Raw genomic sequence first — 124596 nt, forward strand, 5'->3', positions numbered from 1 at the left:
TATTTTTTAAAAAAATCTAAAAATAATGGCATCATGACAAAAACCTGGCATTCTAAAAAAAAAAAAAAAAAAAACCTAATCGATATTTGATATTTATGCTTAGGACTGAAGGTGAAAATTGTTTGCTCTCAGTTACTTCATCCAGCGCTGCTTTTCGCCTGATGTCAGACAGAACATTTAACCCCTTACACTCTGTTTCCTTGAGCAAATTCATTATGTCGGAGCCAGGCAGCGACAAAGGAGCACTAATAAATCTGTGTTTTCGTGCTCACCGTCCACCTCGGGCTCATGTTTTCAGCTCTGGTCACCACCGTCTGATGGGACCCCGGAGGTGCGTTGTCCGGTCCTTTATGGATGAGCCACCGAGAATTATCCTCCAGCGTCACTCTGAGAAATAAACAGCAATTTCAGTCTTTTCAGTATAATTTCACAATAATTGTTTGACTCACAATATTTATAAAAATATATCATATCAGCTCAGTGTGTGTGTGTGTGTGTGTGTGTGTGTGTGTGTGTGTGTGTGTGTGTGTGTGTGTGTGTGTGTGTGTGTGTGTGTGTGTGTGTGTGTGGACTCACCTGACTCCAGAGTGGCTGTTTGGTTCCCTTGCTGGAAATAGTGAACTTCCTGGGATGTTCAACGGTCGCTCCACCACCTCAGCTGTACGGACTCCAGTGTTGTAGAGTCGGGTCAGGTCACGACCCGACAGGTTGTCGGGGTAATTGTAGTTCTTGGAGCCACCTGTCAGAGCGGCACATCTGTCACATTAATCCGAATTATTCTCACCGAGAGGCTCGGAGCAGCATATTGTCAGTGCTGCAGGAAGTATTCAGCTCCTTGTAAAAGTACTAATATCACACTATGAAAATGCTCTGTTACAAGTTAAAGTCCTGCATTGAAAATATTACTTAAGCAAAAGTATTATGAGGAAGATGTACTGTAAATGTTAAAAGTACCCAAAGCAGACAAACCTTTACAAAAAAAAAAGAGAAACCAAATACATCCAAAATATGGAAACATTTAAAAAAAAGAAAAAAGAAAAAGAAATATACACCCTAAACCTGTAATTAAAGGAGACATCCATTTTTAAAAAAATTAAAACTTAGAAAAAACAACCCCCCAAAATCCCCTCAGAATTACTTTAAAAAAAGAAAAGGGAAAAAACCCATGAAGACAAAACTATTTCAAAAAGAAAAAATATGAAAAACTCAAAATAATTGAAAAAAAAAAAACACCCAGATACACAACTTTCTAAAAAAAAAAATTTAAAAAAACCCTCTAAATAAAAAATAGGTAAAAGAACAAAAATATTTACAACAAAACAAAACATCATATTTGATGCAAAAATCTCAAACTGGCAGATAAATGTAGTGAAGAAAAAAGTATATTTTCCTCTGAAATGAGGTGGAGTAAAAGTATAAAGTAGCATGAAAAAATACTGAAGATCAAGTACCTCAAATTCCTACAGTACTTGAATAAATGTACTTAGTTACATTCCACCACTGCATTCTGTTGTTGTTTTAAACCACATTTTATTGCAGAGTCTCCCCAAAAACCCAATATACTTACCGCTGCTGCTGCCGCTGCTGCTGCTGCTGCTGCTGCCAAACAACCAGGACTCAACAGTCACAGCCAGCAGACTGACACTCAGCGCACAGAGGAGCATCTTGAAGGAAAACATGTTGGCTTATAATCTGTGTTTTGTCTCCCTGTCGTAGCTCAGTGAGACATCGGGTGAGATTTTATAGAGTCTGGACTCTCTTCCCTGTTTAGACACGGTTCACGTGTCCCAGTTTACGTCAGAGTTTGTCTCTTGGCTGGATGCATCAGTGTTTTCCAAACTGTCCAAATGTAAATATCAGATTTCATGACATCAGCAGGAGGAAACTCAAATGTTGCTCAAGAGACTAGCTGACTTTTTTTGGTCATGATGCCTGTATCAAAGGTTTATATCAATAATATTCAACATAATAATTGTTATAATAATTCCCCTGATAGGGTGTGAGGGCCCCTCCCCCGACAGACGTCACAGCTAAGCCCCTAATGTCCTAAAATCCTAAAAATGTCCTACAATCCAAGAAACATTCTAAATTCTTAGAAACATCCTTAAATACTACAAATGTCCTAAGATCCTCTTAATGTCCCAAAATCCTAAAACATCCGAAAATCTGAGAAACGTCCAAAAATCATAGAAACATCCTTAAATCCTAGAAATGTCTTAAAATCCGAGAAACGTCCTACAATCCTAGAAACAATCTTCTACCTGAGAAACTTCCTAAAATCCAAGAAATGTCCCAAAATTCTACAATTATATTCTAATTTTAATTTGTTTACGTGATGTCATACTTTTGGTCACTAAACTAACAAACAACAATAATAAAAAACAAAACAATTCTTAACAATAAGCGATACTTACGGGTGGTTGTTGCTCAGATCGGTTCGTCCAATAATCAGACGGCTGGCGGTTCGATCCCGAATCCCGCAGACAGCATGTCGAAGTATCCTTTGGCACGAAACTGAACCCAAATTGCTCGGGATGGCTGTTGTGCGTGAATGTTTACATACTGAGGTGATGGCACCTTGTTCGGTAGCCGCGGCAACCAACGTGTGAATGTGACGCGTGGTGTGAAAGTGCTTTGAGCGGGTGAACGACTGGAAAAAGCGCTACACAGGTTCAAGTCCTCGTCTTATGTTGTAATAGATTTTATCTGATAGAAGCAGCTTTTTTTAGATAAATCTAGATTTTCCGAAATAAGGGCAGCTTTAGGTATTACTGGTTGAAAATTTGTGTTATGATGCATTTATCATTTGTGGCCATGTGTGTTATTGTTTAATCTCAAATGCAAATTGTGATGTGATACAGCGTGCCTCCAAAATGTCAATCAAATCGTCAAAACATGTAAATCTTTGAAAACTGTTTATTTAATGTGTTCATTTTTTCTCTTTTAAATGAATTATTATTTTATTGTTACAATGATTATGATTATTGTTATTATTGTTTATTATTGCTTGTATATTTGATTAATTTTTTATTTTTATTTTTTTCAGTTTTTAGGTAATTTTCTCGAACTTTTTACTATTTTCTTGCCAACTTTGGGGTTATTTCTTCTTTACTTGCTCATTGCTTCCTTCCTTGTTTTGAAAGTCAAACCAAAGTTGGCAAAATGAACTGACATCTGTCTTTTTCTTTACACCAAAATAAATAAATGAATAAAAAGACTTTTCTTCACTTCCATGACATGATGAGGTACCTGAAGAGGTTTGCTGTAAAATAAGATCCAAAGTCAGAAACATTCCAGTTTTTCACGTGTTTGTTCACAGAGTTAAACTACAACCTGAAGCAGCTCAAAGCTCATGTTTACGTGGATTCATCATCTAAAAATAACCCGTCGCTGAAACCTGTTTCATCTGACGATCATATCTCTGATCTCTGACCTCTGACCTCTGGATTTGTTGCTCAAACAGGAATCATTTTAGGATATAAAACGTTTTAATGGTAGAAAATGTTTTTCTATTTTTTTTACAAATCAAGTCATTGACAGATAACAGTTTAACAGTGTCGATTAAAGAAAGCTTCTCTCTGTTTCTGTGGGTGTGAATGTCTTATTTTGTTTGTATATGGTCCCATATATATTCCCATTAATAAAAAAAATCAAAATGAAATACAAGACCAGAATCCTGAGCCGTCAGTCGCAGGTGAGGGCCACAGCTGCCGTCTGATTGGTGCAGCAGTTGTGTGGCGTCATCTGAAGGGAAGTTGTCATCGGGATAAAACGAAGAGGTCCTGGCTGCCGAACAGACTGGAGCTGCTGGCGCTGACGCCACCGATGGCGGGCAGGTAGGAATGATGGAGGATCGGCAGCTGCACGGACAGACGGCGCCGCACGCTGAGAGAAACCGCAGAAAGAAAATCAGACTACAGATGAAAAAACGACGATAATTATAATAACAACGACACTGGTATATATTTGGAACTCATGTCAAATCGTGAAATTTTGTTGTGCATAATGACTTTAACCCTTACAGACTGTTTGGTGCATTTTACACAATTTTCATTCTTCATTTTTTGGTGACTTCATGCATGTGTCCTAAATGTAGTCCAGATTGTGTATTTGAGTGTAATCAGTGAATTTGCAGCTCAGCTCCTACAATAAGTCTAAAATACACTGTGGAAACTAATAGTTACATTCAGACTGTTCAGGTCCAAAAATGCTCCATTGAAACCCATTCAAACTGACATTTTTGATCCCACAGCCATCAGAGCAGAAAAACAGGACTTGTATTATTTCTGGGTGTCATTCTGGGCTTTTGACTCTGAATTTGTCATTTTGACTATTTTCCACCTGATGAGGTCATTTTGACCATATTTGGCATCTGGAGGAAATAAATGCTATTTCCACTAGGTGACCTGTCACAGTCAGTGTAGCTGCTGATCACTGACATATAAGTAATCATCTACTTAAGCATGTAGTATATTGAAATTAATTCTCTTTTTTCCATCTAAAAGACAAAGAACCTGTCATTTAAAGGGTTAAAATTCAAAAACATTAAGTTTGATTTTGAAAATCACATTTTGTGTGCAGAGCGATAAGAGTGTGTGTGATATTAAAGCAGACTCAAAGAGTGAATTTTTATAATATCATTCATGAAAAACTTTCCAGGCAATTTCCACATAATAGTCTGAAATTAGTACTTTCACTGCAGTAAAGTATCTGATTACTTCCTCCACCTCTGGCTGATGGAGTAAAAATGTTCCTCACTGTTCAGGAGAGTTGATGCCGTCTGGACTTGAAGGTTTCGTCTCCGAGTTCCTGACCTCAGGACAGACCTGAGCTGCATGAGTCCACGTCACAGATCTGACGTCACCTCCTGAGAGGAAACACAGCAGCGCGAGGAAAACGTTTGTTGTGATTATTGAGTGAAGTTCTTGACGGGAAAAATAAAACCCCAAAAAACAACAACAACCCCAGAAAGAAGTATGATGAAAAGATGAACGATTGCAAAAACAAAACAATAAAAATCATACTCATCTTACCCAGATAATAATAGTAGTAGGACTATCACCTATAAATGCACCACGTGTACAAATATACTGTATATGAGTACACACGCCTACACATCCGTGTAACACAGAAACAGACCTGATACACGTGTGCACGTGTCACCCCAAAAACAAACAAAGAAACAATTTATTACAGTGAAACACAGAATAAAGACCAACCCGATTCACTTACGACTTTCTGAGTATTAAATAGGTGTCTGTAGTTTTATTAACCCTCTGTGGCCTGTACATGAACCCTGCTGTTTGCATTTTATGTCTTTGCTGTTTTATTGCTCCCTTGTCTTTATCTGTAGTTTCTCTTTGTAACCTAGTTAAAAACAGAGCTATATAATATTATCATTTTATTATTATGTTCTTACAGGGACACTGGAGAACAGTTTGTTAACCCTTTGAGACCAGAGCAAATTGGCTTGATTTCTTTCCACAACATGGGAGGAAGGCCATGAGTGAAACGAAATGACATGATAATTATATAATTATCAAGAAATGAGTCAAAAATACACAAAAATGACCTGAAAAAAAGACCTGGCATAAGTGCTTGAAATTATAAGAATTTGTAACATAATTTTTAATACGTAATTATGATAAGGTTTGATGACATTTTTTCGTAAATCTACAAATATCTTGCAATTTGTAAAACATTTCTTGCCAAGCTGCTCATTGACTTTTTCCTTGTGTTTTTGAAAGAAATCACACCAGTTCGCTCCTGGTTTAAACATTTTGAAACATTTGTGAAAGCAGCACAAGAAAAGTGATGTCGCTCCAGGTTTCAAAGGGTTAAACGTGCAGGGCTGAACCTTTGCCTCCCTCCTCTGGCAGTGACAATGATTACACACGGTCCAGATGAGCACTTACAGCAGGACGCCACGGTGGTATAAATGAGCGCTAATTTATCCAATCACCGTGAATTTGAGCAACTTTGCAATTGTGTCAGATCGCTGCAGCTTTTGTGAGATGTGAGCATGCACCTGTGGTGCTCAGTGTCGGTGGAGAAGAGGTCGAGGTGGTTAACTGACAAATACGTGTGCGTTTTGAGTGGCGACTTCCTGAATTTAAACGTGTGTTGTAGCTGGTGAAACAGCTGAGGCCAAAACTGTGTTTTTATTTTTGAAACAAGTTTCGTTTTTCTTTTAATGTAAAAAAGCGTCTTGTTGCTGCATCTCTTTTACCTGTGTCGGACTGTGGTGATCTTTTGTACATGCACGCCTCTGTGCGTCTTTTTTGTTTACCGTTGATTTGTCCTCCGGTCGTGTGGTGAAGCTTCAGCTCGGGATCAGCTTCCTCCGATTCAAAGAGCTGCATGGTGATGGTTTCTATTTCTACATCGAGCTGCAAAGAAACACAACCAACAGAAGATTTACTTCTCTCAGAGCCTGACGGAGTAGAGTCAGGTGATGTTTCTGTGCGCTCACCTGCGCAGTTTGACTCCTCAGCTGCTGGTTTAATCTGCTCAGCTTCATCTTCTCCTCCTCCTCCTCCTCCTCCTCCTCCTCTCCCTCTGCAGCTTCAGCCTGCAGCTCTGACGGCTGCTGCAGCTCGCTGCTGCTCCAACACACCAAGAACAACTGCAAGAAATAAAACCACATGTCTGAGGATTCGCCAAGAGAGAGGAGACCGTTAACCAATAAAACCCAACTACGACCCGCGGGCCAAATCTGGCCCCTGACGGGGTGCTGGCTGGACCCCCAAACATTTTAATGAAGTGATTCATACTGGAAACCGTTTATGCACTTTTCCATATACATAGGGTGCCAGAGTGCATATAACAGCACCAAAATACAGTATCCTAAAACTCCAAGAAGCATCCTTTAATCCTAGAAAATGTCCTAAATTCTGAGAAACGTCCTTAAATAGTACAAATGTATGTACATATGTCCTGAGATCCTAGAAATGTCCTCAAATCCTAAAATGTCCTTCAATCTTAAAAATGTCCGAAAATCCTAGAAACATCCTAAAATTCTGGAAATGTCAAGTGTACAGCCAGCTGTCCGAAAATATTTCAGTGAGACGGACAGACAGAGCAGAGCAGCGCGGATCTCCAAAAGAGCAGCTGACAGTGCAGATCTCAATCCCTGAATTACATATTATCATTAAAATGATGTCACAGCAGAGGACAATTATAAGGACTACCACGCAAAACAGAGGATATAGTGCAGAATAAATAAGGAAATGGATGGGGTCTCAATAAGTTTTCAGTTATTTACAAATCCTAAAAAACATTCTCAAATCTGAGAAATGTCCTAAATTCCTAAAAGTATCCTTGAATCCTACACACATGTCCTAAATGTCCTAAAATCTGAAGAAACCACGCAAAATCCAAGAAATGTCCTCATATCTGAGAAACATCCTCAAATCCTACAAATGTCTGAAATTCCTAGTAACATAATAACAAAGTCTTAAAAATTGGAAAAAAGGTCCTAAAATGCTGGAAACGCGTGGGGACGCTGCCACTGGCCCTGACCTGCTGCCATTTTGGAAAAGTGTCCCCAAAGCAAATCACGTCAAGTCTCCCTGCTTTAAGTCGACGGCTTTATGTCAACATACATCTTGAACTTTCGGGCGTCTCACTGACCTTCGGCCCGAACAGCCAGCTCAGGGTGAGGACGTTACAGCAGAGGATGAGGACGCTGGTCACACAGAAGTGAACAGGAGGATTGTGGGAGGTCAGCAGCGACGCTGACGCTCCTGACACGCTGAAGGCCGTCACAGTAAACACACTCAGAGTCAGCTGTTTACTGCGGAGAGCGGGACGATCCTCCTGCGCAGACCTGATGCTCCAGGCCACGAAACATCCAAGACCCTGAAGGACAAACATCTGATCTGCATCCACACGTCCATCCAGAGACACTTCCTAAACTTCTCCACATTTTTGAGCAAAATGCAATCAAATTTGGATTTTTTTTTTAATTATATTGATATTTGAAAATCTGAACATAACAAATGACAGAGGGATTTCAGATCAAAGTGTCTGTCGTGTGCGCAGACCAGCAGAGGGGCTTTGTATCCGTAGACCGCGGTGAGCCACAGCTCCGCGCTGGTGCTGCTGCAGCGCTCAGAGTACAGACGGACGAGAACGTCCTCATCAGCAGAGACACGCTGAAACAAACAGAAGCATTTATTCATTCACCTGATAAATGCATTTATTTAAATGATAATAGTAATAACTTTATTTATATAGCACCTTTAAAAACAGAGTTCACAAAGTGCTTTGACGAAGATAAACGAAAATACAAACTAAAATAGACGAGTTAGGACGTATGAAAACAGACATTACAACAGACCACATCAATAAGCAAGTCTAAAAATGGGTTTTAAGAAGTGAATTAATAGTAGTCACGGATTATTTGTTTCTGAAAATTATCATAAACATCAACAAAGACGCCTTTGGGAGTTTTTGTACAACAGCACATTTTTCCTATTATATTTGTTTGTTATGTTTTATTGAGTTTTTTATTGTTTGAGTGAATGTGAGCAGCTGAAAAACTTGAATTTCCTCCAGGATAAAGAAATAAAGAGAAAAAATAAGAAAGTAATAAAGTAAGTAAAGCACAGTATCTGTCCCTCTGTCGCTCCGTCTGATCCTGCGGTGGTTACCTGTACGCTGTGCTGCTGCTCCACCCGTCTGAGGGGGTCCAGGATCTGCCAGGTGATCAAAACAAACGCATCCAGCAGAAACATCCAGAACACCAGGCAGCCCGACCGCTGCAGACGAGCGTGCTGCTGCTGCAGAGCAGAGGAGGCGACAGTCAGTTTACTGCGAGAGAAGAGATTCACAGAAACACGCAGTCACGTCCGACTCTGGTGGCGCGTTTTACCGTCTGTTTGATGCCGCTGCACAGGGAATAAACACTCCATGATTTAGTGAACAGCACAGTGATGACTACAGTGTGACCCACAGAGAGAGTCCACAGAGAGAGTCACAAACAAACAAACAAACTGCAAACAAACAAACAGACAAACAAACAAACAAACAAACAGACAAACAAACAAACAAACAAACAAACAGACAGACAAACAAACAAAAACAAACAGAACAAACAAACAAACAGACACAGAACAGTGATGGTGAAATCACCAAACCTGTGCAAACAGCCTCAATTTAAGTGAAAGCAACTTCAGAGAAGATGATCCAAAAATAAGCAAGAAATTAGTAAAAAAGTACACGTAGATTACCTGAAAAACAGCAATAAATAATTAAAAATAAGAAAGGAAAGTAAAACAAACAAACAATCAAACAAACAAGGAAAAACAACAGAAAAATTCTTAAAAATTAAAGTAATTTTGAAAAATAATTTCAAATATACTATGGTTATTATAAAACTCTCTATCCATCCATCCATCCATCCATCCATCCATCCATCCATCCATCACATCCACACACACACACACACACACACACACACACACATATATATAGATATAGATATAGATTGATTTAAAATGCAGCTGTCTGAACTCACAGAGCAGAGGATCTCAAGTGTTTCTTCAGACAGTAATTCTCCGTCCAGACCGGAGACGAGGACAGAGGAGGAGGACAGCAGGACGCCCAGCAGCAGCAGCTGGTCCTGGGATCCCGCCGCTCGACCTCAGCAGCCTGCAGACACGAAACATCTGATTTTTCACATAAAATTACAAAATAGGAAAAAAATAAAACTGTCAGCTCCACCATTAGGTACGTTTTTTTACATACAAGGAAATTACCTTTGTTTTTATTTATTTTTTTTTTATATATTATGCATTTTATTTGATCTAATATTTGATATGTTATTGTCATTATTTTAATGTCCATATGTTAATGTATCATAATTATGTTTTTAATTACCCTTTTTAGCAGGTACTTTTGTCTGTCTATCTTCTCATGCACAAAAAAAGAAATGTTTATTTGTAATTACACTGTAAATTAAGCATCTGTCTATAAAACAAATCTTTACCAAAAAAAATAAAATGCATTTTTAATTTGGTACATAATGGCCATAATACGTTTATAGTAGGAGAAAGGAAAAAACAAGAATCATAAATGTAAAATATGAATATACAACAAAAATAGGAAAATATATTCCAAATGAATGTGAAATATACTTGTTTTTAAGATGAAAATAATGTCAGTGTTAAAAAGAAGAGGATGAAATGAGTAAATATCGGGCAGATCTGCAGGAGCTGTACCGGTGTTTACGGGCTGGTGACGGTGAGGAAGAGGACGCTCAGAGCGATGAAGATGGTCGCCGCTGCAGCCGACGACACGAGGACGTACAGCAGGAGGCCGACCCGCTGCCGCTGCACCAGGACCAGGGTCCGGTCTCTGGCTGGTCCGGGACCTGCAGAACATTAAACATCCATCCAAACGTCACCTCAGCTGGTCAAATGTTCCGCTGTTATTATGGTCTGTCGTTCAGGTAGCGTCTCACCTGTAAACTTCAGCAGGTGGTTCATCAGCCGGAGCTGCTGGGTGGATGAGCTGAAGTCTCCCACCAACACGCCGCCGCTGCCTGAAGACGCACGCACAGACACACACACACGCACGCACAGACACACACACACACGCACAGACAGACGCATGCACGCACACAGACACAGACAAAAAAAACAGAGAATGGGGCGCAGGATTAAATAAGTTTTTACTTCTTCCTACTGCTTTTCAAACATGTTTAAATGATGATGGATTCATCTTCTTACTTAGCCAATTTATATTTATTTATTTATATAAAAATATATATTTTTCCTTCTTGCAACTATCGATTAAAGGCAATAAAATAAAAAAAAATCTTTAAAAATAAATGAAACTGTTTATATCCTGTCTGTGATGAACACCTGTATTCATCCTGTCTGATGAAAAAAAGACTGTATTCCATATCGTGCAGCCCTATATACAAATAAAGTTTATTATTATCAGTATTATATTATTATGTTTATCTCATTATTTGAAACTTTGCCCACGTTTAATATGAATATCTGACGCTGTAACATTATATATATTAGCATAAAAAGTACAATTTAAACATTAATATTTTCAGCAGAGCATCATGGGACTCACCCTGAAACTGGATCAACTCGATGGCCGTCATCCTCTCCCCGTTTCGAAAGAAAACTGGGCCCTGAAAAACACAAAAAATATAAAGATATCGTACATATATCTGCAAAAACACACGTATAAATACCTCGTGGTGTTTCTGGCGTGCTCACTGTGACGCCGTCAAACCGCGTCTGCTTCACGGCCTCCAGCAGCATCCTCTGAACCTCCTCCTCGCTGACGCTCACGTTTCTCTGGCTGCTGTACTTCTCTCTGTGTTTCACCGCCTCCATCACCTGACTGAGAGCTCTGCCGGCGACCCAGACAGCGTCGTAGGCGAAGGCGTGGAGGGGACTGACCTTTGACCCCTCCTGGACCAGCTGTCTGAGGTAGGAGTCCAGGTAGTCCTGAGGAGTCTGCAGAGAGACCGCAGGAGATTTAGTGGCGTCCAGCAGCTTGCCGAAACTTTTCCGGGTTAGAATTCCTTCAGTGTTCAATGTTCAGACGTTTTCATCAGAATTATTATTATAAGGTACAAAGGTCTCTCCTCAAAAACAAACCAACCAGCTGATTTAACCGTTTGAAACCTTTTTTTTTTTTTCCAAAAACACGAGAAGAAGGCAACCAGAGACTTCAGAAGAAATGACCCCAAAATTTACAAGAAATTAAGTAAAAAGTTAAAAGTCAATTTAATTTAAAAGTACAAGAAAAAATACATGAAAATTAGTTAAAAAAAAAAAAAAAAGTAAAACACAGACAAACAAAAAAATAAGAAAATTACCTGGAAAAAGTGTTTAAAAATAGTAATGATTCTGGAACATAAATAACATAATATTAATATAAAATAATTGATATAATTATACTTTTTTGGACATTTTCCCTGGCTTTTTTAAAAAATAATTGTATAAATCGATATTTTTTCTGTGGTTTGCTGTTCGTTGTCTCTTTTTCACAGTTCAAAGGCTTAAATACCTGTGAAGGTTTTTGAACGCAGCACAACAAAAGTAATACTGGTGCAGGTTTTAAAGTGTTTAACCAGTTAAAACAGCGCTGTTAGTGTGAACGCTGCACGTGTGTGTGAGTCACGTGCTGCTCATGTAGGCAGTGTGGCCTGGGCGTAATGAAAACACAGAAAACATACCTATAATATTATTATATAAATCCTACACACTTTAAAGTACTTGAATACATCCTCCACCTTCGGTTGAAGTATTACATTTTCTCTGCTCTGCTGATTCGGGGACTCGTACCGCCGGTACGGGGTGGTGATCCTGAGACTTTGCTGGAGGTTTAGCATGGCATGATTATTCTACATGAATATTTATTTATTTTAACGTGTATCACTGAGTATTTTATGTATTTTGTGTCTTTTATGTATTTTATGCTGAAACTAAAGGCAAATTTCCACATTTGTGGACAATAAAGTCCTCATAAATTCGTAATTGAGCAGCTTTCCTCTTTTTGTTCGTTTATTCTTTTGTTCTGATGAGAGCTGCATTCGTTTTTGAAATATCTCACTGTCACCCGGCTCCACGCAGTTAATTTCAAACATATTCTGATGGTAACAAACACACAGACTGACTGTCAGTGGGGATGTGTGAGTGTTTTCTGACCCGTCCGGAGACTCCCGGCGTGGTCGTGCTGCTGATCTGTCTCATCTGCAGCCTGATGGATCCGTCTGCAGCCGTCAGCAGACTGTTGGCCGCACAGCCTGAAGCCTTCCAGCCGAGCCTCCATCCGGCTGTTCCTCCGTCAACAACAATCCACTGATACCGAGCTCCGAACATGTTCAGCCTGTAGGCCTGAAACGGAGCGAGACGTCAGATACCGGTTTGGAGAGATACCATTTTTATTGTCAAGAATCATGAGTCTCGTTTGCTCCATAATCTCCACGAAAAATTTAAAGTAAAGATGACAAAGGCGACTTCGGTTTAAACTCCTGTTATCAGCTGTATGTGGTTGGTGGTGGAAAAAGTATTTAGATGCTATATAACTCCAGGAGAGCTTGGGAGGCATGGACGTTTTGTTAAAATATGGCACTTCTCAGAAAGTTTCTCTGTTGTCATTGCATAAAACAACAAAGAAATCTGACTTGCCAACAACGTCCCCCAAAATTGCCATGCTTTTGAAAAAATGTCCAAACTTTCTTAGGATTGCCATATTTTTAAACAAAAAACAAAAATGTTTTTGGAATACGGGGACATTCTTCAAGAGTGAGGACAATTACAGAAAGTAGGGACACTTTATTGAGAAATATATTTTTGAAAAATGATGACGTTTTGTGACTTTTTCTGAAAGTTCGGAAGGCTGGGACATTTCATAAAACTTGACACTTCTGAAAAACTTGGACTGTTTTTTAGAAAAGGATTAATTTTTGAAAACAATTTTTTAAAGCAGGACAATACTGGGGGAAATTTCAGGGAAATTGGGAATGTTTTGGAATGCCGGACATTTTTAGAGACTGAGGATACCTGCAGAAAGTGATGACATTTTTGCACCTTTTAGAAAAGTTTGGAAGGTGAGGATATTTTGAGGAATTACAAAAGTTTGGACATTTGTTCATAAGATGATTTATTTTTTAATATATTTTTTAAAAAGGGCAATGTTGGGGGACATTTCAGGGAAATTGGGAATGTTTTGGAATGTGGGGAAATTTTTAGAAACTGAGGACGGCTGCAGAAAGTAGAGCTTTTTTATATATACAATATATTTTTTAAAAGTGATGAAAGTTTTGGACCTTTTAGGAAAGTTTGGAATGATATTTTGTAGAATTTGGACACTTATGAAACGTTTATTCAAAAAAAGATAATTTTTTAATAAATTATTATCAGAAGCTAACAACATTTTTTGACATTTCTGGGATATAAGGAACATGAGAACATTAGTGTAGTGGAAAACTATTTCTTTGTGGAGCTTCTCTTTGTGCACGAGGCTCAAACTAAAACAGAGAGATGACACAGAGCAGGAAAAAACATGGTCTAAAATATCAGTATATGTGCAGCATTTAGATTTCCCTTCATTAGATCTAATGAAACCCAAAGCGGAATAAACAGACCACGTGGGTGTCCACATACTTTAGGCCACGTGCTGTACTTACACAGCAGAAAACCTCGGAGGCTGAATCCTCTTCAAACTGCGCGATGATGATCCGAGCGTCGCTTTCCTGCAAAGCACAGAGGCAGCAGTGAACCGGGTCATTATCACATGAACTCTGAACTCAGCTTTGGATCAAAGAGGTCAAACACAAACAGACGAACATTTTACTGCCCGTCACATGTGTCTTAACCCTTTAACACCTGGATCGACTTTCAGTTTTCTTTTGCTGCACTGAGACGCATTTCAATAGCATCTGAACCTCTGAAGCCCGAGGAAATAGGTTTATGATTGCTGGCACGAAAAACTGCAAAAAATGCAAAAAAAAAAAAAAATTTAGCAGGGGCACATTCTCTGTTTGTTGTTGGTCTGTTTTGTGTTACATGTTTTAATCTTCTGTGCAAAGCGTCTCTGGGTATCATGAAAGGCGCCATATGAATTATTATATTAGCGTATTATTAAAATATTACATATTCAATATTTAAAATGTCCAGAAAACTTTATTCAAATTTCTCTTACTTCTAGAAATATGACATTAAAAAGTCAGCAGTTTCTTGAGGTCGTATTTTTTTTCTTCGTTTTGGTTACTTTTGTGTGTGCATATTTTCAAGTTATTTTCTTTTTCTTTCATTTTTTTTTTTTTTTTTTTACACATTTCTTGCTGTTTTTGGGTCATTTCCCGTTATGTTGCTGTCATTCTCTTTCTGTGTTTTTCAAAGAAATGAAGCCACTTTTCTACAGTTTCAGAGGGTTAAATATTTGGCTGTTGTGTCCTGGCAGAGTTTGTATAAATCTGTACCTTCAGCCTCTTTAAGCTGCTGCAGACGTCTTCAGAGAGACTCTCTGCAGAAACGAGCTGAACATCAGCCCTCAGCAGCTGCCTCATCAGATCCTTCTTCATCTGCACAAACAGAAAATCACATGATGGCGCCACCAAAAACAAAGAAGGCGCCGGATCAGGACTGGCCGACGTCATCATCATCATCATCATCATCATCATCATCAGTGTCATGACCCACCTCTGAGAGTCGGGGTCCTTCCTGTGTGACGACTCCGACCCTGGTCCACTTGTAGCGCTGCAGCAGCTTCACCGCGGCCTGGTTCAGAGCTCGGTCTGACGGCGCCGTGCTGAACAGGTTCCCGTACCACTTCCTGTTGGACAGGCTGGGGGACGAGGCCGCAAAAGACACCTGAGACATGAGAGGACACACAGCAGCTGAAAGTTACCTGTCTTAATGTTGATGCGGTCCACAGGGTTCATACGCATTTTTAACAATTCATTTAAGGAAAATATTAAAGACCATTTAATCTCTGAAACGACCATCGGTTCTTTTTCATTACTACATAATAGCTTTTTTTAAAAAATATATATGACTTCAAAAATAATGAATTCAGAAAAGGATAAAAACTGCATATTTCAAGATAACTGTTCTTTAATTGTGAGGGGGGGGGGGGGGGGGGTGTAAAAATCGGGAGGCATGTCAAATATTTTTTAAGCACAGGGAGTTTTTTTTATCTTGGCTTTGGGGAAGGAAATTTCGGCTAATTTTAAATGTCTATGTTGCTGCCAATTTTTTAAAGCGATGACTTTGGAGGCACGGGATTTAATTCAATTTTTTTTTTTTTTAAATTTTTAAAGGAAAAAATGTTTTCCTTTAGTTTTTGGCATTTAAAAAGAAATCATAATTTTTAAATACACAAAAAATGCATTTTGTTTTATCGCGTTTTTTTTTTTTTTTTTTTTTTTAGAAATACTTTCTATAAAATTCACCAAAATTACACTATTTTACAGAGCCAGGAACTCTAAAAAAATTACATTTTCGGTTCTCGAACACATCATGTGTTACTGCAAAACAAAATTCAAAGTTATTGACTGTACAAACAGTGGGTCCAGTCAGATGTGTGAGGCTCCAATTATCATTAAAGTGTTGATTATTTGCGAAGATTATTTTGCTGTAACTATCATAAACATTTGTTTGGCAGAGAGTTTAAATCCAAAATCCAAAATCCAAAATCCAATGGAAAAATCCCATCGGCTTTTTGTTGAAGGAACCCCTGTGGTGTTAACTTTCTGGTCCAACTACAAAAAAACAGCATCGCTCCAGGGGTCAGTGTGTGCACCTGCAGCAGGTTGAGCGCTGTGTGTCAGTGTGTGTGTACCTGCAGCAGGTTGAGCGCTGTGTGTGTCAGTGTGTGCACCTGCAGCAGGTTGAGCGCTGTGTGTCAGTGTGTGCACCTGCAGCAGGTTGAGCGCTGTGTGTCAGTGTGTGTACCTGCAGCAGGTTGAGCGCTGTGTGTCAGTGTGTGTGTACCTGCAGCAGGTTGAGCGCTGTGTGTCAGTGTGTGTACCTGCAGCAGGTTGAGCGCTGGCAGAGAGCGAGCGATGAGCGTCGTCACAGATGGACACACCCCTCCAAACACCAGCAGGTACTTTGGCCCCGCCCACATGGCGTCAAACAGAGCTTTGAGTGATTCAGCGGGATCGCACTGCGAGACGAAATAAACACATGAAACACTGAAAACATTTAAAAGCAAACTCAAGACCTGACATTTTTCTAGTTTGGCTTTTAATTAAACTTTATTTATCTATGGACTATTTATTTATATACTTTAGTCTGTTTTACTACTTTATAATTTTTAAAATATTTCTTTAGTATTTTACTTTGTACTGTCATCCTTTTATTTACCTCTTATTATGATTTGAGTATTTTATTTATTTTTTATTATTTTCATTTGATTATTACGATTAACATTTTATTTATTAATCTATTTATCAACTTATTTATTTAAATCTTTCTGTTTATAGGTTTTAACCTGCCTCCGGCGTTTCCTCGTTGAGATGATAAAATCCCTAAATTAAAAATACATAAACTGTATTTATTTGTTGTTTGACTTAAACTCAATCAAATTATATTCATATGGCACCTTTTAAACAAATCAAATGCAATTCAAAGTGCTTCACAGTTTGAGTAAAGAAACAAAAAAAAGAACATAGGAAGCAAAACTGGATCTGGATCAGTGTAAACCACAAAATTTTGATAGTAATACGACACATAAAAGCCAGACTAAAAAGACAGATTTTTAGTTTACGTCTAAAAATATCAGTATTTGCAGCTCCTATCAGATCCTCCAGCAGGCTGTTGCAGCGTCTTGGAGCCTCGTGGCTAAAAGCAGAATCGCCAGATGTTTAGTTTTACTCTTTGGAGCAGCTAAAAAACAAAAGTCGGAGGATCTGAGCGGCTTTTGTTCATAAACTAAAAGCATCTCTGAGATGTTGACTGAATCAAGGCCATACAGAGCCTTATAAACTTTTATTTATTTTAAAAATCCATGCGAAAGCAAAGACTTTTGCTCTTTTAAAACTTTTTTCAGGAAACTTTCTTATTTTGTTCTTGCTGATTTTCTTTATTGTTGCACATTGCAGTCTTTTCAGTTTTTCTTTTTTAAAGAAATCAAGCCTAATTGCTCAGGTTTCAAAGGGTTAAACAGCATCCCGACTTTTTAGGATTGGGTTGTATTGTTGCTTTTTTCTGCACAGTTTTACCTCTTTACAACTCCAACTAAGATTCAAATGTATCTAAGAGGAAAAAAAACTTTTCAGTTCAACTGCTCGGAAAATTTTGAAATGTGTAACTTGAAAAGAGTCTGAAGCTGACAGCAGTCTGTGCAGGAGTGTGAGACCGACCTGTGAGTCCAGCAGCTGGAGCTGGAGCTCGTAGTTGCCCAGCGGTGGAGGTTGCCTCGTCAGGTCCCGCAGAGCCAGTCGGACGGCCGGGGCCACGGCGGCGGTCAGGTTCTCCCTCCCCGACCCGGAGCCGACGGGCATCATCCACAGCACGGGCAGAGGGTGGCGGATCTGAGCCGGCGCCGGGCCGACCAGCAGCCAGCAGAGCAGCAGCAGCCCCGCCGGTCCACGCCGCTCCATTCTCCGCTCCGACCGCTGCGACTCTTCCTCTCTGATGCTCCTGCAGGGAGACGCTAATCCTCGGTAAGCAGCTGAGGAGGCTGACTGAGGAGATAAAGGGATCAACATGAACGCAAGATGTCACCAGGTTCCTCGGCACACAGCTCAGCGTCTCTGGAGACTCTCAGGAGCTGCTTTTACCACAAAAATGTTTTTTTTTATTTTAAAGGAGACAAAAAGAAGAATCCACTTCCTGCAAAAGAAGATTTAGCATCTGCATATTTAACTCGCTGAAACTGAAAGGAGGGAATCAACAAAATTACGTGATGACAGACGGCAGCTGGAGGACTTAATCTCCATCACACAAATCTAAACCATTTACAGCTCGATTAACGTCTACAGAGGATATCTTAAACGATCTGATCTTAACTGCTGCATCCTGATCATTTACTCAAATGTCAACTTGACTGGTCTCTTGGTCTTTGTTCACCTCCTGCAAGTTTACAATTTCTTCACTTATTTTCTGTTTAAAAGAAAAAAGAAAAATAAACAGCTTTTTTTGACTTGTGGACAGATGAAGTCAGAGACCATGAACGTCCACATAACATGTCACCATCAATGCATCCGACATGAAACGATATTTCAACGGACTGATGATCTATCCGACACTGTCATCACCTAATGAACTTACAGAGGGAACCTGCACACAACTTATATCAGTGATACTCAACTTACGGCCCATGGGCCAAATCTGGCCTCGGACAGGGTGCCGGGGGGTCCGCCAACAATTTTCTAATTCATAATAAAAATAAAGAAATTCACACTGGGAATGGTTTTGTACATTTAGTCTCCATACGGTGTCAGAGGGCATAAAACAGCATCAAAATAGATGCTTGTTGTTTAAAAAAAGTGCCAGTGGAGGACCCCCCCCCCCCCCACACACACACACACACACCCCACTGAGGTTCTCGATAAGACACTAATGTCCTAAAATCCTAGAAATGTTCTGAAGTCTGAAAGAGGTCGTGAAATCCTAGAAACATCCTAAAATCTTCGAAATGTCCTAAAACCCTAGAAAAGTCCATAAATCCTAGAAATGTTGTACAATCCAAGAAACATCCCAGAATCCAAGAAATGTCCTGAATTACTAGAAATGAAATCCTTGAAACACGTTTGGACTGGCCCCTGGCCTCCTGTCATTTTGCAAAAGTTGCCCTCAGGCAAAGCCAGTTGAGTATCGCTGACTTAATGAAACTGCAGCGTGACACAAATTAAATTACTTCAATTTACTCTTTAAAAAAAAAAAAAAAAAAAAACTTTATTAAAAAACACTTTCAGAAGTCAAATTTCAGGAACAAACAAAATCAGGTTTTACTTTTGATGCACATTTCAGCAGATGGAAAACCAGGACGAAAAACTCAAAACACCCCAAACGCCGTTACAGCGGACCCAGTACGCTCATTTTCAGGTTCGGACTTGTGTGTAACTGTTTTCATGCTTTAATGGTGAAAAAATACTTTATTTTCCTCAAACTGTCTCATATGGAACACCGGAAACAAAATATATGAGACAGAATATGGAAAAGCATAACAGGTGCTTTTCGACACGAAAAACTGGTGAACTTTGATGAAAAATGCATGAAAGTATTAAACTTAAAAAGCGGCCTGGAGACATTTTTCAGGACGATACCTCTGATCGATCTCGTTCAAGCAAGTTACAAAAAAATTTAACTTTCCATTCTTGTTGAGAATTTTTTCAAACCATATCAGTTTGGGCAGATAATTAATCCAGCAGTCTGCTTTTAATCCTCTTTAGTTGTTTGAGGTCTTCAGGGGTCGACCAGACCAGCTGCCCCTGAGTCTGAATATCAGGTCTCATTATAATCACGGTGCCTCCGGTCTGTTGAGGATCAGATCTCTCTTTTCCTTTTTCGAAAATAAGATTATTTCTCTGCATTATGTTTAGTAAGTTTAGGAGTTTCAGCATTCTGGATTGTTAAAAACTAAAAATCAAACTAAAACTAAATCAAACTCATTTCAGCAAAAGATGCTCGATTTTTTAACGTCTCAAACAACGACAGTCTGCTCATAAACGTAAAAAAACGTTAAAAAATAAAAATAAATGTTAACTAAACTTGACTGATCAGTCGTTTCAGATTGATATTTAAATTAATTATCTGAAACTAAAGAGGGGAGAATCACCCTGATTTGGAAAATGATCGGCTCGAGTTTCCTGATATTCAAGCAAAACTCTCAATTAATTGCAGCAGATTTTAGGTTTTGGACCGAGAAAAAAACCTGCTGAAGTTAATGTTGCGTGCTTTCTTTGGAAAACAGGAAAAAAAAAGCATTAAGCCACTTGGCAAGAAACGATCCGCAAGATGCCAGAAGTTAGTAGACTTGGAAAAAAGGTAAAAAAAAAAAATAGCAAAAAATATAATTATTGTAATTATACACTTACTATTATTTTAAGGCACCTTTTTTGCTCATTTACTTGCTTATTTCTTGTTTTTCATAAAGTTTTTTCTCTCAAATTTTCAGGTAATGTTCTTTCACCTTTTTATGCTTTTTGGGGGTAATTTCTTCTCAAGTCTTTCTCACCTTTTCATGTTTTTGAAAGACATTGATTCGGTTTCAAAGGGTTAAATAGCTAAGCTGGCGTCAAAAGCAACCAGGCTTCTTTGATTCACTTGGCCCAGATGTTAAAAAGTGTCCATGTCTTCATGCTCCCTCACAGACTTTTTGTCTCCTTTCTGTCCATGCAGTTTGTCAAAAGTTAAATTAGCTTTGTCCTTTAGGTCTGTCCTCTTTGGACCGTCCAGTCTGACGGCCCGGTGCCCTCCCTCTGCCGCCTCCTCCTCCTCCTCCTCCTCCTCCTGCTCCTCCTGCTCCTTTCTTCCTCTTGTGTCCCGGTCTCTGTCCGCCCTCCTCCCTGTTGGCAGACTGCGTCCACAGGGCGTCGTAGCGGCCCGGCGCCTGGTATCCGGGCTGGCTGCAGTCCAGCGGCTCTCTGGAGAGGAGGATCCAGATGGCGGGCAGGTTTCTGCTGACCGTCAGGCTGTCGAGGCCGGCGGCGGGCTCCAGCGGCTCCCACACCTCCTGCACGGTGCTGAACAGCAGCCTGGTGAGCTGGTGGAGCCCCTTCAGGCGCCGCTTCGTGATCTCAGCGCACGTGATGGCTTTAGCCACGCCCTTACCTGTGGCGGTGAAGACGATCTGTTTGCAGAGCGGTCGGCCCGGCGCTTCCCGCCGCTCCTCCGCAGCCACGCCGCCGTCGTCGGGCGCCTCGTCCTCCGCCGCTCGGGGTTTGGCCTCCATGCGGCTCTGGGCGTAACGCAGCAGGTTGCGGATCTTGCTGCCGTCTTTGACGCGGACCTCCGGCGTATCAGGGGGGAGGCCGGCGAACGGACAGACGGACGGCTGCTCCACCGTCCGGGCTTTAGTGTAGTTCTCCATCTGCAAATGGACAGAGGACAGCGGACAGACAGAGGACAGACAGACAGACAGAGGACAGACGGATGGAGCGGATGTAGAGTACTCTCACAATATTAAAATTATCAAAACACCAAACAGCAACTCAGATTTCCAAAGATGTCAAACCAGTTCACTCAGTGTTCAAAAGTTTAAACACCTGGATTCAGCACAAAGAGAGATGATGATCTAGATTTCAAAGTTGTTGTTTTTTTGTCCAACCAACAATTTAAAAAAAACCCCCAAAAAACCCTGTTGATTAAATAATCGAAAAATTGATGAATTATTGTAGCTGTACTTCACAGCGGAGGTGTAAATCCTGACTGACCTCTTCAGACTACATACAAACCAGACTCCATGCAAAAATTAAACCACTTTAACTTCATGTGACTTTTAATAGAATATTCCAGAAAATTTGGGGTATAAATTATTCAATTCCACATGGAAGTAAGTTGTATTTTTTATATTTAAGGTCCCATCTCTTACATCCAAGGAAAGTTTGATGAAGGGTGCCATTAGTCAGCAAACAGTACGATTTAACAAAAAACAGCGATGCTTGGTGTACTGGATGTATGCCGTATTAAATAATGCTTTGTCATGATTCAACAGCTTATTTAGAAATCTTCTGTTATGAGTTTAGTTTCACCGTTGACGAAGAAATGTTGTAATTTACAGTATTATTGACGAGGATCGGCGCGATAACTTTTCTGAGTGTTACAGGCTATTAGAGGCTCGACAACCGTCAGACAGATAACAGAAGGAGAAAATAATAAAATAATAAACGTTGTTAGCGTGAATTAAAACAACGGACTCCATGTGGTGGATGTCAAATTAGATATTAACCTCTGCAGACTATATACACACCTGGCTCCATACAACTATTACACCATTTTAACTATAGCCACTTTTCTTCTTGATTGGAAATCAGTTAATCCTGCAGAAAATGTTCTTTTTTTAAAAATTCCAGTAAAGTTCAGGGTCCAGATGATTCAGTTCTGCATGGAAATAAGATATTTTTACAGTTAAGTCCCCGTCTCTTACATAAAAGGTAAGCTTAATGAAGGCTGCTATTAGTCAGCAAAATGTACAATCAAACTAAAACCAAACATGCTTAGGATTCTGGGTGTATGCCGAATGAAGTAATGCTTCGTCATGATTCAACAGCTTGTCAGGAAATCTTCTGTCACGAGTTTAGTTTCAACATTGACAAGGAAAACTTAAAATCGACAATATTTCACGCGGGGATCGGCGCGGTGCCTTATCCGAAAGTTACAGGCTGTTTGAGGCTCGACAGCCGTCAGACTGATAACTGAAGGAGAAACTAAACGTTGTTAGAATAAATAAATTCATCAGAGTCCATGTTATTCAGTCAGTGTTGAATAAAGTGACAGAAAACTGAACTGACATCGTTATATTAGCTCTGTTAGCATGTGCGGCTAAGCTAGACGCTAATATAGCTTTAGTTTATGTTAAAGGAAATGCGCTGAGTGCAAAAATCCGGAGTCATAATAAAAGTGTAACTTCTCGGTTATAATGCCGACTCAGATATATCAATAACACGTCAATAATCTTACCTCGTGCTAGTTTGTTTGGCTATTAAACTCTCCACATGTTGGTCTTCCTCCGCGGCGACACTTTACGTCACCGTATGACGCAGCTTCTTCTTCTTCTTGTATTTTATTGGCGGGCTACACACTAACGGTGGCGGTGCATGCCGCCATCTGCTGTACCGGAAAGGTAATCTCAAGACTTTTGGGGAGTTTTATTCTGGATATTAAACCTGTTTCAAATTTGATTGTTTTTGGTTGCTGCTCGTGTCTTATGCAAAATTGTGGCCGTGACTGAGATGTTATTTTTAAAATAGTTCTTATTTCATGATAAATATAAAAAAACAATAAGAAACAAACTCCCCAAAAGTCTTGTATTATATATATATATATACATATATATTATATAATTATTCTTTTCCCAGTTATTCCATACATGGCTCAGGCATATTTACAAATTCGGTCTTGTAACAAACAGGAGATAAAACAAAGCAAAAAAAAAACAAAAAAAAAAACATGCAGAACAAACTTCATGCAACTATTTACATATATACATACATAGGTATATACATAGGTCCATGTTATGTTTGGATACAATGTTCTATTTGTCTTGCATTAATTCTTGTATTTGGGGTTTCTTTTGAGTCCATTTACATTTATGAATAATATTTCTATATTTTTTCTAACCAGAGTTGTTTGATGCCTTTTTTTTACACGCTTTTTTAAAGGTGTCAAACCAATTTTCTCAGGTATCAAATGCTCGTGAAAGGTGTCTGAAAGCAGCACAACAAAACTAACCTCAACCCAAATGTTAAAGGGTTAACATCCAAAGGTTAGAAAAAACACACACACATTCCAGATTGAATTAATTATTGATTATTGTGAATTAGAAAATGGTTGGTGGGGAACCTGGCAGCTTGTCATGAGCCAGATTTCACCTGCAGGCTGCTGCTTTAGCTCGTAATAACAGCTTAAAATAACCTTTGAGTTTGATGTGTTGAACTCCGGTGTGTTTACACCCATGCATCCTGCCAAGTGTCACGCACTGGTGTTGACTGGAAATGATGAACTGTGTCCAGACTGGGAGGAGAGTCAGGACTCTATAAAATCACTTGCACGTCTTACTGTGACAAGGAGACAGAAACCAGATTATAATCCGACATGTTTTCCCGCAGGATGCTCCTCTGCGCTCTGACTCTCACTCTGCTGGCTGTGACTGTGGAGTCCTTTGATTATGTGGACGAGAACAATGACACATATAGTGGCAATACTGACAGTAAGTTATTTCGGTTTTGGGGGGTTTTGTAATGAGGAGGAGAACTGTGAGGCCTGATCACACACGTGATGCACAAAACAGATTCATTTATTTATTGAGCTAGTACAGGGGTTCAGTTTGCACTTTACTCTGTTAATTCAGGTTGCTCGCATTGTGCATTTTAAACTAATATATTTATTATCATTAATCAGTTTTATCACAAACACCACATGGTTTTATTCTGCAATTTAATACCCATTCAATGGCTCTTTTACTCCTGGGGTTTTTCTGTTTATCCTTTTATATCCTTTTTATATTTTATACCTCTTTTATCATTTGTTGTGGGTTTTTTATCTCCTGTTTTTCTGTACAACAAGGTTCTGAGCTGCTGGAAACCTGAATTACCCAATGGGATTAATAAAGTATCTATCTATCTATCTATCTATCTATCTGTGGGTACGATACAATACAATACGATACGATATGATAGACTTTATTGGGAAAGTTGTCTTGGATTTAGTGCTGCACAGATAATACCTCCACACTTACAATAAAAACAATAATCGCACCATTACATTAAACAGCCTGAAAAAAAAAAAAAAACAGCAGATGTGCAATTGCACATAGTCTCAGTAAAACTTAATACAATATTGTGCACCAATGCACACAACACCTACTGCACTCAACCGGTAAAAAAACACCATGATGAGACTATACAACACATAGTTCCTCAGGCAGCATTGTTTAAAAGTTTAAACAACATAAGAACAAAAGGTTAAGTTTGCAGTGGAGGACTCTATATCGTCTGCCAGAAGGCAACAGCTCTCTCTGATGTGCTGCTCGCTCTGTCAACATAATCACAGGTTACGACTATTTCTATGACTATCCAGTTTCACGTGCTGAGAGGTTGGTACGACCTCTGAGATCCCTCGAATCTGCATATGGACCAATTGGCCACTCTGGAGTCAAGTGAGTCCAAACCCACTGAACCGACATATCGTATCTCTCTCTCTATATATATGAGGTCGTGATGTTGGACTGAATATCATCACAGCCGTGATGATATTCAGTCCAACATCACAACCTCAAGTGTGATATTGCTTTTATACAACAGTTCTACAAGTGTCTTTTTTTTGTTAACATGAATAAGCGACAACAGATTACGATTTGTTTGTGTAATTTATGATTTTTTTGGTTCCGCCGACACAAGTAGTTCTGGAGCCGCTGAAAGTGACAGCTGTTGCTAAGCAACACACAAACATTTTCCTGCATGCTGCTTGTTAATCTGTGTAAACTTGCTGTTGAGTATCACAAAAGATTTTTCTCAGGTGTTTTTTGATCGATGATACCGGTCAGACGGGATTTCCTCGCTCTTCAAATACAGATATAATCTACGGTAACGTTAGATAATTACAGACCATTAGTGTGAGCCTAATTAATGGATCGCCGGCTCTCTGATGGTGGTGACCAGCGCTGTAAACATGAGCCCAAAGTGGAAGGTGAGCCAGAAATCACACATTTATTTGTTTTTAGGTCAAAAAGTTTTAAAAAATGATCCTTTGACCTTTGAGTGTGGACATAAACAATCTCGAAATGCACGAGCTCGTCTCAGCTGCAGTTAGAGAAGTCATGGACTTGTTGTTTTTGTAGAATAAGTGGAGCCCTACATATAAACAAAATATTTTTTTCTCCCTGCAGTCGGTGGAAACCAAAGAATTTAACGGGAGAAAGACGGTGGCGGACTTTGTGAAAGCTGGAGGAGACGCCTACGACATCCGCCGGGCCAACTGTCACCACGCAACAGACGCCATGATGAACCTGTGAACGCGAGCGCGTCTGTTTGCTTTGATTCCTCTCGGCTCAACAGATAATAATAATAATAACAGCTGTTTCCGCTCACAGATTTCACCTTTATTAGTTTATGTCGTGTTCTTTACCGAGTTCCAAATTAAATTTCTCTTCGAGATTTACTTTAACCTCACACAGTGTAAAAAAATGTCATGTCTACAAATCATTTTTTACACAACAATTCTATCTTCCCCTAATTTAACTGATTTCAGACAAACTTCCAGTGTTGGAATAAAAGCACAGGTTTTAAATCAATTGGCGTACGCTCCTTTGATCTCAATTATTTGATGCGAGGTCAAGAAACGGATGTTTTTTTAAATGTCGTGTTTTGGGAGATTTTTTTAAGCGTTTTGTGAAATGTTGTGGGGTTTTGTTAAATGTAATTTGTTGCATTATTACAGTGCAGCCGCGAAGTGACGTCAAAGGGGAGAGAGAGTGGGGACGAAACATTAAAAAGGCAGCAGGCTGCAATCAAACCTGCGACGCTGTAAAGGACTCAGCGGACGCTGAGAGAGATGCTGCCCTGAAATGTCGAATTTTGTAAGATATCACATTTAGTAAAATTTTATCATGTTTTGTGAAATGCTTTGGTGTTTTTTGAGATGTTGTGTTTTCAGATGTTTTTTTGTTTTGTTTTTTTTTTTTTTTATAAATTTTGTGTTTTGTGAAATGTTTTTGTCAGATGTTTTTTTGGGTTTTGTGAAATGTTTTTGTCAGATGATTTTTTGGGTTTTGTGAAATGTTTTTGTGAGATGTTTTTTTGGGTTTTGTAAAGTGTAATGTTGTGAAATGTTGCGTCGGCACCAGCAGCTCCAGTCTGACTCTTGAACACTGACAGATGATTACTGATTGATAACAAACATTTGTCAACCAAGGCTATTTTTAGGGTTTTAAAACCCATGTAAACATGAGATCTGAGCTGCTTCGTGCTGTAGTTTAAATCTGTGAACAAACAGATTTTGACTTCAAATAAAACAAACCTCTTCAGTTCAGTTCAGCTGTGCAGATGAAGAAAAGCTTCAAACAGCACTGACTTTGTTCTGAGGTTATTCTGATAAAATCGCTGTATATTGTGCAGGAAAGCTGGTTGGTTTTCACTGGCAGCAAGAAGAGAGCAGCACTGCATCTTTTCATTTATGAAGCACTTCTCCATAAACTTGCTGGATATTTTTTGGGTCTTTTACAGTGCAGGATCTCAAAACTATTATGCTCCTCACAAATGGACCAATCTTCAGAAGCTCCTAAAATTAAGACACATTAATCCCTTTTTAATCAGTTTTAACCCTGTTGACTGACATACAGCACAGTGAATGTGTGATCGATGTTGTCATATGTGCTGATGTTTTTGGAGTATGTGTTGATGTAAAAAGACACGTGCCTAATGCATATCTTTGCTTTTAATGTGTACTTTGATGTCTACCTCACTTTTCATGTTTTATTAGTGTATTTTGTAATGTGTTTTTGTTGTATTTTTATGTAATCAGGGTGTCCTTGTAAAAGAGAGCTTGCTCTCAACGGCCTTCCCTCTTTAAATAAAGGCTAAATCAATATATATATATATATACATATTAACCGACAATGACACCTCAGTCTGTGATATCAGGAGTGTGTAAACTGATGCTTTGTTATAATTTTACTGTTGTTAAACTTTGGACCACTTTTACCTTAAATCAGAAACAAGGATTACTGATTTTGGTTTCCTTTGTTCACCTTGGAGGCACGCCAGAAAAACAACCTTTTACTTTCCTTTCACTGATGTGGCCGCTGATGTGCTGAACTCTGGTGTGTTTACTGTGGTTGGCAGGGTAGAAAACACTGATGCTTCTTGCCAAGTGACAAACACCAATGTTAACTGGAAATGACGAACTGAGTGCAAATGCGGAGGCGGGTCGGGACTCTATAAAGTCTCACCTGAATGTCTCACTGTGACAGGGAAACACCAGATTATAATCCGACATGTTGTCCTGCAGGATGCTCCTCTGTGCTGTGACTCTCACTCTGCTGGCTGTGACTGTGGAGTCCTTTGATTATGGTGAAAATGAGAATTATGATGAAGGTACTGACAGTAAGTCATTTAGGTTTTGGGGGTTTTCTGCAGTAAAATGTGGATTAAAACACTGTTGTGCTGCTGTAAAACCTTTTTTTGTGAGTTCAGAGTAATCTGATGTGCTGCTCTGCCCGGCGACATATTTTCAGATTCCGACGAGGATGTTTCCTTCGACTCTCCAGTTGTGCGTGCTGAGAAGGTGGTACGACCTCTGAAAGCCCTCGAATCTGCATACGGACCAATCAGCCACTCTGGAGTCAAGTGAGTCCAAACCCACTGACCTGACACATCATATAAAACAGGAATAAAACACTCTGACTGTTGTTTGTCCTCAGAGTGACGCTCGAGGACGGATCTCAGTGGCTCATCCATAAAAGAGTCGACTTTGCCGCCGGCTCTCAGATGGTGGTGACCAGCGCTAAAAACATGAGCCCAAAGTGGAAGGTGAGCCAGAAATCACACATTTATGTCTTTTACAGGTCACAAAGTTCCAAAAAATGACTCATGAGTGTGGACGCAAACAGTCATGAAATGCCAAAATGTTCTCACTCCGATCTCGTCACGTGATGCCGCTCCGTCAGGACCTTCAGCGCCTACTTCTGATGTTTTAGGTATCCTTCTGCGTCAGCTGTTTATGCCTCAGGATGCCGTTACGGTGATGTAAACAAATGCACATGGTGGGATGACGCGGCCGGTTACCGTGACAGCCTGCAAAAAGCAGCTCCGTCCTTATGTTTACGCGACAGCGCGGACCGCCACGATGACTGAGATGAGGCAGCAAAGTCAAGAATGGTTGGGTTTAGGCAAAAGAGGCACATGATAAGATGCAGAAAAAAACCTTGCACATCCACACGGGCAGCGAATTCCAGACACAATCACAAAAGTCAGTCGTTTATGGGACCCATCCGCCCTGTGAGCGCACTCACGCTGCTTTTATTACGAGTACCGGCAGCGTTAATACCTGACGCTGTTATTCAGCCTTTCATGTCAGTAGTATCTGTCTACGCCCTGCAAGACACTACAAGCTCCACCTACCTATACGTCATTGTTACGCCCACTACACCACCTTCTTAAAGGTGTATGACCTCACTACTCACCATCGATATGTATCGCTTGAACTTTCATTTAATGAGGCTAATCATCATTATTATCATTACTGTTGTTGTCATCATTTATTTTTATCAGTTATAAAAGTGTGCATGAATATAAATAAAAAATACATATATAAAACTTACCACTAAATATTTCATTAACATTACCAATGATGTCTCAAAAATATATTCTGTGTTGATATTTTCAATAATAAATGCCTTTTTATGCCTTAACAATTTTTATTTCAGTAAAATTACAAAGTTAAATGGTGGATTGTGCACACAGCGGTAAGTGTCAGTATATTTTGATAAATATAAGTATGTAAGTACTCAGATGATTGTTACACATGGGTGTATTACTGCCAGAGTTGATGAGCTTTGTTTTGAAGTAAGCAGTAGAGCCGCCCCGTGTTTACAAAAATAGTGACCGAATAACTTTCTAATTAATCGACTAATTGTTTCAGCTGCACTTGTATATTTTCATATTTTTTGTTTTAGCGCAAATATCTTAATTTTTAAAGTAGTTATCCACTAAAAGTAGTTAGTGAAGTAGATGTGGGAAGTAACAAGCGATTGAAATACTTCAGTAACATAAAAGTTACTTCAGATTCGTACTAAAGTGCAGTATTTGAGTAAATGTACAGAGGCAGAGGGAAACACAGTAACTGAAATTACAGTTATTGGAATCAACTGACCATCTGTAGTATATTTAGCCCTGAAAACTGATAATCCAGTCATTATAATTACTCTGAAACATTATCTGTGTATTTTTCTCTCTGCAGTCGGTGGAAACCAAAGAAGTTAAAGGGAGGAAGACGGTGGCGGACTTCGTGAAGGCCGGAGGAGACGCCTACGACATCCTCCTGGCCAACTGTCACCACTCAGTAGACGCCATGATGAACCTGTGAGCACGAGCACGTCTGTTTTCTCAAAGCTCGTTTCCTCTCACGGAAATGACCTTTATTCGTTTATGTCGTGTTGTCTGAGCTCCAAAACACATTTTACCACAAGATTTACTTAAACCTCGCAACAGAAATGAAACGTCATGTCTGAATATTATTTTTAACACAACAATTTTATCTTCACCAACATAAAACTATTTTCTTTTTATTGACGGTCTGACTGCTCGTGTTTCAAACTGATCTGAGCTTCGTCATTTTCTTTCTCCTCGATGCCGGCCTCATTTCACCGTGGCAGACAAACTTAAGATGTCAGAATAAAATCACTGATTTTTAAATAAGTTGGTGTGCGCTTCTGTAATCTCCATCGTTGGGTGTAAGATGTGAAACAGATATTATTTGAAATGTTGTTGGGGTCTATGAAATGTGTTTTCCAAAATGCTGTTGTGTTTCGTGAAGTGTTCCATTTCTGCTTTGTGAATATTGTGTTTTGTGTCTTTTTTTAAAGTTTTTTTGTGTTTTGTGAAATGTTTTTGTGTTTTGTGAAATGTTGCGTCTGCACCAGCAGCTGCAGTCTGTTTGCTAACCAGGACGCCTGAATTCACTACGATGAAAACTTTCTGTTAACCTGACGCCACACAACTGTTAAACCAATCAGACGGCATTCTGGTCCTGTGATTATGTTTATACATCCTGTTAGACACAGAAATATAAATGGGACCAAAACCAAATTCGACGCGGCAGACTTTCCTGCCCAGAATAACACGAGGAGGCTGATTCTTTAACACTGTCAGACCATTACTGATTGATAACAGGATTTTGTCCCGTGAGGCTTTAGGATTACTAAATCCATGTAAACATGAGCTTTGAGCTGCTTCACGCTGCAGTTTAAATCTGTCAACACAGAGATGAAGACTTTGACTTCAAATAAAACAAACCTCTTCAGCTTCAAACAGGGTTTACTTTGTTCTGAGGTTATTCTGATTTATAATAACAGATGCTGGCGCCTCAGTGATGCGGAGTTTGTAAACTGATGTTTTGATATAATTTGGATTTTGCTAAACATAGACCCCTTTAACTTACAATCATAAACATGGATTGCTGTTTTTGGATGCAAGAAAAACAAAATTACACATAACATGTAGTGAGTCAGTGATATTCAAATAGTCATTTGGGGTTAAAGTTATCCTAAAGAGACCACCAAACTCACTCACAGAATTTAATTAGCACAACTTAACAGAAGTCTTTAGAGCAGGGATACTAAACTTGCATAGCCAGGGGCCACTTTTATAAAACGAACGGAGGCCGGGGGCCAGTTGCAGCAGCCCTGCAGGTCATGTGTTTGCTGTGGCGTTTCGTGGACAACTGAGCCTTAAAGGAATAGTTTACCAAAATATGAAAATTCAGTCATTATGTTCTCCCCCTCATACCGATGGAAAGTCAGGTTAAGTTTTATAGTCCACAAAACACTGCCGGAGATTCATGGAGAAAAGATGCTGCACTCACCTCCCAAACAATTGAAGCAAGGATTCAAATGTTAAAAAAAAAACATAACAAAACCACAAAATGTCTCCATACTGCTCGTCTGAAGAAATCCAAGCGTCCTGAAGCCCCGACATGCTGAGTTGTTTTGAAAAACATCATTGGCGCCATGTTTTCAGCCTCACTGTAGCCTGTAGCTCCTAGTGTGGGACCAACGAGAGCTCGCGGTGTCAGCACGCCAGTGTTTACATGTGACCTGGACACCCCCCCCCCCCCCACACACACACACAGACTTGTGGAGTTAGCAGCAAGCAACAAGTCTCTTTGTCTTGTTTAAAACTACTGTATATTGGGGGTGGGGGGGGGCTTTCAGGTAGCATGTAAACACTGACATGAGCGCACATGCACGAATTTACATTCAAAGTAAAAAAAAAAACACTGTGAACCAGTTCAATTTTATTGAGATTTCAGGCCAGAAAGTATCACTGCTTTTTTAATTTAATAACTTTTGAGGGTAATTCTGCTGAAGTTATGACCTCTCGTATTTACTGTCGTCAGCAGTGTAGAAAGAACGAATGAATCCAGCCAAAAGACAAACACAGATGTGAACTGGGACACATGAACTGTGTCCACACAGGGAGGAGGATCAGGACTCTATAAAGTCTCACTGAGCTGCGACGGGAGGACAAAACCCAGATTATAATCCAACATGTTTTCCTTCAAGATGCTCCTCTGTGCTCTGACGCTCACTCTGCTGGCTGTCGCTGTTGAGTCCGGCGATTACCTTGGAAAAAAACGTCTGTCTTACAGTGAGTGTAATTGTAATGAGAGTGAGTGTAATTTGTTTTTTTGGGAGGTATTCTGAAGAAAAATGTGATTTAAAATCATTAATGTGCCGCTCTAAAACCTTCCTCTGAGTCTGAAGTTAATCTGGCTGATGTGCTGCTCTGTCAGGCAAAATAATCGATCACACCCTCGACTGGATGGAACCAGAATCCGAAGAGAGCGATTTCAGCGACTCTCCAGTTTCAAGGGCTGAGAAGTTGGTACGACCAATGAGATCCCTAAAATCTGCATACGGACCAATCAGCCACTCTGGAGTCAAGTGAGTCCGAACCCACTGACCTGACACATCATGATCAAAAATGAAGGGTAAACACTAACCGTCGTTTGTCCCTCAGAGTGACACTCGAGGACGGATCTCAGTGGCTCATCCACAAACGAGAAAACGGCGGCGACTCTCAGATGGTGGTGACCAGCGCTGAAAACATGAGCCCAAAGTGGAAGGTGAGCCAGAAACCACAGTTCAAAGGTCAAGAAGTTCAAACAAAAGCTCCTCTGACTTTGAGTGTGGAGCTGCAGCTTCATATCAACAGTTCAAACATGACAGTGATCAACACGACTCTTCCTCCGCCGACTTCTAATACAGACGGACGAAAAACAATGCACACCCAAAAAATGTCGAGATGCAAATGTGTATTTGAGCATCAATGACTAAATGTTCTGCGTACATATAAACCATACGCTCATTGCATTTTTAATCCTGCTCTCTTTGTGTTTCATCTCTGCAGTCGGTGGAAACCAAAGACTTTAACGGGAGAAAGACGGTGGCGGACTTCGTGAAGGCCGGAGGAGACGCCTACGACGTCCGCCGGGCCAACTGTCACCACGCAACAGACGCCATGATGAACCTGTGAACACGAGCGCGTCTGTTTTTTGATTCCTAATAATAACAGCTGTTTCCGCTCACAGATTTCACCTTTATTAGTTTACGATGTTTGAGCTAAAATCCAACATTAATACGAGATTTACTGCAACCTCAGGACTGACATAAAACTTCGGTTCTTCACAGCGATAAAACTGTTTTCTTTACCTCCGTTTTCTGACTGCTCGTGTTAATCTTTTAACGCGACAGAGACCGTTACCATTTCCTATCTACCTGACGCACATCTAACACAACAAACAACGTTACAAGTGTTTTTACCGTGGCAGACAAATTTTCATGTCGGAATAAAAAGAGTTTTACCTCAGCTGGTGTACGCGCCATTGATCTCTGAAATGTCGTGTTTTGGAAAATGTGCTTTGTGAAGTCGTGCATTTCACGCCATGTTTTGTTTTGTGAAATGTGTTTTTTGAGATGTTTTGTTAAATGTTTCTTTAAACGTCAGTGTTTGTGACATGTTGTGGTGTTTTTTATGTTTTGTGAAATGTGTTTTTTAAAATGTTGTAGTGTTCTTGTGAAATGTTGTGTCTGTCACTGTTGTGTCGTGGCGTTTTGTTGTTTTATGAAATGTGTGCTGAAATGTTGTTCTGTGAAATGTTTCTTTAAATGTTTGTGTGTTGCGATGTTTTGTGAATGTTGTTTTTCGTTGAAATGTTGTGTTTGTGAATGTTGATTTTTTCACGATTGTGTCGTGAAATTGTGTTGTTTTATGAATTGTGTTTGTTGAAAAGTTGTGTTTTGTGAAATCATGTATTTTGACCCTAAGGGCCACCGTACTGTATTGAAAACATGGACGAAATTAGATAAAGACGTCCTCAGAAAACATAGACGCCAGACTTCACACAAAAATTAAATAATTTAAACTTCAGCCACTCCCCCGACACCTCCCTCTGAAGTAAAACAAAGACAAACCAAAGACATTTAAACACTTTATTTTTCTTCATTTTCAGTCTCAGTCACTTTATTGATCTGAAGGAATACAACAACAGCAGAGTCTCCGCTGATTTCTACTCTAAATAAATAAGTGATGCGTTGATTCCCGTTTGTGTAATGACACACTGACGCTCCGTCGCAGCAGAACGGCCTCGGCGCTCCGACAAACTGTCTTTGGATTAATAATGGACCGTACTGCATGAAGTAGGGATGGGGATCGTTACATTTTATCGATATCGATACCATTATCGAGACTCTTTAACGATCCCAGTTTTATCAATATCACTATTGATACTTTTCTATTATCTGGTGTAAAGTCGAATGAATCAATGTTTCTTTTATATTGCTGGAAAAACAAAATTTTCAGCCCAAAAACCCTGTATTATCAATAAAAACAATATTTTTACTGATTTTTCATTTTACCGAGCCGACCTTTAACACATCACAGTGAAACTAATGCGACCTCGTTCCTACCTCCCATCCTGCCGACTTTTACTCGGATTTCAACACTGTGTTTTTGACCTGCGGGGGCTTGCTACAAAGTTTGGGTTTGCTTTGGCTGCTGCTACGATGACGACCGTGCCGGCGGTTCTGCAGCAGCAGCTGACAGAGTTGAGTTTTTTGTTTTCAACCCGAAGACAGTCGAAGATTCTGCATTTATCGTTTTAAAGGTTTTGAAACATCTTGTGGACTACAGTTAAAAATGAGCCTGATGGCAAACACCAGTACATTTACAGAAATGTTGATTAATGTGTGCTGTGCTTTTAAATAAAATAAAATACAATAAAATCTAGTTTTAATTTGATGTACAGTCGATATATGCGGACCAGAGACTGGATTTAAATGACTTCTCGACTCGAAATGTGCGCTCCCTCACAGGACCGAGGGACTCGACGGCAGTATCGATTAGCTCAAACGTTATTGAATTTTGAATTTTGGGTTTTGAAAAAAACAGAACTGGGTCCTCAACAGAACCCTGTTTTGATCCCCATCCCTAATATAGAGTCCTCGAGAAAGGCACTGACCTTTGACCTTCACATAGACAAGAAGTGATGTCATTTCTCTTTGACCAAACTGTGTTTTAAGCACCAAAAATATATATATATTAAAAAAACCTTCACAGATATGAGACCAAAATCCATCTGAAGTGTCGTCTCACTGTCAGGATCACAGTGAGATTTAAATTACTAACTAATGTTTTGTTTTAGTGCTGCAACTAAAAATGTTCTGAATGAAACTCAGCGTTCAGTCTCAAGCGTCCTCACTGGTTACCTAGCAACCAGCAGTCCACACATGTTGGGCTGCTGGGAATGTCTTTACAGAGACAGGCGGTTTTCTCGGCGTCTCTTCAGGCTCACGCCGTCAGACCGCTGAGATCTCACCGTCCGTCTCTCCTGCTCTCTGCGGCGGCGCGTTTGGCGACTCGTGTTTCTTCATGTGGTTGCGGAAGATCCGGGCTCCGCTCAGGTTCTTCTTGCAGATGTTGCAGAAGTACGGCCGGGTGTCGGAGTGCACGTTCACGTGGTAGGTGAGCTCCAGGGCGCGGCTGAAGCTCTTGCTGCAGAGAGGACACTGGTAGCGGACCCCCGAGTGCGTCAGCTGGTGGCTCTTGAGCGAGCTCTGCTGTTTGAAGGTCTTCTGGCAGACGGAGCACTGGTACGGCCGGGCGTCGGTGTGCAGCCGCTGGTGTCGGCGCAGGGCGCTGGAGAAGGTGAAGCTCTTGTTGCAGTCGGAGCAGGTGTAGGGTTTCTCCCCGGTGTGGATCCTCAGGTGCTCCGTCATGTGCACGTGTTGGGTGAAGCTCTTGTTGCAGGTGGGGCACTGAAAGGGGCGCTCCCCCGAGTGGATCCTCAGGTGTTTCTGCAGCGCAGACGCCTTAAAACAGTCTCGACCACAAACAGGACAGCAGTGCTTCTTTTTCCCATCGCTGTCCGCGTCGATCCCTCGATCTTGTTCTGTCAGCGACATGAAGCACATCATCAGTGAGACGCTCGGTATCTGGTTTTCCTGACCTCAGAGTCAGACCCACAAAGAATGGACTACGCAGGCTAATAGCACCGTGATCCGGAGTCGAACGCCTTCAACATGAAGTCAACTGTGGAGGACGAAAAGCTCGCTGACGAGATCAGTGAAGACAACACGCAGACGAGCCGCCATATCCTCTGAATTTTTGCTTTTGCGTTCTCTTCTTGTATTTGTATCTGTTTTGTTCATGTACTTTGTATTCTTTAGTTTGCGTCTGTATTTGTTTATATTTTTACATTTCATGTAAAGTGCCTTTGAGTACCTAGAAAAGCGCTATTTAAGTCCTATCTTTTATTACTATTGTTCACATTATGACTTTTTTTTGGTACCTGCGTGAAATTGCTGGGAATCGTCCTCTGTTCAAGAAATTAAATCTGCTGTCATTTTTCACATCAATATTTATCAAAGAAATGTTTTTATGTGTAAACGTATGTTTCAAAAGCACATATCCAACAAATAAAAGCAGAGGGCGTTTATCGTCCTCATTACAACTCTCAGACAACATGCTCTGAAATACAGATGAGCATCGCTGAGAAACACCAGTCCTCACTCCGCTAAAAGCTGTCGCTCAAAGCTGTTCGAGGGGGAGACTGACAGTTTCTCATCAAAGGGGGGTGGGCTCAGGCCGTCACAGAGTTTGGTCTTTTGTTTGAGCTGCAGGACTGTCAGAAACCGTAGAGAAGTTGTTTTATTGATGACTGCGTAAGATTTTACACGTTTAAACTGTAGAAATCTTTAGTGTGAGCAGACGCCACACTGTCTGCATCTTCATGTTTTTACTCTCTGCTCTTTGCAGACTAACACGCTGTTAGGCTGTTTCTATCAACGCTGAATGAACTTTGTCCCTCGACGACACCGACAGAGGACGTTCTGTGTTTACTTTAAGCGTGAGCTCTGCGCCGGATCCGCTGTCTGATCAATAAACCCTCAGTGTGTCTCAGGGTTCCTGCAGCTTAAGGCTGCAGGGTAGATTTAAGACTTTTTAAGACATTTTTAATGCATTTGGATAAACTTTAGGACCAATTTTCAATAACAACAATTTATTTAAAACATGAACCAACATAAATTATTATTAAATTATTAAATTATTATTATTATTAATTTTGACCCAAATGTGTTTCGTAAAATATAACATGACTTGCAGATTGTATTTTTTCCCACTTTGCATTTGTCTTTCCACTTCCTTACAAACAAAATAATAAGTGTTGTTGGTTCAACTGTCCGGATCTGTGTGACATTGATATGAGAAGCATTTGGTAAATTATGGAGAGATGTCACCAATTATTTTTGAGATTTAACAATGCAACATCATGAAACTGTTGCAAAATTTTGCATTGCATTTTTAGGACTTGATGTATTTAAGGCATGTTAATACCAATCAAAGCCTTATTTTTGGATTACTAAATTCAATGCCTTTCAAGACTTTTTAAGGATCTCTGGGAACCCCGAGTGTGTCCGTCCAGCTTTGACGTCCCACACAGATCACGATTTTCAGGCTCGCAGCTGCCGATTAGTCTTATTATGAAAACCGCTGACGTACCGATCAGTGCTGGTCTCCAGTCCTCCTCCTCCCCGTCAGAGTTGATCAAACCGCTGATGTCTCCTTCCTCGTCCTCTTCTCTGTCTTCCTCCTTCAACGGTAAGATGTCCTGGACACCTTGGTTACCAGGTAGAGGTGCGGTCTCAGCGATGAGGGACTCTGTGGTGGAAGAAAGGTCCTCTGACTCCTGGAGACAAAACAGTCTCAACTTGAGGTCCGTTTGGAGCTTTTCAACAGCTCACTTGATGACGACTGAAAGGCTCAGTTTCTTACCTCCTTCATCATCCCTCCCTCCTCTCTCTCCTCCTCTTCTTCCTCTTCAGTCTTCACGTTGAACCAGAATTCCTGAAACAGACCACATCACCTCATCACTGTCAAACACAACTTCAGCTTGAAGTTGTGCAGTTGAAGTTGAGAAGTAGGCCGACTCAAACGTTTTTAATTCCTGAGTAAAATGATTAACAGCACAGAAGTTTGACAGAAGCTGAAGTCAGAGTCCTGCAGTCAGGAGAGGTCGGCCTATTATCAGCACAATGTGCTTCAGTTTACCTGAAGTTTGTTTCAGATGGAGCTTTTCATTTTCATATAATGCTGGAAAGTTTAATAAATAATAATAAATCACATGTTTATTACACTCCAACACACCATGGTCACTATGAGGACCAAAACTAACCACAAAAAAAGCAAAATAATCGTTCTTTAATCGTCATCAAAGTAAAATGTTAAGTTAATGGTGATATTGATTTTAGGTATGAGGCTCGGACCTTTGCTGGGAGGAGATTTTAGTACCTGGACCTCTGTGAGTTTTAGTAGAATAGGTCCTCCAGCTGGTGATGCTGTTCTACAGTATATTTGTCATGTTCAATGTCTGACAGAAAATAAATATTTAAACCTAAATGAACCTGATGATATCTTCATATCTCACTGAGGAGTCAAAGGAACCTTTAGGCTCGACAGAAACAGTGATTTAATGTACATCGTGATGTCTATCTCTTTCACTCTGAGCTCTTCTCCAGGTGTCCTGAAGTCTCACCTTGTCTGCGGGGATGGCGATGAGTCCGTCCCTGATGTGGATCCTCATGTGTTTCCGGAGCAGGCAGGGCCTCAGGAAGCTCTTGAAGCAGATGCTGCAGCTGTGAGGTTTGTCCGACATGTGACTCTTCTCGTGAGCCCTCAGGCTGCTCACGGTGGTGAAGGACTTGTTGCACATCGAGCAGCAGTGCAGCTTCTCTGTGGCGTGGATCTTGAAGTGCTCTCGGAGTCTGCACGGCCTCGTGTAGCTCTTCCCACAGACGGAGCAGCTGTGGAGCTTCTTTTCTCTGCCGGGACCACCGTCTAAAAATATCAACACAGGATCAAAGTTAAGGATCAGCAGGACTCAGAGAGAAGAAACAGATTCATTTTATCTTCAGTTTAACAGGTTTTAAAATGGGGCTTAAAGGGATAGTTCATCCAAAAATGAAGAGTCATTATCCACTCAGCCTCATGCCAATGAAAAAAACACTGCTGGAGGTTCACAGGGAAAGCACGTTGTCCTCATCTCCCAAACAATTGAAGCAAATGGTGAGAAGGTTGTTAACAAAATACAGAATAAAATCAAAAAATGTCTCCATACTGCTTGTCCAAATAATCCAAGTGTCCTGAAGCCCAAACATGCCAAGTTGTTTTGAAAAACGTCATTGGTGTCATGTTTTTAGCCTAGTGGGAGCTGCATTCACGTTTGTGCGCTCGTTTTTTGGGTGAACTGTCCCTTTAAGTAAAGACTGAGAAAAGGTGCTCCTCTGTGGTTTGAATAAACATTATTGTGCACTGACATGTATATAATGTCATTATTTCAGTATACACAGCCTTTCATGGTTAAATGAACATAAACTGATGTTCTCACCCGTCAGTGAATGTGTCGCCTCCACTTCACCGTCAGTATTTTCAACCTTCAGCCCGTTCAGAGCGCCGTCACTGAGCTTCTGTAACGAACAGCAGCTGTTTGATTAACAGTCCAGAAACTGAAGATACACTAAAGAGAAGAGCAGCAGATATCATATTTACTGTAAACTGCTAATCCTTGGCATGTGTGTTTACGGTTATCAAAATACTAGATTATTTTCTGTTGATCGATTCATTGTGTCTGCTGTTGTGATGTGTCACTTAACCCTTTGAAACCTGATGTAACATCCCTCTTCTTCGCTGCAACTCGGCAAGAAATGTTACACAATAAATTAAAACAAGTAAATAAAAATATTGTTAAAAAAGCTACACTTGGATTAAATAAGTAATTAAAATTGTGTTTCAGAATTATTATAACATTTCAAGCAGTTTTTTTACACTTTGTTTTCTTTATTGTTTCACTAATTTTCTTGTTCGTTTTGGGGTCATTGGTTGTTAATTTGCTCATTTCCACCTTTCCGTGTTTTTGAAAGAAAGTAAGCCAATTTGCTCGGGTTTCAAAGGGTTAATGATTACTTGTCAGTGGTGAGTGTGACGCTCACCGTGTCATCTGCGTCCGACGGTGTGGAGCTGTTGTCGGGTCTGGCGGCGGCGTGGCGTCCCCTGCTGTGGATCTCCTGGTGCTTCTTAAACACTCGATGCATGGTGAAGCGTTTCTTGCAGACGTCGCACTGGAACGGCCTCTCTCCGGTGTGAGAGCGGACGTGCTCCCTCAGGTGCGACGCTCTGCTGAAACCTCGGCCGCAAATGTCGCACACAAACTTCCGCGCCCTGTGGTGGAGCTGCTGGTGCAGCTGCAGCTTCTCGGCAGTGGAGAAGTCTTTGTGGCACAGGAGGCAGCCGTGAGGCGTTTCCTCCTGATTTTTAAGACAAAAAAAGATCATTTGATTTAGTCACAAAAAATATTTCTTTTTGGAGAAGGCAAATTAACGCACTGACACACGCAGTCGGTGCGTTCACAGGTGATTTGATTTCTGAACGTTTCGGATGGTTTTTGCTCCTGTGATAAATCGATTTTCTCTGACGTCGTCATTTTGACCAACAGACTTGGGCTCGTGTGAAAGCTTTCGGATCAGTCTGATGTTAAGTCAAAAACTGGACCGGACCAGTTTACAAAATTTAACCAGGAGGCGCGCTTGACTCGGGCTCCTGAGCGGAACATAATGACCCGTGTCTCCAGTTCAAACTGGTCGGATTCGGCACCCTGACGCCACAGATTGCTGATGTAGGCTAGTTTATCATTTGCCAGAAGCTGTCGATGCCAAATGCCGGTTTAATCAGTTATAAAACGGTTGAAGCTCACACACGAATATTCCCTGTTTTGCTTCACCGGCCGTTAGTTATAAACCTGAAGCTCACCTCGCCAGCGGCAGCTGCAGCTGCGACCGCATCCTCCTCCTCTGCGTGTCTCAGCAGGTGCTTCCTCAGCAGGCCCGGCCGGTTGAAGCTCTTGGAGCACAGCGAGCAGGGATGAGGCTTCTGCCCGGTGTGGAGCCTCACGTGGTCCCTGAAGGACGACGGCGTGGAGAAAACCTTCTTGCAGACTGAGCAGGAGAGGAGGTTCTCCTCCGCGTGGCTCTTCTTGTGATCGCTGAGGCCCGTCCTGGAGGCGAAGCGTTTGGGGCACACCGGGCAGCAGAACGGCCTCTCTCCGGTGTGCGTCCGTTCGTGTTGTACGAGATGCCGCCGCTGAACGAAGCCGCGGCCGCACACCGAGCAGTAGAAGGGTTTCTCTGCGGCGTGTCCGAGCCGGTGCCTCCGCAGGCAGCCCAGCTGGGCGTAGCTGACCCCGCAGTCCGGACAGGAGTACGGCTTCTCACCGGTGTGAACCCGCTGGTGCACCGACGCGTTTATCTTCTTGCTGAAGCGCTTTCCGCATATGGGGCAGCTGTATGGTTTGTCGCCAGAGTGCGAGTTCATGTGGTCCGCCAGCCGAGACGGCCGGGAGAACTCCCTGCTGCATACTGAGCAGCGGTGACGGGGCCGAGACCGACGGCCGCTTTGTTTTAATGCTGGTTCTTCTGCTGTCTCGATGTCTCCTGCAGGAAATTATACCGACATTAATAACTCAAACAAATTATCGACTTCATATAAAATATAAACTGTGTCTAGAAATGTACAGAAGTTCAACATTTTTGGAAATACATTTATTGAATGTAGAGTTGTTTATTGGTTTATACTGACGCAGCTGATGCGATATTGTTGGTGTAACCTTTCATGCAGATTTTTGAAATTAATTTGAGGACTTATTCATTTTCAGCGCGATGATGTTCTGTAGTCGTAGGGGCCGAGAGAAAAATGCGCCACGCAGCAGCATGAGAGCAGTACCCGACTGGCACGCCGTCCCGTAGGGGAACAGCTGTTTCACTGGCGTCGCTTTTCGAGCAATGCGTCTAAGCGTCATCAACGCCTCATTTAGCTACTTGTTGGCAATCACCTTTTTTTAAGGCACATAACAGCTCAGCGCCCACAGTGGGGCATTTACTGACTTATTTTATGTCGTGGAAGAAAACAAAGTCTGTTCAGCTGGTGTTACCACAGACCTTAATAAGGTTTCTAACCAAAAACACATAAAAAAAAAGAAAACACTGACTGAGAGGAGGGACCCGGAGCTGCTGAAATGCTAAAAAAATTAAAGGGATTGACTCTGTTTTGGAGCCAGCCTCAAGTGGCCATTAGAGGAACTGCAGGTTTTGGGACTCCACTGTCGGAGGTTGCTGCTTGAACGTAACCTGTGTAACTACTGTAGCAGATACCAGACGTGCACTCTGTGGTGAAGTGGAGGACGCTGTATTTAACAGAGATGGCTATTCAGCACGCTGAGGAAATAAAATAAAAAAAAAAATACATATAATATATTTTACTTATAAAGCACTTTTCAAAACAAAGTTATAAAGTGCTTTACATGGGTTAAAACTATGCAGGATTTAGGCAAATGAAATCAGGCAATTTAATACAAAAACGAAAGATGGCACCAGCATGTTAGAAAGTATGGGACGACTGGTGGCATTTTCTGGAACTGAATGCTTTCATTTATGTGATGGGTATTTGGTGAAGTTTCTGTGGGTATTGGTATTGCTTTAAGGGTATTGGTAGTAGTGCTGTATTTTTGAAACTAAAACCAGCCCTGTTGTTGTCACATATAAAGAGTTTTTTGCATGGATATATTTTAATAATGAACCCGACCTTGGGCAGGAAGCTGCTGACAGTCGTCTTCATTTTGCTCCTCTTTCACTTTGACTCCATTCATCTCCTCATGCTCTGCTCCTTCTGAGGGTGGACACGTCTCCGCAAGGCCTCTGAGACAAAGACAGAAGGACACAGTTAGAAATCTTACAGTTTCTGGCTATGATAAATGCTGTAATTTTGCCGATTTTTTTGGTCTTGAAAGGCATGTTTTCTTTAAAAAAATCTTTATTAAAATAAATACAAAATATTAACCCAGAGGGACACTTTAATATTACACTCTCTCATATTGCTCTATGCACAAAATGAGCTTTTCAAAATCAAGCTTTAAAAAATACTATACATCAATATTATTTTCTAGGTTTTCTGAATATTTTTTTAACCAACATCAGTCCTAATCATTAATATGAAATATTCATTAATTTTCAGAATTTTAACCCATTAAATATCAGGTTTTTGTTACGATGCCACCATTATTTAGATTAAAAACACAAAACGTGAATTGTTTTCAATATACTACATGCATTATCTGGGCCTATGATACGTCAATGATTAGCAGAAACATTTATTTCAAACATTATTTTTTGTGCAGTGTCAAATACACATACTGCTCTGCACAGAAAATGCACTTTTCAAAATCAGCTATAAAAAATATTATAAATCAATATGATTTTTTACTTTCACTGAGTTGATATTTTTTAACCAACATCAGTCCTAATCATAAATACCAAACATTCATCAATTTTCATTATTTTAACCTTTCCAATGACAGAGTTTTATCATGATGCCCCTATGTTTTTAGATGAAATTACTTTCAATATACTACATGAAAAGTACTTTTTAATGATCAAAGCCTGAGATATGTCAATAATTTGCAGCAACACTGACTGTGACAGTGCACCTATAGTGGAAATAGTATGTATTTTGTCCATTGGCCAAATCTGATTTTTTCAAAATGATGTAATCTTGTGCAAAATCCAAGTCAAAAGCCCAGAATGACACCCGGAAATAAAACATGTTTTTCTGCTCTGATGGCTGTGGGATCAAAAATGTTTGAATGGGTTTCAATGGAGCATTTTTTTTTTTTTTTTACCTCAACAGTCTGAGTGTAACTATTTAGTTTCCACAGTGTATTTTAGACTTATTGTAGGAGCTGAGCTGATTAAACAAAAATAAACAACCTCGCCAAAATGTATGCCACATGCATGAACACAGCCAAAATTATCAAAAAATTAAGAATGAAAAGCGCATAAAATGTGCCAAACAGTTATAGCTGGGTACTTTCCCCCAAAACCAAAATAATAACCCAGTGCTTAAAAATGACTTGACATGCGCGCCCCTTTGATTCACCCCCTCCGCTCCCATAAATAACGAACAGTCCCTAAAACATCTCGCCATTTATCGTTAACAATGGTGGAGTAAGTATTTAAATCATGCTTTCTTGTAGTAATACTGCAAAAATACTCTGTAACAAGTCCCGCATTGAAAATGTAACTTCATTACACATTTAAAGTTATGTATGAATTGTCACGTCATCGATTATCATTGATTAAAGTTAGGTGGTAACGTTGCGCGTGTTGGACGCGTTAATTAAAGCGATTCAGCCAATCAGAGATGAGAAAAGCGCTAACAAGCTAATATATCGCTCTGAAGCTAACGGTTAAAGCTAGCTTGCTAATCGTAAAATAACACGTTAATGTTCACCGAAACACACAAACACAAACCATTACCGTAGTTCTCAGCAGACTCCCGAAGAGCACGGCGTTAAAAAAACACACAAAAATACTACAGAAGTAAGAAAATCCTCCGGGAGAGGACGACTGCTTTGACTTTGTGTTAACGGAGTGCTAGGATGCTAGCTCTGTTTGCTAGCTCCGGTGCAGGCGTCAGATAACGTAAAGCAGTCCTGGACGGCTGCGACAGAGAAACACGCATTTCTGTCTTTTAACGCCGATAAAGTTATTTTTCAGAAGTAATATTACACATATTAATTCATATGAGTAAAGTAGAACTTCTCAACAGCCTGTCAGGTGAATTCACGATGATGTCAGGACTCGTTAAACGGCCCCAAACACGACTTTTACTCCGGTGAAACGCAGGTAAATTCAACAAAAACTCAAACATGGCGCACACGTCTTCCTCGCTCAGCAGCTGCTCAGCTTTACGTTCAGTGCTGCCGCTGCTGGCCGGAAGGTGAACTGCAGCTGCACAAACTGGCAAATGAAATTAACTCTTTGAAACATGGAGCGACATCACTTGTGATGCTTTCAGACACATTTCACAGGCATTTCAGCCCATGAACTCTGAGCAAAATAGTGATTGTCCCCCCCAAAACTAGAAAGAAATGTTCCACAAATTGCAAGAAATTGGCTGATTTAGAAAATTATTTTGAAAAAGGTAGGGAAAACAATTATTAAAATTATTAGTATCAAATTAAATATTTAAAATCATATTACAAAATTATAATTATTACAATTCTTTAGCTTTTTTCAGCCATTTCCTTGTTTTTAATTTTTAAAAACATTTATTTTTAAAATTTCTTTTTCCTTTTCTAATTTCTTGCTCATTTTTTGGGGCCTTCTTTCCATGTTTATACTTTATACTTATACTCCACTACATTTCAGAAGGAAATATTGTACTTTTTACTTCAACATGTTTATCTACAAATTTTATTTACTAGTTACTTTACAGATAAATATTACTGCATAAAAAGCATGAGAAGAGCTCATTGAATATGTTTTGTTCATCTGCCAAAAAGTTAACAAGTACATTAAAACAATAAGTCAAATAATTAATTGGCAACTATTTTGATAAACACTTCAGTCATTTTCTTTCTTTCTTTTCTTTTTTTTTTTTTTTTTTTTTTTAATAATTTTGACTTTTTGAGTGTTCTTTTTTTGTTTTTCTACATTGGGTACTTTTCATTTTATACTTTATGTACATTTCCCTGATGATACTTTCATATTTTTACCTGAGTAATATTTTAAATGCAGGATTTTCACTTTATTTGGAGTATTTCAACAGTTGGTAATAATACTTAAAACTTTAGTAAAGGAACTTAATATTTCCTCCAAGACTGATTTAGGCACACACCAATACATTTGTTTTTTCTTAGTTTTGTATATTTTCTGTTTTTGTTGTTGTTTATTTGTTTGCGATCCCGTCACGGCACCCAGTGACTAAATAAAAATAAAATAACTAAATAAAAATAAAATGAAATAACATAAAATTACATAATAAATCATTAAAATAAATGAATAAAATAAAAAAATAAAATAAAATATTTGTAGCTTCAGAGAAAAAAAAAAATCAAAGTCACACCCCGGCCATCCGTGTCTGACAAAACCTGATAAACGGAGACAGCTCCTTGTAAAGGAGGACTGCTCAGGCGTCTATAAACTTTTTGCCCGGCTGTGTATGTGACGTCTATCTGCGTCTAAAATCTGACTCTCGAGAAATTCACCCACGTGATAAGAAGAACACACACATTTATTAATGAGACATCGGACACACACACACACACACACACACACACAGCGGCGTTGCTCCTCTACTGTTTCTTCTTCACCACGTGAGCACAGTCATATTTCCCTCGCACCACTCGCAGTTTCACTCCGGGCAGGTCCTGCTTCTTCCCGCCCTCCACCAGCACCACGTTGTGCTCCTGCAGGTTGTGTCCCTCCCCGGGGATGAACACCACCGCCTCCTTCCCGTTGGACAGCCGCACTCGAGCGCACTTCCTGTTGGCGGAGTTGGGCTTCTTGGGTTTTCGGATCATGGTCTTCAGGATCACCGCCCTCATCTGCGGACGGCCGAACGTGGCGCTGATAGGCTTAGGAGGCGTTTTGGGTTTCCCCTTGCGGTGCATCTGGTTGAGGTGGCCATCGTCCTGGAGAGGATGGGACCGGTCCAGGCTGAGGCATGCTGGGACGCTGCACAGAGCGAGACGTTATTCAAATGTTAAACATGTACAGACTTAGTCCAAACTTTATTTAAAAAATGCCAAAAAAGATCTATGCAAGAAAAACGACACCAAAATGCCCATCAGACATTTTCCATAAAGAAGTGTATTTTATGTGAGAAAAGGAGCACGAGGAAGTGAATACTTCCGAAATCCTACCCTCTTCTTTTAACTTTATTTAAAAAAAACAAAAAAAAAACCTTAATATTAAACATAAATATTCCAAATTTCTGCCCCAATATTCACCAAATAAACTGTAATCTAATCAAACAAGAATTAAGACAAAAACAAGAACAAACTGAATAAACAAATGATTTCAGCTAAAGTGGGATTATAATGCTAAGATAGGGAACAAGTTTCATGTGACATGAGCCCTCAAGGATCTGTCCAAGAAAGGTTAAAATTGTTATGCAATTGCAAAAATTATGAAGTGAGAATGCTGAAACTACGTTAGAGGAATTGAAATGCTACTGTACAGGTCATTTAGGAGTGTCATGTTAAGGTCATCCGTAAACAGAGACAAAAATGAGGAAATATTTTTGTATATGAGACAAAAAAAGAGAGTGTGGGTGTCTGGTCTCTGTGACTGAGTTCAACAGTGAAAATGAGATTTTGCATTTATCTTCACTTTACATTTATCTTCTCTTAAAGAAACAAATTTCTCAAATCTCGTGAACTTTCTTCCATTTCAAACAACTGTTGTTCATAATCCGGCAGCAGATGACTTTTAGCTCTGTACGTGATTTAAAATTAACCGGATCTTTGAACTGAAGTGCTTTTAATTTGATAAAGTGCGTTTCTCTGCGAGTGGTTTAGTTTGAGCTCTTGTGGCTCTTAACAGAGACGTTTTAATATAAAACTGGAGTGTGTGTGAATCTCAGCATCAGCAGGTGAGTCTGCGCAGCTGCTGCAGAGTCTGCGCAGCTGCTGCAGAGTCTCTGCACGTGTGCAGGTGTGTAAACTCACCTTGGAGCAGAGACGTCAGCATCGGCCGGAGGCTCCATAATGAAGACATTTCTGAAACAAACCAGAGGAGGAAATAAAGTAAAACTTTTATTATTACCTTTTCTTTCAGCTGGTAAACATCCCAACAACTGTGACTAAAGACTGCAAACTGCAAAATCACCACAGAGCCGCTGATTGGCTTTAACAAATCAAGTGTTAACCACCAATACTTTGCATCGGACACCTAAAATTACGGACATTTTACTCACATTTGAGTATGAAGATAATATATTTAGCAATCTGACACGTCCCCAAATACACAGAAACCCTCCCCGCTGCCATCTAGGCTGATATTTATTTTATTTATTTATTTATTTTTTTTTTTTTTACCAAACTAATAAATAAAATGAATATAATAATAAAATAAAAACTGCATTTGTTATTTCTTGACTGTATCCACCTGTACATACATAAAATTTTTTTTTATCATATTTAGTGTCTTCTGGGCCAATTCAGCAAGATAACAGCATCCAGTATGCAAAATATTGACAATATATCGATACTGACCTATAAATCCACTTTTTTCACCTTATTTTAGCAATAATAAAGCCTCTCCTGGAGTAGAATTAACATCATATTATGCACACTTTTATCACGATGTCACCAGCAGAGTAAGACATGAAATACAATACTTGTCTGCGTGTGTAACATTCATCAGTTGTGCAAAATATGAAAGACACTAACTTACGGTTGACGTTTTGCAAATGTTCATTTAGTCAATTTAAATAAAAAACAATCTGTTTCTGATTTCAAAAATCTGGCTGTTGGCTGATTCCAATATTTCAATTGAAAGCCAATAAATGCCGATACTGATGAGGTGCTGATATTATCATTACTACTAATTTAATACTTATTTAACTTTAAGTGACTCCATGTTTAAAAAAAACTGTAAAATCCAGATGTGTTGTTTGACATCAACAAATCAATGATTTCCTTTATTTTACTGTGTGTGCATACCTATGATTATAAATCAATAGAATAGAAAAACCTGAAATGTGTTACATTCTGTTATGTCATCTTGTTAAATTATTATTGAATTACACGTTATTTATTTATTTATTTTTTTTTTTGTGAATTAAGATGTTCTCATGTTAGCCGAAATAAAAAGTGACCCCTGAGGATTTCTATAATGTGTTAAGTGTAATTAATTATCCATCTGCGGCTTCCTAATCAGCAAAACAGTCTTAAATATGAGATTTTGTAAATGCAGTCTGGTGTCACCTTCATCCAGTAGATCAGCCTGCAGCGCACATTTAGCTTCAGTTCAACCAGAAGTTAAAATAACACACATGATGCTTAATCATGTTTGAAACCGCTAACGTGAGCTAAAAGATAAAAACACAGACTGGATAAATATACATTTATACCTGGACAGAAGACACAGAGGTTATCTGAGTGTTTATCGATTTTCTCACCGGATCAGAGAATCCAGACGAACCGTCGACACCAGCAGGTTACCGGAAAATAACCGCAGCGATACACGGAGTTTATAATCAGGAAACTGGACAATATTTATCGCATTTTCAGAGAAAAATGCACCAAGGACTTCACATCATAACGTGCAACATGAGCTCCCGACCACCGGAAATAGTTCCGCTGATACGAAAGTTCTTCCGGATTATCCTCTCCCACCAAAATAAGACACGTGCGTTTTATTTCCTGACGTTTATTGCTAAATAATTTAAAATGTTTTTTGGGTTTATCTCAAAAAAGGAATGCCGAAAAAATGCAGCTATGAAAATGTTGGGTTATTTATTCATGACAGAGAGGTTCACTGTCTCTGGAAAAAAAAAAACGATGTTGCGTGCAAAAATATTAATGTTAACTTGTTAAAATCATAAAAATCACCTGTTGTTTTAAGCATTTAAAAATTTATATGAAGTGGCGGAAAAAATAATAAAAAAAACAAACTGGCAGAAAACGTATTTATACTAAGTCTATTGATTTAAAAAAAAAAAATCAGGTTATTTTCATTTATTTATTATTAAATTTGTAACCTACATCTAAAAGATATTGCAGGATTTAAGGACATTTTTTAATTTTGTTTTTTGAACATAGTTTAAATACAAATATCTACCCTGAACCATTTTGAGTGTATTTGTTTATTGTTTAACCACGATTGCCTTTTTCAGTTTTGGTAATTAAAAATGTGTTCTTATCTCTAAAACATTTTTAAATGACTTCATGTACAATAATCCTGTTTCAAAGTAAAAGACAGTTTACACTGTATTATAGGTCTGCTCTATTCTATGTAATATTTTGGAGGCAGAGAGTTAAAGCAATGGATGAACATCCAGTCTTCACAAACACAAAGAGGGAATTTTTTTACCTAAAATGTTATAAATCAAGCTATTAAAAAACAAAAGTTATTATAGATTTCAGGCTTTATAGCCGGTTACTTGTTTTACTTGCTGTGATAAATAAGCAGATTCTACTTTGGTTTGTATTTTCAATTTTCATTATTAACTGGCCGTTTAGCCAGTCACTCATGAATCACAGTTTTATTAGTTTTAGTGTTTTAATTTTTTATTTTGCACTAACTGACTTAATTCGATAAATGCAGCTGATTTTCTTTATCTGTCCTTCAAACTGCTGATGAGCGTAAATCAGTCTAATGAGTCATTAATCTGGCATCAAGTTTTATCACAGTCATCATAATATAATCAGATAAAACAGCAGTGGTGGAACATCATTAAAACATGACAGGAAGACAGAAAGCTTTTGGATTTTAAAACAATTATTATTATTTAAATACAAAGTGTGAGTTAGTTCAGTGTGACAGTTGTGTTTATTTGTATTTTCTCAATGTGTGCTAAAAAAACTCTTGAAAAAGGTTGAAAAAGATAAAAACTCAAGGTCATCTCACTAAGTTTTATCAGAGCTTTATTTATTTTTTACTTTTTTTATGAGAACTGATGTCACAGCTGGCGTGTGCTGATGACGACCTTGAGATGCAGTTAAAAGTCCTTGAAACAGTGAGACGACCTTGAGTGCAGATTTTTTTCTCCCATTTTTTTTCTTGTGATGTTCTTATGAACATTTAATTAAGTTTTTTTTTTAGTTTTCATCCAAATTTAGTGCACAGCAATTATGTGAAAATACACAATATTACAAATGATTATTAAGACAATAAAAAAAGTTCAAAACTGAGTAGCATCATGAAAGGTTTCTTGTTATACCAAGATATTTTTCATGTTTTTACAAGTTTATACTTTTACAAGAAATTTCCAAAACATTAAAAAAATATTGTAAAAACATTAAAAAAAAATCTTATAGAAACATGTAAAACTGTCCTGTAAATCTTCTATAAACATGGAAAAAATCTTTTAAACATGTGAAAAATGTCTTGTAAGAATGTGAACAACTATCTTGTAAATACATAAAAAATATTGTACATAACATGAAAGCTATTCAATAAAAATAAGAAAAAACTATCTTGTAAAAACATGAAAAATATCTCATAGAAACATGTAAAACTGTCCTGTAAACATGCGAAAAATATCTTGTAAAAAAAAAAAAAACTGGTAAGAAGAGGAAAAAATATCTTGTAAAAAAAATCTTGTAAAAATGTGAACAATATCTTGTTATAAGGAGAAACTTTGTGTTATTACCTGATACTCATCAGTACTTTTACTCTCATATGTGGAAAACCTCCTGTGAAGCGGTCCATGTCCTCTGAGACGCCTCAGCTGTTTATCGCTGTGTTGCGTGATAAAACAACATATTACAAACTTTATAAACGTCAGACTCGTGAGCAGCTATCAGCAGGTCCACAGATTACGGATGCGGATCGATAAGAGCCCGTTTGTTTCCAGTCGAAGGTCTCGTCCTTCGGCAGCTCAGCAGATCTCTATCACAGTTACACATTAATTAAACCTGGAGGAAGGAGCTGCAGGTGAGCGCGCGGACAGGTGAGGCGTCACTCTCAGTTCGACCTGAAGATGAAGATGAAGATGAGGCTGGAGCTCGTCCTGGTCGTCTCGGCGGTGATCTGTGCTGCCGGGAAGCCTCTGAGCAAGGCGGCGGAGAGGAACAAGCTGCTGCTCATCTCCTTCGACGGCTTCAGGTGGGACTACGACCAGGACGTGGACACGCCGCACCTGGACCAGCTGGCGGCGGACGGGGTCAAGGCCAAATACATCACCCCGCCGATGCTGACCATGACCTCCCCGTCTCACTTCACCACCATCACCGGTAATGCCGCTTTACTGTTACTGCGATTATACTACAATTTATACTGTGTCCATACAGAGTAAAGTCTGACAGAGCGATTTTAAATTTAAAAAATGAGGAAACCAGATTGCCTTGAAAAAGCCCAGTGTGAGGACGCGATTTAACAATGAAGGCCCGTCTCAACGGCCAGGCAGTTCATTTTTATTTTTTGAAGGTTCTTTGGATGTATAAAACCAAGTTTTTGGCTACCTGCTGGAGGTAACCTCAGTTAGTTTCTTAAATCATGCATACACACACACACACACACACACACACACACACACACATTTTTCTCTATATTTTTTTCTATAATTCAGTGATTCAGTGAATTTTACTTAAACCGTGAGCATCAAAGAAGGCGGTATCATCGGCATAGTAAACAATACAGTCGCAAAAAATGAGTTTAGTATATGGAGTAGATTATTTAAAATTAAATACACACACACATATATATATATATATACACAAACACACATATTTATTTATTTACTTTTCTTTTACTTCAGTAATTCTATTCCATGCTGCAATAATACCTTTAAGCCACATATCAGAAGAAAATGTAGTTTTAAATGCACTAATTTTATCAAATTCCACTACTTTTACAAAAAAAAGTACTTTTATATGGTTGCACTGCCATTAATTATAAAGATTTTACTTCTTCTTTCACCACTGTTTTTACGTTCAATAAAAATACCGACTTTCAATTCTATGAGTCATATTTGTAATATTTGAGAGTTGTATTGATGTCGTTAATCTCGGTGTTTATAGCCGTCATGACAGATTTAAAGCGGACACTTTACATCAATAAACAGTGTATGTTTTATCGTCCTGATGAGTGTTGAAGCCAAATGTTGCTGTTCCTTGGAAGCACTATCAGAATAAAAGCCCCCGTTATAACGGAGACGCTGCCTGTTATGCAAATATCAGGACAGTTTGAGGCGTTGGTGTGAGCGAGCTGTTGTTCTGTCGTTATCTCAGCTCTGGTTTAAGGTTCAGATCTGTTTGACCTCCACTGAGAGCTGAACACGTCAAGCTGTTTAACACAACTCCACTTCCTGCTGATGAATTATCGAATTATTGTTAATCCGACTAAAACTGGACTTTTAACATACGTGTAAACATGCTAGTGCAACTGAAATCAGACTAAATTTCTCAAAGTTGGTCTAAAACATCCCGATGATTCGATTGGAAGTCGAGTTATTCCGTCGCGTAAACAAGTCAAGTCAAGCAGTTTTATTTGTAGAGCTTATAATCACAAAACAAAGTTTGCCTCAGAGGGCTTCACAGTGTACGACATCCATCTGACCTTTGACCCTCACATCACCCGAGGAAAAACTCCTGAAAAAGAAGCCCTGTAACGGAGAAAAAAAGAGGAAGAAACCTCAGGAAGAGCGGCAGAGGATGATGAGGGATCCCTCTACAGGACGGACAGACGAGCAATAGATGTCGTAAATAACAAATGAAATACAATCATGACAAAGAAGGAAAGAGAAAGAGAGAGAGGAGGAGAGAGGAGAGAGAGAGAGGAGGAGAGAGGGTGAGGGGGGAGAGAGGGGGTGAGGGAGAGAGAGGGGGAGAGAGGGTGAGGGAGAGAGGAGGAGAGAGGGTGAGGGGGGGAGAGGGGGGAGAGAGGGTGAGAGGGGGTGAGGGGGAGAGAGGGGGAGAGAGGGTGAGGGGGAGAGTGGGGGGTGGAAGAGAGGCACAGCAATAATAGAAACAGATGCATGTCATATTTAATGGCAGGTGTGAAATTAGTAATTGCTCTCTATGATGATGTTGATAGAGATGATAACAGTCTCATGCATATGTTGAAAGGGAGTTGTCCAAAGGCAAGATCACAGCATCAGCGCAACCAGGACCAGACCACGATCAGGGCGAGCGGGGGGGGGGGGCACAGTATCAGTACAGCCACAGCACGAGCACAACCAAAGGCAGGATCACAGCATCAGCACAGTTATCACCACGGTCAGGCACAGTCAAGGTTACGGCCAGGATCGAGAGAAACTAGGAAACAAGGGAGCAGGAACGCTCCCGAGAGGCAGCAGGATTAGCGTAGTGCAGTTCAACAGACCCAGGCTCTGTAATCGAGAGCCCCAGGCAGTGAGAGTACCACAGGGCTATCACAGAGCTAAGCTAAGCTTGCACATGGCAATGCAGTTAACAGACATGCATGATTTCTGATGGCGGCATTGAGAGAAGGAAAGGAGCTCAGCGTATCAGGGGAAGTCCCCCGGCAGGTTAAACCTATGTCAGCCTAACTATGGGCTGGTCCAGGCAGCCTGAGCCAGTCCTAATTATGAGCTTTATCAAAGAGGAAGGTCTTAAGTCTACCCTGAAATGGAGGAAGGACGGAGCAAGAAAAATGGCTAGTTTTATATATAGCACGTTTCAGCAACAAGGCAATTCAAGGTGCTTCACACAGAACATTGAAATACAACAACAGGGGGAAAGGAAACACATTTAAAACATTATAAAAGAAGCATGTAAAAGGTGATTAAAAAAACAGCAAGTGGGAAAACAACAGATAAAACCCAAAAATATATAAAAACACATATATTGAAATAAGAGTTGCAGTGCAGAGTTTCGAAGTAAAATATAAAATTTAAAAAGTAAAAAGCCTTTTAGTCAAAGGCAGCAGTGAACAGGTGAGTCTTTAACAGAGGGAGAGGAGCAGGGAGAGAGAGGAGCAGAGCAGGAGAGGAGCAGCAGAGGGAGAGCAGAGAGAGGAGAGAGGAGAGAGCACAGGGAGAGAGAGGGAGAGGAGCAGGGAGGAGAGGAGCAGAGAGGAGAGGAGCAGAGAGAGAGGAGCAGGGAGGAGAGGAGCAGGGAGGAGCCCTCGCTAACCAGAGCTAATGCTAACGAAGCTAACGGGCTAACAGTGAGCGGCTGTGAATACGCAGGAAAAGCCGCTGAGAGGAGACAGCTGTGAGAGATTCAGTAAAACTTGAGTGAGTTTTCAGTCACAGACAGATAAAAGCAGCCGCAGTCAGGAACAAGTTAGAAGATCAGCTGAGGATCGCTCGTAGGAGCAGCTCAGAGACGCTACCAGAGGCACAGACGAGGACACCGGAAGTGATGTAACACGCTTACCCGCGGTACGTCAGCACGTCGACCTGTAGTCGACACCTCGATCGTCATCGGAGACAGGGCCTGTTTGTACGGGTAAAGCATTAAAAAAGTGCCAGCACTGAGGAGGGAGTTGTGTTTTTTAATTTTAAATAAAAAAGTCACACCCCAGCCTCACTCTTCCTCTGATAAATAAAGTACAGTCCCAAAACACCGAAGCGAAGTGACGTCCTGCTGTGGACGGGGCGAGTGAAACATATTTTAGCCACCTAAAAACATTCAATGTCAGTTTACACTAAATTTAAATATTTGCTCCTCTTTTGGTTACACAGCAGCTGATGGAGGCAGCGGCAGCTCAGCGGAGAAAATGACCGTTTATCTCAATAAAAAGCGATACAACGGCATCGGTAACGGCTGCATTTCAGCGAGATGAAGTGGTGAAAATGTTCTAAATATACAGTAAACTGATACTGATATTTTTAGGTGGTTTTAAACTAATCAATGAAGGCAGAGTTCAGCGCCGTTTGATGTGTGTGTGTGATGTGTCGATTTTCTACCGTTATAGTAAACAATCAGTGTGACGATGGTTGTGTAAATTATATAGGTTTATAGCAACTAGCTGAAAGAGGGCAGATCTCCAGCTGCCGCGGAGGAGTCGGACGGCGATCCATAAATGGATTTTCTCCCAGTGCTTGTATACTGGGACGAGGACAGGAGTCCAGTTAAATGGAGCTCCACTAAACTGTGCACGTAAAAATACTGATGGTGTTAAAATGTTTGTGTGTCTTGTTTGCTGTGCGTCAGGCAGGTGGGTGGAGGATCATGAAGTCGTTCACAACATGATGTTTAACACCAAAACGAACCAAAAACTTCCTCACAAAGTGACCATGACCAGATCGGAGTGGTGGGACAACGGAGTCCTGCCGTTATGGATCACCGCCCAGAACCAGGCGAGTCTTCATCGATCAGGATTATTAATAAGAGACAGAAACAGACTTTAACAGGTGCAACAACACGGGCCCTGAGATTTCTTAAATTACGGCAGTAAGTCATTTCTCTTATGCCGTGTTCAGATCTGTCACAAGAAATCTTTAGAAAACTGAGCAAATTGGTTTAAATTATTTTGAAAAAATGGAAAAAGGAAATGAGCAACTTATAAAATAAATAAATAAAGTCCTTCAAATTCCTAAAAAAATTGAAACATCGATTCGAAGAAAATTATTATTATTATTAATATAAAGTTTAACTTTACATTTACAGATGTAAAGATTTACACAGATTTTCTTTTCTTTTAACTCGAGCAGCTATTCAGGTCATTTTGTTGTTTGTTTTTATTTCCTTTTTTAATGCTAAATTGTATTTATTTATTTGGTAACTTTTTTGGGAGTTGGTGGTGACCAAAGATGGAGCTAAAAGAGAGCAAACGTTGGACTGATATTTGTCAGGTTTGACATCAAATGGATGATTGTGATGTTCTCTTTCAGCTTGAAAGATAAAATGATGTCAGAGTTGTTTACAGCTTGTTTCTTTTTTCTTTCTTGTTGTTCAGGGTCTGAAAACGGCTTCCTTCCACTACCCAGGAGGCGGGGCCAACTACAGCGGCCAGGCGGTAAACAGAGCTCTGGTGGAGAAGCATGGATTCCCGGACGACAACGAGACCGAGTGGCGTCAAAACATCGACAAGGTGATGAGCTGGTTTAAAGATGAAGACTTCGACTTGGTGACGCTGTACTACGGCGAGCCGGACAACGTGGGCCACGCCAAGGGGCCGGACCACCCAGACAGGAAGAAGATCATCCAGCAGATTGACCGCACCATTGGCTACCTGAGGTCAGCCATCGAACGCCATGGCCTAAACAACAGACTTAACATCATGATCACGTCCGACCACGGCATGACCACCGTCAAGAAGCGACCACAGGTGGACGAGATCATCCTCAACAAGTACCTGAATCTACTCAAGCTCGCCAGCTTCGAGATCCTCGACTACGGCGGGTTCGGCATCCTGACGCCGCGGCCGGGGAGGGAGCAGGAGGTGTTCGACGCTCTCTCCAAGGCACCTAATCTGACGGTCTACAAGAAAAACGAGATCCCCGAGAGCTTCCACCTCGCCAAAAGTGAGCGGCTGCCTCCCATCGTCATCGTCGCAGATCTGGGATTCAACCTGAACTCTGTGAGTCACAGTTTGATTTTCTTTTAAACAATGTTTCCGGGAAATTTTTTTTTATGATCGAGTCACCAGCAGAGAGAAGACCAGAAAAGAAGAGAGAGAGAGACGCGAAACAGTATGAAATAAAAGTGCACCCGACTCTGGAGACACTGAGGTACAACAGCCACCGAGGCAGTTTGAAACCAGAGCAAATCGGCTGGCATGATTTCTTTTCAAAATATGGAGAGAAGACAATTAGCAGCTAAACAAGAAATGGCCCAAAAAACAGAAAGAAATTAGTAATAAAAAAGAAAAGAAAGTTAAAAAATGCTGACGTGACGTATGTTTTACCAACAGAGATTCATCGTCTACGTTAACAAAGGCGACCACGGCTTCCACAACGGAGAGATGGACATGAAGACCATCTTTAGGGCCTTTGGACCCGATTTCAAGAAGAACTTCCTGTCTGAGCCGTTCGACAGCATCCACATCTACCCTCTGATGTGCAAAGTGCTGCAGATCGAACCGGCGCCGCACAACGGATCTCTGGCGGTGACCGAGAAGATGTTGCTGCACAGCGGTGAGTCTGCGAGGTCGAGGTTGTTGAGTGACCCTCTCTGTCTCTCCTCAGAGCAGGGCGGAAAAACACCGTGTGCTACAGTTAAAAGCAAAACGCCAGACTCTCACACTGAGCTGAAATGAAAACAGCGCTCATAAATTTGGCAAATGACAAAAGTAAACAGTCTGATAGCGATCTTTGAGATCAGAATGGGAGATCTCTATTTGTGATGTAATGTAACAATGGAATATAACATAATATAACAACTGGCCTCATATTTAGGTACTACAGGTAGTGTTGGAGCAGCACCACCTGGTCCATCAACACCGCGTTACGCCCACGACAGGTCCTCCGAAGCTGAGTGCGGACGTACTCAATAATGCTCATGATTCCACCGGGCACGCCTCTGAGCGTTTCCCACTCTGCACCTCACAAAATACACACAGAGTCTATTTTTGGCAGAGGCGGACAGCGGTTGTGTGAAGCCGCACAGCGCAGATCGTACCAGGCAGGAAGTCGAGCAGCGCTGCATCTGCTGTTGCGGTTGTAAAAATAGTGACAGTTTAAATGATAACATCTGGTCTGTCGTCAGTAATTATCTAACTTAGACTGATGTTGATGTTGACAACTGCAGAAACACGCCTCACTTGGTACCAACCGTTGCACTTTTTGCACAAATTTACTTGATGTGGTTTCTCTGTTCGTGTTCAGGTGGATCTCAGAGAGCTCGACTGTCCGCGGCTCTGCTGCTGTCGGTGCTGCTCTCCGTGCTCGCTGCGCTCTAACTGATCCTGAATCAGCTCACATCACTTCATCTGAGGGTTTGAACCCCGTCAGCATCACTGTTCTCCAACTTTACAACAAAACATCGAGGTGAACTGAAATGTGTGATATTTATAAATAATACTAAGTTATGACTGTGCGCTTTTCTTTTTCATGTTGCGACACGTAATTGGCAGTTTTATGATGCTGATGCAGCAGGAACATGATGTTTGCCAGCTGTTAGTGTCGACTTCAGATTTCTGACATCATTTTGAAGACTGAAGGTGTGTAACCCCTAAGGTCTCTTCGATTCATTTTTCACGCTTTGTACTCTCCATTTTTTTGATAATTCTGGCCGTGTTCATGCAAATAAAATACATTTTGGCAAGACTGTGTATTTTTGTTTGATCTTGGAATTTCATTCATTTCAATATCACTGACTGTATGAATAATATAGCTTTATAGCAACTAGCTTAAAGAGGTCGTACCTTGACATTGTCAATAAATCAATCCTCCCCCGCTGCTTGTGTAGTCCAGTTAAACGGTTATGACCGTAGCTCTGCTGAACTGTGCATGTAAACTGTTTGTCTTTGAGGCTCTTTTCTGTTCGCTGGGATATCGCTGCTGCTCTCCCTGCCTCAGACTTGTTAGAGCACGGAAGTGCGGAGACGTGTCAGAACAGAGCCGCACTGCCAAATAATACACTGCAAATGGAAATAAAGTGTTTCTCCTGAGCGAGTTGATCCTCTGACAGGAATCTGTCTCCGTTTCAGTGACCTGAAATCAAATTTTCATTAAAGAGTCTAATGGACTCTGATCGTCGTCACCAAACTGATTTTATTTTAACTTTAAGAGGAAACTCTGACGACAGCGGCTGTGACATCATTCAGTCGGCCACTGCAGGCAACGAGGTGAGGCACAACAGTGATCGCACACACACTCTCACACACACGCACAGCCACACACACACACAAAGAAACACACACACATAAACAACTTAAATCAGCATGATGGATTAAATAAAAACCTGTCGGAGGTGAAGAGCTCCGTCTGCTTCGTCAAAGCAGAAACATAAAATTTAAAAACATGAAATTAAACTTCAGCTGTTTTTTTTCAGATCATCAGTCTGTATGTGTGTCGGTTCAGCAGCCAATCACAGCGCAGCAGCGGACCGCCTGAGTCAAAACCAACCAAAGAAACCTGAGGAGGATGTTTCCAAAAGTGGCTGTGTGAGCTCCCGGCGGCGGAGTCTCCGTGTTTTCACCATAAAACGATGAGAAAATTAAATGTTCACCTTCGTCTTAGAAAACGCAGCGCGGGATGTACGGCGCGGCGAGGTGAAGCCTGATTGTTTGTCCCGTGACCTTTCACCTTAGTTCAGAGGACTGCGGTATCCCATCAGTGACCGCGTCCTCCAACAGCGCCGCCTGGTGGTGAGGAGCGGCGGTGGATCATAACGACGTCTCGGCGTCCACGACTTTCTGACCGTCCGTGTTCTCCACTTTTATCAGGACGCTCGACAGCTTCTCCTGGCTGGAAAACACGACGCAACAGTTATGATCAGACATATTGATTTATTGATTAGTCAGTCAAAATGTGTTTAGTTCTGCACGTAGATGACTCCACTTTCTAACCACCCACCGAAAACACCCGCCAATCACTTTACCCCACCCGTTAACCCTTTGAATGATCGACATCACTTTTCTTGTGATGCATTCAGACGTCTTTACAAATATTTAAACCTTTGCGATCTAAACATATTGGTTTGTTCTATTTTGAAAACATGGAAAAAAAAGGCATTGAACAAGTTGGTAAGAACTGCTCTGCAAATTAAAAGAAAAGAGTACTTTTGGAAAATTATTTAAAAATAGAAAAAAGTGAAAATGTCCAATACATTTATAGTTATCATAAATCTATTTTAAAAAATTGATAAAATTATTATTATTTTTAATCCCCCTTTTTCAGGTGATTTCCTTTTATTATTATTTTTAGGGTTTTTTTGTACTTTTTACAATATTTTACTACTCACATGTATAGCTCTTCCATTATCATTAAAAAAGCATCATTCACAGCATCAGTTGACAACACGTAAGTTTGTAAGGTTTTTTAAATCGATTTAAAACATGACAGTGATGTGACAGTGCACCTAGTGGAAAGATCATGTATTTTCTCTCTATGTCAAATACGGTAAAAACAAAAAATTCCAGGCAAATTCCAGGTCAAAAGCCCAGAATGACGCCCAGAAATAATACAATGCCTGTTTTTAAGGCTGGGCGATAAATAATTTCAATCACGAAATAACTTTGGACAACTTTGACTTTGGATGAATTATTTAGAAACAGCAGGACGCATCGCTCCGTGTCTCATCCGGCCGCTCGCACTGAGCTCTCATTATTATTACCAGGGGCAGATGTAATGTTTTGGGGGCCCGGGGCCACAAGCACATGAGCTTATTTTCAGCCTTTCTCTAACTGTGAATGTCGGCAGGCTGTCGGCAGCTATAGGAGAAGTAGGCCGACTCAAAAGTTTTAAATTCCTGAGTAAAATGATTAACAGCACAGAAGTTTGACAGAAGCTGAAGTCAGAGTCCTGCAGTCAGGAGAGGTTGGCCTATTATCAGCACAATGTGCTTCAATTTACCTGAAGTTTGTTTAAGATGGAGCTTTTCATTTTCATATAATGCTGGAAAGTTTAATAAATAATAATAAATCATGTGTTATTATTACACTCCGACACACCATGGTCACATGACACTGTGTCAGTGAACTCTGAGGGCAAAAAACAAACCACAAAGAAAAGAAACAAAAAAAATAGTAATAGCAATAGTAATTAAAGTAAATTGTTCAATCAATGGTGATATTGATTTTAGGTATGAGGTTCGGACCTTTGCACGGAGGAAGTTTTAGTTACTGGACTCTTTGAATTTGAGTAGAATAGGTCCTCTTCTTACCTGTTGCTGCGTTTCAGAGATTTGCTGCTGTCAGAGTTCTTAGAAACTGATTTCCAAATTCCACTTTTGGCCATTTCATCTGAGATGTTCACCTCTGATGGGTCCAAGCTGTACAAACACACATTTAAAAACATTACATCCTGCTGCCGTGACTGTTAACTGGCCTCACCGTGCTCTGATGTCATCGACTCACCGTCCTTTCAAGCTTTTGATCGGGAAGTCGATGACGTTTCCTCGGTCGTACGGCGGATCGTCCTCCACCTCCTCCAGCATCCGCCGAGCATCCTGAGACCACAAAGGCTACGTTCAGACGAGAACAGACCCACACAATGTAGATAATGATAACAGTCGTTTCTCGGCGTTTTTTTTTTTCGCCCACAAAAAATGGTTTACTGATTTACAGACGTTTCTTTCCTGATTTAAGTCAATAGAGAAAAGTCTTTCTGGGCCGATAAGCATCACATTATGATGTAGTTCCACTTTTGGCGGCTCACCTCCTTCTCCTTCTTCTTCTTGTCGTCCTCCTTCTTCTTCTTGCTCTCTGGTATCAGGTCGTCCAGCCAGCTCAGCTCTCTTTTGGTGAAACAGAAATCCAGAAGCTTCCGGATGAAAACCAGAGCCAGGACCTGCAGAGGACAGCGAGAAGAGACGAGTTAGTCGCAGAAATAACAAAATAAAATGCGTTTTCTCAGCCGTCTCTGCTCGTCTCACCATCATGGGGAAGACGACGGCGGCGGCCGAGGCCTTGATGGCCCAGAGGACGATGAGACAGGTCAGCTGCACCACGGTGAAGACGTGGACCTTCCACAGGGGGACGTAGCGCAGGTAGATCAGGTCCGGCTGGTGTTTGGCCGGCATGCCGAACAGTTTGATGCGATCAAAAAGCTGCAGGACGCACAGACGGACATCAGACACACTGAAACACAAGGAGGTGAAGCTGCAGGACAGACAGAGGGACACTGAGACAGACCTGAATGCCTTTGAGTGAGGACACTCCCATGTAGAGGAAGACTCCGTACAGGACCGGCATCGGGATGAACTGAAGGACAAAAAGAAAAATTTAAATTTCAAAGCTTAAAGACACATTTGACTTATTCCTGAAAAGTTTCGTGAAGTGTAAATCCTGAAGTTAAATGGAGCCCATGAACGTGAGGCGGTGGTGTCCTCCGTGTCTGCGAGGAGCACAGGTGTGAAGTTCACCTTGAGGGCGGAGGTCATGAAGACGGAGCAGCCCATCAGGATAAAGATCATGAAGCCGGTGACTCTCTGCTCTCTGATGCCCAGAAACTTTGGCTGCTCGCCCGGCGCCGCGCACTCCGACTCCAGCTTCAGGCTGTTGACGTGGGAGATGGAGAGCACGGTCGCCGCCACGAACCACGGCAGGCCCATGATGGAGCAGACGCCCAGCATCACCGACACCACCAGCAGGTCCAGGTGGTAGCCGCAGCCTTTCTGCAACCGAAACACACGCGGAGTTTATACCTGACCCGCCACGCCTGTGTGCGTCCACCGGCTGCGTCCAGCTGTCCTCACCTTCAGTTTGTTTTCCTTCCTGTTGACGATGACGGCGGTGATCTGCTGGTCCATGAAGATGAGGATGGTGCAGAGAAGAGCGGGGACGGCGGCGGCCAGCAGCGTCCACCAGGGGTTCGGTCCCAGCGGGGAGATCAGCCACCCTCGACTGCTAGACGTGGGCTGAACGGACAACGACAAACAGCAGCGTCAGAACTTAACCCTTTGACACCTGAGCAAAACATGGGAGGAATGTAATGAGCAAAGAAAGACGAAATGACCCAAAATTAGCAGAAAATTAGTAAGAAAATACAAGAAAAGTACCTGAAAATCAGCTAAAAAAAGATTTTTTTTTCCCACAGATTTCTTGGGTCATTTCTTTAGTTCCTCTTTATCTTCTTCTCATGTTTCTGAATAAAATTAAGTAATTTTTACCCACGTCTCAAAAGATTATATTAATAATTTGATTGTTTTTCCATCTTTGCTGAACAAGTTTTGTGCGAAAGGAATGAAAAGCCCGTCTGTCCCAAATATAAGCCTGTTGAGTTCAGTGATTTAAGCCAATAACAGCCTGGGCTGTTCGTCAAAGTTATCTGATAATCACGTAATCATTTAAGATTCATTTGAGCGTTTCCTAAATACACAGATTACAAACAGAAACACAGCGGAGTCACACGTTACCTCGAAGCGGTCGGGGACGTGGAGTTTGGGCGAAGGAACTCCGACCAGATAATCCACCAGCACCATGATCATGATGGTCAGAAAGACGGCGAAGTCACTGATGGTCGATCGAACCTGCAGACACAAAAACATTTTCTCACATTAAAATTTAACACATGTATGTATGTATCATGCAGAAAGAAATTTTAATCACTGAATACAATTATGATCTTAAAGCTGTTTTTTACTACGAGCTTTAATCTCAATCCTTTTAACTTCAGTATTTTAGACCAAATATGTTACAGGAATTTCTATTCACCATTTAATAAAATGGTTCAGCCATAAATAAAAAAGGCTTGAATTTGAATATTTACCTTGATAAAAAGAAACTAAAAAAAAAAATAAAATAAACAATCCAATCCAAATTTATTTATAAAACATATTTTAAAAAATCGACAATAACAAGTTGACCAAAGTGCTGTACACATAAAAACATAAACCAAACAAAAACAAAAAATAAAATAAAATTTTAACATCACCAAGTTGCTTGAACAAGTTGATAAAGAAGCTGTCTGTGAAACTGACATTTACGTCTTTGTTTCTTTCCTGTTTGAAACGTTCATCGGATGCAAGTTTTAGTAGAAGTGAATATGTGGAACATCATGCGTAGTTTTTTTATATATTCTTTTCAAGAATAAAATTTAGTAGAGTTTAGTGAAATGTATAAGACAAATAATCGATAAAAAGAATTGTAAAAAAAAAGAATGAAATTTTAGGTTCAGGATTATATACTTTGTATTTAAAATAATTATTTTTATACTTTATACCAAAATGTAAAAAGTGTAAAAGTGTAAAAATTGTTAAAAATCAAATAAATAAAAAATTGAGAAATGCAGACCATCCCGAAATCCTGAGAGATTATAGAATTCTGTATGTGCACGACACAAAACTTTATTTTTCGTTTATCGTAGGATTGTTTTACAGTAACAGCAGATCTGGATCTCTGACGAATACCTTGGTGGGGAAGTATCTCTTGGTCTTAAACTGTTTGAGGAAGGAGGAGAGGAAGAAGGTGGTGAAGAAGAGGATGACGGACCAGAAGAGGACGTCGGGGACGTAGGGACCTTCGTGGTCGCAGGCCGAGCCGACGAACTCTCCGTGTAATTCGCGACAGCCCTGAAGACAAAGAGATGGTTAAAATTTTCTTCATTAATGATGTTTTTTTCAGCCGCCTGCAGAGTCTGTAACGTCTGAGCCGACTCCTTTCACCCTGTTTGTGTGTTTTAAAGAAGAGAGTCGTGTCGGACCTTCACAGTCAGCTCGTCCCACTGGATGCTGTCCAAAGTCAAGTTCTTCTTTTTCCAGATCTTCAGGACTTCAGCGGAGGCGTTGGCAGGCGGAGAACACTGACACCTGCAACACCGCAGCAACAGTCGAGTCAGACAAACATTCAAACACAGAAGCCTTTTCTGAGGAAATTTTAAAGACTATACATTCTCTGAAACGACCATCAGTACTCTTTAGAAGCTCTTTTCCATGATTACGTAACATCTTTGACTGTTTCTCCAAATGCCTCGAACATGCTTTCATCCACAGCAGCAGGGGAGTTACTACAAAATGTTGCTTCTGAGTTACTAACTTGCACAGTTTTAAAAGGCTGGATGGAAGTTTTTGTCCAAAAGTTGCTCTCGAAAACTGTTTTTTGACTCTCAAAATATCAAAACAAAGTCACTTCATCAGACCATTAAAACGTATTATTTATGCATCTAAGTTTACACGTCTACTCCATAACGCCCCCCCCCCCCGACTATATAACATTATTTTTAAAAATATATTATTAACAGAAATTGTGAATTTGAAAAGGGTTACAACTGAATATTTACATATAACTCAGGGACTGTTCATTATTATGTTTTTAAAAAATCCTGTTCATATCATAACATTATTACCTCATGAACACAGATCTGTAAAAAAAAATGAAAACAAAATAAAAAACGCTGTAGACTGCATGCCAGGCCAACGGCCATACGGTTATTCACTCACAGGATCTGCACGTTGTCGTTAAGTTACACTGCGACAGAAGCGGAGAGGTTTCAAAACGAAAGGCCAAACTACAACAAAAGTTTAACATTTCACGCAAGAACCGTTGCTGTGTAAACAGCCCCTTAGTTTTCCAAAAAGTTTCCACCTCCCCAGGTCACTGGTGCTGCTGGTCCTTACGTGTAGAAGGTGAGGTTTTCCAGCTGGTTGTGCATGTTGATGGGGTAGACCTCCCCGAGGTGGACCAGCTTCTCCAGAGCCTCGTAGATGAAGATGATGCAGATGAGGGCGGCGAAGGCCTCTTCGGTGAAGCGGGTGATGTAGCAGACCAGAGAGCTGGCGTCGGTGGCGACCAGCAGCAGGCAGAGGAAGGCGGTCCAGAGTCCGATACTGGTCCGCAGTGACAGGTAGGACAGGCCGTAGTCACTGAGGACAGACGGGAGGCTTACATCAGTATTTTACAGGAAAAAACTACTGATTTTAAAATATTTTAGCCACATTATCTCCAAATTAATACTTTAAACTGACAACTATAAACATGCTTTCAAAACTACAGCTGAAGAGCGTCTGGAAAGAAATGTCCGTGTAGCAATAAGACAGTTATAATTGGAGCGCTGTCCTGATCATTGTTGGTGAGTGAAACAAGTCATCCTTAAAGAGGAAAATGACATTTTATACAAATTTGAACACAGCAGAGATCAGAGCAGAGCTGCAGAGCTGCAGAGCTGCAGAGCTGCAGAGCTGCAGAGCTGCAGAGCTGCAGAGCTGCAGAGCTGCAGAGCTGCAGAGGCACACGCATGCACGCACACACACACACACACACACACACACACACACACACACACACGAGAGCAGCGTAATTTCACTTTTTATTTAACTTTCTATACACTGATTATTATAGCTAAAAGTTTATTTCTGTTCCCCCTGTCAGAAATATAACCAAAACCCTTTTGAGATTTGCTGCTGTGACGAACCCACCATGTTTAGTAAATAGCAGTTCAACCCTTTTGCCCCTTGCACTTGACTTTGCATCCAGATTCTGCGCCGTTTAACCAAAAAAAGTGGAGTTGGACACGCCTCAAATGTACTTTACACCATTAATGGTCCGCTGTGTTAACAAATGTGGACAGTATCTTCAGAGTCCAGTGCCTGTCGCTCTGTTAGATAAGAAGTGACCTCTCATCCCATCAGAGAGTAATCTGTATCTGAGCACTGACCTGATCAATATTCCAACACTCAGTAACCAAAGCGAGAGGACATTTTCAGTTGATGATCTGTAAAACGCTCAGGGACTGTTTTTATGTGCTTTTCATTCATCATTTTTTTGATATTTTTGGCTGCGTTCATGCATATGGAATACATTTTTTCCAGATTGTGTATTTGAGTGTAATCAGTGAATTTGCAGCTCAGCTCCTACAATAAGTCTAAAATACACTGTGGAAACTAAATAGTTACATTCAGACTGTTCAGGTCCAAAAATGCTCCATTGAAACCCATTCAAACTGACATTTTTGATCCCACAGCCATCAGAGCAGAAAAACAGGACTTGTATTATTTCTGGGTGTCATTCTGGGCTTTTGACTCTGAATTTGTCATATGGATTAAATATATGCTATTTCCACTAGGTGACCTGTCACAATCAGTGCTGCTGCAGATGTTGTTCATGTAGCAGAAAACTCCCAGTTACACACTCAGTCTCGTTTACCAGCCAAGTGTGGCGACACATTTTGACAAATAAAGGCTCGGTCTGGTGACCGTGCAGTTCATTTTCAGTTCTTTGGGTATGTAAAACTGGGTTGTTGGCTATACATGGAGATAACCTTAGTGAGCTGCTTATATCACGCATACACGGATATATATGTTTAAATTCGGTCAAGTTGGACACACTACACATATCGTTAGTTTGGCAAGATTGTCACAAGTCAATCATTTAGTTAATTTTGCTGAAACCATGGCCACCAGAGAAGAAGGTATTATCAACATAGTAAAGAAGAATGATGCAAAAATTTTTTTTTAAATTTTGTTTTACTTTCTCTTTTTTTTATTTTATTGGTAAATTTTCAGGTAATTTTAATGTGCTTTTCATAGATGCTAACCTCTGAATAATTTCTTCTTTTTTTGTTTATTACCTTTTTCCCATTTTTTTTAATAAAATAAAGCCAATTTGCTCAGGTCTCAAAAGGTTAAATAAATAATTTAATTGCATTTCTCCCTTTGCTGAGCAAGTTTTGTGTGAAATAAATAAAAGACTGTCCCATATAGACACTGTCCCTAGTATAAGCCTGCTGAGTTCAGTTATTTCATTATTGTTATTATTATTTTATTATAATAGCCCGGGCTAGTACAGCATGTAAAGGTAAACTGACAATGAAACACTGTAAATAAAACCGAAGGAGAGCAGAGATAATCGATGTCAGCAGTCACCTCAGTCAACACTGACTCAGGATAAGATGTTTAAACTGGGGCGTTGACCACAGAGGGTGTCTCTATAAAGGGCCGCAGCCCATCTGTCCCCCTCACACTGTCCCGTCCTGTCTCATCATGTCTCGGTGTCTCCCTGTTCTGCTGCTGCTGGCTCTGGCCTGCCTGGCCCGGTTTGGCTCGGCTCAGCCCGTTGACAGCCAGGCCGAGCTGAAGAAGGTGCAGGCCGCCCTGGAGGAGCTGAAGGCCGAGCGACAAGGTGAGGCTGCGACTCTGCTCGCACCTGGACGACGTCTGAAGATTTAGCTTCAGACTTATAATGAACAGACCGGATCTGTTTCAAATTTACAACAGAATATTTTCTTCACGATTAACTTGTGCAGTTTTAGCCTGAAGACACTGACAAAAGAGCATAACGAGACTCAAACTCATATTTGTAAAACTTTAATTTGCAGAATATTCTGAGATAACACTGAGGCCGAACGATGTGAAAAAATGGGCCTATATTCTTATTATTTTGACAGATATTGTGACTGCAATATGAGTCTCAATTTTAGTGAGAACGGTCATTTTTGCATTTAATTTCCACTGTAAAAAGAAAAAGGAAAAAAGATGATTAAGTATTTTTTTGTTGAGGTCAATAACACAAGCATGTTCCCTTCGGTCTGAAATGTGTGGAGTCATGGGTCTGATTTGCTGGGAGGTTTTCAAAGGTTCACTGACCGCTGGACAAAGTTCACTTTGTTAAAATTTAATCTCTTTAATTATTTACAGTGATGAGTTTGCGTCTGGATGCTGCTGAGAAAGAACTGCAGAGATACAAAGGTGTGGGACTATTTCTGTAGATTTGCTGATTTTGTAAAAAAAAATAAAAATAAAAAAAATAAAAAATTTGGAAAAACTTCACATAAAGAGATGACTAAAGGAACTACTTTTATTCAGAAACACCTAAAGTTGCATTCGCTGCCTCACTGGGATCAAACGGCCTCATGAAGACGACAACCGGCAACAAAGACCTCGTCTACAGGGACGTCCTGACCAACGTCGGCGGGGCTTACAGCGCTGAGACAGGTGAGACACAATTGTCAAGTTTAGCACTAATTTTTACTGAATTTCTGGGAAATAAGTAAAGAAAAATGCACTCCTGTTGTATGAAATTGACATTAGTTATTATTCAGTGTGACTAAACCACTTCAGAAGAGGTGTTTAAAAGCTATTTTCTGTTTAATAGCAAAATGTGCAAAACAGCCAGCACACCATGGCAAGGTCTATCGACGAAATCTCCAACTTTCCAACTCTGCACTGACCAGATCAGAAGTATATCTGATACATTTTCTCGTCAGACTTTGTCAGAATATAAAATATGTAATTTTTTGTTGTCAGTAGTTGGCACTTTAACTGTAACTCAATATTGGCGTGTCGTCGTTTCAGACCATTTCCTTTATGGCGAAACGTAAATCTGACGCCTCGCCACAGCCACACTGTTTGACAGTCTACAACATTGTAACAACTTTTCTTTGATAAGGTCTTCAGATTGATCCACACAGGTTTGAAACAAATGTGATAAACTTGTGAGGAGGAAAATGTTTGCTTAAACACATGAAAAACACAAAATTCAAAATGGTTGACTTCCAGGTGGGCACAGCTTATCAAACACAGAAAACCAAAACCAAAACGACAGAAATACGCCTCGCACGTGTGATGTTTTCAGCTCCTGGTCTGAATCATCCTCTTCGCTCTTCCTTTTCTCTACAGGTGTGTTCACAGCTCCGATTCGTGGAGTCTACTACATCCGTTTCACAGCTAACGGTCCTACCGACTTCCCAAAGAGCGCCGTGCTCTACAAGAACGACGTGGAGATCCAGCTGATCGCCCACGAGCAGCCGTCCGGCGAGGGCAGCGACACGGCCTCCAACGGCGCCGCCCTGCTGCTGGAGAAGGACGACAAGCTGAAGATGGTGCTGTGGCAAAACACTCAGATCTGGGACAACAGCAACCACCACAGCACCTTCAGCGGCTTCCTGATCTTCCCCCTGTGAGTCACCACGGCAACGACCTGCTTCTGATTGGCTGTTGGAGCCACATTAACAAATTAGAGCTGAGGTTACTACCAACTACACCACGACTACCACTACTATCACGACTACTACCACCAACACCATTATTACTACAAACATCACAACTACTGATTGTTTAGTACAAACACCAACACTAAGACTACTCCTACTACTACCACTAATAACACAAAAACTACAACCATGACCACTATTGATACTCCTACTACCACCAATAACACCACTTCAACAACCATAACCACTATTGCTAGTACTTTTACTACCACTAATCACACCACTTTAACAAGTACAATCACAACCACTATTACTATAACTTCCACTACTCCTTCCACCACCGCTACCAACATAACTACATCCTCTTCTACTATGACTACCAACGACACTACCACAACCAACTACAGACAACCGACAAAACTACGACTACTGCTACTACCACCAACAACACCAGTATAAGCTCTACCAACATCACTACCATTACTACCACCGACAATCAGTCCCTCCAGGATTTTGCAATGTTGACATAGCAACATTTTACATAAATTATTATTATCTAAATTAATTATATGTTTGCTTTATTTTATGTCAATATTGGCTTTAAAAATGCACCATTTCATGATGTGAAGGGATCCTACGTAATTATAATTTTAAGAAATTAACTCTTAGAATAAAAAAACATCTAAAAATCTGACAACCTGCATCACAACTTAAAGAAAAGAGTGTAAAATCAGGCAATTTCAGACTGCAACCCTGGAAAAATCCTGGAAATATTTGTTTGTTTGTTCATTTGCGTTATGTTTTTATTTAACTGTGTAAAATGTTCTTGGGTTTCGTGACAGGGACTCTATTTTAGGATGTTTTTATTATTAACAACTACAAGTACAAGTAAAATCCCAGCAGACACTTCACCAGCATCAGCAGCAGCAGCAGCATCAGCATCAGCAGCAGCAGCAGCAGCAGCAGCAGCAGCAGCAGCAGCATCAGCAGCAGCAGCAGCACAGCAGCAGCAGCAGCAGCAGCAGCAGCAGCAGCAGCAGCAGCAGCAGCAGCAGCAGCAGCAGCAGCAGCAGCAGCAGCAGCAGCAGCAGCAGCAGCAGCAGCAGCAGCAGCAGCAGCTGTCCACACATGACACCTGCTTTTGTGTCTTTGTGTTAAAGGGTGGATGAATCTCTGGCGGAGTACGACGATGTCGTCGAGCTGAAGACTTCAGGCTTCACTGACGCAGTTTCAGACCGAAAACCAGAGTAAGACGCTCGATAAACACTGCTTTGCTTTCTCACTCACATTATTAGATTATGCTTTTTTGAACTTAATATTTTGTGTGTTTTTTAGAGGTCAAAGAGCGACTGGAGGCCACAGAGACCGAGCTGAAGGCCATGAGAGGTCAGTTACTAAATACTTAAACAGGATCTCATACGCTACGTTTTATATAAAGTTGTAGACAGAAATATAAAAGTAATCCTCTGACAAATATTCATTAATTGTCAGAGTTTTAATCCTTTAAATGTCAGGTTTTTGGTCATGATGCCACTCTGTTTTAAGATAAAAAGACAGAGATAGAGATCCATAGACTTCACTATTAACAGTTTTTATTTCCTCTAAATAAATAATTCCAACAAAAACTGTTAAAAACTATATTATGTGGATTCTCTTGACCATAATAGGGTCAGGTTTTTGTTTACATTTTAGATTTGGTTTAAACCGTATTAATCTCTAATTTTAGACCAAAAAATAAGAAACAAATAGAATTAAAAACTATTTTTCCTGCACAGACACCACTGTTAGTCATTTTGGAACCAAACTTACAGCGGTCCTCTGTTTCATTTAAGCTCACACGAAAAAAGCTGTTAAAAGGCATTTAATTATTTAACTATTGTTTAACAAGTAAAAAAACTCCAGTATTATCTATAAATTGGTTGGGTTAGGGGTACACAGTATATAAAAAACATTTTTTTTCTCTGGAGGTTTTCTCACTAAAGCTGCTGTTTAGTTTATGCTTACTTTTTAAAACGATGTGTGTGTGAATGATAGCTGAAATTATTTGAAATTTCACAAATTTAGAAAAATTCAATTATCTTGACAGTCTTCATATGTGTTTAATGGTGTCTGTTGTTTTTGTTCAGAAGTACCAAAGGTGGCGTTTGCAGTTTCTCTGGGAGGTGAGGGTCTCCAGAAGACGACAACAGGAAATCAACCTCTCATCTACAAAACGGTCCTGACCAACATCGGACAGGCGTACAACTCTGAGACAGGTCAGGGGTCGTCATATTTGGTGCTTCTGCTCAGCTTTTATTAATGTCCAAATTGTATATGTGCACTTAATATTATTAAAAAATACATATATTTTACAATCCTTCCTCCTCCAGGCGAGTTCACAGCACCTACTCGTGGCGTCTACTACATCCGCTTCACAGCCAACGCTCCTACCGACTTCGACATGAGTGCCGTTCTCTACAAAAATGGCGCTCAGGTCATGTTGATCACCCACGAGCAGTTGTCCGGGGAGGGTAGCGACACGGCGTCTAACGGCGCCGCCCTGCAGCTGGAGGCCGGTGACAAGCTCTCCTCCCTGCAGCTGTGGCAAAACACTCAGATCTGGGACAACAGCAACCACCACAGCACCTTCAGCGGCTTCCTGCTCTTCCCCAACTGAGGACCAGCGCTGAAACACGGAGACTCCTGCTTCAGACATTTTCCTCGACACACTAAGAAGACCTTTAACCATCAACTCAGAGAGGATTTATCTTTGCCGTACAATCAATGTACACGTTACATCTCCACTGAAACCTGAACATCCTCTTTTTCAAAAGTGTGATTGGTTAAAGTCCAAATAAAAAAAGAAAACCAGCTTGTTCCTCTCTTTGAATATTTCAAACCCAAATACTTCATGTGTTTGTTTGTTGCTGCACCATCAAATCAGATCACAATCTACACGTTTGTGCATCATTTACTACTGACTACTGCATGATCAACAGTACACCAAAAACCTCTTTTGTAAAAACTTAGGGAAAAAAACCCCAAATAACCACCACATTATAAAACGCACACCTGCAGACACCAACAGCATCTGACATCTTTTCCTCGCATTTTGAATCCCAAATATTTCCTGGAAAATAACTCTGAATTATGATATAATCAGGCGGGAAATGGGAGCAGGTTAAAAAAATAAGGATTTTATGTAATTGTTACAAAACTTTTTTTTTTTTTTTTATCAAAAAAAGCCTTATAATCCTCAGAGAAAAATATGAAACAATAGAAAACTCTCTGTGAAAGCTCTGCAGAACAAATGCACAATCCCTCTAAAGCCAATTATACACAGCTGAGCCAAAAACACACAAAGTCCTGATAATCCCCATGAAAAGAATAACAAAACCTCAGTGGTCGGATTCAGCTCTTACTTAACTCAACACACACACACACACACACACACACACACACACACACACACACACACACACACACACACACACACACACACACACACACACACACACACACACACACACACACACACACACACACACACACACACACACACACACACACACACACACACACACCTCACTATCACTGATCATTTCCAGCAGTGTGTCCTGCAGAGGGAGCCAGATCTTCACACGAGAGAACGTCTGAGGACAAACTGAACCCCAAAAAACACTGACTCATTTACTGCTTGTTCATAAATGAGTTGTGATATGTAACAACAAAGTCATGAATAATTGCTATTAAATGCTATTTTCAATATTTTTAAAATCCACTGACTCCTCTAATGTGCAGATTTACGAAACAAACACAAAGGACCAACTCATTGGAACGATCTACTTCCATCAGTACAATCTGTGTTATCATTTTTGCAATTGTTTTTGTCAAAATAGTGCCAAAAAATGCAAAAAGAAAAAACCCAAAACAGTTTAAATATCTTGTGTTGCCCTTAACTAAAAGTTCACAACTCAAAGATATTGTTAGATTTTAACATGTATGACAAAGAAAATTAAATTCCTCACGGTAGAAATGTTGTTGCTTAAAACTAAAACAATGAATAGCTGCCAAATAATTGCCATTTAAATCGTTAATCAAGCAATTCTAGTTCAGTTTAGAAAATGGGTCTGACCAGTATTTTGTATCTGAACAGTCTACTTCCATCAATATCTAAATGATTATTATTCAAAAACATCTGAAAAGGACTCTTATTTGCAAAGACTCGTGGCATTTCATCGATGCATTTTATATATATTTCACTTTGTAAATACAGTTTTAGTTCTTTCACTACTTAGTCTTGACATTTTGCAGCCTTTGTTAATATCTTTTATATTTTTATGTATGATTATTGTTATTTAATAAGGGAAGTATCTCCATAAGCCATTTTTGGCTTCTAACCTCTCCTGGACAGCGTTTAAACTTTTTAATGTTCTTTTTTTTGTCTTTTTTTATAGATGATGTGCAGATAAATAAACTAAAACTAAAACCAAACACAGGAAACAGGTGTTCCTGCAGGAGGCGGAGCCTGACTCACCTGCAGAACTTGAAGAGGATCTTCTCAAAGACCAGGACTGGACCGTGCTGCCCAGGATGGTGAGAGGCTGACCGGCGAACACAGAATAGGCCACGCCGGTCAGAGACGCCCCGAACAGAGACTCTATGGCACTCTACCAGAGAGACAGAAAGATTGAAACCGCGGAAATTTCAATAAAAATATTGTTTTAAAAAAAACGAGCGAGAAAGAGGCGGTTTCACCGGGACCAACGAAGCGTCTCATCAGCGTCTCTCTCTGTTATGTTCTGCTGCTTACTATGTTTCCTTTGGTGGCTTCTCCCAGCAGACCTCCGAACGTGATGACGGGCGACATGCAGGCGCAGTAGAGGAAGAGGACGGACGCCAAACACTGCAGGCTGATGGCGTCTCTGATGTCACTCCACAGGAAGGGAGCTTTCCTCCGAACGTCATTCACCAAACCTCCAAAAATCCTGACACACAAGAGACACATCGTGCAGCGTGGTCACTTTTTATATACTTTAACTGCACTCTGTGTCTACTGTGACTATTTGTTTTATTGTATTACTGTAAAAACACAAAAAACAAAAGTAAAATATTAAAAAAATTGCACTGCAACTTTCAGATTTCAATGTCATACATGTCTTATGATTTTTTTAGCTTGCTTTCATTTTCTGTTTTCTAGATCTTTAATGAATTGCATTTAAATTTTCTAATTTTGAAGTTTCTTTTGCTCTTTGTCGCTGCGTTTGATCTTTTGTGTTGTGCACTGTAAATTGCCTTGTTGCTGAAATTTGCAATATAAATAAACCTTGGACAACAACTGATAAATGGATTAAACAATGAACCATTCATCAACATGTTGTGATTAATACAGTTTTGTGTGTGTGGGTACATGTGATCTTCTGACAGTCGTACGGTGAAACACACTGACCTCCCCGTCCTCTGCAGCTCCGGCCCTGCGTCATGCTCTGACTCCTTGATGATGTCATAGCCATGGGCGGAGCCATTAGGGGCTGGCGGCATCTTCCTCTTCTCCTGCAGACAGAGAAGATGGAGAAGAACATACAGAGAGCTGAAGTCAGGACGGACACGACGCCAGTGTGGTTACATTTAAGATCGTGGCGGTCTGACAGGATGCCGATTCAGTGGAGGTCTCACCTGAGACGGGACGCTCTTTGGGGGTTCGATGCGGATGCTGGGGTCCCACTCGCCTGGAGGAAGCACGGTGACCTGATCCAGGAACTCGTCGATCCCTGACAGCAGATCGGTCCTGTCTTTAGCTTTGTAGGCAACATCATGAAAAATCTACCGAAAAGAGACGTGAACATTTACAGATCCTGCACAAACTGCACAGCTCTTCATTTAAAAACAGACACAGCATCACCTGAGGACGTTAATCAGACTGTACACAGCTCCCTCTGGAGACACCGCGGGCTTTATACTACATTTAAAACTCCACAACACCTGAAAATCACAGAGGTGGAAAATCCCCTGAGTTCATTTTAACCCTTTGACACATGGACTGGCATCAGTTTTTTCTTGTGCTGCTTTCAGACACCTTCAACATGTGTTTAAAGCTTTGAAACCTGAGAAAAAAGAATTTTTTTGGCAGCAAGCCACTTAACTAGACATGCGGGGTTAATTGCAATAGATTACTAAAAGGTGACAAGAAACTCCCCAAAAACCATCTTTAAAAAAGGGGGATCACTAGAAAATTATCAAATAAAAAGGGAAAAATGTCCACAGTATATAATCATTTGCTTTACTTTATTTCAGAAAAAAAATAAATACATATTTTTTAATTTTTTAAAAAAATTCTGTTTTTTTAATTTATTTTCTTCCCTTTTTTGTTGCTTATTTTCTGGTAATTTTCTTTAACTTTTACTAATGTCCGGCCAATTTTTCGTCCGTTTCTTGTAAAGATGCTTGTTGCCTTCTTCCCACTTTTTTTTAGTTAAAAAAGAAATCAGGCCAATTTGCTCAGGTATTAAGAGTCAAATGATGTTTTTATTTATTTATATTTTTTTTTAAAATATATGTATATTTTAATATTTTTACGTGAACCCTTTATAACCTGGCTGAATTGGTTTTATTTTTTCAAAAACATTGGGAGAGGGCAATGAGCAACTAAACAAAACATGGTCAAAAAAAACAGCCATACATTTGTAAAAATGTGTTTTTTTACAGCCTTTAGTCTGTTGCAGTTTAAATGATCTCTCTGCGGTCTCACCTCGTCTGTCATCAGAGTGGCGATGGAGCGTCCGATCTCGTGGTACTGCGGACCTTTTCCGAACGGACCGAGCAGCAGGAAAAGAAACCTGGACGGACAGGAAGACAGTTAGCAACAAATCCAACAGAGACACACGTTTTGTCTCTGTAACTTCTAGTTCAAAGTCACCAAAATTAACAGCAAATAAATAAAAAAATATATATTTATATTTTACTGTTTAAACTATTGCATTTTGGCCACATGGGGGCAGCAGATTAAGCTTTTTACCAACCACATTAAAACCAGGATCCTGTTCACACATCCAGCAGATACAAACCAATATATGCATAAACTGCTTATTAAATCAGGTTTTATACAAAATAAATCAAGACAGGGGTCACGATGTGATGCACATATGACCAGCTGTTATCAAGTGACAAAATGTCCACATCAGAGTCCACTTTTGGCGAAAAAGGCGGCGAGATTCAGCCTAAAGCTCCACATGTGTGAATTTTTGAGTTTAGATTCACATTGTTAGATTCAGTTTATTTTTTAATAGAACCTTTCATACATAAAATGCATCTTAAAGTGCTTTATGTGCAAGAGTGCTACAAAAAAAAAAATAGTAAAAAATTATCTTTATTACTTTTAATTTGCTTCATTTTTGTTTTTTTTGTTGGTCTGGCTGTAAAGTTATTATCCCAGTGCTTTGTAAACAGGAAGTACTACGTTCAAGCTGTATTTGTTATTTTGTTTTGTGATATATCTGGAAAAAAAAAAAAAAATATAAAATTTTTTTTAAAGTGTGTGTGTCTTTCACCTGGTGGGCACCGGGACCTCTGTGAGGCCCGTCAGCAGCATGGCGGGGGAGAGCCGGATGAAGGCGATGATTGGCCGCTCCAGGAAGTCGACTTCACCAACCAGGACGTTAGAGGCTTCTGCACCGGGAGGAATCTTCTTCATGAAGTTCATATCCACCTGAAACACACACACACACACACACACACACACACACACAAGATCAACCACACTGTGGCTCTGTAATCTGACCTGTAATGAACACTACAGCCTGTAGGGGGCACCAGCAGCAGTTAGATGTCTGAGCAGACAGTCATTGGTTCCTTCCTCCTCCTCCTCCGTTAACCCTTTGAAACCTGGATCGACATCAGTTTTCGTGTGCTGTGTTCAGTTGCTTTTCACAATCATTTCAGTCTTTGACACCTGAGAAAATCTGATTTCTTTTAATGAACAAGAGATGCCTCACAGATGTCAAGAAATCAGGAAAAGGTGAAAAGAAAATACCCTGGAAATTTGTTTGTTTTTCGAAGAAGAGAAACAAAATAATTTTTTAAAACAGGTGAAAATGTCCAGAAAACTCTATTATAATTATAATTTTCTATATTTAAAAAAAATATGTTACAGAAATATTTTTTCTTTCTTGTTACTACTATTATTATTATTATCATTATTAATATTATTATTATTTTATTCATTTATTTTTCACAAATTTTCTTGCTAATTTTGAGTATTTTCTTGACATTGCCCTCTCTCCCTGTTTTTGGAAGAAATCAAGCAAATGTGCTCAGATTTCAAAGGGTTAACACTAAAAAGTGTGGCTGTCTCAGGGCTCAGGTGAGTCTTTGGTTTCAGGTAACAGCAGCAGGTTGTGTTTCACCTGATCTGACACGGAGCTGAGAAATCAATCCAAAATCACGCTGATTTATTCACTGCAGGAGCACATTTCTGCCAATGTGATGAAAGAAAGAAAATCCTGAACGATCATGCTGCTGTTACAACATTACAGTAATATTTTTGTTATTACTATCATGTTCTTATGATTCAAATGATGTTACCACCACGTCTCATCTGTTTGGCCGTCAAACACTCAGCTGTTCAAAGTCCTTCACTGCATTTGGTTCTCCGCGGCATCTCACATTTAAAACGAGGAAAAGTTATTCCCTGATTGACATCGTCATGGTTTTATCGCCCAGCCCTACTCTTCCCAAGTTTTTGAAAGAAATCAAACCACGTTCAGATTTTAAATGCTTATGAAATGCGTCTGAATGCAGCACAAGAAAGACGATGTCAGTCGGGGTTTCAAAGGGTTAAAGTTTGATTACTGACACCTCTTTTGGTTCACACTGGGAGACACAGTTATCCACAACAACGACATCTCGATGCAACATGAACAGATCCAGGCCAGCAGGTCCAGCAGGAGCCTGAATCTTCACCACAGAACAAAGACTGAAACTTCACGGCTGATGGAGTCAAACAACAAACACGTGAACACAGCGAAACACAGCCAAACACCACGAGGAGCCACGACACAGGCCACCGATTGGTCGACAGCCGGGTGATTGACAGGCGAGCAGACTTACGGCGGGCTTCCTGCCGGCCGCCGGCAGCAAACAAACACAGTCGCAGTCCTGCCGAAGAGACAAACGAGTCATCGACCAAAACTAAAGCACAGCTTCTGATTGGCTCCTTCAGGTTCAAACCGATCCATCGACAAAACTCGAACAACACTCAAAGTCACACGACCAACAGCAGCGTGTTTAGGTGACGTTTTCCGGTTGAAATTCACGTGTTTCTGACTTACAAATGTGAAAAATGAAAAACACGGCGTGACTGATTTGATTCTGCTGGATTTGACCGTGATCGCCTCACAAAACAACTCTGATCTTTTTTTCATTTGTAGTTTAGATTTCAGGTTACTGACCTTTATTCTCTTTATACTTTCAGTCAGAATAAGAAATACTTTATTGATCCTCGGGGATATTCTGATTCGTACAGTCACTCTGTACCAAACACAGGGAATTATAAAAGTAGATATAAAGAGTATAAAGATAAGAAATTAAGTGAAAATATAAAATAAAATCTGTATCTACAGTAGTTTCTGTTATTAGTAAGAAAAAAGCAGGTATTTCAAGCTGCTCATGGATTGTGTAGAAGTATTATGTATGAATTAACTATTTTTCTTTTTCTTTTTTTCTTTCTTTTTTTTAAAACATCATTTTGAATTCGTCGTTCAGCTGTAATTATGATTTTTGGCCAGCAACAGCGGGAGCCGTCTTCACGTAATGAAATATGTAGTATTGTTCCTCTTGTTGTGAAGGAGTCACATAATCCCACTCGATGGTTTGACACTAAAATAAAATTCATTCATTCATATTATGAGAAAAAGTGCATGATGGGTTTTGTTATTGTTGTGGAAATTACACACTGAAATGAGAAAATAAACCAAATATGAATATATGAAAAATTCACTGACTCCAGAGATGCACGGCCAACAGCATTCCCGCAGAAAAACTTGATTGTACCTGGTAAAAAAAAAAAAACTAAAGCATGGCAGAAAATATTGGAGAGGATGTGGTATTAAACGTTTCACAGAGAGCATCAAATCAGCATTAACCTGATGATCTGACGTCTGACCGGCCTCCCTGATCTCTGATCAAACCTGAGCGAGAGTAACAGAGGAAGAAGAGCGGGAGGTCTGAGCAGTCTCTACCTTGCTGAAGTCCACCGTGCTGTTCTCCCGGCTGCCTCCGTTTCCTCCGTTGATGCGACTCTCGCTGTTCTTGCTGTCGAGGTTTCCGGGAGCCGACTGAGGGGACGCCAGCAGGCCTGCAGAGGCGGGAAAATGAAGTCCATTTATACATCAGTCCTTCAGGTGTCTTCATGAGTCATCATCACCTGCTGCTGGTCTCAGGGGAACTGACTCTGGCTAATTTCTTTACTTAAACTGAATTATTTTGAAATTCAACAGGAGATGTCAGATGAGATGCAGCTCTGCAAACCACACTGACAACAGATCTTTAACCCTTTGAAACCTGGAGCAATATCGCTTTTTGGTGCTGCTTTCAGACGCCTTTCACGAGTATTTAAATCTGTGAATTTTGAGCCAATTGGTGCAATTTATTTCAAAAACATGGAAAAATAGGCATTGAGCATCTTGGTAAGAAATGTTCCAAAAACTGCAAAAATTTGTAAATTCAGAGAATTATTTTCTAAATAACTATGGAGAAACGTCTCGGGAAAAAGAAAAAAGTGAGGGAAAAACTAAATTCATAATAATCATAACTACATTTTTAAAATTATGAAACAAAACTTTTATAATTTTTAAGCACTTTTCCCATGTTATTTTTTCACTTTTTGTTTTGTTTTGTTTATTTTTGGGTCATGTCGTCTTTTGTTGTTTATTGAAATATTTTGCTGGTTTGGCGATGCAGACAGAATAAATTTTTATGAATAAATCTTTATTTCGAACATCTAAAAAAACCCTCCACAAGACAAGACAAGACAAGACAAGACAAGACAAGACACAAGACCTTACACAAGCCTTACAGTCAAAGGCAATGAACAAAAACAAAAAGATAAAAAAAAAAAGAAGGCCTCAACAAAACTTATACATAAATCTTAAATACAAATACTCAAGCCATTTAAATTAAATTAGATGTAGGTAAATCTGAAACAAATTCACATCTTTTATTAATGGGATGCAACTTGTTCCATATCTTCATTCAGGATTAAGGATCAACTCATATGTATTTTTAAAAAAGTGCATGTAAAGAAAAAAAAAGTTAAAAATCATTATTAAAAAATGTTTTAATCAATAAAATAATTGTATTATATTCCAATACCATTATTAACTAAACAATTACACAATGACGGGCTAATTAGGTCTAAATAAATATCTGTGTATTTACATGTAAATCTAACCCCCACTGTGCATGTTTTAAAAAATCCTGGCCTTTGGCCAAATGTATTTGATGACCCCGAACCTACAAACTGATACTGATGCCATCTGTCTGTGATTTATGTGTTTTATATACTGTATGACCTTTTTATGTCCGTACTTCTGCTTCACATGTTTCACTCGCTTCTAATAAAGCAGTGCAATCTTATTTATTTAGTCCATATTTTCATTCATATTCTCTATTTCTTTGCTTTTTATGTCTTGTATTATGAACCTCAGTGTTGCATGTACTGAACAGTACCTGACAATAAAGCATAAAGGTGTCCTGCATAACATATTCGTTTTTTTTTTATCATATTCTGCATGCAAAATTATTCAGTGACCTCAATAATTTTGTTAATTCTGGTCTTTTGTTTTCTGTTTTTACAGTGACTCTGTGACATCCATCCAGGACCACATTTTTTTCATTCATGTGTACTGTCCCCTTTAAATAAACCAATAAATCCAATTTAAAATACATTTTGGAGCCTTTTTTGTTTCATAATAATTTACTCGGTAATAAATCCTGTTTGTCAGACTGTTGAGCTGATTTGATTTTTACTGCTGAGAGTCTGAAGCTGCTGATTTAAACCACATGACTGCGGAGAACTTTTAACCTGAGACTACACACGAGACTACACACGAGACTGAAGACACACACACACACACACACACACACACACACACACGCACACACACACACGCTCAGTGCTAGAGCGTGACATCATGGCCTCGTGTCCCGTTACACTCCAACAGTTTGTAAAATGTCACTCTGTGCACTGACAGTAACGCCATCTGACGTCTTCAACCTGTAATGTAGAACTGATCCTACTCCATCCGACAGAATCACATATTTTATATATTTTACCAACGACAGGAGTTTGGGAGGGTGGAAAATTAGAGGGAACTTTTTAAAAAAAAATTTAAAAAAAAAACCTGAAAATAAGCAGAAATAAAAGTTAAGAAAAAAAATTACATTAAAAGTTCCAGAAATCTTTACATATTATATTTTTTTTCTCTGTAACATAATTACAAATATAAAATTATAATTATACATAGAATTTTATGGACGTTTTTCCCTCTTTTGAATAATTTTCTAATACTGACTGAAACCATCAGCATGTTGCTCTGCCTCATCAGTCGTCACGCTCACTGACTTGTTGTTGATTTTAAATTCAAAACCTGTCAGCTTCCTCTGCACATTAACAGCAGTAACTCAGTAACGAGGAGTCGCCAGTCTGATGATGATGATGATGATGAGTCAGCATCCTAATGTCACCTCCACAGATCACTGAAGGTGAAGAGAGGAGGAACTAATGTGAGGCTGCCGGATGAAACTCTCACTTTTCACTATTGTGTTTATTTTACTAACACACGTAAATACTCATCTGATACTCATCTTTTCCTTTTTGTTTTATTCTGTTGTCTAATAATTTGTTTATTTATGAGTTACGAGCACATGAACGGCCCTCCAAAGTCATAATTAAGTGTGGGAAATTGGGATATTTCGATGATACCGAAGTTGCCGAGTTGTGGCGTTTGCGTGATGTTTCAGTGCAGCAGAGATGGCAGAAAGCTGGAAACAGTGTCAACAACTGATGTTAAAAAATTACATATTTCGTTTTCCGCTCTCATTTACTTTTAGTAGTTGCACATTTTAGTATCTGCATCTATCAACTGTAGCAAGCAAACTTTGAGCTGTAAAGCAGCCAGGTGAGTATGCTACATCGATGACATTATTTTATAACACGAGCTGCCGCCTTGACGTCATAAATGCATAAACATGGCGGCAAAAGTCAATGTTTGGGAAAAGGTACCAAACATTAATATTAATACACGTATTAAATATCAATTTTTGATCACATGTAAAGTGTAATATGGTATTAATGTTAACTGCTGTCCATGTAAAATGACCTAAATTAAATAACAAAATATATTTTAACTACGTTTTGAAGCTTCCTCACGACTTCCCAACTCGAAAACTACGGGCCTCATTATTTTATCTCGCTGTTTAAAGCTGCATGCTTCATTTTTATGAATGAACACACGTCACACTTCAGAGCTGAGTGTAAAGTATGAAGCCACACCATGCCGAGCCGAGCCGAGCCGAGCCGAGCCGGCGGATATTTGCCTGGGTCACTGAGAGGAAACAGCTGATCCTGTTTGTCCTCTTCCTCGTCTTCTTCAGGGGGGTAAACCTTCACCTGGGGGACCCCCGCTCCTCCGGACAGTTCCCCCGGAGCAGAGCGCCGACGCAGAGCTCCAGGGGAGTCTGGCGGGGGAGCGTCCAGCTGGAAGGGGAGGGGGCTGGGCGGGCAGGGCTCAGAGTGGAGGCGTTCAAACGGGAAGGACGCACGAGGGGACGGAAGAGGGGTGGCAGGGACAGAGAGGCGATGATGGAGGGAGAGACCAGAGGAGGACATACCGTCCCCTGAGGAGGAGGAAGAGGAGAAGACGAGAGGAAGAAGAGTGAGGTGAAAGGACAGAACCGTCAGCAGGACGACTGGACGACGGTCATGCCAAATTAGTTCAGCTGAGATCATCGAGTCTGCTGGATTTATCTCCTCACAGATTCATGCGTCAGCTCATGTGAGCTGCTCAGTTAGTAAATGTCAGTGACGAAAATTTTTTAAAAAATGTGTGAAACAGAGCTCACTGGGAGTCGATTCTCAGTCTGTAAATTACTGATCTGGATCATCGTTCTTCACAAAACTAATTTAAGGGATTCTGATCAAAGTGTTTGTTATGTGTTTAAGTAAAATAAGAAACAAATATCAGCACTGATCATGTGATATTAGACTAACAATATTCCTATGTCTCCTGTGTGTTTGTGATTTTTTTAAATATATTTTTTACAGAGTTTTTAGGACCGTTATGATCCTTCTGTACTGGCATTTTGGTTTCGGTGTATGGAGGGAAGAATGGGAGGGAGTTCAGAGGGACACAGGAAGTGAATGGTTGGATAAAATTGGATTTTTTTTTTTTAAAGTGTAATTTTTATGTTGTTTATAGGTGTGTACTTAATAACGCATGTCTTCTGAGCTTTTGTTCTTCTTTCTGATCACATGAGGGAAAAAGTTGATATTGCTGGGATATACTGCATATCACTACTTTTTAAAAACTAAGTAAACCTAACGTTTCTTCAGACAAAACTTAGTTAAAACTATAAGATGCAGACAGATGTTAGAGATAAAACACTGCTGTAACAGATTTAGAAATGCACACGCACACACACACACACACACACACACACACACACACACACACACACACACACACACACACACACACAGAGGAGGATCTGGAGGATCCATGTGAGCTCTCTGCACACTGACCTGCAGGTTTCAACAAGACGGAGCTTCACGTTACATCAGCTGAAATCCAAACATTCCTCACTCACTCACAAACAGGATTTATGAGTCCGGATATTAAAATGCAGACTCGTCAAACGGTATTAGCTGGTTATTAGCTCGCTGTCTCAGCAGCTCTGTCAGTTTAGTGCTGACCGGCAGGAAAAAGACCAGACTGCAGCTGCTGACAGGCTTAATATTAATATTATTAATTAACTCTTCAGTTCAGGTTAGTTCATCACAGCTACAGACTGGTAAAAATAAAGCAACAATCATACTGAAAAACTCAATAAAACTGATCAGCTGTCAGAGAAGACAAGTCCGAGTCAAAACTCGTTTAACAATACACAAACGTGCTGTAACTCGACAGCGTTTCCATGCCAACACGATGCCATGCACCAAACAGAGACCCCGTCGTCTTGTCACTCTGTTACCTCTACCAATCAGGAAGGATGAAACCAAAAACACTGAAGGAGTTCTTGGGAACAAAAACAGCAGAACTCACACCGATGTGAGAGAAAACAAGTGAATTAAACAGAGAAATACTAAAATATTGTAGAAAATGTGTCAAAATCAAGTATTCACTGAAAGTATTATATGGTTCTAAATGACATTTTTAAAAATATTGTTAGTCACAAGACACTATTATTAACATTTTGTTTGTTTTGTTTTGCCTTTTATTATTATTATTATTACTATTACTTTTCTTGTTTTTTTTTTAACTTTTTTTTATTTTAATATTTTTTTCTCTTTCTTCTTTCCTTTAGTTAACAATCACTATTTTCAATTTGCAAATTATTTAATTTTCTTCTCTTCTCCATCACTTATTTCACTTTAATTGCATCTGTCTTTCAGTCCTGATGTTTATCTTATGTGGAAACTACCTCTTATTGCCACTCTGTGGTTCATAGTGTTGCCACTGCAATGTGTACACTACCTGTCCTGGAAAACCCAATAAAAAAAAAATTTAATAAAAAACAAACAAACAAAAAAAACCAACATTTTGTGTGAGTTTATTTTTTGTTTTATGCAACTGTCTCCACAACAGGTCCCGTAAAGCTTCAGTAGAGCCTGATAATTCGAAGGTCCCAGTGCGTCAAAATGTTTGTCAGATTCACACATTATCTTTTCCTGTGATTCATTGGAAAGATAAGTTTGTGGAAAAACATAATCCACTCGGGAACGTAAGGCCTTCCTACAGATCTGCAGATAAAATATTTAAAAAGTGAAGTTCAGAATGACAAGAGGCACCATGGTCTCACCGTTTCGTTCCAGTAAATGGGGGTCGGAGTGTTTCTTGCCAATATCAGCGAAGGATCGAACCAGCGGGATTCGGTTGCTCAGCTTCTTCTCGTTCTGATGGTGGTGACGTCTCAACATGGCTTCCTTCACCTTCTCTCGAACGCCCTCCTCCAGCTGACCCGACGCCAACATGCTGTCAATCACCATGTCTGCATGTGAGGGGGGACAACAGGAAGTAAGCCTGCATGTTACATGTATGATGATTTAAATTACACTCAGTCTGTGCACACATTTCACATAAATTATGTCAATTTAATCATTTTTGAGCTGAAAAAGTAAGATTTGGTCAAAGTCCTAATTAAGTGGTTGAGTAAAACCTCCAGAACAGAAACTTGTTTGTTTCACTCTGCATCCAAACAAACCAACATGATTTGTGGAGTTCCCCAAGGCTCAATCCTAAGTCCTCGTAAATTTCAAATGCATCAATGAGGACAAAGTATGTAAAACAATAAACTGCCACTATTATGTAGGAAACTAAATACAACTTACTATACAAAAAACTCTTTTATGATCATGGTGTCGTCCGGCAAAAGGGACATTAAAAGTTTATTTACAACAGCTGTTGGATTGACTATCATGATATCCAGAAAAAAATAGAGGGCTAGAGGAGACAGGAAAGCTTACTGAAAAACAGCTCATGTTATAGTTATCTAGACATTAAAATACGAGGCCATTATTTTCAGATTCAGCAACTCTGGAGCTCCCCAAGGTTCAATCCTTGGTCCTATTTTATTAAAATACAAATTTCTTCTCTTTGGCAAAATTATGCAAAACAATAAAATAAACCCTTATTAATGACCTTATCATAAGGTCATAGGAAAAAGCAACATAGAAGAGTTTAATATCAGCTGTAGGACTGACGATCATGACATCCATCAAGAAAAAGAAGAGAGTTAAAGGAGACAAAAAGTATTCTTTGTAATTTCATTTTCTACCTCATGTTATAGTTTTATAAACACCAAAACAGAATTCCCTCTGGTGTTGTCCAAGGTTCAACTGTCAGAGGATTTACAGCTCTTAAATGTGTTTTAGGGTGCTGACCTGCGATCTCTTCGATAGTGTTGGCCCTCATGTCGAGCAGCACGGTGCCGTTCAGGATGCAGGAGCGCAGCTCAAATAGACTGTGAAGAGACAACGTGGCCACGTACGGTTTACTCCAACGTTCACCTCCGTCTTCTACGTCCTCCTCAAACTTCAGCCACCTGAAAAAACCCCACAGCAAACAGATTTCCCTTCACATATCAGAGCTCGCATTAAAGGTGCATTAAACAGATTTGGTAGCTTCCTAAGATCCTACAAATGTAAACTGTCATGTCAGGCCTGTTCTGTTGCAAAGAAGTGTATTAATTCTCCAACAAATGTGGCATTTCTTGCCATGTTTGCTGTTTCACATCATATTTACTCTGCAGTATCTGCTTAGTTCAGTTTGGTTCCTGGAGTGAAACTATCCAGGCATGAAAAACAAAGACTAATCACATCTGCGCTGATTCAATTTAGTCACACAGGCATTATAATCACTTACAAATATCAAAACAAAATCCGCTGGATTTATGAGGAAATAGTTCAGGAGCTGACAAAGACTCCTGCAGGAAGATGAAACATCTTCGACGCTTGGACATAAATCCTGAATAAATAGAAGTTTATCCTGTTCAAAGAATGAAGGATTACCAGTGAAGTCAAAATCAAGTGTGTTAGTCTAAATAAAGAGTGTTATTATAAACAGAAGAAATGGCATGAGGATCATCTTACATAAATTGCTCCGCTGAAAGATAACAGAGTATTTTGGAAAATAAAGCATTAAAAATCCCAAAGGAAAAACAAACGCTGGAGGAAAACAAAAAGAGACAAAGGCTGGAGTTTCATCCTGAATAACAGAGAAACGTGTCCTTGCCTGGCTGTCTCCTTCCACTCCTGAAAGTCTCCGTCTCTGAAGGCGATCTCGTCCAGTTCGGTGAACAGGTCGTGAGGGATGTGCTCTTCATCGCCGTCCTCCGTCCCGAGGATGAACTGGACTCTCTGAGACGGCGTGTCTGCAGAGACACAACAACCAAACTCTATAATTTATCAGCTGATTTAAATGATCAGTGCATCTGTGATCAGATGCCGTCACCGAGTTTCGACGAACCATTTGAGGGCGACTCTCGTCCGTCCTCTCGGTCTGACCGATCCCGTCGTTTCCGGTGATGTCTGTGTCCTCTGTGACGGTGACGCCTCCGACTCTCTCGGCCCAGAGGAACGTGAACGCCGACGTACACCGCTCTGTGACCTGCCACAGGGAAACACAGTCAACAGCCCAGCGAAAACACTCAGGAAACGTTCTGACCCGGTAATCATCATTTTTACCATAAACATTTCTGTCAGTGCATCACTCTGAAACAGATAAAAGTGGCTTCTTAAAAAACATGGAAATATTTGTACGTTTATGGTAAAAGTTTATATTGCAGATTTTTTTTGTAATTTTTCTACAAATTTGGAATTACACAAGGCCTCTTTTGTTAAGCTGATATTATAATGTAATAAATATACTGCTGCTGGCTCTTCATACTTCTCAGATGAACATCAGGAGACTGAACTGTGTGTGTTAATACATCCTCTTTGCTACTTTGTGTTTGACTGTAAACACAGACTTTGTCACTGTGTGTGTGTGTGTGTGTGTGTGTAAACAGAGTACTTACTCTCCAGTTCTTCCTTCTCAAAGTTGGTGTGGAGGGTGGAGCTGGTCTTCCCGCGGTCCAAAACTGCCTCCTCATCGTTGCCCTGCAGCACAAACAGAGAAAAAAAGAAAAAAAAGAAAATTAAATAACTTAGTCAATTATATAAAGGTGTTTTGACTGAACAGGAAGGTTTCAGACGCACTAAACTAACAGTGATGTGCTGCTGGTGTCCCATTACTGCACTGAGCGACAGACACCAAAAAAGGCAGCGACGTATAGATGTAAATGATGCAGGTTTAAAACTTTTAAGAAAAAACGGCAGGCGTAACAGACCATGAACCACAAGATGTCTGTCGTTCCCGAGTAATAAACACATAAAATTCCCTAAAAATATACATGAAATAATCACAGGGTGGTTAGTTTGATCCACAGCTGCTCCTGCCACAAGTCAAAGTGTCCGTCATCAAAATTAAATTCAACGTGTCACTTTGGACAGAAGCATTCCTCAAATCAGTGTAATATAACAACTTTAACTTCATTAAACTGTTGTTTGATCGATGTGACACACTCAGACTGTCTGGCTCCGCCCGCAGACGGTGGGAACGCCACGACTCTTAACACCGTCATCAATAATGTTGACAGGAAGTGGTCCGACAGCTGGACATCAGAATCTGTCAGCAGCTGGACGCACAGAGAGACTCAGCTAATCAAATAAACATGACGAGAGGGTTTACTGCTCAGAAGTGACGCGCACGCGCACGCGCACACACACACACACACACACACACACACACACACACACACACACACACACAAACACACACGCACACTCAGAGAGCTGTGGTGCTGGTGTGCGTGGAGTGTGTCAGACAGGAAGTGCAGCGCCATGCTGGTTGGTTATAACTCTGCTGCGACTTTGAGCTCACAGCCTGCTGTCTGTTTGTACAGCAGCATGCTGACAGATAGCACACACACACACACACACACACACACACACACACACACACACACACACACACACACACACACACACAGACTCTGACAGAATGGCTTAAAGAAACAGCTCCACCTCTGATCCGTCACTGCACAGACAGACACATCTGTAATCCCTCACAGCACCACGCAGCCAGTCTGTGTGTCCGCGCTGGTATTGCTGGTGTTACTGGTGTTATTGTTAACACTCAGGCTGCCTGACACCAGGAAAACATTAGGCGGGTTTCCATTAACCCTCAAATAGAATAGAATAGAAGTACAATAGAATACACCTCATAGAAATAAATCGATTTTGAAAAAAGTTCTATTTATTGTGAAAAAGTTTTTAAGCTCGCATGAGGTGGTATTTCAGGGAATATGAAAAAGCCATATTTCATCAAACTGCAATTGCAACAGTTGCTTTTAAAGGTCACATGACTTACAAAATCGTGGACTATCACCTCCCAGAATTCCCTCATACGTGGCCGCTCCCACGTATTAGGGGCTCGCCTTTCCATTATCGCTCACATAACACGCCCACGTCACCTTCAGTTAGAAATAATGACGGCTATTGCGGCTGCTGCGATAGAAAGATGCTCACCAACAGCCCGACGCTGACCGCAGCCGACCTTCAGCTTGGTGTGTCACGGCCTATTTTTCATAGGACTGGTCCTGAATATTCAGCTATTCAAGTTTTTCTTAACTGGGGAGGTATTCGGTGTTCGATTTAGGCATTCAGACATAGATTTTTTTTATTTCAGAGGACTAACGCCATATCGGTGTTTGTGATCCTGCTGCTGCGCCTGTCACACACACAGTGTCAGGAAGGATAATTATACTCAACAGTTATTAACGGGTTTATTGACTGAGTCGAGATATTTCGGTGTCGGTGTGAGCAGCACGGGAGCACAAACACGTGAGCCCCCCCGCAGCTCAGCCCGAGTGAAGCTCTGTCCTGCAGCACAGAGCAGGAAAATTTAACCATATTTCACAGTGAGGACACTCATCATGTCAGACGCACGAAATTTAACAGACTAATTTGGAACAGTGGACACAGACTGTTGCACTGATAACTGTCGCAGTTTTTTAACTTAAACTACACAGTACCACAAAGCTGTAAGCAGTCAGAGGCACACCAGGCTCTCCCTCACCTAACACTGAAGCTTTGTGGCTTCAAGCTCTCCCTTATGACGGTGACGCTGTGAGGCATCAGGTGTGGTCTGTGTCCGTCTCAATTAGTAAATGAGTTTTTGCATAAACAGAAAGAAACAAGATACCATTTCTCACCAGCTCCAATCAGTGCATTTAAAAACAGGCAGCAATAAATATCAATACAACAAAACAAACAATATCAAATGCCGAAGATAAAAAACTCAACAGACATGTCCGGCACACACAAAAATATACAAAAAGAGGCTGCTGCAAATGTCGGTCGCACCACCATGCAGGCCTAGTTACCACTGTCGATATATATGTGATGCACTAATATCTAGATTGACTGAGCTCATTTTGTTACACGCACTGATCCCAAGAATAAACTTCCAAAAAACAAACTGCTTTTAAAAATCCTGTTATCAAATTCTTTTCTCTTTGCGCTTTTGCAGTTGAAGTGACTTTGTGTCAAACCCAGAGAGCAAACGAAACTCTAAGATGTCATTGTGTAATTGCAGCAATGAGCAGAGTGCAATGTACGATGCATCCCTGCCCTTCAGAAATTAATCAAACTGTCAAACAACACGTGAAGAGGAAACAGCGTCCAGCTCATCTGTGCCAGACGACCTCTCTGTCACCCCGGCGGGGAGCACAGGCCGGCACTTTGTGCCGATGTAGTGAAAGTGTAGATGACCTGAGGTGATGTCCAGGTCCAAATAAACTGTGAGTGACGCGATCCGCCCGAGTAATCCAGGTTAAAGATAGATTTCACAGCCCCAGCGGTGTTCTCACAGAGCTCAGAGGTTTCCTCCACGTCTGTCATCGTATCGTCTGTTAGTATATCAACCAAACAACACGCTGACAGACCGACAACCCGCAAATAATTACAGACACGTGACCCCGCTGTTTTTCTTTTCCTTTAGCTCAAATCCCATCTGCAGCGACATCCTCATATCTTAAAGTGGATCTCTGGGTTCTTTCCTTCTGCTGCATTTTACCAGCTCGGTGTGAAATCTGACTTTTGTGTAAATTATAGAAAATCAGAACGTTGTTGATATCTGATGGGAACCAATATGACAACAGAGAAGTAGTCAGGTTTCCATTTTACCCTCAAATTGCGCAAACTGAAACTCTGAATATGAAATGTGCCTAATGGAAACATGTAAGTTTCAAAAAACTCCCATTTACCGCGATATGATATGATGCAGCAGGAGCTACAAGAGCTGTTATTGCATCACATATCTGAGAAAGTTGAGCTGATCATAAGGAAGTTTTAAATCCACAATTCCTCTGTGAAATCGTGGACTACATCTCCCAGAAATCCCTCACACGCCGACGCTCCCACGTATAAGGGCCTCACCTTTCCATCATCCATAACACGCCGACGTGGAAATGGAAATAATGATAATAATCATTGGAAACAATGAAGGCTAGTGCGGTGGCTGCAATAGAAATAAAGCTGCTACTGTTTTGAACGTCCATCACCATTTTTCTTGTAATGTTATCACCAGAAGAGAAGTCACAGAACAACACAGCCATTTCACAACTGTGTTTCATCTACATTTTAAAAATATCACTTATGTTTTGCACAAATCTGTAATGGAAATCAGCTTAATGAGGAGAGCAAGACCATTAAGACCTTAAACTGCACAAATTGAAATTTCAAAATATAAAATACACCTAATGGAAGCACATTAATTTAAAAAAAAAGTTTTTCTGATCTCATGAGATTGTATTTCAGGTGATTTGAAAAAGCCATATTTTTCAAAATTGCGATGGAAACATGTCTTTCGCTTCACCTGTGGACGGTGGTTTTGTACGAGTCCCTGATGTGAAAGTCTCCTAATTCACCTCCTGCAGCCTCTTTGTCTTGAGGTTCACTCTGTTTGCAGAAACTGAAACTCAACCTGACGTCCAGTAAAACAGCCGCTGGTGATCTAACATAAACACGTGGTTGTGAGGTGAGATTTTTTTTCTGTGAAAAAAAAAAACCCCCAAACACCGACATGCAAACACTTTCTGTAATGGGCCCACTTGAGGTATATCTGCACTTTGAACACAGGCTTAGTTAAATATCCTGTTCACACCGAGTGACAGGATGTGAAAATAACCTCAAGCCAAATCCAATAACAAATTAGATCTGACTGTCGGTCATTTAAGCAGCTTTCTGTACGAGCTGCAGCCCGACGCAGATTTCTAAAAACACATTAGATGAGGAAGATAAAACAAAGAGGACATTGACTGCGGAGGGGAAAGACCTGAAGAGATAATGTGGTGGTGACATCCAGTTTAAAGGATTCTAAAAATAAAATTTGGGCCGGAGGAATCTGATGATCAGTTTTCGGATATAGAAACGTCTCTAGAGTGTCGAGGCGTATTCTGTACACAGTGTTTCTCTGTCTGAACTTTGACTCTCAGCTCTCGGGATCCTCGTGACACCAGCAGCTAGAGCTGTTTTAGCGCCGTTTATTTTTAGGCTGCATCTTCAGGAAAATGAAGGGAGTTTAAAATTAATTATGGAACGTGGTTTTGATTTCAAAGCAGCTGATTTATTTATTTATTTTAATTTATTTCTAGAAATTTACAATCACATAAATATCAAGACTGAAAAGACTGTTGGATTTGTTCTTGGAAGAGTTTTAAATATGAAAAAATTGCACATGACTTATTCTCTGTACGTGGTTTTATTCAGGGTTCCAACACATTTATGCCAATGAAATTTTTTAATTTTTCCATGGCTTTTCCATTATATTTTACCCATTTTCCATGGCTTTATTTACCCCTTAGGCCCCCGCTTTAATATTACACACACTAATACCACTCTTTTCTTTCAAAAATCAGGCCATAAAAAATATTACACATTATATGATTTTTGTATGATTTTGTATTTACATGATATGATTTTATTCCATGACTTTTCCAGGCTTAGGAAATGACTTTTACAGGTTTTCCATGACCTGAACGCTGCTATATGCCGATGCTGGCGGTCTCTTGAGCGAAATTTTGGCAGTCTTGATGTTTTCTCTTTGGTATGGCTGGCCAGACCTGACCGCTTTCCTCATGTTGCCAACATCGAAACATTTTGGTGCAGAGTCGACATCCAGCACGGCTGGAGTCTGCCTCTCTCTTGAGCCACATATTTCTCATTCAAAAGCCATATTTATGCAACTTTTTGAGGACGCTCTTCCCTTGCACTTGCAGATAAGCAAATTGCTAGCACACAGTAACTTTCCTTTCTTTCCAACTAGCTGCATACACTAATGTGTACAATGTGATACTTATGTTTTTTTTTTATCTTGTGTGTGTGTGTCTTTGAAAAAACAAAAAAAAAAATCTTGTTTCCCCTCTCTAAATGTCAACATTTTTGGTGGTCTGTGAATGCAGTGCAGGCAGAGCTCTTCATGAGTTTTTTTTTTCCAGTTTTGAAGTTTGAGTCAAGAAGTTGATAATTGATCGGTCAATCTGGTCAGAGCTGATCAGATCAGATTAATGGATGAGCTGCTGCAGAGGAGAGTGAAAGCAAACTTTTAGACTTAGCATAATTGACAATTAAGTTTCACTTTCACTGCGCCTGGTGTTCTGCTGCTCCATCTGTGCCCAGAGTATGCTCAGCACTCTGAGAATGTGGTGCAATGCATCACAGAGAGGTATGTACTAGCACTTCAAATGAAGGGTCCAGGACCAAAATATAAAGGCAAACAAATTCAAGTTCGATTGTGGTGGGCCACCACAAATAAATGAATATTTGTGAAACTGCAGTCTGCTAGTTAGATTAACAAAATAGCTATCAAACCACGTGAAGCCTGCATGGGAATGAATTACAGCTTTTAAGAATGGGTTGCAGCAGCACAGACAGTAACTGATACTGGCAGAGCTGCTGCAACTCATTCTCAAAAGTTGTAATTTATTCCCAGACAGGCTTCACAACCATCTTTCAGCATATGCATGTACATTTTTTGCTAGTTTACATTTATTTATTTTAATTAATTTTATTTGAATAAATGCATGTGAATTTGATTGCATCAGATTAAGCAGTCACCAGCTGATTGATTGGTGCATCTCTAGTTGGTTTTCTAGTTTGAGGCGAGTGATTCTAACTAGCTGCACACACTTGTGCATAACGTGATACTGAACTGTTGACATTTCAGCAGTCATGTGGCACAGCATTAGATTTTAAATTAGTTACACAGGGAACATATCTTACGCCATGAAAAAGAAAGATACGAGGAAAAGAAATTTTTTTTTTAATTAAAAAAAAGGAGAAAATAGTCTGGAAAAAGTGCTTAAAAAATTATACAAAATTTTCAGATCTGTAATTTTGATTTTTATACATATCGTTTTTTTTCCTTGGACATTTCCTCTAGCATTTGTTTTTTTCTAAATCTACTAATTTCTTCTAACATTTCTCACAAAGTTTCTAATCACCTTTTTTCCCTTTGATCTTTGAAAGAGAGCACTAATTTGCTCAGGGTTAAATAGTTTAAATATTCATAAAAGGCATCTGAAAGCAGCACAAGAAAGGAGTCACTAATGACTGATAATAATGATAACAATTCTGTAATACCGTGACACCATGATACTTTCTGAGACAGTTATCGTACAGTGAAAATCTCATACCAGTACAACCCTAGTGTACTCAGAGGCTGGATGTTTGTACATGAGTGTCACTCTTGTGTACTTTGTCTTGGCGTATATCAGATCAGATGTGATCTCTCTTTTCCTGTTTAACTGCCTCATTTCCTCAAATGTTTCAGATGAGCCTGAATGAAATTCAACACGCCATTCATGCTCTGTGCGCACTTAAAAAATCTGTGACTCGTCTCTAATTATATCTGTGAGTAAAGTGAAGCCTCATGAGGCCCCGACCAAACTTTACTGACAGCAGAAAATGTGTCTTTTTGGCAGCAGATACATACCAGTGACATCGCTCTGGCCACCCTCTGACTGGCAATATCTCCCCAAAAGTCTCCCATTGCTGTTCTATCCCAAAACAGAGTCACCTGGGTCAAATTAACCCAAATTCCAAAAAGCTCTCAACGTCCAAAGCAAGAGGAAAATGTCCTGGCAGTGAACTCCTCACAGTTTGAAAGATAAATCCAGCAGCTCAGACACAAACTGACTGTCAGCCGCAGCGAGCGGCTCTGCAAGTCGTCCAGCTTCAGTATGTAAATACAGACGCTGTGCTGCATGAAGAGCCTCGGCCACATTTATGTATTTATAGCCGAGTGTGTTGCTTCACTGAGTGCCTGTCAGAGCGAACAGCAGCCTGGAAGTCTGCAAACACAGCAGCAAAGAAGAAGAAAAAAAACAGGAGGCGGAGCGTCTGATCGACGAGTCATCCACATTTCTGAGCAAGAAAAAGACAAACAGAGCAGAGACTGACGAACTGAACTCAACTGAAACGACCCCGACCTACTTTAACTGGAAATACTTCACTTTAAACTCTGGTACTTCTGATAACTCTGCAAATTTACACCCAGAAACTATTTGTACTTGACCATACATATTTGTTTTCTCTTTAAGAAGTGAAACACAACTCCCACAGTCCCACAGCAAAACACAAGTCTGGGGGCGACACTAGCTCACCTGGTAGAGGGGGCGCCCCATACACAAAGACTATATAGGCACGTTTCCATTCCAGATTTGAGCAAAACTTAAGAATATTTTCAAGACACTGATAAAACAAAATTGCGAGATGACGGTGTTTCCACTGAGTGATGTTCTGCAGCTTCTCCTCTGGCGATAACATCTCAGTAACCATGGCGACGGATGTTCAAAACATTAGCAGCTTTATTTCTATTGCAGCCACCAAACTAGCCGTCATTATTTACAATCCAAGGCCACGTAGGCGTGTTATGGAGCCATAATGGAAAGACGAGTCCCTTATACATGGGAGCGGCCACGTATGAGGGATTTCTGGGAGCTGATAGTCCACGATTTCACAGAGGAATTGTGGATTCAAAACTGCTGGATGATCTGCTCAGCTTTCTTATGTGATGCAATAACAGCTCTTGTAGCTCCTGCTGCATCATGAAGGAGCCAGTTCCTACTGACAAGCACACAGACACAGCATCACGTGACCTAGAGGTGTTTCCATTGAAGTTTTGCCAAATATGATACAAGTCTGAAGTCAAGTCCCAAGTCAACGAGTTGGAAAACAAACCTGAGTCCTAACGCACCAATTTTGTTGGTTGATTCGATTTAGAAATTGTTAAAAGTCCGTCCTGTAAATTCCAGTTCCAAAGAAATACGGACCGAATCAACAGGTAAGCAAACCCTCGTGTCACATACATAAAATCAAACTGAGCAAACAGTGCCTTAATTGATATGTTTTTAGCCACCTAAAATAGGCCGACCTACATAAAAATAAAAAATTAAAGCCATTATCTTACAGCCAAACTCATTGAGAGAAACAGTAACTTAACTGAAAATTGTGCCTGTTACAGTCACCTGCTGATCGATTAGAGCACCTCTAGTTGTGTTTCTAGTTTTAAACGAGTCATTACACTCTCTTAATTAAACTTAATGACATTTAAGACTCTAGTCGAAATGAAGTTGTGAGAGCTCTTACGTTTCTCTGCATGTGTAGCTGCTGTTTCTTTCAAAGGTTTAAAGTACACAGCTTTGTGTTTTGCATCTGTAAGCAATAAATATTTTCCACTTCCCCAGCAACAATCCTATGGAAACCCTCCACCCTCTTTGTACGTGCCTAACAGTTAATACCACACTGCTTCCACTTGCATCAGGAGTTATGAGAAACGGCAACAAGCCACAACATGAACAAAGAGCACATATGATAGAGGAGGTTTGATATTTCCTCTTCTGTTTCAGCACACAAACACACTCCTCCAGGCTCTGAAAATAAACCGATGACCGAATACGGACACAGAACTCGACTTTTAACAGGAACCAATTTTAAATGTCATCTGACAGATATTCAGCTGGCTTCAAAACATCTCCTCTCAACAAAAGCTTAAGAAATGTCTGCTAAAGACAAATAAACAGTTTGATCAACTTCTCTCCTGCAGCATCTCTCAGAGGTCCAACCCGACTGAAGGGCTTCGAGCGATGTTTTTGTCATTACATCATGTTGTGTGTCTCTGGTAGAGTACCATCAGCTGAATCTGCAGCTTCACACAGGTTTATGGTGAGTTTAAGCTCATTTAGAGATGTTACCAGTATCCTATCTTTAATGGTTCTACTGGTTTCTAAATTTCTGTACATTATCAAACAAAAGAAGGTCACCACCACTAAACACTGGTATTTGTTGTGAGCTGTGAGCACACACTTACTTCCTCTATATGTTGACACTCTGCTTAGTGACAGTTCTGTGGGTTAAATGAACATGCAGTCATGTGTGACATTTGTTAAAGCCCCTTTGCTCTTTTGTATTTGAACAGATTTTTTTTCTAAGCCCCCTGCACAAATGCATGTTGCATTACAAATACTGAACTACATCTGTGCATCATGCTTCCTCTTTGTTGCACTGAAATTATAACTCAGCCTCATGCTGTTGCACTGAACTCTGCAGCACATTGCATAATCTGATTTCCTCCTGCTGTGCGTACAGTATGTGACAGTACACACAGCAACAAGACTGTTACTGCTGAAGGAGTCTTTTGTGAACAGCCTGCATTCATTTTCATGCTAAAAATCAGAGGTTTCTGATGGTATTTATCCATGTTATGGAAGCTCATGTCTCTGCCCTCTGCTCCACAGACTAAAAACAAAGGGAAGACTTCAGTCCGCAGCCTGACGCACAGACACCTGATCAAAGTGGTGCATGCACAGGTGAGCTCTGACGTCACAGCTGCACGTTCACAGGTGAAGTCAAAATATGACTGATAGTGAGGACAGGACAGAAAAAAATCGGACTGTTCACACAAACGGAAAAGTTTCTCAACAAATGTCACAAACTGACTGTCAGAGTAAGGGCCGTTTACACAGCAACAGTTTTTCACTAAAGGTTAAAGTTTTGTTGCGGTTTGGCCTTTCGCTCACACGACAACAGTGTTTTGTGGGGCTTGAAAGTGAAAACTTTTAAAATCGGGCTCCTGAAAAGTTTCTGAAAGCGTCGCCCCTTCTGTCAGTGAATAAAGTGGCAATGTGCGGATCCTGTGTGAGGTGATGGCCGCACTTCGTGCAGGCGCATTACATTTCACACAAATAGCCGTGCGCGAATAGGAGGACAACAATAACAACAACGACGGACTACTTAGCCGTGTTTGTGCTGCTCTGCTGAGTTTATTTATGCCCCTCCAGCAAAATGCAGATTCATTGCACCACTATTGTGATCAGCGAAAACACGTGGATTACATGCGCCAAATAATTGCCATCGTCTTCTTGTTTGTTTATACTCACTGTTCTGTAGAATAATGCCTTTATGCAAAGTTACACCCCCAACCACTGTCCTTGCATAAATACTGCAGCATTTTCGGTTGTTTTTGCGGATCCGTGTACACAAGGATTGTTTTCACAATGTTATCATATGAACGCAGATTTCTATTTTTAAACGCAAAGGAAAGACTTACATTTTTAGTAGGGTCATTCTCGTCTAAACGCGGCCCGAGACAGCCTTCTGTGAGGAGCTTTGTTTTGGAAAGTCTGCTGCAGGAGGCGGTTCAACATCACACTCTGACTAATAGATAAAAATCTGTACAAACACACACTTATGTAAGATCAAAACAATCGAGTCACAAATCATTTTTATTGGGCCTAAACTGACCTGAGGGGGACAATAAAACCATTCATCTGAAGTGGAAGGAAACAGGAAACAGTGTGCTCTGAGGCGGGGAACATAACGCCCGGCGCTGCACAGGGTTCAGCGTTTGGCTCAGAGGCACTTCTGCAAGAAGGTGACGTTTAAACTCTGGCTGCAAACAGATGAATCTCTAACATACAGGTCCTACAAAATAAGTCTTCAGGGCTGCACCCTCTGTTACAGTCCAGGCATTGCATGCACAAGGCATGATGGGATATATGTTAATGCAAACCATAATATAACAAGGAAAATCACACTCATGAAAATGTTTGCAAGAAAAACATTTTTAAAATGACATTTTTCTGTAAAATCTTAAAAAAAACTCTGGGTCCTACATTGCCCATAATGCAAGCGGATACTGTTTTTCCTTTAAAGCATTACTGTCACATATTATTAACTAAAACACCTCCAGTTTTTGACAGACTGCACTTTTGCTGTAGAATTTAAATAATCCCAGCTGCCAGCCACCATGTCAGAGCTACCAGCGGCCGTACCAGAGACCCACGCTGTGCCGGAGATCTCCGCTGCCAATGGCGATCCGCCCTGTGTCATCACAGCTACCAGCGGAGATCCGCGCTGCCAGCTACCATGTAGTTCATTGCCTTTTGTCATATATGCTGCAATGAAGTCAAAACTTTTTTTTTCAGATTTCCATGGTTTAAATACTTATGAAAGTCATCTGAATGCAGCACAAGAGAACTGATATGGATCCAGGTTTCAAAGGATTAACAGATATACACCAATGTAGTGTATAGTATAATCTAGACCAATAATGTATCAAGCTTAAACTTTTTGCCACATCAATTGGCCCTTCTAGCTCAAACATAAAGGTCATTTCTAATTTCAGACACTTTTCCTTTTTATATACAAAGCTGCGTTTGAGACGCCCACCTCCATGTGCTGGGCAGGTTTGGGGAGTATTTCGGGGTTGAGCGCAGGCGCAATGCATCCTTGTACATGCAGGCGCTGTGATAACGGCTGTGCAAGAAGGAAAACTTGGAAAAACTTCTCTGTTTATAGGCTACAGCACACGCTGAGGAATTTATTGTTTCAACTGACTGCACTTACTGCCAACACAGATTACTTAAAATATGGTGAATTTATCCTCTTCAAAAGCTTTGGTATTATAAGAACTGGATATTATTGAAATATCATGGACACACACACACACCTACACAATTATGTAGCAATACTAAAATCCGATCTGACTCCCCAGAGAGCAGAGGCTTATCTTCCAGTCTGTACTGTCACTCCCATATTAGGAGAACCAGCTGAGAGGCAAAACCACATCTGGACTGCAGCAGCGTTTACAAAACACACCGAGAACTGTGGGAAAATTCACCACACACACACACACACACACACACACACACACACACACACACACACACACACACACACACACACACACACACACACACACACACACACACACCCACACACACACAGAAGTTAGAAGTCCAAAAGTTAGACAAAAATTTTTGTTCAGCAAAACTGATAATGTCTTTTCAGATAGATGTAAACCAACACTGTTTCTGGTTATTATTTCCTAAGAAAGAAGAGGGTTTCTTCAGAGCAGTGTGGACAGAGTTTGAAGGTAAACTAGAGTCTCCTACAGGCTGCAGCGTAAATTACAGCACGCAGAGTCCTGGTTTCAAACGCACAGCAACAAGTGCTAAAGTTACTTTCAGTGAACACAGACTGTGTGGGCGTATTTATTTTGCTCTTATTAATAAAATCACCAAAGTGATGGCAGATTGATGCCAGAAACAGAATTAGACGACTATTCTCAGCGCTATATCTCGACCAGGGACAGTCAGCTTGCTTTGCTTGGGGCCCTTTTGCAAAATGACAGAAGGCATCAGGCAGTTTTTAAGATTTTAAGAAGTTACTAGGACTTTAAGATGTTTCTTACATAAATTACGTAAATTTCGTGGATTTTAGGGCATTTCTGGGATATGTGGCCATTTCTATACTTTCACGGCATTTCTAGGATTTTTTCACATTGCTGGGATTTTAGGACATTTCTGGGATTTCAGGACTTTTCTAGGATTTTTAGGATGTTGTTAGGATTTCAGGACATTTCCAGGATTTTAGTGCTTTTCTAGAATGTTAGGACATTTCTTGGATGTAAGGATGTTTATGAGATTTTAGGATATTTCTTTTGGACATTTCTATGATCTTAAGACATTTCTGGGATTTTAGGGGTGTTTGTAGGATTTTAGGGTGTTAAAGACATTTCTAAGATTTTAGGAAATTAGTTGCAGGGGATGCTCCACTGGCACGTTTTGATAAACACGCTCCATTTTGATGCTGTTTTATGAACTCTGGCATGTAAACTTTTTTATGCAAACTAAAATTTGAAAAACAATTCCCAGTGCAAATCACTTTATTTTTATGCTAATTAAAAAAAATGTCTGTTGGACCACCCGGCACCCTATTGAGGGCCAAATTTGGCCTGCAGACCTTAAGTTGATTATCACTGGTCTAAACCAAAACACCACCAACTTCCTTTATGCTGCCACACGGGCAAAGCTCAGCGCAAGGTCAGGAGAGTAACACAGTGACCCCATGACCCATTTACCTCAAAAACTGCACATGAGAGAAGGTGACATTCGTCGGGCCATAAAGAGCGTTTATGTCAAGAGCGTGGCGACTTTGGCAAACAAACCTCTCAGTAAAAACTCAGAGAAATGAAGGGAAATAATCGGAAAATGTTCTTGTATTAGCACTATTGTCTTATGAAAGAAAGGAGCTATTAAAGCATTGTAAGGAGCAAAATGAATTTCCAGTTGGCTTTAATAACTATGAAAAAAACGAAATTATTTTATGATCTGTTTATTCTTCAGAACAAAGTCAGCATGAATCCAAGCAGTAAAAGTATTCTTCAGAGTGTACACAGCTAATGACCTGATTGTATTAGACTACAACATGTGTCTTTGTTTATGAGCGCATAAATAACGTAGATCAGGCCTCTCTCCTTCCTTCTGTTGCTGTTTGACCTCTAAAGGAGGAAGTGAGACTCATTTCAGAGTCCGTAAAGCTGCAAATATAACTGCAGCCAAGAAAGAAAGGAGGAAAACAAAAACACGCTCCCCCGTCTTCTGCTGGAGCTGTTGGAAAATCCCTCTCAGAGGATGTTTAACATCATCATTATATCTTCTATTTTTCTTGATATCTTCCTCTTTTCTTTTCCTTTCCTAAAAGCCTAGCCAGGGACAGGAGTTGGAAACTAGCAAAAGCTATAATCTCCACACGTAAGACATCATTCACTGCAACTAGTTTGTGACGGGCTGAAATTGTACTGTGTTAATTTGTATTTTTCATATCAAATATCTAATAAACGACATAAACAAACAAACAAATAAGAAAGAAAGAAAGACATAATATGGAAAGAATGAAATACAGATATATGGAAAAGGAAGAAATACAGAAAGAAAGAAAGAAAGATTATAAATATAAAAAATAAAATCAAAACTAAAAAGATAAAATAAAATAAACAACTTCAACCTCCAACAACATTTAGACGCCAACTTTCTGCCTCCAGACTCTCTGAGACGTTTTTTAGCGCCTGTTGTCATCAACATCTTTGTGTTTCTGGTGTCATGGCGACGGCAGGACGATAAAACACTGTTTAAAACCGGCTGCATCAGACAGCGGTGATGTTGGATCATGAGATACAGAAGGCCAGCTGCAGGCAAACAGCCTCCACATGACTGACACACACACACGCGCACGCACGCACACACACACACTCGTGCACACATGCGAGCGCACACACACACACTCGCGCACGCACGCACGCATACACACACGCTTGCACACACACGCTCGCACGCACACACACACACGCACACACACACACGCGCGCGCACGCACACACACACACACACACGTCTAGACTACTGAATCGCCACCTATATCTCCCGTTGTGTCAGTCATTTTAGGACATTTCTAGGATTTCAGGACATTTCCAGGATTTTAGTGCTTTTCTAGAATATTAGGACATTTCTTTGCAGTTTCTGAGACTTTAGGACATTTCCTTTGGACATTTCTACGATTTTAAGAGATTTCTAGGAGTGCTATCATCATACTGAGGTGCTGAGTATTGTGATCTTTGAGTATTTGAATTCTACAAGTTCAATATAAAGATTTATTACGACTTTTTCTTTTATCACAAGACCACGGTAAATAGTTGAATCATGCAAGAGATGAAAAACAGAGTCCATAGACTACGCTCCTATGAATACATTTAAGTGAACAACCAGCAGGGTGACGTTTTTACCTCCACGCTCTTCATCAGTCTGATGGTGAGCGTTAAACTCGAATGTCAGCGATCTATAGTCTAGTGTTTAAAACAGCATTTTGTGAAGCTTATGATTGTAAATTTTAATTTTTGTTTTTTGTCACTGATAAAACTTTGTGAATTGTCCAGCAAACTAATGTTTGATGAACTGTGAAACTACATGCAGAGAGATTTTTGGTTTAGTTTAGTTTTTTTAATGGATATGTTTTTACAGTCAGTCCTGTACAATATTTAAAGACTCCTACATTTAATTTCCCTAACAAAATGCTGAATAAGTGCACAATATATGTTCTGTCATTTAATCTAACGCTAAAATTGGGTGTTATGGTGTGACTGGCCCCCAGCAAAAAAATCTGGGTTTCTCATGTGCCTCCCCTGGAAAAATAATTGCCCATCCCTGATCTAAAGTAAACATGCCACTTTTACAAAACTGATCCTGCGTGGAGATTGTTCAAATGTGCAGCTGCTGAAAATATCTTAAAAATGGAAACAAACAACTTTTCCACACTCGGCAATCCAGCAGATGATGTAAGCATGCCGCTACTACAGATTCCTCCTGAGAACAGTTTCTTCCTCCTCTGTTTCCCTGCGGACTGGGTTTCTACTCAGACAGGATCTCGTCTAACAGCCCGCCGCAGAGCACCGGCCCCCTGAGGACGAGTCCGCTGACGTCAACACAAGTCACCTGGGACGCCTTGACAACACTAACCTGAACACACTGAAACAGTCACTGTGTGTTTGTGATTTAAGGCTACAAGTCAAAGTTCGTTAGTGCCGGCCCACCACCATAAAAACATCTGCCGCCACCTATTGATTTTATATTTTCGGAGCTGGACCGTTCATCGGGAGCGCTATTGGAATACATAATTGCAACCTCTCGGAGCTCACAGTGCACTCTGGGCACAGATGGAGCAGCAGAACCTCAGGGTCATTGAAAATTAAACACTTCATTCTTTTGAGTCTAAAAGTTTGCATACACTCGCAGCAGCTGCTCCTGTCATCCATCGATCTGATCAGATCAACTCTGAATGGATACACAGATCAATCATCCACCCCACCACTCAGCAGTATTTTAAGGCCATACTGGATACGCGATATATATATCAACATTTTAAAATGCCTGTTAAAGTAATGCTAACTACTAAAATAAAAAATATATATATTGAATGAACTGCAGTTACAAAAAAGTTTAAAGTAGTTACTGTCATATGATGAAGTAGAATACACGTCTGTTATAATAACATTTAATAAAATACGGCTATGAGAAAAAAAGTGAGTACTTTTATAATGAAATTTATAAGTGTATTTTATTAATTAAATCAATGCGAGGAATAAGCAAAATTAAAGAAAATCAACATTTGCATTGTTAAAAATAGCTCTGAACCACAAATTACTATTAATCGATAAAATCATTTATCGCCCAGCCCTAACAGATTGTAAAGTAAATCGCTTAAAATGTGCATGAGACTCACTTACACATTTTATGGGCATCTGAGAGCTAGCCGCCTGCTTGTAGATAACAGTAGATTGTGGTGCATATCCATGTAGGAATATGGATTTATTTTGTTTTGGGGTTTTTAATTTAATTTTTTGTTTTGCTCTAATTTGTTTGTATGTTTTTTTTTTAGAATTACTTATGTATATAATTATGCAAATTTTAATTAGTATTATTCTGTTTAGTGATTTCTTGATTATGATATATATGTATAGGAGTCATTTGAATTGACTATAGGTGACATTGTTAAGTGAAAAATAGTTCAATAAAAAAAAAGTTTGCTGTATGTTACTATATAGTTTGTTCTGCCTTTTGATGATAATTTGATGAAGATCTCTGCTGGATCCAAATGTTGCTCATTCAAATTTAAATGATCTGAAGCTGAATATCTGAACATTTGACCTGTAAAAGCTTTTTGGATGACCGCACACTCTGATTATCTTTCACATATTAATCACCTCCTCTCAGCTCTACATTTAACGTGACACGCCGACTCGCTGCATTAACCCCGTCGGGGCTGAGGACCACCTGTCCTGACCTCATGCTGCTGCTCGGGATCAAAGAGCCTAATAAACGCTTTATTATCGTCGAGCCGCCACTTCCGCCTCCATCTGCACCAAACAATAACCTGCTCCACCAGAGCCCCGCAGAGCCCCGCAGAGCCCCGCGGCCGCTCAGCCGGCACGTCTGCTTCACAGCTCCGCATTGTTCACAGCTGAGCGGGATTTCAGCGGCGGGAGAGTGAAAAGCTTCACGCCGGTCTCCATGGAGCGTCCGCAGACAGGAAGTCAGCGGCAGATTACGCGTCAGAGCGCGGTGTTACAGAGGAGTCCCGCCTGAGACAGACACGTCTGCTGGTGACAAAGACTCACTGGAGACCAGCAACAAACAACAAGCTGGAGGACAGGGAGGGTCTGCAGAGACACAAATCAGAGTCCCAGTTTAACCCGATAAAAGCTGCTTAAAGGGACATTGAGTCAAACTTTAAACACGCCCCAAAACTCATCTTCAGTAAACCACTCTGCTGTGGTTCATGTTTTATGCTCTCTTGCCTTCTGCACTGTCAAATCTGACAAAGTTGATCTTACTCAAAATAATGTTCAAAACCGAAAAGTGAAAGAAAATAAAGCTATAAATCTGAATTTATGTTCACTTTATATCTAGCTGTTAAGTTTACCTGAAGTCGATGGATATTTACTTTATTCTGTTAAATTGTTGCAGCTTAAAAATGACAAATAAAATCTCCTCATTCTTTCTGCGTGTTAGCAACTCCACCAAACCCACTTAATCTGACTTAACTTTGTTAAGTTGTTGGGAGAGCTACGAGTTCTGTTTTATTGACATGTTTAAGAAAATATAAATATAAATGACTAATTTGTAACCAGCAGGATACAAAAAATAAAGCACAGTACACTTGGTTTACTGAAGTTCCTAAAATTTAGAAATATTGATTCAATTAAACTTGTCGATTTTAAGTCACAACAACTTCACAAAATTGAGTAAACACAGCCCAACTAATGTCCAAAGCCGTCTATATTATAACTTTACACATTCACTCAAGCACTACACTTCCAATAATTATTTAAATAAACGAAACAGCTTTTTATAGTTCTTCTGTTGCACCTTCAATTTAGAGCAGAATTTTTTGACCCATGACCCCTAAAAAGAAAGGGTGTGTCCTGAATCGCACGCTTTTTACTCTTAGTAGGTACTGCATCTGTCCTTAAAAAAAGGATGTACTGTTGTGTGCAGTATGCACACAATCAGGACATACTACTTCTTCATAACACTGAACTTTGACCCTCTGGCTCATCTATATGTTACCACAGAGATATCAAACAAAACGCTGATCACCAGAGACGGAGATCAACCTGGAGAGCTCTTATAACTGAATACATTGTGTATTCAAACATTTTATAATCCAGACAGTAAAATCAGCCTGCATACACACTTCTCCATCACTGTTATATTCAGTTTTTGTTGTTGGTTTTCTGACTATTATTTCACTTAAAAATTGATATTCCGAATATTACCATCAGTCACTTGAATGCAAAGTCAGTCATTGCTGCTGCTGTCAATCAGCTGTCAATCAGCTGTCAGATTAAGAAATAATTTATTGATCCCTGGGGGACATTGTGGTTCGTTACAGTCACTATGATGTCAAATAAGTAACAGTATAAAGTATGTAAAATCTAAAAACAAAATAGAAATACAGTGATATACAAAGAACAATTAACAGTCACTAGTAAATATTTAAAAAAATATATAAGTATGTATAATGTATTGAGAATGTAAGGTGTGTAAAAATAAAAAAACATAAGGAAAACAGTAATAAACAAATAGCACCAGTATGAGAACATTTAAAATCAACCTTCAGTTACAATAAAATGTTTAAAACTTGTATATTAGTTAAAAATATAAATATGTGCTTGATGCTACAATATTCAACAGATAATAGACACATACGAGCTTGCGAGATGTAGATATACACAACAGATATATACATAAGAACAACAACAATAATATACACAATCCATACAATAAGAGTAACAATCAGCTGTGTGTATTGTGTATTGTGAAATACCAAATGTGGCGTAATAAACAGCATGGTGGTATGGTTACTGGAGCATGCAGAAAAGTCTCGATGAGTCTGATGATCACAGGTTGAATACGTGTCTGAGCTGTGAAACTAAACCTCCTCACACTGATTAATAAGTGTGACTGTCAGCAGTCAGACGTGTCAGCTCGTAATCACAGGCCCTTTTATATATAGAGACAGTGATAAAAACACGGTCAACACTTTTCTTTTCCATGCGAGCAAGTTTTTTGGCTTCAATCCCAATACAAGTCCTTATCTTTGGATTATCAGCTGATAAAGAACTAATTAGATAATTATATTTACACACAGCAGAAGATTAAATATGTAATGCTGATAGTTCGAAAGGCATTCCTATAATTTATATCTACAGATTATTATTATTACTGTCAAACCTTAAGCCTGACATGACACTCAAGTCTTACGCTGCTCTGTTTGGTTTTAAATTCAACCATTGTTTTTATAGTTGTATTTGTGTTGTATTTTTGGCTGTCTGTGTTTTATTGTGATTTTATGTGAAAAGCACTTTGTAAAACATGTTTTGATAACAGGATTGTTAGGATTATTAGGGGTGGGGGTCCAGAAAACTATATTTAAATTTCCCTTAATGATAGTGTTTTTTCTTCATGCAGGGATCAATAATTGCTTATCTTAATTATTACGAATTTAAATTTATTTCATCCCTAGTCATCAGAATAAAGACAAGGAACAACTTGGCATGAATCTGTTAATTTCCAAAAAAAGAGTAAAAGGTGAGAAGGGAGTGACCTACAAGTTAGCTGAGGGGGTTTACTAGAAAATAAGGGAAAAATGTGCAGAAAACTATGTTGACAATCTTATGATTATATATTCAAAATCATGTAACAGGAAAAAAACAATTTGTGTTCATTTTAGCACATTTTCTGTTTGTTTCTGTGCTATACCTTTTCTTTTTGCTTATTTTAAAGTCATTTTCTTTTAGCTTTATGTCTTGTTAAGGTGCTCATTGCTTTCTCTCCTTGTTTTTGCAAAACATCAAACCAGATTGCTCAGGTGTTAAAGCTTTGCAGTTCATGTTTGAACAGTTAGAATGATGTAACGATGTAAACATACACGAGTCCCACATGTATGTTTACCAGACCAAAGAGAAAGTAGAGATTTCAGGCCTGAAAGAGGCACTGGGATGAGAAGTAACTCATCATTTATTTATCATGATGCCTCAAAGTGCCAATCTGCACATGCAACATTTTACTAACTGAAAATAATCCAGACATCTCACCGAAGTTTCACAATTAGGCTTTCAACATGTTTACAAAGTTGTTTATAACTAAACAACACTGACTCAGGTCTGGTCTCCATGGTAACAGCATCCAGCATCCTCTCATGCAGCATCACTGGAACAGCTGCCTTGCCCAAAGGGCACATAAACTGGGCATTAGTTTGAGCTTCAGCCCATCTTTTCCCTGCAGACCTCACCACGCTGCCGTCTCTCCATCCCGTCACAACACACACTCATCTCCACGTGCTCTGCCGACAGCTTTTTTTGGGAGGCTTTCACACTGCCTTCCTCCAGAGCACTTCAACAAATTAATGATAAAGTGGGTCGTCTGCTCAAACACCCTTTCCATCCACGTATACAAAAGATACAAGTGAAAACAAATTTAACCAAACTCCATTGATTGTCTTTTTGATTTAATGGTTTTGTGCTTAGCAACAACAGTCTACCTTATTCATCATATTTAACCATACGTTATGATTAATTACAGGCACCTGTAATGTTCGGCATGTAAATGAGAGTTCTTTTAATTTTTTTTCTTTCATAATTGGCCAAAATTTTTCGCCGCTGCCACCCTGGATAGTGTAATTCGGTAATAGCGGGACTTAGAGAAATGATAGCTAATCACACATAAAAAAGACGAAAAGTTCTAAAAAAGTGGGCCGTTAGATGGATGTGATTTATGCCGAATGCAAGGTTAGACGCTGATAAGTACAATTTTGCTTTTAAAAGTATTTTAGAAGCTACACCAATTTGACAAAGGAAAATTTAAGGAGAATTAGCGTAGTTTATAACGGCGTTCAGTACGGTTCACTTATGATGAGACGCGCATCGTTACTTCACTTCCTGGCAGAAGCGTGGTCCCTTAAAAACAAAAGCAGTCGGTTACCAGCCGTTGTTTCCAACCCGACAACTTCTCCTCTCACAAACACACATTTTAAACATTTCAGTTTTGCGAGGAGCTTTTTTTCCCTCAAACCACACTGAGGAAAAAAGCCTCCAGTTTCTCCTCAGCCTCCGTTTCTGAGCTCATTCTCAGCCCGCTGAGGAGTCGCTAGCCGCCGGCTAACCGGTACAGTTGAGGGGGAACTTACAGATGTGAGGAGCGGTCTCATCTGCTCGTTGTTGTCTTCCTCCATTTCCAGAAAAACGGTGTTAAAACTCCTCTTTCTCTGCTCCGGCAGCACGATTCATCCGAGTTAGCAGTTAGCTTCGCCGCCGGCTCCACTCTGCTCTTTTCGTTTCTCTCCTCCACCACTTTGTAACTGCCTGAATATATTAACTCCAGCTGTAGAGCCCGCCTCTTTTTGATTGACAGCTCAGTCCTCCGTTGACGTGGCGGCGAGTTTTTTGCTTAAACCAATCATCGAACTGGAAAGTGTGATTAGGCGGGGCATAACCGGTAAAGAGGCAGCAACGCTTTTTCTCATTAAGTCTGATGGTTGACAGTAAATAGCCTAATTATTTAATAATGTTGTTAATATAATAATAATAATAATAATAATAATAATAACAATAATAATAATAATAATAATAATAATAATAATAATAATAATAATAATAATAATAATAATAATAATAATGTTTTACTTTTTAAAAAAAATATATTTTACAATGCAACATCAGAAAAAAAAAATCATAAGATCTTATTTCCTGTGTCTGAGCATTTTTAAGACTGATTCATTTATTTTTGATAACAATGACAACAACAACAAAAACAACGACAATAATAATAATAACATCAGAATTATTGTTATTATTATTTTTTATTTTTTTTTTACATATCTATATTTTTATTTATTAATGTAAATAATGCTGTATTAATTTATTTCCTTTTTCTAATTCTTATTTTTCACTTTTTTCAGCAAAACCTGAGAGCATGCTGCATTGCATCTTATCACACAGGCTTTTTATGTATGACAAAACATTTTTTATTTATTTATTTCCATATAAAAGAGCAATTATTTTGAAGCAATATGATATATAATGACAAATATAGATTTTACTCACATATACTCAAATATAAACATTTAAACATGTAAAACCTTTTGCAGGAGCGATAGGAAGCTACAAAGATTTCTCCTAAAAAGTGGAGGCAAGATAAACTGTATGACTTGGAAAAATAGTAACCAGAGATGTAAAGGATGCCTTAAAATAAAGAAAAATGTGGGGAAACAATAGTTTTTCAAAATAACTAAAAAATAATGAATGATTGACAATAATGAAATAAACCCTTGAATCACAGAATGTTTATATTGTTTTATTTCACTCGTAAGAACTTTTTATATATTTCTGAGGAGGAAATAATTTGGAATAACAAAAATCAAGTGATACTGAAACATAGTTGTGGTATGATCATGTTCACGAAGAGCATGTGACGCATGAACAGTCTTCAAGACCGCAGAAGCGTAGCACACCCACATCACCTTTGATTGGAAATAATAATATCTAGTCCGGTGTCTGCAATAAACTGATGTTTTGAACATCCATCGCCATGGTTACTGGATGCTATCACCAGAGGAGAAGTCGCACAACATCACCCAGTGGAAACACAGTCATCTCAACATTGTGTTTATCAACATTTAGAAAAATATCGCTCAAGTTTCGTATAAATCTGTAACGGAAAGCCGCCTGGTGAAGTATATCAAAGAGCATTGTGGGAGACATAAAACGTGACAAACTGAAGCAGAGGAAGAAGAAACACTTAGAAGCAAAATCAAAGAGTCGTGAGAAACTTTGAGAGATTTTCCGCCTGATGATGGAAAACAGAATTATCTTTGTTAAAACTTTGTTAAAACCTTGTTAAGACTGAATCATGCCGGAGCGAGCTGTGACACAGTTTCTCAGTAAAATGACCTTTTGAACAGCTTATCTGTGATTAGCAGCTTCATGTTTGTGTGGCGTTTCCCTCCTGCTGCTGTAATCCTGACAGATTATTTCATTACACTGAAGTCATTGTTGTTCCCACAAAGCAGCACAGGGGCCTCCGGCTCCCCTCGCACTCCTTTATCCAAACTTTTCTCTCCTGGCAAAAGACGTGCGCATCAGGCGCTTTCATTAATCAATTTAAATTGTTTAATGGGAGATTTTTTATTTTGGCTATATTTTAGTGTACAAAAACAGTTTTTTACATACGTTTTGTAATAAGTGTGTTTGTTGCTCCTAACACAAAAATAACTTCTAACCTCAACGTTTTATCATAATTAACTGCAACTTTCTTACTACAATGACCAAATTTCCCCAAAGAAAAATAAATAAATAGGAAGAAAGACAAATATAAAAATACATAGCGATATATAGAAAGACAAATAAATAAATAGAAAGAAAAAAAAGAAATGAAAATAAAAATAACAACATAAATAAACAGAAAAAAAATGAAATAGAAAGAAAGAAAAAAAAATAAAAAAAATAGAAAGGAAGAAAGAAAGAAAGAAATTTAGATTTTTTCCCACAAATTTAAATCATAAAAGCTTTTCGTAAAAATGATTTTATTATCGGGATAATTTTAGAAAAAGAAAAAAATATTTTTATAATAAAGAGAAATTCATGGCTTATGCCTGTGGGAAAACTTCCTAAAACTGGTAAAATGATTTAATTAAAAAAAAAAATACAAGTTTCTCATAAATCTGAAAGAATTATGGTCAGAATTATGAGAAAATGTCTCTTTCTAATTTTTGTATTGTTAATAATTGGTCATAATTATAAATACATCTCTCAAAGTATGGCTAAGAGTCTCATAAATCTGATAATAATTCACTCATGTTTATGCGAAAATGTATATAACTATAACATTTTGACTTGGTGTCCAATAATAAGAGAGACAGAGAGATAAACTATCAACATTTGAGAAAGTTTTTAATATTATCTCATAATTTATGAGTATTGTGTGTATTGTAATTCTCAGAAACTCACATATTTATAACTTTGGTATCTCTCAATTATGAAAAATATAAATAAACAAGACACTAAGAAATATTCTCATAATTTAATCACAAACTTTCATATGATTATGAGACACTAAGTTGTAATTAGAAGGTACAACTTACTTCAATCATCTAATAATCCCCAGATAATGTATTTTAAAGGAAAACTAACGCTCCTGTGTGTGTGTGTGTGTGTGTGTGTGTGTGTGTGTGTGTGTGTGTGTGTGTGAATGTATAAACTGGTATTATGTCGCTGAGCTGCAGTTAAAAGCAGCTCGGCTCTCTGGTTTTCATTAAGTGAGCAGATTAAACGTTGAGCTGTCGGCAGGAGACGAGGCTCCGCACTGCTTTCTAATTAATATTTCAGATGACCTTTGACCTGCTGCGTGTTACATAACACCTTCCTCTTCATTGTTCAGGCCACAGCAGCTTTATTAAGGCGACACAGTGGCCTGAATTAACACCGATATGAGTTTTTGTAAATCCGCAAACCACAAACATCTCTGAAGCTCGCTGATTGATGGGTTTATGACATTTTTTCTCCGCTCTGGTCAGTTGAGTTTACTGTGTTATAGTAAATAAATTAAATAAACTAAATAAAAAAAAAAATTAAATTAAATTAAATGTACTGACAAAAAAAGCACAAACAAATAATGCTTGATTGTATTGTATTATTGTTATTTCTAATATTAACAACACACACAAACACAATAAATATCAATAAAATGTGAGAAAAACTTGCTCTCCAGAAAAAAAAAAAAAAATTTGAAGTCCTATGAAAATTCTTTAAAAAAAATGTAAAAATCCACTCATCGCACTCATCACTTTGGCATCTTTAGAAAACATTTGACTTTATTCACTTGTTTTATTGACATCCGATGGTGCACTTAGCTTCATAGCTTCATATTTATTTAAAATATTAAAAAGACTTTTAATGTGACACAGTTTCCTGTAAATCTTGTTAACTTATCCAGACTGTTTGCTTTTAAAATATGAATTATTGCTATAAAAATAACATTCAAAGCAACGCACTCATCAACAGGTGAGTGAACCTTTTTTTACCTGCAACATTAAGCTGTGCAGAGTTAGCCTAGCTTAGCATAAAGACTGGAAGCAGAGGGAAACAGTTAGCCTGACTGTCCACAGTTCAAAAACACACACACCAACACCTCCAGAGATTACGCACTACACTTATGTGCTTAACCCTTCAAAACCTGGGCAAACTGGCCTGATTTAGCTCAGAAACATGGGAAGAAAGCAATGAGGAAGAAAAAATATCTCTAAAGAGCACAAGAAAATCACCTAAAAATTAACAAAAAATAAAATAAATATTCCCCCTCCTCAAAAAAACAAACAAACAAACAGACAAACAGAAATCAGCTTAAACATTGCTCTTATTCTATGAAAAATATTTTAAATATATAATTTTGATCATTTTAAATATAGTTTATGGATTTTTTCCTGGCATTATTTTTTTTTTTAAGTATTCTTCTTCTTCTTCTTCTTCTTTCTTCTTCTTCTTCTTCTTATTATTATTATTATTATTTATTATTGCTGCTTCATTTTTTTATTTTTTATTTGTTTAGTTTTTTTACATTTAATAATTCCTTACAAGGTTGCTCATTACCATTTTTTTTTTTTTTTTTTTTTTTTTTTATCTTTTAGAAAGAAATCAATTTGCTCAGGGTTCAAAGGTTTAAATATTTTTGAAAAGGTGTCTGAGCACAAAAAAAGTGAAGCTGATCCAGGTTTCAAAGGGTTAAACTATTTCCTGGTAACAAAATACTGAATCCTTACTGAATCCATACTTTAAAATAAAAGTAAAACAAAAGATTACTTAATCTATGTTTAATCTAAAAATACTGTTATCAGCCTTGCTTACCCTAAAAATAGTCAAATTTAATATGTTTAATTAAAAAAATTATACTGTAATCAGCCCAGAAAATGTGCCGGTGACGTGAGAAAAACAAAGTGCAAATCTGAAAATGATCAATACTGTTAACACTTAATATACTTCATTTGTTTTCTGATGCAAAGATGCTTAAATATAATAACTTATATCAACATCGCAAAATATTAACTTATTCAACAATTACGAACAAACTTTAAAATATGTTTTTTCTTTGCTTTTATTGGATTCATATTTACAGACTTTCTCTGCTGTTTGTTGTCATTTATATTTTGCTGTATTTCTCTGTAAAATGTTTTAATTTTTTTTTTTTTTTTTTTTTTTTTTTTTTTTTGGGTTTTTTTGTTTGTTTTTTTTTTTTCTGGCTTCTTGACCTCTCCTGACACATTTTTAAAAAATAAATTAATCTTGATTTTATGCAGTTTTGTCTGCAAATAAACTAAAAACCTAAACTAAAACTTTACTTACTTAAGTATTTTTAATGTATTTTATCAGTACTTTTACTCCAGTACAGGGTTACTGAGTACTTCCTCCCCCTCTGAGCATCGGCGCGGTCCAACACTGAGGATGGAGTTCAGGTGTTATTTTGACATTTCGCTCCTCCTTCAGTCGTCTGTCGGCTTTTTTATTCATGCAGAATAAAAAAAAAAACTCAGGATCAGTCTGAGCATCCCGTCCATCTGAACCTCTGCGGCGCCCTCTGGTGGTCCAGCAGCTCTCAGTTCAGTCATCATCATCATCATTGTCATCATCGTCATCACTGCTCTCCTGCAGCCGGGCGGAGGTGGAGGCGTCAGAGCGGCAGGTGCAGGCCTCTCTGCTGGGCCGAGCTCAGCATCAGCACCTTCCTCAGGTGAGCCAGCACCAGGTGCTTCATGCTGCCCGGCGGCTTGGAGCGAGCCAGAGCAATGGATTCTGGGAGGTCAGGTCTGTGAGGCAGAGAGGCGGTGATGAAGGAGTTTAGACTTTGCTTTGGTATTGATGATAAAGCAAAAAAACTGCGGACCAAAGATTTCAACTTTTATCTCTGGAAACATCAAACATTTGATGTGATCGTGCAGAAGCAGGATGATGGACTATGTGTCTCGCCACTTTTTAAATCTTTAAGTATAGAGCTATAAAATCATCCCCGAAGTTTATTATTATTATTTTGAATAATTTAAATTGTATTTGAAATTCCTAAAACTTCTAAAAGGACCAGGACAACAAACATTTTATGACATCTTGAAATATTTTCCCACTGGAGTTAATAAGTTTAGACTGAATTCCTCCCTTGTATGATGATTTATTTATTTATTTTTTTTATGTATTTTAATTTTTTTTATTTATTATATTTCAATGTATTGAATTTATTATTTTAAACACTCTAAAAGGACTGAAACTGAGACACTGTATTGAAATGTTTACTAACTTTTATGCTGAGGCTGGAGAAGTGAATCACATGTTTCCAAGTTTGTTTGTAAATGTAGAAAATATTCAATTAAAAAAAAGTGTAAAGGTCATATCAAATTCTGGTTTATTTAAACTGTTTTATATATTTTGACCTGGTGAGTTTGTATGTAATAATAATTATTAAAACAACTCAAACAAAAAAAAAAAACAAACAGCTAAACAATATGAGCTTCTCAGTGGTAGTTTTTTTTTTTTAAATGTAATTTTTTATTCATTTATTTATTAAATCTATTTATTTATTCATTTTTGCGTTAGAGGTCGGTTGATTGTAGATGGATCCTGTGGTCTGGGTAAAAAGGAGTGTCGTGTCACATTCTGGTTTTTCTGAGCTGGTTTTATACGTTACCTGGCCATTCTGCAGTGGCGTTTGTTGTGGAGGCCGAGGCCCTGCAGCCTGGCGGTGGGGGGGCGATGGAGGCCCCCGGGGGCCCTCAGGTTCCTGGACAGAGCCGACAGAGAGTCTCTGTAGACCAAACCACGACGAGATGTCACGATGGGACAGTGATGACAGGTCGCCAACTGAAGCACAGAAGAAGAAATGTCCTTTAAACAACACACACAACACACACACACACACACACACACACACAAACACACACACACACACAACACACACACACACACACACACACACACACACACACACACACACACACACACACACACACACACACACACACCGTCCTGCTGACACAAATACTCACTAGAGCACCAAATGTGGATTAACCTGCTGCTGAAAATAGTTTTTTTTAAAGTCATTATTTCCTGCTGTTTAATAAAACTACAGTGAGTAAGGTGTTTTAGGAAACTACGTATTTTGTTTTTAAAGATTTAGTGGGAACTAACGGACTCGGACCTGAGAGACACCGACAGAAAGTCACAGTTAATGAAAATAAAAATGCAAAAAAACAGCATCCTTATTAAGACTGAAAGTTAGTGAACTGACAGTTTCCTGTCAGCGTCAGTCCTTCAGGACGTTGGATCTAAATCGAGCTCTCAGTCTTCAGGGCGGCTCCCGGGGCCGCCGCAGCAGAGAGAGACCTACTTCTGCTTTACTGAGACCTCCTTTAACACTGTGATGAGACGCAACTCACTCTCATCTTTTTAAAAATCAAATTATATTCTTTTGGATAATTTATTTTTTATTTTATATTATGATACTTGAGTAATAACAATTTTAAAATAGTTTTTTTTTTTTTTTTATTTTAAATTATATATTTTTTTTTTTTTTTTTTTATTTATATTATTAAAAATTTATACATAAAAAAATATTTTTAATTTTTTTAAAAAAAAAAAAAAAAAAAATATCATAAATACACTACAGGACCCATAAACATAAAAAAACAACCATTTCACAGAATTTAAATCTTATTAAATTATGACCACTTTTTAACTATTTAATTTTTTAAAATGTACATATAGATTACATAGGTATTTATATTATTTTATAACACAGCAATATAGTAACACAGATGTCATATCTTTATTTCTATGGTTTTTTTTTTATTTCTATTTCTATTTCTATTTTTTTTTTTCATTACAAGTATTGGGCATCTATAGTGCAGAGTATTTTTTTTTTTGAAGAAAATCAAACTTGTTGAGCTTTACTTTTTATTGCATAAACATGTTCAAATTAAATTTCAAACTGTATCACTAAGAATTATTTAAAGTTTTAATATGCAACTATTATTATCCAAAAATTCTTGTATTAAATTCTCGTGTGTCATATACCCCTGTGGAAAAATAAACATTTCTTTAATTAAAGAACTCAAACAACAAAAAATATAATAACTGAATGTCATGAGCTTCATGGAGTTTACATGTTAAAGGTTTAATTGTGAGCACTTCTACACTTTGAATTATGACAATTATTGAATTAAGATGAAGTAATTCAGCAGTGACAAAAAATATTTTTACACTCTCAGAATTAATTAACTAAAATTTTTTTTTTTTTTATCTAAAATTTTCTAACATTTTAACTGTTTTTTTTTTTTTGTAAAACATATTCCTGCTCTCTTTTTTTTTCACCTGCTCTCTTCTTTGTGTCCGAGTCTACGTTTCTTTAAACTGTCAGTAACAAAAATCTGCATCACATGTAATAAAAACACAAATAAACAGAAATGAAAAAAAGAAAAAATTTTAAATAAGATGTGTTTTACTCACTGAGACGAATGTTGCCATGTCGCTGCTTCGATGTCACTTTTTTTAGATGAAGAGTGTGTGTGCTCTCATTGTGTTGGTGATGTCATCAGCAGGGCGGGGCTTTTTTTTCCACACAATGATGTCATTATTTGAGACTTCCTGCAAAATCTAATCCAAGCCAGATTAAAGATTAGATCACACACACACACACACACACACACACACACACACACACACACACACACACACACACACAATCAGTGAGTATATTTAGACACATGCACGTGACCCCTGAGTTCAAAGACGACACAGACGAACACTTGTGAGGACTCGTGTTCCTCAGATTTAACCTTAAATCTAACTGTTTCTCTGAGAGACAGACAAAAAGTCCTCACGTGTTCAAAAAAATCTCCTTTTATTAAAATGTGTCTCAAAGTTTCAAACTCTTTAAGCGCTCCCATTAAAATTTTTTTTTTTTTTTTTTTTTTTTGCCCCACTTTCCAAAAATGTCCTCACTTTCCACAAATATCAAAGTTTTGCAAAATATCCTCACCTCAAAAATTCTCCTCACTTTCCCTAAAATGTCCAATACTGTCCTCACTTTCCAAAGAGACATGTGTCTGGAAATGTCTTCAGTTTAAAAAAAAAAATGCAAAAATGACCTAAAAAAATGCAAAACAAAACAATACAAAAAACCAACAACAACAAAAAAACACTTCACTTCAGGAAAAAAGTCCTAATTTTTTTTTTTGTTTCAGAGGGGTGAAATTGTGGAACAGCTGCGACAACAAATTAAAAATGTGTCGATCACATTTCTCCTTTAAAAAGATGATGTTTAAAAATAAGTTAAATAAAAAAGGTCCCACTGTCCAAAACTGTCAAAACTTTCCGGAAGTGCCCAATTTTGGAAAATGCTGTTACCTTTAAAAATGATCCACACTTTCCCTAAAAATGTCCAATTTCTGTCTCCCAGAAATGCTGTTACGTGACCAAAATGTCCTAATTTCGTAAAATATCCTCACTAACATGGTCTAAAACTGTAGTAAAAATAACAAAAAGAACAACACACACACACACACACACACACACACACACACACACACACACACACTCATTGTCCTACATTGAAAGTGTTGCTCTGACAGTCAGTTTAGATAACAGCTGACAGTTACACAACTACAACAACAAGAATTAACAAAAGGAGGTTTAATGTAAAACGAGGATTACAGTGTGTGTGTGTGTGTTGTGTGTGTGTGTGTGTGTGTTTGTGTGTGTGTTTGTTTTTAGTTTACCAGGAAACGATAAATCTGTGTTCAGACCTTAATGAGGTTATTGATTGTTGAGGGTTAAAGAGAGGACACATCGCCTCCTCGTGGACCATCTGAGAGCAACACACAGCAGATGGTTATCTACAGGTGTTCTGAAGTGTCCACATACTTTAGGCCACATCATGTTGAAACAGAAATACATTTTAAAATTTTTAAATTTTTTTTATAATAGTTAAAATTCAGGTATTCATTTCAGGTATTGTCCATTAAAATTTTTTGAGCAGCTCTGCTGTTAAAAAAGTCTGTAGCACCACCCTGTGTTCAAAGCACACAATCTGTCAGCAACAGCAAATATTTTAAACAAATTAAAAAAAAAATAAAATAAACAAAAAATAAAATATATATATATATTTTAAAATATTTATTTTTTATTTTAATTCCTGAACATTTAGCTCTGGACTGGATTAGTCACATAGTCAATATCAATAAATATAATATAATATAATATAATATAATATAATATAATATTTTTTTTTTTTTATATAATATAATATAATATATAATATAATATAATATAATATAATATAATTTTTTTTAATGTAATATAATATAATATAATATTTTTTTTTTTTTTTATGTAACATTTAAAATTCCATTTATCGCAAACAAAAGTGATTTATTTCGACTCTCAGCTTCATCTTGACTGAAAGAAAACATAATCACGCTCTTCTTTTACCAATAACAACATTAATAAAAAGTAGTTTTAAGATTTTAATGAATATAGACAGTGAATCCCCCCAAGAAAGTAAATTTGGGGTNTAATATGTAACATTTAAAGTCCATTTATCGCAAACAAAAGTGATTTATTTCGACTCTCAGCTTCATCTTGACTGAAAGAAAACATAATCACGCTCTTCTTTTACCAATAACAACATTAATAAAAAGTAGTTTTAAGATTTTAATGAATATAGACAGTGAATCCCCCCAAAAAAGTAAATTTGAGATTACACTGTTATAATCTTCATAAATAAATAAATAAATCAAATTAGATCATCTTACTGGATAATTATCACATTCACATATTGAAGTGGATGAGCAGAAACATTTTTTGGCAAACTTTGCTTAATTTTTTATTATCGAAAAACTAAATTGGCGAAAGACACTTTATGCTGATGTAAAAATATGTTCTGTTTGAAATATTTCATGTATATCAGTTTTAAAACATATTTATTTTGATTTTTTATTGACTTTATTGTTGTTTCTTGGTTCTGTACAAAGTTGTGTGTGTTTATTTGTTAAATTGAATCGGATAAGCTGATGAAGCTCAGACTGATTTGACTGTCAAACTGACTCCAGATCAGATCAGCAAACTAAAAAACATCTGCAGCAAACCAGCGAACTTGACATTAAAACTTCAGCATGAAGGATTTAGGGGAATATATCGGCAGAAATGGAATATAATATAATAAATCTGTTTTCTTTACTGAACAATCACCTGAGAATAAGAAGAGTTGTTTTTTTACCGTAGAATGAGCCGTTTATATCTTCCTCGTCCACGGAGAGCGCCATGTTGCACCGCCATGTTTCTACAGTAGCCCAGAACGGACAAACAAAACACTGGTGACAAAGAGAGACATTCATGTTTTTGCATCGTACTTAGCAGCTCCTCTGTGAGCAGCATCTGAAAAGCACACACTTTTTAACATGAAACTGTTTTATTCTGTGTTTTTACCATTTTCAGTCACATGGTCGGTTAATTTTGGAGGTTAATTTGGAGACGTCTGTGGATAATTCAGCTCCCAGTAAAAACCTCCTGAACTATTAAACTGAATGAATCCCCCTAAATCTGACACACTGCACCTTAAACCTTTAATAATACTCACCTCTCCTGATCGCTGCTCCTCTTCCTCCTCAACACGAACCCTCACGTGCATCTTATGCAAACATCTTCCAAATCGCCTCGAGTTTGACTGACAAATACATGTTTACATAAGAGAAGAAGAAGAAGAAGGACGAGCAGGAAACTCTGAAGGTGAAGACGGCGGACGGGCAGGTGAGACTTCAACATTTCCCCTAAAAGATAGAAAATGATGAATTTTGACTGAATTTTAGCTCAACAAGCAGCTAATTGATTAATTAAAAACGGTCTCCTGCAACTAAATGTTAATCTGCAATCACGACGGGATGTTTCACAGTGGATCCAAATTATTATAAATCCTTTCACAACTTAACTTCAAGAAAACCCTCAAACAATTATCTGTACTTTATAACTCAAAGCATTAAGGTTTGCCAGCAGCAATGCGCTTTAACTTAAGGTCTTATTCAATTTTTCAGTTTAGGAAACGGTTATGTGTGAGTTGATGTGTGCGACTCTACGTGCTCCTTGGGAACGGATAAAATAATTTGAATTGAACTGTATTATGCAGACAGCAAAATAACTATTGCCTTCAATAAGTACCTAAGTTTACATAATTATTAATCAATTATTCACATTGCAAAATGGAATGCATTTATTATTTGGACTATAACATCTCGATGTTGGTCGTCTTGCTTGCGTTTGCTTATTTTGTGTATTTACAGGCGTTATCTGCAGCCGAACTCTTCAGCGCTGACTTGAAGTTTTGTTTACTTTGCTTGAATATATTTCTCTGATAAATGAGTGACAAATAATGTCAAAAGCCAGAAATTAAACTTGAACTTATAAGTGTCACAATAAGCACAAAATGTCTGAGTCTGTGAGAACGTGTCTGCAGGTTTTGGCTCCAAGTTTCTAGAGTCATCGGTGATCATCCTGCTGCCGCCATGCGTCCCGAGCTGCTCGTCTTCCTGCTGCTGGCTGCAGCAAACTCAGGTAAAACACAGTAACTAAGTACAATCTGTAAAGTACTGTAGTTAAAGGAATACTTGAGCTCCAAAATTACCACATGAATTACTTTGAATTCTCATGCCTCCTTTGTGTATTGATGAACTGAGGCAAACAGAGTCCACATTTCACAACAGAAAACGATATCAAAACATCCGTTTACAAACCCACAGAACTCGTGCAGTATAATCCAGGTCTCATTTATCCAACTGTAGGCTCAGTGCTTCACAAATACGTTATTTTTTAAAACAGGTCAGTAAAAACAGTCTCATGCACGCTGAGTGGCGTGCCTCAGCCTGTCCTGACTCTCGTCATACTCGTCAAACAGCGCCGCTCTGTCGGGGCTTTTTGCAAACAAGTGTAAAAAGTAGGTGAACGCAAGTATTCGAACTGGTTGAAGTCTGATGAGTTTAGAAAATTATCACTTTACTACAGCCTTTAAAATCGGAAAAAGAAAACACTTTCATATCATGATGCGATGATATCAAAAATCTCAGACATTATGAGGTCTGATTTCACAATAACGGTATGTTTCGTGTCTATTGCCCAGCCATAACAGACTGTATATAAAGACACGCCCCCACTTCAGATACCTGAGATAAGGGCGTTACTATCTTGTGATTGGCTGCCACAGCTGTCAATCCTGGCAGAAAATCCCCTCTTTGTGAAATTTGATATCTCGTTTTAACAAAACTTATAAAAAACAAACACTTGAAACACACATCAGGGTGATGAGAACTACCAAAACAATCTTCGGGAAGAATTTATTTGGCTTGCACTTTGAATTTTTAGTTTGGCCTATTCACTAACATGGAGGGGCGGGCTTTATGACCTATACTGCAGTCAGACACCAGGGGGCGATAGAGATTGAAAAGATTCATTTTGGGGGAGCTGTCATGTTGTCCATCTTTATATACAGTCTATGATCCAGACTTTCTTTAATACATCCGTACAGAAAATGGATAAATGCATAAAAGAGTTCCTTTCTGTCAATATGTGCCTGAAGTTTTGACTTTTTTGCTTCAGCAGATAACATTTTTCTTTCCAACAACCCACAGCCACTCTGATCGAGGACAGCACCGGTCTGAAATTCATTCTTGCCTTTCCGGAGAACATCGCCTACTATTATCCTGTGAAACCCGACAACAAGGTCCAAATCACCGCCATGCATGATAACACCAAGGTCACCCTCAAAATGCACACCTACGATACCAAAGAAGAAAATCTGAACTCGGGACAGACTAAGGAATTCGAAATTCATGAAAAAATGGAGGTGAGGAGGAGTGACAAAGTTCTTGACCAAACTCTCCAAATTACCAGCACAAAGAACATCAC

At 39.3% G+C, this 124596-nt stretch overlaps 8 protein-coding genes across 9 annotated transcripts; 3 read left to right on the forward strand and 5 right to left on the reverse strand.

The window, feature by feature from the left end:
- Positions 1-3758: 3758 nt before the first annotated feature.
- LOC121945690 (gamma-aminobutyric acid type B receptor subunit 2-like) lies at positions 3759-18981 on the reverse strand. Its single transcript, XM_042489987.1, is given in 19 exon segments — positions 3759-3885; positions 4759-4867; positions 6290-6389; positions 6473-6625; positions 7633-7860; positions 8046-8156; positions 8655-8783; positions 8876-8976; positions 9520-9639; positions 10205-10375; positions 10466-10546; positions 11092-11152; positions 11241-11483; positions 12681-12869; positions 14165-14230; positions 14960-15061; positions 15180-15350; positions 16510-16647; positions 17846-18981. Coding segments are annotated over 19 exon segments (2748 nt in total). The 5' UTR covers positions 18194-18981.
- A 1658-nt stretch (positions 18982-20639) lies between these two features.
- Positions 20640-23185, reverse strand: rpp25l (ribonuclease P/MRP 25 subunit-like). Its single transcript, XM_042490416.1, has 2 exons — positions 23109-23185; positions 20640-21519 (listed from the first exon to the last, which is right to left on the reverse strand). Exon 2 carries the CDS (start codon positions 21517-21519, stop codon positions 20845-20847), a length of 675 nt encoding a protein of 224 aa, XP_042346350.1. The 5' UTR covers positions 23109-23185; the 3' UTR covers positions 20640-20844.
- A 1046-nt stretch (positions 23186-24231) lies between these two features.
- On the forward strand, positions 24232-30841 carry LOC121945148. 2 transcript variants are annotated; one of them, XM_042489172.1, is made up of 6 exons: positions 24232-24357; positions 25200-25305; positions 28155-28249; positions 28381-28492; positions 28567-28675; positions 30105-30841. In XM_042489172.1, the coding sequence occupies exons 1-6, from the start codon at positions 24243-24245 to the stop codon at positions 30228-30230; spliced, it is 663 nt and encodes a 220-aa protein (XP_042345106.1). In that variant the 5' UTR covers positions 24232-24242; the 3' UTR covers positions 30231-30841. The 2 variants fall into 2 exon arrangements, with proteins under 2 accessions (XP_042345106.1, XP_042345107.1); XM_042489173.1 differs by having other exon boundaries at positions 28155-28240.
- A 3273-nt stretch (positions 30842-34114) lies between these two features.
- LOC121946346 (zinc finger protein 497-like) lies at positions 34115-45369 on the reverse strand. The gene is made up of 9 exons (XM_042490897.1): positions 44785-45369; positions 43055-43167; positions 41228-41907; positions 40411-40725; positions 39810-39888; positions 38958-39259; positions 38198-38269; positions 37925-38111; positions 34115-36314 (listed from the first exon to the last, which is right to left on the reverse strand). Exons 2-9 carry the CDS (start codon positions 43116-43118, stop codon positions 35722-35724), a joined length of 2292 nt encoding a protein of 763 aa, XP_042346831.1. The 5' UTR covers positions 43119-43167; positions 44785-45369; the 3' UTR covers positions 34115-35721.
- A 1097-nt stretch (positions 45370-46466) lies between these two features.
- LOC121946283 (28S ribosomal protein S12, mitochondrial-like) lies at positions 46467-49603 on the reverse strand. The gene is given in 4 exon segments (XM_042490786.1): positions 46467-46930; positions 46933-46986; positions 47982-48032; positions 49436-49603. Coding segments are annotated over 3 exon segments (429 nt in total). The 5' UTR covers positions 48031-48032; positions 49436-49603; the 3' UTR covers positions 46467-46604.
- Positions 49604-51594: 1991 nt separating this feature from the next.
- On the forward strand, positions 51595-59795 carry zgc:153896 (uncharacterized protein LOC569930 homolog). Its single transcript, XM_042489752.1, has 5 exons — positions 51595-52214; positions 56103-56248; positions 56848-57471; positions 57805-58027; positions 58718-59795. Exons 1-5 carry the CDS (start codon positions 51962-51964, stop codon positions 58789-58791), a joined length of 1320 nt encoding a protein of 439 aa, XP_042345686.1. The 5' UTR covers positions 51595-51961; the 3' UTR covers positions 58792-59795.
- Positions 59589-110956, reverse strand: LOC121945528 (sodium bicarbonate cotransporter 3-like). Its single transcript, XM_042489750.1, is given in 27 exon segments — positions 59589-60301; positions 61719-61826; positions 61912-62003; positions 62213-62344; positions 62430-62603; positions 62689-62757; positions 62919-63170; positions 63252-63413; positions 63912-64025; positions 64905-65066; positions 65198-65303; positions 66111-66356; positions 74937-74982; positions 74985-75069; positions 75213-75387; positions 75849-75952; positions 76076-76222; positions 77148-77235; positions 77947-78104; positions 80635-80750; positions 83993-84292; positions 86474-86662; positions 87555-87715; positions 88405-88543; positions 88639-88779; positions 89189-89270; positions 110799-110956. Coding segments are annotated over 27 exon segments (3675 nt in total). The 5' UTR covers positions 110844-110956; the 3' UTR covers positions 59589-60219.
- LOC121945529 (complement C1q-like protein 3) lies at positions 68428-72669 on the forward strand. Its single transcript, XM_042489751.1, has 7 exons — positions 68428-68610; positions 69126-69176; positions 69294-69422; positions 70107-70386; positions 71581-71667; positions 71756-71806; positions 72547-72669. The coding sequence occupies exons 1-7, from the start codon at positions 68472-68474 to the stop codon at positions 72584-72586; spliced, it is 777 nt and encodes a 258-aa protein (XP_042345685.1). The 5' UTR covers positions 68428-68471; the 3' UTR covers positions 72587-72669.
- Positions 110957-124596: the final 13640 nt, after the last annotated feature.

Source organism: Plectropomus leopardus, chromosome 7 (assembly GCF_008729295.1).
Source record: "Plectropomus leopardus isolate mb chromosome 7, YSFRI_Pleo_2.0, whole genome shotgun sequence".
In the NCBI taxonomy this organism is placed as follows: Eukaryota; Metazoa; Chordata; class Actinopteri; order Perciformes; family Serranidae; genus Plectropomus; species Plectropomus leopardus.

What these genes read in the sequence shown, in the direction of transcription:
- rpp25l (XM_042490416.1), bottom strand. Translation starts at nt 21,519, where the DNA reads ATGGAGAACTACACTAAAGCCCGGACGGTGGAGCAGCCGTCCGTCTGT.
- LOC121945148 (XM_042489172.1), top strand. Translation starts at nt 24,243, where the DNA reads ATGTTTTCCCGCAGGATGCTCCTCTGCGCTCTGACTCTCACTCTGCTG. An exon ending in ATATAGTGGCAATACTGACA is followed by an intron (nt 24,358 to 25,199) that starts GTAAGTTATTTC and finishes ACATAATCACAG; the next exon opens with GTTACGACTATTTCTATGAC. An exon ending in ATTGGCCACTCTGGAGTCAA is followed by an intron (nt 25,306 to 28,154) that starts GTGAGTCCAAAC and finishes GTTGTCCTGCAG; the next exon opens with GATGCTCCTCTGTGCTGTGA.
- LOC121946346 (XM_042490897.1), bottom strand. Translation starts at nt 43,118, where the DNA reads ATGAATGGAGTCAAAGTGAAAGAGGAGCAAAATGAAGACGACTGTCAG. An exon ending in CGTCGGACGCAGATGACACG is followed by an intron (nt 39,889 to 40,410) that starts GTGAGCGTCACA and finishes TGTTCGTTACAG; the next exon opens with AAGCTCAGTGACGGCGCTCT. An exon ending in CTGGAGACCAGCACTGATCG is followed by an intron (nt 36,315 to 37,924) that starts GTACGTCAGCGG and finishes TGTCGCTGACAG; the next exon opens with AACAAGATCGAGGGATCGAC.
- zgc:153896 (XM_042489752.1), top strand. Translation starts at nt 51,962, where the DNA reads ATGAAGATGAAGATGAGGCTGGAGCTCGTCCTGGTCGTCTCGGCGGTG. An exon ending in TGGGATTCAACCTGAACTCT is followed by an intron (nt 57,472 to 57,804) that starts GTGAGTCACAGT and finishes TTTTACCAACAG; the next exon opens with AGATTCATCGTCTACGTTAA. An exon ending in GAAGATGTTGCTGCACAGCG is followed by an intron (nt 58,028 to 58,717) that starts GTGAGTCTGCGA and finishes GTTCGTGTTCAG; the next exon opens with GTGGATCTCAGAGAGCTCGA.
- LOC121945529 (XM_042489751.1), top strand. Translation starts at nt 68,472, where the DNA reads ATGTCTCGGTGTCTCCCTGTTCTGCTGCTGCTGGCTCTGGCCTGCCTG. An exon ending in AGAACTGCAGAGATACAAAG is followed by an intron (nt 69,177 to 69,293) that starts GTGTGGGACTAT and finishes ACTTTTATTCAG; the next exon opens with AAACACCTAAAGTTGCATTC. An exon ending in GTTTCAGACCGAAAACCAGA is followed by an intron (nt 71,668 to 71,755) that starts GTAAGACGCTCG and finishes TGTGTTTTTTAG; the next exon opens with AGGTCAAAGAGCGACTGGAG.